The sequence below is a fragment of the Arvicola amphibius genome, chromosome 9 (genome assembly GCF_903992535.2).
Source record: "Arvicola amphibius chromosome 9, mArvAmp1.2, whole genome shotgun sequence".
NCBI classification, from domain to species: Eukaryota; Metazoa; Chordata; class Mammalia; order Rodentia; family Cricetidae; genus Arvicola; species Arvicola amphibius.
In genome coordinates this window covers 98886991-99031169 of record NC_052055.2, presented here as the reverse complement: position 1 = coordinate 99031169, position 144179 = coordinate 98886991, and the positions used below count along the sequence as shown (strand labels likewise).

At 44.3% G+C, this 144179-nt stretch overlaps 1 protein-coding gene across 4 annotated transcripts; it reads left to right on the top strand.

The window, feature by feature from the left end:
* The first annotated feature begins 73346 nt into the window (after positions 1-73346).
* On the top strand, positions 73347-143813 carry Uxs1 (UDP-glucuronate decarboxylase 1). Of its 4 annotated transcripts, none has more exons than XM_038343914.1 (15): positions 73347-73504; positions 92210-92237; positions 94037-94085; positions 94357-94400; positions 106186-106246; positions 111094-111274; positions 115355-115459; positions 117124-117183; positions 119947-120068; positions 127970-128089; positions 132954-132997; positions 136383-136443; positions 137678-137735; positions 139428-139531; positions 142980-143813. In XM_038343914.1, exons 1-15 carry the CDS (start codon positions 73411-73413, stop codon positions 143109-143111), a joined length of 1263 nt encoding a protein of 420 aa, XP_038199842.1. In that variant the 5' UTR covers positions 73347-73410; the 3' UTR covers positions 143112-143813. The 4 variants fall into 4 exon arrangements, with proteins under 4 accessions (XP_038199842.1, XP_038199841.1, XP_038199844.1 ...); XM_038343913.1 differs by having other exon boundaries at positions 94022-94085; XM_038343916.1 differs by lacking the exon at positions 73347-73504 and adding an exon at positions 73976-74070.
* The last annotated feature ends 366 nt before the right edge of the window (positions 143814-144179 follow it).

Below are 144179 nucleotides of genomic sequence, written 5' to 3'. Positions count from 1 at the left end.
CATGAAGGGAGGTTGGGGCAAGAGCTCAAGGCAGAAACTGGAGGGAGTAACTGGATCGGAGGCCACGGTGGAATGCTGCTTACTGGCTTGCTCAATTGTTGTCTTATATAATCGCTGCCCACCTGCCTAGGGGTGGCTCCTCCCAAAGTAGGCGGGTCCCTCCCACATCAATCCTGCATCCAGAAAAGGCCTACTGGCCCATCTGACAAAGGAATTTTTCTCACCTGGGCATTGCTCTCTCTTCCCAGATGAGATGAGTTTCCATCAAATTGACATCTACTCAGCCCTCCGGGCAAGCAGTTCTTCCAGCTCTGGCCTTTGGTGGGGGTTTGTGTCAAAGGCAGGCACAGCAGCAGCAGGCAGGGACAGCAATAGTTTCTGCAGCGCTTGTGCAAGCCCAGGGAATCAGAACCACCCCTCTGCAAGGGCTTCAGTTCCTGTGTAGGACACTGGCATCCATTAGCCCTTAGCATCTGCCAGAATATCAGCTTCCAGGGAGGATACAGGTACTCAGCTGTTGACAGTTGCTACTTTATAGTCCTTTTGAGCCTAAAGGTTTAACTGGTCTCTAGAGTCCTTCTAGTGACCAGGACCTGGGAGTCTCACTGCCCTGACTCTAAACAGACATCTGCCATCTTCTGCCTCTGCTCTCCAGCCTCTGCACTTTCCTGCCGTTCATGCTTACTGTTTAGCTGCCTTTTCGGGTCAGCAACCAATCCCGTTGCCATTTTGACAGCTTGGTTTAAGGACTGTTCAACCATGCTACCTCTCCTACCTCTGCCATCTCCACTCTGCTGTTTTTTGTTCGTTTGTTTGTCTGTTTGTTTTTTCATGATTCCCGCCAGACCACTCTACTAAGACTACAGAAGAAGAAAGGCACTTTTGGGAAAAGTCTTCCATTGAGCCAAATCACTTAATGAGACAACTCACCCAAACCAGCAGTTTCTACAGACATGAGGGAATATTTGGATCAACGCTTTATGTCGCACATGAAGCTTTGTGTTTGCACCAATCACAGAGCACCTTGAATACACATGAAAGCTTGTGTCTGCACCAATCACAGCTTTGCTTCTCCAGCACCTCTCATAGCAGAGTTCTGGGCGAGGCCACCCAGGGCAAGTGTTCCACCTGGAACCAGGTAGGAAGAGTCCTGAGGCCATCTAACATTCTTCAACGCTTGAAGTTTGCAAAAATCTTATATGAACTATTTGAAAGAGTCTGGACGGGGGTTGTACTTCCAGGACTCATGACAGTCAACCACAATATTGTGTAGTTTTCTCAAGGCATCTGTGAAACAGTAAAACAAGCAGCCTCAGCATGCGAGTAGTAATATTGGCTGACTTTTTTCAGCAGTGAACGCAGAGGAAAGAAAAAGAAGTCTCACGGCTGAAAATTAGGGAGGTCAGAATGTCATCTCGAATATCTGGAGGAGCCCTTACAAGAAAAATGGCAAGAATGTATCTTTAACACTATATTGGTTATTTTTCTTGGGGCTGTAATCTCACATAGAGATGCATCTGGCATTTAAGTACTCATAGAACATGAATTCCTTTATTCTTAACTATGAGGCCCAGGTGAGCCTGGGCGTTGACCACGTGAAGACCAAGTACCTAGTGACTGCCTGTAGCCAGTTCAGTGCTTGCTCCTTAAACAGTTCATTGTTTGAGTTCTCTGGAGCTCTCTCTTCAAAGAACTTCTCTGTTCCTGTGGATTTGTGTGGGAGGCCCCACCATTAAACCCATCCCCTTCACAGATGAGGGAGGACTTGTGGAGCCTACACCAATGAGATCTTGGATAAGCAAAGAGCCCCCCTGAACATTGCCTTTCCAGCGTCAGTCCTTCCTTCCATACATTGTTTCAGTGTGGCACCATGAAGCCAACCACCTTCCCCTGTCTCTATCTTACCTGGGACAAGCTGAGCACTGGTTCTTGGTGAAGAAAGTCAGCCACAGTTAGCAGCCATGATTACCAGGGAGACTGTCTGGGTTGAGATTGCCAAAGCCAGCTCTCATGGAAGACCATGTTAAGCTCTGAGTTCCTCTGGGCATCAAATTGACAGTACACCTATCCTTGCTTTTTGTCTAGCTTGGCCCTCCAGTGAGGAACACTAAGTCTTTCAGTATGGCTACATACAGGCTCTGAGAGCCACTCTGCTGCTTGAGAGACCCTTGTCTTCTGAGGATTTCTGTGATGTCTGAACAGGCAATGTTCAGATGGCTTCAGATCTTTCACACTGATCTGGAAGTCCAAGTTCTGCAGGATTTTACCCACAGCTGAGTCCACTGTGCTGCCACCACACTCTCCGTGGGTGTAGAGGACATAGAAATAGTTCCACACCATCCCTCTCCCGATCTGAGCCCAGCCACTTATTTCAAGTGAACCCGCTTCCCTGGAGATCAAAAGTTGGCAGCTTTTTCTGGCAATGAGCTTTATATTCTTTGGGATTCTAGTTCACTTCAGTAATGAAGAACGGTATAAAAATGAGAAAGTTGGATTTAGAAAATATTGAGCCGTGTAGTCTGAACAATACTTTTCAAGGTCATGCCTGTGTGGTACTCACCCCTAGCAACCTGTCCTTAGGGACTTCAACCTTCAGGTTCAAGAACACGAAATCCCCGTGGAGCTGGGGAGATATGCTGCTATGCAACCAGAACCGGGAAAATGTGTGTGCACTTTGAAAGTAGTCAACAGAGTAAGATCATAATTTTAGATCAGATGGAAGAGACAATGTGTCTGCCTGGTCAAAGCCTGTGGGTCCCATCTCCAGGCACACAGCTGGCTGCAGATCTAACAGGTGCTGGGAGCAGGCTTCAGATCTGGTCTGAAAACTGGCCCGTGGTGGATAACATCAAGAGGCCATGCATTCTTTGCTGCATTAGAAAAAGGGAAATCAAAGGCCTGAGGAGGCATTAGGAATGCTAGCCTGGACTTACCCTGTTAGTTCTGCCCGCATACACCCACACACACTTGGCTCCCAGAGCAGCTCCCCCTGTGTGAGCCAGAGGAGGCCAGGGTGAAGGCCATGGCACATACTTCAAGGCATCTGTGCCAGACATTTCTTCCATGGGGTGAGAAAGGATCCTTACAATTCAAACTAAATTGACTTAAATGCCAACAGCTTGCTTTCAAGGCTCACGAAATGGCAAACTCTCTGATTTCTGTGACTGCTTGAAACTTGTTGGCATCTGGTGCTGGGAGCCTCAGTGACAGGAATCTCACTGAGTTGCCACTGAAGTTTATCTCTATGGTCCTCATCCTGGCCACAAGACCTCCACTTTGGTCCCTTCTTCTTCACTTCCCAGTCCCCATTCCAGCTCCATGTGCATCCTCGGTCATGAACCTTTGTTCCCAAGGTGTAGTGGGACTCAGTGGTCTCACTTATGAGGCACTGAGATTGCCCCTTGTTAAATTTGATAACTAAATTGGCAGTGTTGAAAAAGCCCGAGGGCCCTAGAGTTCCAACAACAGTCGCCCCTGCTGACCCTGTTGAACTGTAATGTGTTAGCATCCTTGTCTCTGTGACAGACCGCCCAACACAAACAACTAAGGAAGAACTATTTACTGTGGCTCATGTTTTCAAAGGTTTCAGGCAGAATGCCTGGTCCCATTAACTCTGGGCCTATAGAAAGACAGAACACCATGATATCAGAATCATGTGGAAGAGGTGGCCCTTCTCCAGGTACTATACAGGAATCAGAGAATCAGGAGTGGCCAAGGCCGTACATAGCTTCCCAGTGTTCTGCTTTTTCTAGCCAGTCTCTCCATACATCAGTTCCACCACTTCCAAATGGCCTCTGCCAAATTAAATCTATCAGTTGATTAAGTCAAGCATTGGGTCAAAGCCCACGTGGTCTAATTGTCTCTGGAAATGTCCTGGTAAACACACTTCGAAGTGCTCTTTACTAAGTCCTTAGTGCTTCTCAATGTGGTCAAGTCGATGATCAGTACTAACCATCACAGACAGACAGCTGTCCCTCAGGAACTTTGATGGACAGCTCTAGCAAGCATTGGGCTGCTCAGCCACTGATACGTGCAACAGACAGAAGTCTTGACTTTGATTCGAGGGCCCCATCATCATGTCCCTTTGTGGTAAACATTCTTCATCTGAAGAGGCACTCTGCTTCTCAAGACCAAAACTGTGGTCAAAGGATGAAGAAACCGAATGTGCGTGTCTGATAGCTATAGATCGCTGGGTACTGAATACTTGTTTTCAGTGGTGGGAAACAGGACTGACTAGATCACTGAGGAGGAGGGAAAGGAAGAGGAGGAGGAAGAGCATGCACTGCATCCTGGAAGCATCACCTCATCCTCTCTGTGTGTTACCTCCCACCTGGAACCACCCCTGAGCCATACAGGATATTTCAATCCTATGAAAATTCAGTTCCAGGTACAAGTTGAGGGTCCCATTGACCAGCACAGGCTCTGATCCTGACAGTGGAGAAGAGGCCGTCAAACACTTTGCTTAGACAGAAGAACATTTGTGACATGTGGGAATGAGTTTTCTGAGACACGCTGCTAGTAGATGGCTTTTACAAATCAAATTTCTGCCCAGCCTGGAAACAAGTCAGTAATGCGCTCTGAGATCATTTATAGCTAGGTGCTCACTCTGTTCTCGAACCTTGGACTCGGCCTGTTGAATGAACTGATGTATAAGGAAAACAATGCAATTAATCTTATTGTACTTTGGACTTCCTGGTGTACAGAGACACTCACAGAGACACACACACATACACACACACAGACACACACACACAATACAGGCACACACAGAGACACACAGAGACACACACAGAGACACACACAGAGACACACACAGAGAGACACAGAGACACACACAGTGTTGAAAGTAACATGTGGGCATAGCTCGATAATTTCTGGTTGTGGCTTCGTGTGTGTTCTGAGTCAATAGGGTCAGAAAAACAATTTCTGTCCTTGGAAGTCTCCTGCAAATGATTTAAAGCCAAGGTTGCTCACTCCTTTCCCACACCATTTTCTGTCCTGCCCAATAACTAGAGAGAACAGCCTTTGTTCATGAGGAGAGGAGATCAAAACGTCTTCAAAATGAAACAGACTCACTCTTGGGTGAATGTCATCGAGGGTTAGTTCCTTCTCTTCATGTGACATCGCCTCAGTGGCGTGGCTCTTCCATAGTTAGTAAGTTACCTGTTGGTGACCTTGGGCCATCATAGCCAGGCTTCATGTCTGTTCTGGTAAGTGTGAAATGGGTGAAAATTCTGCCTTGTTATCCCCAGAATTACATTTTATGCTGAGGGCTTAGAGTGGCCATGGATGCTGCAAATGGGTCACCAGGGTTTAATGCACATGAGCCTTGTACAGGAGGTGCCCATTTTGCTTTGGCCATACATTCTGATCCTGGGTTCATTTTACCTACCACTGATACTGAGAAGCCTCTGGAGTGGCAGCAGGAAGGGGCTGATCAATATGAGTTAGAGGTGTCACTTATGTACCGTGGTATAAAAAGTGTCCTCTCAGTAACAGATTCTAGTGGCAATCCCATGGGCCACAGGTATCCTCACAATCCACAGGAGAGGATGCCCACATCTCCCCAATCCTCTCCTTTGTTACTTTTTCTCTAGATTTGTTCTTGCCCATTCTTCATCGCTCTGGTTGAGAAACAAATTACAGCCCCTAAACGAGTTGCATTTACACCCTAGTCTATCTTCCCTGGTGGGAAAAGAGTCACCACCACCTGGAATTCAGATTAGTGGCCTTGCCAATACCACGTCTGAATAATGACATAAAGTATGATAGTCCCAGTCTCAGTAGCAAATGTAGCTAGAGCCTCCTTTGTAAACCACATTTGAAATGTTCTTCCTTGATAAGACTGGCCCTAGGGAACTCCTCACAGAGACTTGCCTGTCAAATTGGAGTAAGGACCTCAGGATAAGTCTACACAGAGCAGGGACCCAATAATAGTTCTATTTATGCCTACAGGGCCCATGTGAGCCTGGTCACTCCCCTGTACCACCTCTGAATGTGGAACAATATCATACACCCAATGTGGTAGCTCAAATAATACTCAAGGCATGGCGGAAAGTTCAAGTTAAACGGTTAACTGATGTCCAATGATTTGGTTAAGCCAGTCTCTATCACCCAAATCAGAAGATAATGGTTACAGTCCAAAACAGGGACTAACTTGGTTCAAACCCTGTCACTGTAGAGGCTCACACCATAGCACCATGGTGCACAGGTCACTGGAACAACATGACAGTCTATGGGATATCAGGAAACACAAGTCACGATGTCTTCCAGATCAACAGAGATAGTTTCTAAAAGCCCCTGCCTGGTGGAACACTAGGATGGAGGGATTCCCTGCCAGGAGCCATGCCGACTTACTCTCTGAAGATTGCTCTGGATTGACTGACTTTTCTGAAGTAGAATTAAGCTGATGTAATTCACCATCACTTCCCCACATCCATGTTTCTTCTGTGTAGACAAAACTTTCATGTTAAATGGGGTTGTGAGGTACATGCCTACACACACACACACACACACACAAACACACACACACACATACACACACACTCTTACACCCTATTGAATCTACCAAGTCGCTGAAGTCCATGCCCTGTCTGCCAATGTCTTTGGTCTGACAGTTTCAGAGGGAATGGATCAGGTTGGTGAACTCTCCCGGACCCTCCTTGCTATCCCAGCCTTCACTTACCCAGGCAGGCCACTAATGTGGTGACTAATTAATGTCTATGCCGCCTCCATATTTGGGAAATAACAGATGGGCTAAAGGCACATAACAGACCAGCTTTCAGCTTAAGTCTCTCCGCGGAAGACTGCTTCTGTCTAACCAGAGACTTTAAACCTACTTCAGGGCTTCACAGCTATGGGGTAATTGCTGAGAGCAGACAAGGGCCTCTGGTTCTTACTCACAACCAGCTACCGACTGCACTCCTGGCCCAGCCCCTTCCCTCCTTTCTGTTGCTTATTTTTCAAGTTCACTCCTGGGAAACTTCTGGCCCTTGGTGGAGATAGATTTCTGGAGGTCCTCTCCTATCAGGCCTATGTGACTGAAGTAGACCCTGATTCTGTCCCCACCATTACAATGCTGTGGGTAGCTGGTGTGCAAAGCAATTGGGAAGGTTCGAGAATTACACAGTAGTAATGGTTGCCCAGCATTCTGAGTGCACTGGAAGTTACTGAACTGTACTGAATTGCTACAATTGTGAGTTTTAGAATATGTAAATCTCTCTCTCTCTTTTAAGCCACTTGGACAATTCCTGAAAGGGTCTTTGTCTGATAGGAAGTCTACCTTTGTATCTGCATAATGACAAGCCTTATTCAAGAGGAAACGCCATGCTCCCTCTGACTAAGATGTCTCCAGATCACGTAGGAAAGAATATGATACACATCCCTTCAGAATGGACAGTCTGAGATGGGCCTGCTGCTGCGTACACTTTGTCTTCCAGGCCTGGGGACGCTTAGACAGACCTACTGAAGGTTTGTGGCCGTCTTGGAAAAGCTCTCCAGCACATTTGCTCTGACTCTGATCAGTCAAAGCTGACTCCTGCAACTGCTGGCCAGCGACCCCTCTGTTCAAGATATCAGTTGATTCTTACCCATGTGGAGGGGGCTGGAAAATCAGTGAACTCTTCTGTGTGTGAGACACCCCCAGTGGGGCCAACCGCATAGCTCTGATGCATCAGCCTGGATACAGAAATGCCAGCCTTAGAGAAAGGGAAACTCTCATTTGGGGGTTGGCACCGAGGACCATGATTTAGCTCTCTGCCCCAGTGGATTGCTGAGGATGAAGGAGGACATCCTGCAATTTTGTAGAAAGACTGCTGCTTGACACTGTTCTCTCTCTCTTTCTCTCTCTCTCCTCTCTCTCTCTCTCTCTCTCTCTTTCTCTCTCTCCTCTTTCTCTCTTTCTCTCTCCTCTCTCTCTCTTTCTCTCTCTCTCTCTCTCTCTCTCTGTGTGTGTGTGTGTGTGTGTGTGTGTGAACAAATACCAGACCAAAGTAACCACACCACCAAAGTACAACCAGGTGAATCAATGAGTATGAGGCGTATGATTGGGGTCACTTACAAGAATATGGGTGAGGGGCTACTTACAGGGGCAGAAATGACCCCGAGACAGTTGCCTCACCCAAGCCCCCTCCAGCGTGGGTGATAACTCACAAAGGCTGGTAACCTGGCACACACTGCGCAGCCTTGCAGGTAGCTCAGCTGGGTTGGAGACGGTTCTTCCCAGGGAGCTGGTAAAATAAGGAAGAAACAAACCATCTCTGCTAGGGGAGCTTTCCTGCCCTCAGACGAGTGCACTTGAGCATCTGAAAGAGGCCAGTGAGTCCAGGGGTAGTGTGCAAGCTTGCGAAAAAAGCTTGGCGCTCAGAGTTCCTCGAAAGGGTTTGTAACTATTCCCTCCCGCTGGAGTTTAGCCCTAGGAGAATGTCCTGTGGGTGAGAGCATGGTTTGCACCTGGTTGACATTGCCACATTGATTGAAGCCATCGGGTCTCTCATGCTTCATGGTTTCAGCTGAACCAGAACAAGCAGCCAGATACAGCTGGTCCAGGCAGAGACTAGTAAGGATCCTTGCCTTGCTCTGGCCTCGTTGTTCAAATCTTGAGTTTTTCACCCAGTACTGACATGTGTGTCGAGGTGTGGATTCAATGATCCGTGATTAAACACAAACTCTCTACAAGGATGGTCTTCAAAAAAAATCCCTAAAGATTTAAGATACATAACGAATAAGTATTACAAAGACAGAAAGATGGGAACACATGTGGGGGTCAGGTTCCCACAGACCTCTTTTCAGGGTCCCTAAAGACGTCCCGGTAAAAACACAGGGCCCCTAAGATAGAGAGTCCTAAAAATTTACAAGGAGTTAGTGTTTGAGTTTAATCTCTTAGATTGTGTTAATGTCCTAACATTTTTAATTTCCATTCATATGAAGACCAGCTATCTTTTTTTTTTTTTTTTTTTTTTTTGCCCTTTAAATGTCACTAGCAAGATGGGCATGTTGGCACATACCCTAATTCCAGTATTTGAGAGGCTGGCGAAGGAGACATCTGAACAGTAGGGGCTTCTTCCCAGACCCCAGATTAGGCACAAACCACACCCAAACATCTGTTTTCACAGAGAGATCCTTTATTAAGCAGGGAAGAAAAATTAAGGTGGCTGCTTTCTAATTCGGGCAGAAAAACAGCAGCAAATGACCTCACGGGTGTCATTTTTATGAGGGTAAAAGGGGAGGTTTGTGTTAAAGTGGGCTAGGATGAGGTGGTAAAGGAGACAGGGGACAAGGGGGAAGTGGAAAGAGACCAGAGAAAAGTGGAAGGGGTATTTGTCCCAGAGGGACAAAGGACTGCCTCTGGGAAGAGAGGAGACAGATGCAGCACATAGACAAAGGGTGACGTATAAAGGTAGACAGGGAAACCCCTTGCCAGGATGAGGTGTTTAATTTTAATTCGGCATGCCAATTAGGTGAGCCACAGGAGGCATTTGATTGCTGGACTTTGGTAGTCCGCTACAGGAGGAGGAAGAGGCCAAATAAGGGAATCGACCTTGGTGGCTAGCTTTAGGAACGTAATCCAATGGTTTTTTAGCAAGGCAGAAGGGAATGGGAGAGAAGGGCAAGGCCTGCCAGAGCCACATGCTCTAACGGGCTAGTGTCTCCTTCAGCTGGGGCAGAACTGTGGATTTCATGATAACTTGCTTGCATGGCAAGACTTTGTATCAACAACAGAATTAAATAAACTGATCATTTCTGTTTTCTTATTCCAGAGGAACGCTTTCTGAAATGTCAGCAGACATGTGTTACTCTAAAACGGAAGGAAATGAATTTGATGTGTATATGCCTTAGAAACTAGCACACCAGTGTACACAAACAAGAATACACATCAAAGTCTATTACCAAGAAGAGCCAGCACATGGACTGTGTGTGCACACACCCGCAAAGACTCCTCTTGCATTTCCTGCATGCATGCCACCCATAGAGGATCCTCCTGCGCTTAACTCTTTTAAGTCTGAGGCACACCCGCTACCTTCTCTGTTCTGAAAATTAGTTCATCAGCTAATTTTTCCATCTTTGATTACTTGCTTATTTATATTTCAAAATACTGGTTTTAGACTTAATGTAATATTTTGAAAGTGCATATGAGCCTGGGTTGACTATCTTTGTATGGATGGTCTAGAGAATATGGCCATCTTCTGAATTTTTAAAGAATTCAGTGCTACTAAAAAGCCCACTTGGGACCATACATATTATACACTGTAAGATATTAATTATTTCTATTTCCCACTTACTTATCATATGATTAATCCTCTAGGCAATGAAGTGTATACTCTCTGTACCACTGCTTAGCATATAAGATCATTAAAGTCCATAAGAGATATTTTATGCTATTTGTGGCTGATGTGAAGGGTGATATTTCCCTGATTTCTTTCTCAACCCATTTATCATCTGTGTAAAGGAGAGCTACTGACTTTTTGTAGTTAATCTTTAGTGCTGAGTGAGCTAAGGGCTCTCACTCTCTGTGTGGCGTCTGGCATCTGCGTGGATCTCTGTATTTGTTCTCATCTGCTACAGGACGAAGCCCCTCCGATGATACCTGGGTAAATCACTGATCCTTCTTTCTTAGCACACAGAACTCCTTCCAGTGCCAAGTACACATTAGCTCATAATGGTGAAGGTTCTAGGTAGGCACCAGATCAGCTGTTCTGTGTTCAGTGAGCCAAAGGAAACGTAAGAGAACTTTCATCCCTGAGGTCATAGAAACAAAAGCTGAGGGAACAGCAGAACACTCAGACAAAAATGTTAACTGGAAGGAACGGAGTCGAGGAAAGGGAGACGGTCCTGGTTGTAGGAAATCAAAACCATTCACTGATAGAGAAAAGTCTTCTGATCAGCTTGGTAAAGGTGTCGGGGGTCTGTTAGCCATGGGTAGAGTATTTTTAAAAAATCGCTTCCTTATGGTAGCTTAAGATTTCCCAAGGAGACAAGCAATGGTGGTGTACACCTTTAATCCCAGTACTTGGGAGGCAGAGGCAGCCTGGTTTACAGAGTGAGTTCCAGGACAGCCAGGACTACATAGTGAAATCCTGTTTCACTTGAAAAAGCAAAGAAAACAAAAATTTCCCAAGTAAAGATAAAGGCAGCTGACCAGTTTGACCTTGGAGACAACCCAAAGGCAGAGGTTCTCAATCTGTGAGTTGTGACCCCTTAGTGGGTTGAACAACTGTTTCATAGAAATTGCCCAAACCATCTGAAAAGATGGATATATATATATATATATATATATATATATATATATATATTACAGTTCATAACAGTGGCAAAATTACATTTATAAAGTAACAACAAAATACATTTTATGGTTGTATGTTCACCATAACTTGAGGAACTGTATTAAAAGTTCAAAGCATTAGCGATGTTGAGAACTACTGCCCAAGGGATCGAGCCCCACATGTTGAGAACCTCTGGCCAGCTTCCAGCATGAAGTACCTTCATCCTTGCTTTTATCTCCAGAGTACGGTTCATGAAGCTCTTGGCACGTACATGGTGGTAGAGAACTCAGCAATGGTTTTTTAAAAAGACTGTCTTGCTGATATTCATGTGCCGAAAGGAGAGATTCCAACATCTCTCCACCCATCACTCCTGCATGCACTTTTGGCCACCTCTCCTCGGCCCCTTACTTTTCTCTATTAAAAATGTCTGTTTGATGAGAGTATCATGTTGGTTTTCTGTGGCTCTCTGTCTTTACCAGGCATTCTCATTCTCTCTCTGTCTCTGTCTCTCTCTGTCTCTCTCTGTCTCTCTCTCTCTCTCTCTCTCTCTCTCTCTCTCTCTCTCTCTCTCTCTCTCTCCCCTCTCTCTCTCTCCTCTTTCTCAGAAACATTCCCAGGCCCACAAACCACTATAGGACCAACGATACGATTTTCTACCTAATTCTATGTTATAAACTTTCCTATTTTACTTTCCTATTTAATATGTCCAGACATCACCACATGTTTTGATAACTATCATCTAAAATTCTCCAATTTATTTCTTAGCGATTCCAGAAGACTATGCTTGTATATCACCCATCATCTCTATTTTTTTGGTGAATAAATTCCATGGAATACTAACTTATTATTTAGGATTGTGTTACCCACAGTGGCAATTGAAATTATGGGATTTAATTCTATGTTTTTCTGAGACCCATAACTTGCACTAAGCAGTGCTGGAGAGTAGACTATGATCCCTCTACTTTTAATAGTCTGATGTTTCAAGCTTCCCACAGTATGAAAAGTGACAGTCACGAAACTGGGACTTCAGATTTTGAAGGCAAGAGCAGCTAGCCACAGCGCCCAGTCAGCCCAGCCTCTCATGGGGACACAGGCAACCCTGTGCATGCTAAACCAGGATGGCAGGAGGCTTGGGCAGATTCTGTGTGTTTTCGTGTATGGAGTAGAGGGCACAGCTGTATGTACTTATTAGAAGCTGTTTTTTTGTACACTCACATCAACTCAACAGTGCAATGCTTGCTTCTGACAGCACCGGGGTAAACTGCCGCAGGCCGGTTTTCTCACTGTGCATAACCAGAGATGCCAGACAAAAACGAAATAGATATTAAGTAAATAGCTCCGAGAAATGGGAAGCCAAGGAGAGTGCCCCGCCATTTGATGTGATTTCTTCAGATGTTTGCCAGTGAGACCACAGATCCTGAGAGGCACACGCCGTCATGCACAGTGTCAGCCGAGAAGCACGTATAGTTCCACAGGAGCCCAGAGAACTGGAAGGAAACAACCTAAGCTACTTTCTGTCATCAAAAATCTAGAAAATAGCCATGTTTCCAGTGCAGACCTCCAAAGGGCTGCAGCTCCACAGAACCAGCAACAGACGACCTCTGCCAAGGAGGCAAGTATCCACAAACGCAGGCAAGAAGTCTTTTCTGGAGGAGATACCATCACATAGACTCTCACACTAACCACTATTATAAACAGAGAGTGGCTGGGATTCGTGTTTTAAAAAAACTGATAAACAACACGCAAAGACGTAGGCACTGAACACAAAGAGAAATCCGTGCTGGGGGCTTCTCGAGAGACCCAGAGGAAAGGCATCCAGTCGCTGGGAATTCCAGCACAACTGAATGTGGAAGTCAGAAGACAGGAAATTGAATCCCGAAATGCCTCCCAAATTCAGTTTGCTGAAGTCTTGGTTGCCAGTTTAAGAGCTCTGGAGATGTGACTGAATCATGAAAACTCTGACGTCATCAATGGGTCATTGATGATGCTGCCGCCCAAAGAGCTTATTAGGAAGTGGGATTGGCTGAAGAAAGCAGTTCACTGGAGACATGCCTTCGGCAAGCATATTCTCTCTAGTTGCTTACTGGCTTTCTGCTTCCCGGCCAGCAGGAAGTGAGCAACTTTATTCAGCCTCAGTCTTTGTCATGATGTTCCACCTTACCACAGGCTGAAACCTGTAAAACTATCAGTCCGGATAAAACTTCCTTCCTTTTAAATGGTTTGTCTCGGGTGTTCTGAGCCAGTGGCGAGAAGACACCTGATACAATGATATGGATGAACCTGAGAAAAGAGGCAAGAAGACACCTGATACAATGATATGGATGAACCTGAGAAAAACACAATTTGACAAAACACATGCAAGAAGAAATGGGTAGTATGCATAGTTGTTGATGGAAAGGAAAACCACTCAAGAGATCCACAGGAGTCTGCAAACTTCTCTCTTCCTCAAGATCAAAGGAAGGAAAGATACAATATAACAAACTCAACTTTGCCAGGCACTACTAGACACAAATTATTCCAAGATGCTGAAATATTTCAAAATAATGTCAAACATCAATGCCACATAAAAGAAAAAAAACTGGAGAACCATGATCAAATGGGAAAGAATCCAAAAGAGACATATCGCCAGCCCAGGAAAAGATGAAAAATGCAAAATGTGTTTCCACTGAACTTGTACTGTGTTCATACCATCATAAATCCCAAACATCTTGAGACTGCCTTAGGATGAAATTTTAAAAAATCTTTCTTAGCTTATCTGAAATACAAATCTACTGTGCATTCCTTCCAGTCTTTTTAAAATAATTAATGCAATTAAAACAATTAATGCCCCACACACACACAGTGCATGGAAGAAGGAACATATTTTACCTAATTGCTGTCCCTGGAACAGCATCTCATTCATAGTAATATGTCATTGCTCAAACTTTATGATTAATGGGTGAACAAAAAATGCTCCCATGGAAGGTTGTATCTTCACCCCTAGGCCCCTCCAGACCCTGGGGACTTGATATTAGGTCACCTTAGTTTTGAGGTGGCAACACAGCAGGTAAAAATTTAAAAAAAAAAACTGATCCTTGGTGCCATTTATCCAAGAGTGAGCCAGATTTGTTCTGAGCTTTGAACAGATCTCTTGAACAAAGGCCATTCGTCATCTCTATTTATTGAACAACTCAGCAAATATGGCAAGGAAAAGGAATGAGGAAATTTTGTCTCAATCATTTTTCTACGTGAGTCTCATAACGCAGCATTTGTTTCTCTGACCCTATTGACTCAGACATCACACAAGGACACTGCCAGATATTGTCAATCTATGCCCACACATGGCTTTCAACATTCAAGGGAGGAGTTCAACAAATCGCTGCTTCCCACAAACGGTCATAGTTCTAGTCCCTGCATCTTTTGCGCAAATACATCGCATTGAGCATGGCATCAGTGGATGATGGGGGAGAAGTAGAACACAGCATTCACCAGGGTGTCCAACGCATAGTGAGATGGAGTATATTGTTCTTCTTCACGGCCAGTTAACTCTGGAGAGGTTGAGTGCACTCTAAGTGAGCAGAATAGTGATAAAGATCTACCCGCACATTATTAATGTGTTTGTGGGATAGGTGAAAATTTGATATGTAATGGGAAATTGCAAACAGCATTTCTTAAAAGTGACGTTCAGAGTTGCTTCTCCAGCATCCGCTGAGCTGGGTTTGCAAACCTCTTGCTTTCCCCTGAGGAGGTGCGTCGGCATGCCTAAGTTCCCAACTAGAAAAGCATGTATGTCTTTCAGCCTAATTTGAGTCACCATATTAAGAAACCAGGCATTCGGCCAGTGTTCCTGAAGACTGTGCTAAGAATCCGGGGACAGAGACAGAGAACTGTTCACGTCCCTCATTAGCAATCTGACAGTAAGAGAAAATACAACAAACACTGAGGAAATGTCGGTGATGGAGTAAGGGAACCAGGGCCTGGAGAGTATTGCAGGTTAGTTCAGAAAAGAATAATTTTCTCTTTTCAGATGGGGCAGTCTTTCTCAGTACATGCCAGGCTTAGGGTCTGAATTCTCCTTCCCCGGGCAGGTCTCTCTCTCTCAGCAAAAGACCTTGTCAGCTCAGCTACTTCAGCAAACAGACCTCAAGCAAGCCCTGAGAATCAACTTCCCTTGAAATAAGCCTTTCTTTATCCTTTACTATAGCTAAAACCATCTTTTGAACCTGTTTCCTTCCTGGGTATTATCGAATCAGGAGCCCTTCGCTATCTTGACACATTCCATGCATTTATTTGCAATTTCAAAAAAAAAAGTTATCCTAGGATTTTTATCAGCTGAGGTTAGAACATTGCCAAGAATGAGAAGAAAGAGCCTTTAAGAAGGGAGAGCAATAGATGGGCAGCCCTTCCCATGGTGCCCCAGGGGCTCGGAGAATAGGGAAACTCGTGTAAAACAATAATAATAACTGGGGCTAGACAGGCTATCTTAGTTAGGGTTTCTATTGTTGTGAAGAGACACCATGACCACGGCAACTCTTATAAAGGAAAACATTTAATTGGGGTGGCTTGATTACAGTTTCAGAGGTTCAGTCCATTATCATCATGATGGGGAGCATGGCAGTGAGCAGGCAGACATGGTGCTAGAGCTGAGGGTTTGACGTCTTTCCCGGAAGGCAGCAGGAAAGTGACTTGACAGTCACAAGGAGGTAATCTTGAGCAAAAGAGACCTCAAAGCCCGCCCCCACCATGACACACCTCCTCCACCAAGACAATCCCTCCTAATAGTGTCACGCCCTTTGGGGGTCGTTTCTGTCAAAACACCACACAGGCCATTAGCAGGTGTCACTGCATGAGGCCAAGACAGGAAGTTTCTAGCTGAAAAATTAATGAGTTCTTTTGTGAAGCCATCCACTGAGGAAGGGTAGGCTCCAGAAATGTTCCAAGAGGATCTGACGTGCTCCTACTTAGCCTCAGCACTGAGATAAGGATACTGCAAATATGCAGGCCTTGGGGACTTTCCTGGGAGATTGTTCCTCTGCCCTCCACCAGGAAATGGTCTGACTAGTCACTCCCTGAGGTTTTCACTCCCTGCAAAGGTTTGCAGGGCTAAGTACTAGGAAGTCACAAATATTTTATACTCAATTACATAAGAGAATTACATATCAAAAGGAGAAACAGGAAATGGTTTCTGTAGCATTTTTCGTGCACATCTTTCTTAAACATTCTTGTTTTGAAACAAGAAAATTGGACTTCAAAAGAGGGAGGAGCTGTGTAATCTGACCATCACCTGATCACGCCATACCCCGCATCAAAGCTGACATGCGGGCAAACACGGTTTCCTGGGATGAATGTGTAAACCTCATTGGCTACAACTAGGTGCAAAGTCTCATGGGTCTCAGCCTCTCTGTATTCATGCTTTTCTTCTTAGTGTTCCCTTATTTCCCAGGGAATGCCAGTCAGCGTGAAGAGTAGTGCCTGTTCAACTCGACTCAACTTAGAATTAAAGACTTTTCCAAGGCAAATTAGTAACTACAATCTCTTCAGGCATGCTCAACCTTGGACCTGCAGGTTGCATTTACCCCAGGATAGCTGTGACTGTGGCCAAATACCAAATCTTCAACTTACTGAGATTGAGAACACTATGAGATTTCTGTAATTAAAAAAAAATGTATCTGGATTGAATGCTTCTTGAGCACAAATTTAGTAGATGACACATTACAATGTCAGAGATCAGACTGGTTTGCAAGCCAACCTTTTTAGAAACATAAGGACAGGGTCATGCCCCAGACCGTTTCTGCATCCAGAGGACGTGGCTCATCTGTGGTCCAGCTGGACATAATAGAAGGTGGGGGTCGTGCTCAGGGCTGATGCCCAGCTTTTTCCCAGAGCAGATGTAGGGTCATTAGTTCCACCTGCTTCTTGACTTCTGGAACACAGGGGTCCAAGGCAGCTTCCTTGAGCCAGAAACAGCCTCAATAGGAGCAGGTGGGGGTGCACAAACTCACGGGGCACTTTCATCTTTAGTCTATGCGATGCTCTCTATAGTCAGTAATTCATAGATGTCTTAACCTCAGCCAGTGTCCTCCTTAAAACACGCTGAAAATGCCAAAGATCTTTGCATGTAGAATGCATATGCGAGATTTCAAACTGTGTACTGGTAAGGTTTAGAGTAATAAGCCTGCTACATTGATTCATTGAAACACAATACTACAGCCTCCAATTCTTTACACCTCAGTGAGCTTCCATGCTAGTTTTCCTGAGAGTGGCTGCCTTGATCTAATTATGTATTGTCGTTGTGTGTCACAATAAAAAAAATTAAAGAAAGAAAAACGTAATCTGCATAAACTTTTTTAACTCAAAAAGTAAAATAATTATCTTACAAATGTAACTAATTTTTCAAAAAAGAATAATGTAGGGAGAATATAATAGTTTTACACTTTTTGAGTCTCTTCAATGGCTAGATTCCCATTTCTGTTTTGATATAAATGTTTACAAAATTATCTTTTTGAGAACTCCATACATGAGCACTGCATCTACATCATTTAATTATTGTGTCACACCACACACACACACACACACACACACACACACACACTACTTAGTTCATTAAACACTGCTCACATTTGCTTATACCTACCTATGTCCAGGGCTAAGAACTTGATATGGGCTAACCTTTGTGGGAGCTCATTCCCAGGGGAAACTGATCTTTCCTCTCTCAACAGTCATTGACCACCTCCATCTCTTTATCTAGGGATAAGACCTTATGAGATTTCTATCACCCACGTTGGCATGCCAGCTGGTGGTGTTATGATAATCTTGTTCAGACAGCCATATTGTTGATATTTCCTAGGTACATTTGCTTCACTCTTGTGGGACAGGGTGCTACCAAGAAGTGGGCATACTGGTCTCCAGCTCTTAAGTTTTGTGTCCCCTCTTCATGATCTTTCTTGAGCCATAGGAGCAGAGGTTGAGTTACAGACTGGGATTGGACACCCTACTGACACTCATTCCCTGCATTTTGACCAGCTTTGGTTTCTTGTACTTGTCGCCACCTGTTGTAGAAAAAACTTTCTTAGGTGAAGAGAAAGAGGTATATTTACCTGTGGATATAAGGATAAGTATTTAAAATGCAGTTATAAATACCAGGATTATAGGAAAATGGCAATAGTTTTCTTCTGGGGTCTCATGACCTCTCCAGCCATGGAGAATGGACTACATTTACAATTTTGGTTGAAGCTGATGAACTCAGTGCAAGCCTGTAGGCTTTACAAGATATGTTATTGAATAATGGAGCAATAGTTTCATACTCTATTAAAGTATATGTGGCTATTCCATGACAGTGAGTAATGACTTTCATGTTCCACTACACGAAAACGCCTTGTCTCTGCTGTATTGACAGAGTCTTCACCCACACAAGAAGCTGTAACCTTAGGCGTTGTTTGTGTGGAAAACGCTGCCTCACGGAGTTACTCAGGTCTCCCAAGTCACCAGTGAACTCACCAGAAAGATCTACAAGTACTGGGGAGCCATTCAAGTTTTCCAATTTTCCCATTTTTATTTAAGACTTTGGATATTGTTGTTGGCACAAATTATAACTACTTGTTTTCCTTGAAGTTACACACTCTGCTTATTTTTGAGAAAAATCTCTGCCAGATCGTCATTTTTAAGTAACCATGGTTTGTCCATTTCAAATAAAAATGGTGTTAAATACAGAAAAAATCAGAGTTTGATGGCTCAGTCATCCAGGGGCTCTTCCCGAGGACATTGGTCATGGAGTGCTGATGTTGAGACTGTACTAATGTATCAGTAATTTCCCCTACCACTTCTGTTTAAATATAGCGTGTCCCTGGTGAAATTGATGTTGAAGCTTGGTACCCAATGTAGCAACTTCTAGAGGGGGTGGCATCTTTATGGCCATGGGTCATGTGGGCTCTGCTATTGCAAAGCAGCGAGTGTAGTTCTCTTAAGATCAAGCTGATGTGGCAACCAGAGGTTGTTATAGAGAAAGTTAAGTTTCTCTGACTTCTGCTGGCTTCCTCTATCGTCACGTGACCTCGTCCACACATCGCCCTTCTTCTTTCCTACTGTTCCCAGATCATGCATGACTCTCACCAGAAGCAGAGCATACACTGGTTCCTTGCTTTGGGATTTCAAAACCCACAGCCAAAAGAAAGCTTTTGACTTCATAAACTATGCTTTCTTGGGTACTCTTTTTATAGAAACATAAAATAATCTAGAAGAGTCACTGTTACTTTTGCAAAAGGACAAATAATGGCATTATTGTGAGAGTATGTTTTGTCCCTCAGACTTGCTAAAAAGTATGCATAGATTTCACCTAATAAACAACCAGTCCATCATGCTGGGGAGAGAGCCAGTGGCCAGAAAAGTAGAATTAGATTCTACAGTTCCTCCCACTTGGCTACTTGAGAGAGCATTTTTTTTTTTTTTTTTTTTTGCACAGCAAAGGTTATGAGAGCGAAATTCTATTTGCCAGGTAGAGCTAAGAGTACATTCCTTTAAAACATATTTGGTTTGTATTGAATAAAACTTCCCTTGGTGCGCTTATGGTCAAAAGAAAGCTTACACCCACCTTACCAGCTCACCAATATTGAATGTTTCTGACGCAGCACAAGTATAGGATCATAATGTAAGATACATCACAGGCCCGTTCAGCACTCTCAATCTGGCAGGATAAAATAGACAACAAGAGAAAAAAATAACACAAGGCAGTTCTTGCTGTAAAAAGCTACAACCCCTTAGGGAAAAGCGCTATATGCTTACCTGAGTTTCTAGAAGCTGCTGGGCAGCTAACACTTGTACTGGGTATGAGGGATTTGAGAAAAAGGAGCTAAGAGCCTTATACCACGCATTGTGCCTTCCGGGGCAGGAAACCTATACCAAGCAAGCATGTAGATCTATCTTGGAACGGCAGGTTGTGATGATTTGAAAGAGGATGGGTCACATAGGCTCTTACGTTTGAAATCTTGGTTCCCAGTTGGTGGAATTGTTTGCTAAGGATCCGGAGGTGTGGTTCTGTTGGAGGAGGTGTGTCACTAGGCATGGGCTTTGAGATTTCAAAAGATTCTTGTTATTCCTGGAATGCTTTGCCCACTGCTTGTGGCTCATGTGAGCTCTCAGTTGCTTCTGTCACCTTCACTCTGTCATCATGGACTCCAGCCCTCAAGAACCATAAACCCAAGTAAACTTTTTTTTAAGTTGACTTGGCCATGGTGCTGTATCAGAGCAAGAGAAGCATGACCACTACATGGTTTACATAGTAACGAAAACGAAGGCAGGATGGGGCAGATGGAGCTGGACTGAGGAGGATAGTGTTTCAGGCACTGCACTCAAGTGTTAAAACGTGGAGCCAGGGACACCTTAAAAAGTATCTCTAGTTTTTGAATTGGTCCCCCCAAAAAATGACTCTCAGTTTCTATGGTACTAGAGACAGCAGGTTTCAAAAAGAAAAAACAACAACAACAACAACAGAAATGTGAGTGTCTGGACAGTACGTGTCCCATTCACATCAACAGAAGCCCTGGACAGAGGTACTGGATAGATGAATAAATGAAGCATGGCCGATTGAGAGGCTGCTAGTGTAGATTTCTTTGAAGGACCGAAGTCAAAAAGCAGATTCAGACTAACTCAGTCTAGTGCAGAAACCTGAAGGCCAGCAGGGAGCCGTCATCCACAGTTACTTCCTGTCGTTCACAGGCTCCACTGCAGAAGTTCACGTGTCCTGGGACCTGACCTCACAAGTGCCAGGTCACATAGAGCCATGAGCCACTTGTAATTCTTAGAGCAAGTACTGCTGTCTCTGGGCAGTGGAATTCTTCTTCCCTCTGCACACTTTCTGCAGAGCCGTGTAGACATTTCTAGTGTAGTCATGCTTATTCCTCATGCCTTCTTGGTGTTGAGTGTTGTTCAAAGGGAGTTTACAGATCTCAGTGTTCTGTCAATATTCTCCCATGCTGGCAGTTCTTTCACACTTGAGGTTCTAAGTCGAGGGCTTGAGAGATGGCTCCGTGCTTATGAGCATATGAGTGGGGTCTTGCAGAGGACTCAGCTCCACTTCCCAGTACCCACGCGCCTGCTCACAATCATCTGTAGTTCCTGTTTCAGGGGATCTTACACCCTCTTCTGACCTCAGAGGTTCCTGCTCATGCATGTGATATATCTATATCTATAGATATACATATACATATATACATACACAGGCACACACATGCACATAAAATATTTTCTAAGTTCTAATGCCTTTGGGAATGATTCAGTGTCAACAGAGCTCTGTTGCTTTTCCATTGGTCTCACCCATTTGTTAAATAGCCTTTGCTTTCCAACAGCTTTGACATTATCTAAAATTAAATTGCCTTGAGCATTTGGGGTTAATTCAGGACATTCTATACTACTCTAAGAATAGATGTATTCCTTTGCCAGCAACAAACTATTTTAATAATTTAAAACTAAAATTTAAGCTCTGTGATCCAGTGTTAGGGTTGAGACTGATGATTTCATCAATATCAATCACCCAGGTTTTCTTCCTTTGTTGAGGAGACACAAAACACCCTGGCCCTGTTCCCTGCTCTGCTGAAGACAAAGGCAGGGAGTGGTGTTCTGGAACACACAGCGAGCTTCCCCAAGTCCCCATCTCCAGAATGCCCTTACTGCTGGTTAGTGGCCCTAGCACCTCTTGAGCAGATGGAGTAGGGTTGGAAGTGGAGGGTAAGCTAAGGGCTTTGGAGGAAATCCTGTGTGCTCTCAAACCTTCCCCTTCCAATAAGAATTACCTTTCTATATGGACTTCTGCTACATTTATTCTTCTGTTCTGGCGTGGTGGGATGGGGGTGGCATGTTTCCAAAATAAAGCCACAGCCTGGCATTTCTTGCTCTGGATTGCAACAGTGCAATCCTGACCCGAACTTCCTTTCTCAAGCCGTGCACTCTGAATGTGAGCAACCTGACAGCTGTATTATTTGAGTAGCTGAGTCATCAAATAACCCTGATTGTATCATTTGTTCAAATAGAGGGGAAAATTAAACATTTTCTTCTCACCTTTAAACAGGAGTTTAGTATCAATCTACACCCCAGGATAATTGCCTTGAATCATGCCTTAAAGAGATGGTAAGACTAGCCATCTGGTGGTGGAGCACACTTTTAATCACAGCACTTGGAAGGCAGTGGCAGGTGGATCTCTGAGTTTGAGGCCAGCCTGGTCTACAGAGTGAGTTCCAGGATGGCCAGGACTACACAAAGAAACCCTATCTCAAAAGCCAAAGAAGAGAGAGAGAGATTAGAATCCTTAGCTGCTGCTCTCGTCTGGGGAAGGCTAGGTAGGAAAATCTCATGAGTTGCACAGGATTTAATTTCCTTTCATTTCCCCACTAGACCCAGCTTCTAGCTTACTCTAAGCATACCGTGAGAAAGGAGAAGAAAGAAAGAGCCCTCAGCAGGAGTCAGGTGCAGGCTGTGAGTGAGTGTTACATGGAGCAGTAGTTGAGTTCTTTCAGGGGAAAAAAATCAATAAGTAGCAAATAATAGCATGAAGATGACAGCTGGTGGCTCCCCCTCAGCAATTGAAGGAGGTCACTCACACCTACCTGGCAGTCACTCCGCTCAGAACAGAATGCAAAGGCTTAACAGTCCTGACGAATTCCTGCTAACTAGTGCTGAGTCTCTCTGGAGGCTCAGGGCAGGGGTGGCGGTGTGCATCCCCTCCTCTCCCTTTTGAGAGCTTTACACAGACTAGCATTTTAGAAGTATCAGAGAGATTTAAGGCACTCAAACTAAACCTGGGGTCAGTAGAGTAACTCAAGGTATTTTACCATATACACACAGACACGTACACACGTAGAGAAAGAGACTCATACATACATAGAGAGATCACACACATACACACATGTGCATACAGACACATATGCACACATCATACGTATGCAAAGAGAACACACACATATGTGCATGCGCACACACACACACACTCACAATGGAATTTCCTCCCTTTTACCATTTGCATGATTCATGCTCTAGAATCACACAATTGAGTGTTAAGATTGCACAAAAATCTCACACTGTGTTAATGATATTTATGAATCTGTGTTGAGGCACGTTTATTTGTGCTGCTACCATCGTATGCACATGGGCCAGAGGCTGGGCATGCCTAATTGAGAACAGATGTTAGGTAAATGAATAGGTAGATGAGAGAAATAGGTGGATAGACAGATGAACAAGCAATTAGTCAAAGAAATCACAAAGACATATTTAGAAAAATAGATGAACTGATAGAAAGGTAAGAAGGTAAATAAATCAATCAGATGAGTGGACAGATAGATCGGTAAATGGATAAATAGAGGATAGAAGATAGTAGATAGTAGATCATTCATTCATAGATAGATGATAGATAGATAGATAGATAGATAGATAGATAGATAGATAGATAGACAGACAGAACAGTCTCTTGATTTTCCCTATGCACTAGGTGGAGAGAAAGATGGCAGACTACGAAAGGACTCAGATATCAAGGGGAAGGAGGCAAGACAACAGCTGCTGGTGAAGAGGAGATTCTATGCACAGTGGAACAGTTGTGTGCTTAGCACAACCAATAACATGGTAGGCTTTATCATCTGAGCTTACATCTCTCTCAGTAGCACAGTGCTCTTTGCTTCTGCTAAATAATCACCCTATAAGAAGTGAAGAAATACAGAGCAGAAGCCACCCGCCCATCAGTTATTCCTGAATGCAAGCCCTGCTCCCCAAGCTCCTCCCCAGACCTACTGTTTGGATATTCACTGGTGTGTGTCTCTGCCCTTCCTTTGCATTTCTTTGTATCCATATGCAACGTACAGCAGCTCTTTAAAACTTCGCCACCATGTAACTGAAAGACGTCCAGATTGTATGTGTCTAGCTCTGCTTCATTATCTTCACCAATTTGTAGTGTTACATTATATAATCATGCTGCAATTTATTATTCATTTCCCTGCTAAAACTCTTCCAACATTTTAAAGTCTTTTAAACAATTGTGGAATAAGTTTCTAGTTACAAAAATGTGAGTGTAAATATGTGTCTGTATGTCTGTGTGTGTGTGTGTGTGTGTGTGTGTGTGAGTGTGGTGGGGAGAGATTTAGTTTAGTCATCTTTATGCTGAGCTGGAGTGGTTCATTCCTGACCTTCAGTTTGCTCTGACATATCTTTCAAGTTCAAGATAAACTGCTCTAATCTTCTACCCTGGTCTGCATTTAGTTGAGTGGGTGAAGAGATGTGTTACAAAATATTCTCAGAACTCTCAAGATCCATCTATACCTTGATACATCTGTATCTGTCCGTCTGTAGGGAGACTGGAGAAAACTCTCCTAGTGCTACCCTTGTTGAGCCTGAGAGACTTAGCAGGTTGATCACATGGAGATAATAGCAACAGTTCTACATTGTAAGACAAGGACACTGGGAGGAAATAGACAATGAGACCATGAGGCCCTGTCTTGGTGGTGACATTCTATGTCTGTCTAAATTCTGAATGACCAAGAAAGCATACGCATCGGGACATCACATCCTTGCCAACTTCCGCACCTGAGAAGGAGTTCCCTAATGTTGGATTCTTCCTTGTGCTACAGAGAATAATGGTGATGTTTGATCAACTAAATAACCTGACAGGAATAAACAAAAAGGGCTTTGGGGGAGAGTTAGACACCAGCTTTCAATTCGTCCATTTTCACGTCGGTGAACTTGAGAACCTAATGGTTTGGATCTGCAGCGCTGATGGTGTTTTTGCGCTACCTGTGTTTATTTGAAACCTGAGGCTTCTCTTGGCTGTCCCTTTAAATAACCCATGTGGATCCAATTGGGCAAATACTGAAGTGCCTGTGAGCAAGCTTGTAAGGTTGTTTAAGAGCCAGCCAGTCCGTGGCTCTCATTCCTCATTTCTTCCCTGTTTTTAACCTGAGGCCAAACTAGCCCCAAAGTTCAGAGTGGGAGTGACTGATAGTTAAACTGGTACTTCACGTGTTCAAAATGACAGGAGACCAATATGTCCCAGCGACTTACAGATAACCTCCCTCTGCTCTGTGTTCTATGTTCCTTGTCAGTTATATTAAAATCCATATTACTTAATCCTGATGGTATCATAAGGAAGAGAGGTGATAAAACTTGGCAGTGTTGACTTACCTGAGGTCACACAGTTATCAAGTGGGATAGTTAGAATCCATGTACAAACCTTCCTGCACTGGGAACATGAGCTTTTATCTTGTCTGCAGCTTACAGCTAGGTAGCCATGGGCTTACCCTTGTGTTACTTTTAAGTCACAAGCAAAGCATTAGTGACCGAGGACCAGAAACCTCATTACTGAATGTTCTTTGACAGGAGGAGAAGACTCAAAAGATAGAGATGAAGAGGAGAGAAAAAAGAAGAATCGAATTGTATTAAACAATGGTGCATGTCTCCAGTATCCAATCATCTTCTCTCACTCAAAAGAAATTGGACCCTGACCTTGACTAGGAACACAGTCTACACAATTTCTTTCTGTCCACATCAAAAGTTGTATTCAAAAGAGAATCCTTGGGCTATATGATTTAATAGCTAAGACTGTTTACTATTCTTCCAGAGGACCCTAGTTCAGTTCTCAGTACCCTGTTAAGAGGCTCACAACCTTTGTAGCTAGCTCCAGGTTATCCAATGCCTTCTCCTGCCCCCCGATGGCAACTACATGCATGTGGTCCACACACAAAGAGATTCATACACAAATAACAAATACAAAGAATTGCACCTATGTAGATGCTGTGAGTCATGTAGATGTATCACCTGTCTTCAAAGTCCTCTGTGTGAGGTTTTTCTTCATTTATTCTTGTCTCTGATTATTGGATACTTTTCTCCCCTCTGTTGTATTGAATCTAAGTTTCAATCTAATAACTATTGAATGTTTAATCATACTCAATAACTAATAAAGAAGGTAAGACATTAAAGATGTCCCTGATGAGTGCCATCCCGAGCTTATGCTTACCTGTATGCTCTAAGTTTTGTATGACATTGATATCTGCATCAATATGTTACACAGAAGAAGCCTTTTAAAAATGGTGAATTGCCTGAGCAACGGTGGTGTACACCTTTAATCCCTGCACTTCGGAGGTAGAGGCAGGTGGATCTCTGTGAGTTCAAGGCCAGCCTGGTCAACAGAGAAAGTTCCAGAACAGCCAGGACTACACAGAGAAACCCTGTTTCAAAACAAAACATAAAGGTGAATTATTTTTAATAGATAACAATTTGCTAGGCTTTTATATCTGGGGCTCATTTTATACTTTAAAAAATAATCATATGTCTGCCTTTTCTGTTTCAGCTTAAAATAGAGAAATTGTGACAAATATACCAAGCTAGAAATATAATACAAGCCATGTGACAATCTCTCCATATGGTCCTCTGTGGGCTACTGATAGCTATCAACGGGGAAGATGAAGTCATCTCAAAACTCTGCTCAACCTGTTCCTATCTATTTTATGTCTGTGCCAAGCCCAGTGTGAATAACGGCACAGCCTCTGTTGCGAAGGCCCATCCTCCAAGGAACCCAAAGTGCTTCGTGAATGTTTCTAGGGGTTTTGATGACTTTGCTGTGTGTTTTAAAAGCATCAGAAGCAAGTGGTGTAACCAAGGTCCAAGATGACCCAAGGTCTATGGAGACTCATTCGCCTCTCCTTGCTTAAGGATGGGTCTTCCTTGTCTGTGATCTTGATTTTGCTCTTGGAGACAGTCTTAGCGAATGGGGATCTGAAACTCTACACAATGTAGGGTTTTTCACATCCCTCTGTCTGCTCATTTATAACACAAATTGTTAAATGGCTTCTGCTTCCTTTGATAAGTTCTTCTGATTAAATATTCTCTGCCTGGAAAGTCTCCACAATTCAGTCTGCTTTCTGCATCTATATACAAATTTATATATAAATGTCAAACTCCATGAGCAAGTTTTGAAAAGGAAAATTAAGTAAGTTTTGTAGATAGCCTAAAGGAAATATTTCCTTTAGCTGTAGCAGACTTCAAACACACACACACACCACACACACACACACACACACACACACACACATACACACACACACACCCTTAGAACAAGTCTAAAGAAGTTAAATCTTACTGAAACTCAAACAGATTCTGGTGAGACTTGCACAAAAGAGAGGAGAGAGAGAGAGAGAGAGAGAGAGAGAGAGAGAGAGAGAGGCCATACCTCACACTCAGCTATTGTTCAGTTATGTCCTGGTTCTTATTTCTCTCAAGAGGCTGAGTCAAACCTGACCTAAAAGGTCTTTGCAATCTCTGAGGAAAACAGAGTCCACCATCGTTCTGTGTCCTACACCAGTCTCTCAGGAGCAGCAGCAGCAGCACCACCACCACCACCACCACCACCACCACCACCACCACCACCATCACCAGCAGCAGCAGCAGCAGCACTATGGACATTGTGAAGCAAGCCATTCTTTATTCTGCCAGGGATGGCTGAGCAGAACATAAGTCACTTCTAGGGATCCAGTCACTGGAGCCCTTCCCTCCTGTGTCATGCCATCAAAAAATATCTCTGGGGCTGGAGAAACAGGTCGAAGGCTAAAGCCCTTGTCACACAAGCATGAGGAACAGAGTTCAAATCCCCAGAATCCACATAAATGCCAGGTAGGTGTGGCAGCATGCATATATTTCTAAAGCTAAGAAGGCAGACAAGGTATGCTGGGACAAGCTGGCCAGCCGTACCCAAGAGCTCTGGATTCAACTGAAGGATTCTGCCTCAACAAACCAGAGAGGAAAACTCCCAACATCAGCTTAGAGCCTCCAACACACATACATACATATGAGAGAAAGATATATATATATATATATATATATATATATATATATATATATATATATATCTTCCTCTAGATACTGCCAAATGTACCCTGCAGGGCAAAATTCTCCCTGGTGGGGAAGCACTGCCCTGGAACTACGCCTCTGAAAGGGTTCAAAATGCAAACTTTCTTCCAAGAATTGGTAAATGAATTACTAAATGGTACCAAGAACGTCACTGTTACATACTGAAAGGAGATTTTTTTTAGAGAGAGAGAGAGACCCCACAACCCTTACAAGGCCCACATATCTAAAATTCTCATCTATCCAAAAGCCAAAACTGCACACACATTCACAGAACCCGTCCTGAACTCGTTCTCCAGGGAAAGGCCCAGACTACCTTCCAAGCTCCGTGTGAAGCTTTAATCTGTAAGAGTTGGAGGCAATTCAGGGAAACTGGGTCTGTGAGATGGCCCACCAGCAAGAAGCAGATGCTGTCACACAAGCCCAGCGACCAGGGTTCAATCCCTGGAACCCACATAAAGGCGGAAAGAGAGAAGCCATTCATCCTTTGACATCGCCACATTTGCCACAGCCTGCACGCTCCCCACCCCTACTTCCATTTAAAATATAAATACAGAAAAGAAAAACGGCTCGCCAGACTTTATACTAGTAACGCATTCCATTCGGACTGTAGAGGGCTTTAGACAGTAGCCAAAGAGATTGGCACACATAATAATCAACTTGCCACTACTAAGGATTCCCAGCTGGTAACTAAATTGATGATTTCTGGTTAAAGAGTAGACAGACATGTCTCTGAACTTTCAGTTACTTCAAATGTCAGTGTTTTTTTTTTTTTTTAAAAAAAAAATCCTTTTTAAAAACGAGTCATTCATCATCCAGGTTCTTCTCAAGGGACGATTCCTTTGGTGTACACGCTGTACCAATAGCATCCGCTCCGCGGTCAGAGGCATCCATTTGTCATTTCCTTCCTGCGAAACACTCAGCTGTGGGAAACTCTCCGCGCCGCTGAATTCCGCGACTAAGCGCAGAAAGCCTGTCATTTGTTGCGAAAACAACGAAGGCAAGAAAAGTCACCTGGGAGGATGGCGCTGCTGCAAACACTTTGGAGCTGCATTAGTAAGAATAAATAAGGATGCACAGTAGATCAAACATAATCCTGCAAGAAGGAATGGAACCGCTGGACACATTTTTCTAAAATGAAAGAAAAATGGCAGGAGGTGGTGGGGGCAAGCAAAGCGCCTTGGAAGGAAGCTTGGGGAAGGTGGTTATCAGCTGCACACCCTGGCTAGACGAAATAATAAAGTCAACCTTTGATTCCCACTCTATGACAGAGCAATTTAATTAATATTCTAACTTATATTAACTATAGTAGTGTGAGATCGGATGAAAATGATACAGCTCTGTGGAGAACAGCTTCTTTACTGGTATATATTAATCTTACAGCCTTGTATATTTCACAATATTTTCGCTCACATGAACAATGTGCACCAAAATAATGAGTATACACCTATGATTCTCTCTTGCCCTGCTCCACACAACGGCCCTGCTACTCCCATGTCTTTCTGTTGAAATGTAGATCCTGCCTATAAGAGAAAATATGCAATATTTGTATTTCCGAGTCTGACTGCTGTCACTTGACGTGATCTCCTTTTTGCCTCCATTTTCCTGCAAAGATCTGTCACAACTTCAGTCTTTTTATGGCCGACGAAAATTTCACTATGTATATGAACCATGGTTTCTTTATCCATTCATCTTTGTGAGCATGGTGGCTGGTTCTACTTCCTGGCTATTGTAAGAGTGTAACAATAAATACAGATGTGCGAATATCTCTCCAGGCATATAATAGATCCAGGGGAGGCATAGCTATAGCACAGTCACATGGTGGTTCCAGGGGTGGGGGGCACTCCATTCTGGTTCCCAGAAAATCGCACTAATTTACATTTGATGGCGTGAATTAGATATGTCCTGTTTTGTCACTAGGAGTAGTTGGGATGTCAATGTTTTAAGCCTTTGACAAATTACATGGAGTACCCTCCCAGACAGTACATGAAACAATCTATGAAATGTCCTTTAGGATGGATAAAGCACTATGCTATCCAGCTAGGGACCACTGCCTCCTCCCCATTTTGTAATCTTTCTACTTAATCTTCTTAACAAGGGACTTTTCTGCCCTGACTGGAAAAAGAGGCTGCATTGGAAGGGTTTTGGTTTTTTGCATTTTTTTTTTTACAGATGTGGGAGCTGGTGGACAGGAAGAGAGTAAGAAAGAAACCACAGGCCAAGGATAGTAGGGAGCCATTTTACACAGTAACTCGAAGCAGGGCACAGCCTAATCTCCACAATCATCTTGGCTGGGCAAGTTGGAAAGATTTTCATACATGCCTTTTACTTGGGATTGTCCTTAAAATTATAACCTTGACTTGATAAAATGGCCATAGGACACACACAAGCGGCTCCAAGTGGGTACTTAAGTACCTTTCTTAAGTAGGATGCCTCCCCAAGACTGAGAGGGGGTGTACCAAAAGTTAGACCTGTGAATAGGCCACCTACTCTGTTCTAGGACAAGACAGAACCACAGCTTCAACTAGACGAGCAAGGAGACTGGGAAGCAGCCACCGTACATTCTTTTCTCCCCAAGCCCTGTCCCTTCCATCCCTGCACCCACAAGACGTGAGGACAGAAGGGAAGGGGCTGATAAAGTCTGAAGACTGTCTCACTGGGCAGGCAGGAGAGAAATAATCAAGCGACGAGGTAAGGGACCCTCATGACCATCCAAGGCTGTGAATGTCCTCAGAGTAACTGAAGCCTCTGCTACTATGGAAAGCAACAAATGGGAATCTCCAGAGCCTTGTCCTGCTTTTTGAAATGGATCTGCTACGTTGCTTCTATGGACATGTAATCTAAAGCTGACACAGAAGCTGAGGGAAAACTGAGCCCACAGTGGGCTCACCTGTGTCCTCTGACCATTTTGCCAAATCAAGGTTGTAATTTTAAGGATGATCCACTAGAAGGCACCCATGAAAATCTTTCCAGCTTTCCCCATGAACTTTCCCGGCCAAGGTGACTGTTGAAACGAGGCTGTGCCCTGATCTGTTACTCCACATTGTATAAAACAGTGGCTTTTCATGCTGTGTTGCCCATGGAGACTCAATTTTCCAAGAAGCTTTTGACTTCATTCTGAGAGTGGAAGGTGACTCTGTACCTGGGTGCAGGGACAAATGCAATCATCTGTCTCTTGCACCTTTCAGACACTGCTAATTGTCAAATGACTCATTCCTGTGAGGACTATTACCTCATAGATTTGTCAGGTTGAACTAAGATTGTAGGGGTACAGGGACACAGGTGTCTGTCAGGAAAACTAGCCCCCAAAGCCCCATAAACCTTCGAACCATCTTCATCTTAAACTAGTAACATCCAAATATATGTACACGGTAGGACAAAGAGACTCATGCACAGACTCAAAGGCAAGATTAGTGCATGTTCGTTCCAATGTAATTGCTCATGCCTCACATCCTGAATGCTGCTAGCATTGTGTCATCATGGCAGTGGGGTTACAAAAAAGAAGGCTGTGGCCTTCACTGGCCCTTTACTAACAGATGCTGCAGCAGAACCCAATGCTTTCTAATGACAGCTATACTGTGTTTGTAGATGGACAAATTCACTGTTATTGGAGCTGCTGCTTTACACGCTTTTCTACACGATCCCAATAAAACCCCCAGGCTAGTTGATCAATATAGACAAGCTGATTCTAAAATGTACATTCCTTGGCCTAAAGAAATTAAAATAGTCAAAAAACGGTTTTGTAAGTGAGACAAACAATCAGAGGATTTACATCACTCCAAAGCTCCAGTAATGGCACTTGTAGCGACAGGACAGATAGGTATCCAATAGGTGCTCTTATGTGTGAGGATCCATTTATTCGGCTATCATTTTCTGGAGAGACAGTCGTTGGGATTTCCTTGTTGGCTTCAGTCACAGTCCTTCACCGGCTGTGCTTCTTCTCTGTCCCACTGTGGTAGTTACTTTCTCAGTGATCAAATGACTAAAAAGTGACAGTTTGGTCAAGTTCACAATGGGTAAGAACATTGTGAAGGTCGCTGCTCTTGCACATTTTCTACTTAACTGTTTGCTATCTTTGTTACCAGGAGACAGGAATTTGGGGGTTTGTTTTCCCACTTTCTTGTTTTTTTTGTTGTTGTTTGTTTTTATTTTTTATTTTATTTTCTCTTTTTTTTTTTTAGATAAAGTCTCATACTGTAGTTCAGGCTTGACTGAATCTCATTATATAGCTGAGGCTGGCCTCAAACTCAAGGCAATCCTCCTGCCTCTGCCTCCTGAACGCCAGGATGACAGCCATGAGTCACCATACCCAGCACAAGAAAGTTGTCCTGAATTCATATTTGTGGATTTTCACGTTTCCTTCTGGCATTTTGAGTTTTCATTCCGCTTCCTTAGCCGCTCTCACACTCTGTGCATGTGCTTCTGGGATTCCTACCTATATATTCCTAGCAATTAACCTCTTCTTCCTAAATAAAAACGTTCTTCATGGTTTTTCTTCCTGAGTTCTACTTGGTCTGACAGTATAGCTACTGCAGAATTTTGTTGGCTTATATCTGCACCACAAATATTCTTGTAGACAGTATAAAGTTTAGCATTGCTTTTTTTAACCAACAGAATACTCACTGTCTTTTCATTGGTACGTTTAAGTCATTCACGTTTAACATATCTCATGTGTTTACCTTACAATCTGTGACATTTCTAGTTATAAATCGAGCATTTTCATTATTCACTTCTTCTTTACTGTTGAATTATTACCCATTTCTCATTATTCTCTTTGAAAAGCACTTATTAACACTTCATGAATTTTCCTACATTAGACTTCAAGTCACCGAGACTCACTTTACTCTCTCTTTAGCTCTCTGCAAAACATTCTGTCCTTCGTGATAACTGTCCATCTGAGAAATTTTCTTTTTATTTTTCAGAACCCTGTATTTATGTATTATCCAACATTAGGGTTCCAGACTTGATTCTGGCAACCCTTGCTCATGTCTGTCTGACCAATGGATCCCATGATTTATTCAAGTTTATCTTATACTTTCTTGCCAAAAGTAAGTGATGATATTTTCCAAACTTGATCCTGAGGTGATACACCAGCTCTACTCTTGTCCATGTAGCAAAGGACAACATGGCTCTAAAATTCTGTCTTCCTTCATCTGGCGGGCATGTCACATCCAACGCAAAAGAGCATTGCAATTATTTTTAATACTAGTAGTTTCCCTAGTGTTTATGGTGTACATTTTTAATAAACCAGAGTCTACCTTCAAATAGTGTGTACTATTTGCATATTCACCTTAACATAATGAATCCTCAATTTCCCCACCCACCTCTGTGCTATTATTAGCCTTAGCACACATTTTCCTTCTGCATGCTCTATCAGCATATAAATTATTGCCACTATTTCTCCTACTGCCTAATTTCTTTTAGAGAAAGTTAAATTGAAAAATGTATTTCAATTTTTATTATTTGATTCTCAGCATTTTTATTGCATAGTATAGATTCAGGTTTCTCTCTGGTGTCATAGTCTTTCTCTTTTTTTTTTTTTTTTTTTTTTTTGTTTTTCGAGACAGGGTTTCCCTGTAGTTTCTAGAGCCTGTCCTGGTCTTGTAGACCAGGCTGGCCTTGAACTCAGAGATCTGCCTGCCTCTGCCTCCCGAGTGCTAGGATTAAAGGCGTGCGCCACCACCGCCCGGCCATAGTCTTTCTTGTCTGAACACCTCCTTCAGTATTCTTCAGGAAGTACAATTCTGGGTTGATAGTTTCTTCTTCCTAGAGGCATATTAAAGAAATCTTAAAGCTACCATAAGTTCTGATAAGAAATGGCTATAATTCTTATTTTCATTTTCTATGTTAATATGTCTATTATTCTTCTGGTTGCCTTCAAAATCTCAGAAATTTAAATTTGGCATACTTATGTGTATAGGTTTTTTTGACAGGCTTGTTAATTGGGTTACATATGTGGCTGGTTGGTTTTCTGATTTATGTGATTTTAGTTTTTTTATTTGCATATCTTTTTATCTTTTTAATGTGAATTTTTGAGTTATATATTTGGTATCAATCATTGGTTCTTAAGAAATTGAATGGGATAATAGGTAGATTAGTGTGAGCTTACTCACACTAATAATAATAATGAACAATAGAGTGAATACTTGTGAGCTATTATTTATAGACAATTTATATTGGTATAGATTCTTGTATATTTATACAAATTCAAATTATATTTGTTACATTGAATATACTCCTATTTCTGTTTACAATATCTGTATACCTATGCAAAATTATTTTGTCATATTGTATACATGCATGTTTCTACCTCTGCTTAAGACATTTTGTATACTGATACAATTTTAGAATATATTTATTATATTACACTATACATTTCAAACTCTGATCAAGATGTTTATACAGTGTTTACATTTTGAGGTCATTGTCCTCATTTGCTGCACAGCTGTTTAACGATTGTCTAATATTCTAATATGAAGCCTTAATCTTTAAGATATATAGGTATTAAAAATTATAGGTCACTAGTCATCCATATTTGTCATACTTTTATAGTTAGACTAATCGGGTACTTTTAGATGCATAGAGATTGTATTCTGCATAGATAGGTAACCTTCAACCACTTCAAAAAACTGTATAATATGGCATTTAAATAACTTAGGGTTCTGTTGATGTGAGGTGCTCCTGGCACCACCAATCTATTCTTGAGAGAATGTTGGGCACCGAAGATACTCCACTTGAAGCTTGTTTTCTTCTTGGCAAACTGGCCTTTGGGCAAAAAACTGCCCATGCTTCAACCACTAGCAAAATGCATGGTGTCCGGACTGTACAAGCAGGATACAAGAAAAAAAGACTGCCAAACCTTGCCAAGACAGGGTAAGATGGGTTTTGAAAAATTTCCTGCCTCTGAAAACTGTCAGTTACTCTAAGCCTTAGCCAAAGTTGGTTGCTCCAATGTTGCAGATGAGACTTTGGATGATTGCCCAGGTAGTATATGTGTATATGTATATGTATATGTATATGCATATGCATATGTATATGTATGTTTATGTGTATGTGCATGTGCATGTGCATGTGCATGTGCATGTGTATGTGTATGTGTATATGTATATGAGTATGTCATATACTGCACATTTTGGAAGTTTCTTGATTGCACTTCTTATTTACTCAAGCAATATTATTTCCCTTCTCGGGTCTTCAATGGGGTTAAAGACTAGATAGTTGTAGTTACTTTCCTCTCATGACTTAGCCAAGCCATTTCTAATAAAAGACTTAGACTCCTTAGGACAGGATAATTATTAAAACATTTATCATTTGTTTCTTGCTTAATATTGTTTATGCTGGTTGTAATTCTAATTTTTATACTTGATATCTGTTCTTATTGTATATAGCTTTGTATTGGACTTGGAACTCCCTTATTTAGATAAAAGGGGTGGTTTGGGGGGAATTCCTTCAACCAATGACCTTTGAGATGTTGGACCACTTTGGGCGTGGTCACAGGTACTATAAAAACAGATGTAGAAGTGTGTGCTCTCTCTCTTAGCTGCTGGATTTGGTTCCTGTTCCCTGCTCGTGCAGAGGACTATTGATCTGTGAGTCTACCCCTAAATAAAAGAACCATTTATTATACTCAATTCTGAGCTGGTGTGGGACTACTTTATTGTCATTGCGTACACTTGGGGAGGCAAAGAAAGGACAGACTGACACTGGTCTTGGTGCTGCGGATCTGTGAGGAAGGAAGCAGTTCAACCCCCAACAAGAGACCCAGGCAGCTAGTCATTTGCTCTCATTACCATGGATTCCTTATAGTTGATGATGTCTTTATAATATCCCAACATCAACGCTAATCCTACATGGAGCTTTGTGTGTACAATAACTATTCAATCAATGTAGACCAAGTCTCCTGTACTTTGGTATTAGCATGAGCCATACATTATACATACTAAACCACTTTTAACACTCAAAAATGTTAATTGTATGTGGCTTGATATATCATTAAGCTACTGAAAATTATTTATAAATCCCTTCCTGAAAGAGTTCCGGGCTAAGAGCCAAGGATGGTGAATTAGAAATGATAAATTTAGTACTTAAGATTGGAAGTTAAGAAGTCAGATTTTCATTATCAGTTTATTCTTCAGAAATATTATTGGTCACAATGTGCGTGCTGGCTAGTTTTATGTTAACTTGACACAAGCTAGAGTCATATCTGAGGAGGGAACCACAATGAAAAAAAAATGTTTCCATAAGATCCGGCTGTACACAAGCCTGTAAGGTATTTTCTTCATTATTGATCATTGTGGGTGGGGCAGCTCCTGAGCTAGTGGTGCTTAGTGCTATAAGAAAGCAGGTTGAGCAATCCATGGTGAGTAGATCAGTAAGCCACATCCCAATGTTACTGTTCAAGAGTCTTGTTGGCTTCCTTTTTCTATGCCAGTTAAAGAATCAAATAAATGGCAGGAAAAACATCAAGCACAGCAGGTGACGGTAGAAAAGTCTCCAACACCTCATCCAAGAGCAGACAGAACTAGCAGTTCAAGAAAGGCCTTTGCTGGGGTTAAGGAAATACAAGTACACAGCAGACGCACAGAGAAAAAGACCCTCTGCAGAGCAGAACGGGGGATGATGATGACAACTAAGGAAGCCAAAAACCCAGTCTCTTCTAGATGGCTGGGATTGTTTATGTCCCTGAAGAGCTTTCTTCCCCTAATTCAGGATTGCTCAGTTTGAAGAAAGATAAGAAGGTTGACCGGCCCACAACTGTTGGGTACACACATCTTGATCCTGTCTTGAATTTGTTTGAGCCAGTCCATCAGAAGCTGCCCTGCTGGTGGAAGGGAACAGTCTCCAAGACTTTGGTTTGGTTGCCAGGCTTTTGTCTCAGGTCAACAAATTAAAAGGGCAGAGGAGCTGGTTCAGCGGGTAAAGTGCTTTGTGTGCAAGCATGAGGACCTGAGTTCAAATCCCAGAGCCTACCTAAAGACTAGGCAGGCTTGTGAAATATCTGTAACCTCAGCACTGTGGAGAGGGAGCATGTCATAGAGGTCTTAGAGCTGACTGGACATTAGCCTCACAGACTCAGTTGTGTGAAGGTGTGGGTGTATAAGTGTGTGTGTGTGTGTGTGTGTGTGTGTGTGTGTGTGTGAGAGAGAGAGAGAGAGAGAGAGAGAGAATATGTGTGTGCATCTGTGTGTATATATGTATGTGAGAGAGAGAGAATGTGTATGTGTCTTGTGCATGTTTGTGTGTGTGTGAGAGAGAGAGAATGTTTGTGTGTGTGAGAAAGAGAGAGAATGTGTATGTGTGTGTGTGAGAGAGAGAGAGAGAGAGCAAGCGAGAGAGAGAGAGAGAGAGAGAGAGAGAGAGAGAGAGAGAGAGAGAGTGAGAGAGTGTTGTAGAGTGGATTTGGATATAGAAGCAAAGAGATTAAGGGATTTGATGAGGAAAACAGGAGTCATTCTCCCCTTTCAGAGTTCACAAGGAGCATGGGTGCCAAGACAGTTGTCTGACTGTCAGAGGGGCTAACAGCAGGGAGTACTACAACTCTGCCCTGCCCACAAAGTGAGGGTTCCTGGAAAAGCCTCAGAGATTCTGTGCACATGCAGCCGGCAGTGTGGAAAGGTCCACGTACCTGACATGTCTGAGCCACACCTTTCTGCCTTTCCAGACTTTATGAGGGTTCTTATCAATCAAGTCTACCTGGGCAGAAAACTAGGAGGTTCCAACTCTACCACGAGCAACCCAGGACATTTTTATGGTGTAGAACTTGTGTTGGTGTAAATGTGAGAGCATTGCGTCCTCCACTAAAGTCGTCTCATTCCCTGCTTAGCCCCCAGAATTCATGCAGTCTTGCATATTAAAAACCCACCTGCTATAAAATGTTCCTAGCACAGTTACTAAAAATAAACCATGGGTTCCTGTCAGTTGTCATCTATTTTTATGTTTTTATTTTTATTTTTTTTGTATTGGAAACAGAAATGGATTCCAGGAAGTTGATGGGAATCTATTCAAATGAACCACTAAAAGCTGCAGTCTGCTACAAGCAGAGAGAGGATGTAAGTGCCTGACACAGTGATTCACAGGCAAGAAGACAGCATTGCTATTTTTATTCAGAATAAGCAATGCACTGGGGGTTGCCTTCAGAGCCATTTGCCTTATGTGTTATTTTACAACACACCCCTTTGGGGCAAACCTTAATGCCGTGACCCTGACATAGGCATATTTATTATCTAGATAGCCACTTCTTTGTTGACAAACCCCAGTTGTGCTCTGAGAACTCAGGTCCTCACTAAATTGATTGGTCCTCACTAGGCTTGACAATCCCTTATCAAAAACTGGACTATGCTCGACCAGGCAGAAGGGATGGATATCTGCTCTCAAGTCTTTAGGGGAGGTTTTCTTCACTTGAGTGCTCTAAAATGTCCACAAGGGAGAACAGCTCATCTACAGTCAACCTTGTCAAGTTTGGATGTTGTCCTCTTGGTATTTAGCCCTGGACAAAGTCCATCCAGAGCCAGCACAGCATGAGGACAGAGACATCTGGTCTTTAATAAAATCAGAGAGATCAGGAAACCCCTGCTGAATCTTGTCCTTTCTCGGGACTCCTAGGGATCTTGACACCCATTGTCCTCTGCATCAGTTGAATTGGGATGATTCTCATACAGCATCATCTCACCTGATAACAGAGCTTCTTCCCTATGACCCTGGATGTCCTTGATAATCAAATGTAATGAGGGTAGGAGTACTCTTCTGCATTAACCTTGATCTACTGTCACCCCAATCTCTTTACTTCCATCCTTTGTTCCTCTAGTAAGTAATGTGATCTCATTTATACATTATAAATAAATAAGGTATTGCTTATAAAGTAATGGGCATAACCAAGACTTCCATTCTTATGATCCATCACTAGCTTGAGTCCCTTCTCAATGGATTTAAATGAAAGCTATATATGTGGTATTAAGCACCAGGCTCTTATCATATTAAACTGTCAGAGTGATTCCTATTTGAAAAGATAGGCATGTTTTATTTGGAAAACACTGAATGTTCCCATGTTCATATCACTCCACACTAATAGGCTGGTTTAATAATATATGTGTGAACCCTTCTGTTTAGGGAGAAAAAAGGCTGGCTTTTCGAAGCAACCAATTTTGGTAAGTTCAGCTTCTCATTTGTATAAGGCTTTACACAACAGGTGGCCTATAGAGGGTGCTAATAAATGTATAAATAAATGAATGGACCCACAAGGTGCCTGACTTGGAGGTTTGACAATCAAAGAAGAGACTATTATTTCTCCAGCTCTGTTGCTCATTGTTCAGTGCTGAAAAAAGGCTTGTAGCCCAGCTTTGCCACTCAGACCTGAGATCCCTGGGATGACCTTGAACACGCTCCACAGCATCAGCTTCTTCATCTACAGAACTAAGGTTGAGGCAAGCACTCCCAAGAGGGCTGTGATCCGTGAGCTACTGTCCTGCTTTGGCATGCCCATCCCAGAGGAAGTAGCTCCTTCACAGATGGCAGGGAACAACCTCCAGTATCTTCTGGCTGTCCCATGGGTTTTGTCTCCCATCCCAACATGCCCGCATCACTGATAAGAGCAAGAGCTATCCCTTGGGTGAAAATTGACATCATTGACCAAGTCAGGAGCAACTCCCGGAAGGTCTGCCTACACCTGCATCAGGAAGATTCAGAGCTTGGATAGGCGAGCCTAGCCACCAAGCCCAACAGTAGTAGTGCATCAAGTTCATGAGATGCAGTAACCAGAGAATTCCCAAGTCAGCATGTGTCTAGTGTCACGTTAAAACGTTTCTGCCTAAGAGGTCAAGTTGATAATTTAAAAGCATTGAGAGACTATCAGTTGAGTCCCTTACGAGTTAATGACATAATCTTTAGTCGTGTCTGGAGATGTGAGCATCCTCTGTTCCCGTGAACCCTTTCTCTCCAAGAAACTAAAAGTGTTACAGTCCTGAAAGATACACAACCAGCCCAGGGACTGGTTCTCAAAAAGGGTCCCAGACCAGAGGCACCAACATCCCCTATTGGAAATGCAAATTGCTAAAACAGAAGAAAAGGAAAGGGGGGATTGTCCTCAGACTACAGGAGAAGACCTGGAGTGGGGAGTTTTAACAAACTTTCATGAATACCTTGTGCACATCCAAGCTTAAGAATCTGTGTGATGACAGCCGGGCTTTCCGACAAGAAAGAGATCGTGGGACGGAAGTAAGTAACACAGACAGATCCTGAGAAAACAGTAGCTTTATACCAAACTATTAACTCCAGAAATCTCCTCATGGAAAAAGGCATAAAATATCCTTTCCCTTTATCCAGATTTCTTCAGGAATAAATGCTCTGGGGCTTAGTTTTCAATAAAGTCCCAAGGATTTATATTAAGTGACAATAAAACTGCCATGTTCCAGGTCCACACTATACTTTCTATTATCTCATTTTATCCTCAGAAAACCTAAAATGTCAGTGCTATTTATTATTAATATTATTATTATCATCATCATCACATCAATGTATGGTCTTAAAAAGCACATACTGAGTACAGAATGGAGTTGATATCTTAGGCCACTTACTGTTGTTATAACAAAATACCTAAGGCTTTTTGGTTTTTTTTTGTTTTGTTTTGGTTTGGTTTGGTTTGGTTTTGGTTTTTTGAGACAGGATTTCTCTGTGAAACAGTCCTCGCTGTCCTGGAACTTGCTTTGTGGACCAGGCTGGCCTCAAACTCACAGAGATCCACCTGTATCTGCCTCCCAAGTGCTTGGATTAAAGGCATGTGCCACCACCACCTGGCTAGGCTAGGTAGTTTATAAAGTAAAAATGTTTGCATTATTCATACTCATAGTTCATGAGCCTAACTATCCATGATAATGTGCCACTAGCTATTTGGTCTCTGATGAGGAGCATCCTAGAAATGCAGGAAATGGCAAAGCAGTTGGAAAGAGAAAATAATTGCATGTAGAAGACACCAAGTGCATGAGGTCTTCTACCTGTTCTTGTGGGAACTTGCAGAGGTCTCACAGGAACTATCCATGCACTTTCCTCGGTCCCACTACCTCTCATAATTAGGGAGCAAAGCTCCCTCATGGGAAACTTTGGGGGACCTTTGAACCATCTCAGACATGGCAGTTGGCTTCCAAACCTTTGTGACCAGAGTCGGGGGCTAGTTCTTTCAACAACAATACTTGGTGACTTTCCAGATCTAGCAAAACAGCAAAACCTTGTAAACAACCGTGACTTACAAAGCATCAAGAGCAAATGCAAACACAAGGCATTCCAGGTCCCTTTAGGAAGACATGGCAGGCCCTTGAGGAAGGCAGAGGACAGAGCAGAATGGAATTGGAGACTGACAAATCCGGGAAAGGCTTGCCAGAACTCTGCTGAGAGTGCAGTAGACGCGTGAGAGAAGGTGGGAGACTTCACAGGACATCGCAGGACCTGGAAGAGAGAAAGAGAGTCCAGATAGAGAAGAAAGAACAAGGGAGTGTGGGTGACAGTGGCCTGCAGGTTCCCTAACCCAGAGACAAGAGAGGTGCCGTTGCTACTACAGAAAAGCATTTGTTTGAATGAAAAGGTTGTCATACACACATGTGGCATGACATGCCTCTATCCCTGGAGCTTAGGAAGCTTAAGCAGAAGAGTGGAGAGAGCTTGGGGCCAGCCTGAGCTACCCACTGAGATCTTGTCTCAAAAAGAAAACAAGAAGAGCAGGAAGGAAAAAGAGGGTGTGGGGGCGGGGAGGGAAAGGAGAGGAAGGGACTGCTTTCGAGCGAGAGCAGCTCTCATAAATTAATGATTGCAAATCATTGTAAACAGTGCCAAAGCTTGCGGAAAGGTCAAGAACATGAAAGCGAAATGAAGGTTGGGGATTTGAAGGTGGAAAAGCAAAGAGGCCTGTGCTTGACCCCACCCACTTCTTGGAACAGGCTAGTTCTGCCCTATTTTACAAGTACCAGTAACTAGGACTTGTAAAATACAGAATATGTTTGGGAAAGCCAAATGCATTCCTTTAACACTTCAGACTCATGAAAGTAATTCTGGAGAACATATAATGTGACCGTTCTTTTAGTTGCTTGTGCATTGGATTGGGAGGGGAGCAGGGCTCTTTGTAATAAAAAGGCATTTGTCTCATGCTACTGTCTCATTTTTCTTTTGCTTTTTTTCCCTTTTTTTTTGGGGGGGGGGTGTGTTTCAAGACAGGGTTTCTCTGTTTAGCCTTTGGAGCCTGTCAGGAACTAGATCTGTAGACCAGGCTGGCCTTGAACCCACCAGCCTCTGTCTTCCAAGTGCTGGGATTAAAGGCGTGAGCCACCACTGCCTGGCTTTATTTTTCTTTTTGAGTTCAGAATATGTGGCTTGATTAGAACATCGAAGACATGGATGTGCTTTTGGTTTAAAGAAAATAGTTGATGGAAGGTAACAGTAGCAGAAATGTAGTTACAGAAAGAATTACAGAAAAATAGAGCCTTCCAATGTAGCAAGAGGGCTACAAGAATAAGTAGATCCAGAAAGAAGGAAGTGGGGACAAAGGACATTACACCTCTACAGAACCATGTGGGCACTGGTCTCTGCTATCTATTCAAAGCAGGCTTTGTTCTCACAAAGCTGATATCCACATGTCATTGCAGACTGTTCACAGATGGTGCATGGTACATGTGTATTTCCACTTCAGGAACCCAACAGAGAGTGTCTGTCGCTGTAACACAGTAATATAGATCGTGCAGCTCAAACACCCTGGAAATTTGGGAAGTCCAAATTCAGGATGCCAGCTTAGGTGTCTGCTGAGGTCCACAGATGGCCACTTCCAGACTCACTGCAATCTTCTTGCAATGTCCCCATGGCTCAAGGGGTAACAGAGCTCTCTGGGTCTTTTCTCTAATGATAGAATCACACTTATGGGGTCTCCACAAGGGTTCTGTACTTATGACTTGACAATCCTCCCAGGTCCACCCCTCGCAGTCACATCACTCTGCGGTCCCAGTTTCCATGCATGATTTCAGAAGGACATAAACATTCACTCTGCAGCACAGAACGTCTAGGATTTCAGTGGGTCCGTCTCAAAGTAGAGAAAAAACGAATGTCTAGGTCTTTGGAGAAGGCTGGCTCGGAGGTTCATGATGCCAGTGTAGAAGCAACAGATGGGCCCTGCTCAAGGCACAGGCTGGGCAGATTGTTCTATGTTTATTACTGAAAATATATATACTTGTAGGCTATGTGAGGGCAGGCAACACGGCCCACAGAGTAAAGGCACTTGCTGCATAAGCCTAAGGAACTCAGTTCAAACTCATACAAAGGTGGAAGAAGAGAGCCAACTCCATAAAGTTGCCTTGACCTTCACACATGTGCCATAACATGTATGTTCACTATACACACAATCAAAATTAGTACTTTTTGCCAAAAAACTTAAAAAGAAAAGTTATATGAACACCACATCTTAGTACATTGGTTCTTATACAAAATGCGCTACAGATAAGTAACATCTGTGCAGTGATCCCTTTGTGTGTTTAGATAAATGCACAGATCAGCCAACATCATCACAGGAAGAATAGTGCATCTAATATTTTAATTAATATTTTAAGGGAGAAGCAGTCTGTGTGGCTTTTACCTTAAGATATAAATATTGTTATTAACCTGTTACTGTGTCTAATTTATAGGTTAAACTTTATTATCAGCATTCATGTACAGAAAAATAGTGTGCACAAGGTTTGATGCCAGCCCACTGGAGGAACTGATGCTCTTTAAATGTTGTCTCATCATGCTTTTTCCATGGTCAATTGACTACTAGTACCACTGAAGGATGCACCAGAGTACAAAAATACATACTGAACATACTAACCAAACTCTCTATGTTTATGAAAAGGAGAACATAAAGCCATCATTTAATCAAAGCCTCCTTAGTGAATGTTTTCCATATATGTACAATTTTCAGCCATCTGAAGCTTAAGCACCAAAATATTTTTAGTTAAAGCCATTTTATACAGGGATATTTCTGCAATGAGATAATCCCTATAAAGCATGGGGCACAAACCCTGGCACATAGAGTTCGGTAAGTGTTAGTGATGTTTAATGTTAATTGAGTGTATTATGTAAGCGCCTGCCTTAGATCAGAGTAAACAGAGTATAATTTACTCCTCTTGATGGCTCAAGGTCATCATAAACATTAATTGCTTTATGAAACTATGAGCACTAGAACATCTTGGAAGTGACCGGGAATTCTGGGGTTGCTGGCTCCTGCATGAAACAAGGCCACTGTGAGGGATGGCTAATGGTAGGACTGACAGACAGCTCCCTGCTACTCACTCTGTCAAGCTGTCACTTCTGATGGCCCTCCATGTGCCTGCCCTGGCCATCTCTCACCTTACAATTTTCTACACTAACCATCTTTGAGTCGAGACATAGAGCCATTTGAATATTGAAAATACATTCTAACACAGGCTGATCTAGTTAGCCTCCCTCAGCCCACTTCCCATTTGCCCAGAAACCTTGAAGTTTCCAGAATGAAATCTATGAGTCTAGCCTGGTGTGATGCTGCATACCTAAAAATACCAGCAAACAAAAGACTGAAGCCGGAGGATTGCAAGCTTGGGGCCATCCTGAGCTACATAGTCATACCCTATCTCAAAAAAAAATAAAATAAAATAAAATTATTAAATGGTTCACCAACACTGAAAATGAGAATCAGGAACCCCTGGTGATCTGGAGAGTGGCATTCTGATTTATGGGTTTGTTTTAGTATGTTAGACTACTAAAAATTGGCCCAAACTTTTGTCTATCAGAAACTTGACTTGCGCTGGAGAGATGGCTCAGTCGGTGAAGTTCTAGCTTCATAAGCATGAGAATCTGAGTCCATAGCTCTAGCTCCACAAGTGGATATAGTAATAGACCTCTGCAACCCCAGAGCCCTGGAGCGAGGACAGATATATCTTGGGGCCTCCCTGGCCAGCCAACCTACCCAAACTAGTGAGTTCAATATGTAAAATAAAGTTGAGAGTGACCAAGAAGGACACTCAGTGTTGACCACTAGCCTCCACAAGTACAGGCAAACACACATGTACACCCACACCCACCCACTACAACCCCAACACACACACACACACACGTTGTCCTTATTTGATCAGGCTTTCAAAGAAAAGAAAGGTGGAAGCAGGGGTGAGAGGTTGCGGGGCATGCTGTGGTAATGAGCGCTGGTTTACAACCCACCTAGGGCTGGCACATAGAAAAAGACCAAGCACCCGCTGGAGAACATGCACAAGGGCCGAGGATTTGCAGCCACGGGGCCTAAGGTGGTCAGCTGGGTAATCTGAAGCTGGTCACTCTACATGCAAATGCCTCTATGTGTACATCTGAGACCGCAGTACTTGCCATGAATGACTGTGCTAAAGGCTAACTAAACGGGCATTTATCAGTAGTCTTCTGGGGCTATCATAAGAAAGTTCTGAAGACTGGGGGGCCAAAGTAACAGACCTCTCCTGCCTCACAGCTACAGAGAGGGAGGTCCATGGTGATGGTGCAGGCATATATGGTCATTCCTGTGGCCTCTGTTGGACTTACAGATGGCCATCTTCTCACTGTGTCCTTGTTTGGCCTTTTTTTCTGTGTGAGCATCTCCTTGTGTGTTCCGATTTACTCTCTTTTACAAGATTGGATTACATTCCTACCCTAACGGCAATGTTTAGTTTAATCAAAAGCCCTATCTCCAAATACTGTCACTCTCCAAAGCCATGGAGATTAGGGCTCCAACACATCAATTCAAAGAGAACACAGCACAGCCCATACATAGAAGGAGGCAGGCAAATGCTTTGTGGGATCTTCAGTGCAGAAGCTACGACTGCTGGAGACCTGGGGCTCAGGAAGACACTGACAAATGAGACCATAAGCAATGCACTGTGACACCCAGAGAACAAGTCACAGTGGTCTGTTCCCCAACACTGGCAGTACCATGAGATGGTCATTTATTTGCTCTCACAGTTGACCTTACAGCTATATCTTTTCAGCAATTAACTCTTGAGTCTGTTCTTTGAATGTCAAACACTGGGCTAGGAAGCCTAAAGGCAGCAAGTTTGCCACTTCATGGGTCAGCTATACTGAAACTACGTCTGAACACGGGGTGGTGTCCTCCCACTACCTTCCCAGGTCCTAAGCATACTATCCTTGTGTATACACAGACACATGGCGTCTCACAAACATACATCCTTAGCATTGCCAACAGTCCTCAGGAAACCTGACGATAAAACTCAGAAACACGCAGTTACCCTTCTCAGAGTCGCTCACATTCCAACACTGGGGTTTGAACCCAGGTCTTCTGTGGTGGGGCTCACCACTTCTCTCCTCAGGAGCATGGTATAAGGAGAGGGAAGGACTCTTGGCTATAGACAGAAACAAATTACAGAAGAGAAATTTGTCTTCATGCACATCTACTGGAGGCTTTTCCCCCAAAATCGCTCCAAGGCTTTGGGGGCAAGCTGGTGTTTTGTGACAGAATGTTACAGGTAACACAATATAAAGGTATCTTAGTTTAAGGCAATACCTGTAGATTGGGAAGATATATAAGCTAATAAATAAATAATACAAGACACAAGAGTAGAATACAGTTCTGCTAAGTTCTGTTTTATTCTGAGAGTACAAGAGATTCAGAACAGTCATAAAGAATTTTTCTCTAGAGCTATACCTAGCCCCAGGCGGGCAGCAAGTGAAACCCCACAGGACCTGGGCAGCGCGTGAAACAGATGTTCCCCCCCCACACACACACACTCCTCTATCCCTTCCTATCCCTTAACCATCATTTTAGCCTTCCTGGGCCCTGACATTAATGCCCCAGATTCAGCAAGAAGTAGTTAGAGAAGATACTACTTCACACCTTACCCATCAACAAAAAGCTGAGGAGTTAAATCTCAAACCCAGGACAGATCAGTACCCGTGGCTCCTCCCAGGGCTTCTCACCCTGCCCCCAATCTATTGTAAAATGGTATTCTATGCCATTTTATGTTGGAATTATGTTGGAATTTGCTAGTTTATTTTACAGGGGTTTCCGGTTGTTAGATGGCCTGTGTCTGAGAAGAGGCTTCGGGGTTTGAAACAGTGTGGAGACTATGAAAGGCTATGGGGACTTTCGTGTGATAATATGACAGCCTAAGGGGCCCCGAGAGTGAAAAGTAATGGGTTGGAATGAGAATGGCTCTGATGGGGTTAATATATCTGATGCTTGGTCCCTAGTGGGCAGAAAGAACCAGGAGGTCTGTCTTTGGAGGTGTGTCCCTGGGGATGGACTTCGAGGTTTCAGAAGCCAGTAAATCCTAGCCCCTCCTACCTGCTGCATGTATATAATATGTAAGTTCTCCGTTCCTGCTCGCTCAGTGCCATTCCTGCTCACCTGCTGCCATGCTCCCTGCCTTAATACACATAGACTCTGCCTCTGAAACTGTAAACAAGTCCCCAGTTAAATGTCTTCTTTTATAAATCATCTTGACCATGGTGTCTCTTAACAGCAATAGAAAAGTAACTAACACACCCATATGTAACCCCATAATGAACTGATACCTTTATCCCACTCTGAACACCACACCACACACACACACACACACACACACACACACACACACACACGCATGCATGTGCACACACATGCATACACACACACTCCTCAATGCACAACCTTACCTCACACTGAACAAACTTTGAGCAACGTCACCTTGAGCTGAACACACCCGCCTGACCCCCATTCAGCAACAAACACCCTCGCTCCACACAGGAAAAAACCATCACTCAGCAGTGAAAACCTGGAAGCAGCACCTAACACACTCACACAGAACTGATTGCCCTTCCTGAAGACTGAGCAACACACAATTGACTGAACACATTCTCCCCCAAAAGAACCCCCTAACCTGGCACACTCACCCAACACTGACTACCTCACCAGAGACTGAACGAGCTCACAATGGACCACATATATTATCCTTATTGAGCATGCCTCACCCAGCACTAAACAGTGCATCCGAGACTAGCTGCTCACATCCCTCACTTAATACCTTACTCAGCGCTCGAACACTCAAACTACGGTGAACATGGTCAAACAAGACTGACAAACCTTACCTGCACCCTCCACTGTACGTGCTCACATGGCAAGGGACACTGTCGCCCTAGCTTACAAGTTTCCTCCCCTCACTGAACACCCACAAATGAGATGAGGTAATGCCACAATGTAGTGTACACGTTGCTCCCTCTGTGAATACCCTCACACCATCGTGAACATGTATAGCCAAGACCGAGCACCTTCACGATACACACCTTCGCCAGATACTGAATACTCTTAGCCAGAAATCAACACTGTCACCCCAGAATAAACTGCCTCTCCCATCATTGAAAACTATCACCCCAAACTGGATTCCACCACACCATAGTGAACTCACACAGCCAAGCCTGAGAAAACACACAATGGACTAAACATATTTACACTACCGTGAACACCCTCAAGTCACAAAGAACATTCTCACTCAGTGCCAAACGCTACCATCTGAGATTGGGAAACTTCCCAAAGGACTGGCAACCCTGAGATGGCAATGGACACTCACATTCCACAATGAAAGCAACTCTCACCGAAAAGAGAACCTCCTAGTTTGCTTTCATTGGCTGTGATAACCACCACAGGCAAAAGCAACTTGAGAAAGAATTTCTTTTGCTTTATAGCTTAGAGGCCATCATGAAGGAAAGCCAGGGCATGCACAGATTGCGGATGTGGTAGACTGTTGGTGGGTAACATGTGTGAGCATCCACTGCTTCCTGTTTCCGTCAGGATCCCTGTTTCTATTTTACCTCCACAGTGCTCCTTATCCAAGATGGTTCCAGCTGAGCACCCTCAAGTTGACGAACACCTCATCCGTACTGCTTCATTCCCTCCTTATTAAAGTTGATGCTTTTTCCCAATGAACTTGTCTAAGAAGGTGCAGCAATCCTGGAGAAGTCTCTTCTCTGGAGTCACCTCCTGGACAGGACACCTTAAGTAGAACACTACTGAGAGACAATGCTGAGAGCAACCCCTTGGGGCCTCCACTGAGCTGATTTAACATTATAAGATAACAATAAAGACTAATCCTGAGAAAGGTATCACACTGTATACAGTAAATTCTTTAAACAAATGTTCATCTGGGGCGTTTATTTTATTTGGAATTTTTATAATAAAGTTCTTTTAAAAATCATTTGAAATTTTAATTTAATATTTATAATATACAAATAAAATACTTTAAAGTAAAAATTAGACTTTTCAATGTCTTTAATTTTAAAAGGAAAACGGTTTTCAGGTGAGTGAATCGCTAGAGCACCATTTCTGTAGCCCGTTCCTGATGTGATCAGTTCTCTAGCTGAAGAACTGGAGGTGTGAGCGTGCCCACCCACATGGGTTTACTCAACTGTCCTCCCACATGAAGGGGAATATTCTGATATATAGTAATATATAATAGTCTGGGTGTTAACGAAAGCCTCTGGGTAAGCATACTGTCTTCTCCAACAAGCTGTAGAAGCTTGGCCAGCTCAGATAACTTTCACCTGCCTTCCTAGGGAAGGTGATGAGAGCTCCCAAGATAGGATATGAGCACTTTTTTTTTAAAGCAAGGGTTTTGAAGTTTCACTCTTAATAAAATTGTCCAGTATCACTGGGCCCATAATTTAGTTAATGTGCTGAAAATGAATTGGGTTCTGGTAATGAACAGATTTGTAGTCGGTCGAGGTGACTGGAAGAAAGAACTGCCCTCGACAACGGCTTGCAGAAGCAGACTATGGAAAGTGAACACGTGCGTCTGAAGGCCGCTCTCCTAATTTGCTGATGCAAAATTAATTGCTGGGCACGCTCCAGAGAAATCACACTCTTTAATTTAATGTTTGCTAGTGCAAACTTCACGAAGCAACAAATTGAAAAGTTGCTGTCCCTGTATAATGCGCTTCCTGGGAGTCAGATGGCCAGTAATTAATGCTGAGCAGCTGCAACAGCTGTGGGCATGAACATTAACCAGGGCTCATTACCTGCTCATCAGACAACAGCCTAGCCCTGAGAGATAGCGCGAGATCTCAGAGATAGATCACAGCTCACGTTTGACATGATGTAGACCACGGGAGGCAAGCTTTCAGAAAACACCAGGGAGCTTCCTTTCCCTGTCCGTCACTAACACAGCCAAAGGTCCTCACACTGGGTTCCTCCTGCAAACCTTCCAGCTGAGAAAGCTTGGAATTAAACGTTTCAAAAACCCACTAGTCACACAACAGTGACCTTTCCGGAATTGATTCAATGTATCAGCAGCAAATCCTTGGTTCTGATGCTCTGTTGGGTAGTGGGGAGGTGAACAGGGAGGACAGTCTAGAAAGACCACCACGTGAGTATTGAAGATCCTTGTCTCTACCTTATTCAATATGTGCCCATGTTTTTCATACAAAATAAGCACTATCAGAAACTAGAGCTAAGTACTCTGGAACACCCTCCCCCTTATACTTCCCAACACAACAGGGTTCACCCTCTCTGACCAAGGATCATCAACTTGTCAAATCAGCCCTTGGAATCCTCTCCTGGCTTGAGAAAGCCTCCGCTGTGCTATAAGCTTTACTCCCTCTCAGTCCTTTAGACATTTGGTGCCTCTTATTGTCTCAAATTGAAAGAGACTACTTTAAAAGCAATGCCTAGGCTTCCTCCATATCCCCATAGTAGTGGACTTCCAGGAGCCAACAGGAGTCAAGGGACGGCTGTCCTCTCCAAGTCTATCCCTGAATATTGTCACTGCTTCAGCAATTTCCCAAAGTTTTGACAGTCAAGGTGTAGCTCAAGGTTTCACATCTGTGGGTTCAGCTTGAAAAACCTGAGCCTGGTTTTTCAACACAGCCCTCAGGAGGGAGAGACAGGGGGATCTTCAATTCAAGACCACCCTGGGAAACATGTGCGATTCTTATCTCAATACACAAGTCCTCGTGAAAATAAAGAAAAAAAAAAGAAGAGAAAAGGAGGATGTGGAGGGAGAGATGTGAAGAAAAATAGGAGAGAAAAGGAGAAAGAAGAAAAGACTGTTTTACAAGATGTTATTTCTGTACTGAACAAGCAGAGATCTGTTTTCTTCTCAAGATTTCCTAATAGTCCAATGCGTTTGCACAGAATCAACACTATATTGGATGTCGTAAGACATCTACATTGATGTATGGTATAAGGAGGATGTGACTGGGTTTTATGCTAATACTACACAGACCTGGACTTCCCTAGATGTCATAGCAATGAGGGGGCCTGGAACCCAAGTCCTATGGATATATAGGATTGACGGTATTTTGACTGTTAAACTACTCCTTATGAAAGCTGACAAGGTTATGTTCAGAATTTAGGGGACGGTTCATTAATATCCATTGGTCTGGCCCATGTACGGTCAGACAGGGGCAAGGTGGGGGAGGTGGCACAGAGTCAAACAGTGGTCACCAAGAGCCCTCCCCATCTTGTCTTTGATCTGACCTCTGCTCTTCCAAAAGTTGTTCCGAGAAAGAAATAAGACAAACCCAGAAATAATGACTTTCATTGCTGTTTGTTTTTTTAACTTCTTCCTGAAGACATCTCCTGGGAGGGCCACCTGCAGGAGGTACACTAAACAGCATCTAATGTGACCATAAACTTGACCACTCCCTCGCCTTCTGTGCACAGTAAGTAACCGCTACTCACAGTCACAATACTCCTTTTCAGGGAAGGAGCAGGAAAGAAGCTGGGATCCAGTTCTCCTGCTTTTCAAGGCCAGGTTATGCATGGCCCTGATGGAGCAAGGTTTCTTCCGGTCAAAGCAAGAAAGCATCTACCGCTGTGTGCTAGGAAGCGGAGCTTTTGCCCAGCGTGTCCAATAGCCGCCCAGTAGCTGAGTTTAGATGCAGTCATGAGTAGATTCACCATGACGGCACAAGTGGCTTTCCAAGGACAAGTAGAGAAACCTCAGCTAGCGCATTTGCTCTGTCTCACTGTGCAGTGCCCTCTTCGTGTTATAATGTAGCAAGAGGGCTCTCATCAGATACTGTTGCTATGTCCTGGAACTTCCCAGCCTCCACTGCCATGAACCAAACAGACCTATCTTCTTTAAAATGTACCCCGTCTCTAGCATGCTGTTATAATTACAAAAAAAAAAAATGAACCAAGCTATTCATTATCCTTGTTTTGGTTTCTAGGCAACTTGAGTATAGGAAGTTTGAGGAATACAAATATAGATTTAAACAATTATTTAGTGTCAGTGAGGTGGTTCAGTGGGTTGATGACCTGAGTTCTAGCTCCTGAATACATACCGTGGAAGAAGAAAATTGATTTCTACGTGTTGTCCGCTTACCTCTTCGTGTGCACTCTGCTCCACATACATGTGTGTGTAAGTAGACGAATCCACCCACACGAGCACATAAATATTTTAAAGTTATTTGATTTTTAATGTTTAAGTCAATAACATTAATAAGCGTATGTATTGATTCAGTTACACGGCATCATAAAGTGCATGCAATATGGTATTCATTTGATAATATTAATTTTCTACTTTTGTTTCCAGTTTTACATAACTCTTATGTGACTATTGGCCACAGGTATATATATTTTTATAATGCCTACAGCATTGAACCTCTTATAAGCATTCTAAAGTGCATGACTTTGGGTTCTGGTTCTACAGAGGGTGTGGCACTCTGCTTCCGTGTGACATGCCAACTGGGAAAGAAACCGCAAACTTCCACTTCACGATTGACAAAGAAAGATTTTTTTTTTTCATTCATCTTGTCGTGGTCTCAAAATTTGAATAGTTATCCCTTTCTTAATTGATATTTAAAGACTGTCTCCAGTGACATTTAACCTTTCCAAAGTGAGACCCTTACACTGGCCATTAGTTAGCCTTTCTCAAGTAGACTTCTGTTTTTTGTTTGTTTGTTTGTTTGTTTTGTTTTTAAATAGTTTCTTAGGTGGCCTCTATTAGCACCCTGAACTGACATTATTGAAGGTTTTTTCAGAGTTAGATGCTAATTGAATTGGCATCACATTCCATGTTACAAATCTTTGTAGCAACTCGATGCTAGATGATCCTTCCTAGTGAATGACTGTCAGGAGCAGGAAAAGAAATTGCCTTCTGGTCTGGGACGTAGGATGTGGTCATTGTTGATCATCTCAAGGACAAACTGTTGACCTTCCCAGTTTGGATGCTGGGACCAGCGTGAAGGTCCACTGGAAGATCAGCAACTGCTCTTAACTATTAGCTCTTTCTCCAGTCCCGAAATGTGGGTGTGTTTTTAAAAGTAATAACAAAAAAATAAAAATGAACAAAACCTTGGGAAGCAAGGTAAATGAAAATACTATTAAAAATATGATGGAGATGGAAATTGATGTCCTGTGATTTCTCTGAGAAAAGAAGCTCATTCTAGACTTATTCATTTAATTATTTTGGTTTTTTGAGACAGGGTTTCTCTGTGTCCTGAAACTCGCTTTGTAGACCAGGCTTGCCTCAGACTCACAAAGATCCGCCTACCTCTGCCTCCAGAATGCTGGGATTAAAGGCATGAGCAACCATCACCAAGCTGGCATTTTTTAATTTTAGTTGTGTTTATAAGATGACGTTTCACTTAGAAATAGTAAGCCATCACTTCTTCATAACCACTTTTACTCCTTGCTATTCTCTTCTTCTGCAACTCTTTATTCATGTTAGATCTCTTTTTATGTGTTTTGTGGTTTATTTCTATAGTTCTATGCTGCATTTTAATTCCATTTATTTGTGTGTGCATACATGTGTGAGTGTGTGTGTAAGCCTCAGAAGTACTTCTGGAGACCAGAGACAATTTGAAGGAGTTGGTTCTCTCTTTCCACCAAGTGTGTCCCAGGAATTGAATTCGGGTCATCAGACTTGGTGGCAAGTGGCTTTACCTGCTGGTTAGACACTCCTTATCACAACAGGCTTCTTAAGGAGAGTAGCAGAGTTCTTTTGCTTTCTTTAAATCCAAACATAGACTCAGTTGTAAATGCTTATCTGATAACAACACACACTTTATCACTAAAATATACTTTTATACCCACGGGTATTGCAAATCACTGAAATAAATCCATGAGCACATGACTTCACTGGGATCATCCATTGCTCAGGAGCCGCCACTCCCCAAAGCCTATCAGATTTTTGTCTTGGAATATGCTACTTTGCATATCAAATTTCAGCTTAGCCGTTTCTAAACTAAAGCTCCTTGGCTGCATTATTAAAGAGTTTGAAATATATGAGCCTTGCCTTGAGGTTTTATGGGTACAGCAAACACCAGAACTTCAGTTCAGGGGTGGGAGGGGGATGTTTCCACTGTGACTTCCGCGGAAGTAGAGACATTGTTTCTTCTTTTAAATGTGGCAGCATGAGACGTGCATAAGCAGCTTTGCAAACCATGAATGAAACATTAGCAGTTATTGAGCCGCTTCACAAGCGGCTGAGTTTTGAATGCAAGTGTTGTTCTACCCTGTAATTTTAGGATGGATTCATTAAGAAACTATCAAGCCTGTATAAAAGGTAATTCCCAGAGCAATTCAGTGTTTAATAATGGACATAATGGATTTGGTGCAGTTCTTTTCATTCATAAACACTGTACCCCTGAACTAAAGCAAACAAAAAAAAAAAAAAACCTGCAATAAAGCTTCGCCATTAGTAAGCCACTGAGCTGATGTGTAGTGGGGGCAGGATAGAATATGATTGAAGTAAATGGAATTTCCCCTCTGCCCTCTGAAGGTTTGCTGGAATAAAATGACTGAGATAAAGGAAATGGGAGTAAAGTGTGTAAATGCATTAGTGTGAATAAGCCAACATGATTCTTTTGTGCTCCATCCTCTCCCAGGGAGGTGAAATACAGGAAATGTCAGGAAAGCAGTGTGCTGGTTGGCTTTTGTTTTGTTTGTAAACTTGATACAAGCTAGGTTCATCTTTGAAAAGGAACCCTCAATTGAGAAAAGGCCTCCCTCAGACTGGCCTGTTAATAAATCTGTTAGGCATTTTCTTGGTTGATCACTGATATGGGAAAGCCCAATGATTTGTAGGCAATGCCATCTCTGGGCAGGTAGTCCTTGACTGTTTGGAAAAAAAAACAAGCTGAGCAGCCATGTTTGACCAGGCAGTAAGCAGCATTCCTCCGTGACCTTGGCTTCAGTTCCTGCTTCCAGGTTCCTGCTTGCAGGGGTTCCTGCCCTGACTTCCCTTCATGGTAGACTGAAAGCTGCAAGATGAAATAAATAAAACCCTCAAGTTGTTTTTGACCATGATGTTTATTATAATATCACAGCATTAGAAAGCAAATTAGAATGCACAGCAAGAAACATTGAGGGAAAGTCAGGAAGCTTGAAGAAAAACTATAGTCGGGGACAGCAAGTGCTAGTTCTGGAAACTGGAAATAATTCTCTACAAGCCCCAAACCGAGGGCAAGCCTGGGGCAACATGTGTGTCAGATCTTCGAGAACAGCACACCTGAGTGATGGAGGACTTTCATTGGTTAATTAATAAAGAAACTGCTTGGCCCAATAGGTCAGAACATAGGTGGGTGGAGTAGACAGAACAGGATGCTGGGAGAGAGAAGGCAGACGCTTCAGGAAGTCGCCATAGTCAGTCGCCATGCTTCTCCTCTCCAAGATAGACGCAGGTTAAGATCTCTCCTGGTAAGCGACCACCTCGTGGTGCTACACAGATTACTAAATATGGGTTAAAGGAAGATGTGAGAATTAACCAATAAGAGGCTGAAACTAAAGGGCCAGACAGTGTTTAAAAGAATACAGTTTCCATGTAATTATTTCAGGTGGAAAGCTAGCTGGGTGGCTGGAAGAAGCCCCGCCACGCCATCTACACCTGAGGGCTCCATTACCATGGCTGAGGAAAATCTAACAAAAGGCTGAGGAGTTAGGGGGCACCTCTGGCACTGTGAGTGACTTCTGGCACCTCATCGCTAAGTCACAACCTGTATTCTATTTAACAGCATCCGTTGTTTGTGACAGTCCTCACCAGGTAATGAGACACAATTTTAAAACAGATATTACTTCCTTTGCTAATAAATAATAAGTAAATAAAACCGTTGTGAGGTGGAGAGAAGGCTCAGCAGTTAAGAGCACATACTGCTTTTGCAGAGGACTACAGCCTGGGTCCCGGCACCCACACTGGGAATCTCACAACCGTCTGTAGCTCCAGTTCCAGGGGACCAGACACCTCTAGTCTCTGAGTGCACCACATGCACGCACGCACATACACACACACACACACACACACACACACACACACAAAAATAAATAAATAAATTATAAAAACAAGAACAGTTGTCAGCTTGCCTTAATATTGCCTTTTGTGTGATATTTTTTGTTTCTGAAAACAGATAAGGGGGGGATAGAATATTAACAAAGTTGAATATTAACAAGACCACGTGAGAAAGATATCATTGAAGTCAACCGAAGATGCTAATTGTTAGAGTTGTCTTACTCTCTCAATTTCCTAATATCCCCCAATGATGTGAAAACAAACTGTTTACCAGTAGACACTTACTGCTGTCAGCTATTCTGCATGGACTAATTACATGAACACCAACGACAGGAACAGTTACTAGTGTTTATTTAGTATCCATTAGGTGACAGGGCCTGCACAGTTTTATTTATTTTACCCCCAGTTTTGCAGTAATCCTGGAAGGTATGTGCTATTTGGTCAATTTTACAGATGAAGGTTCCAGGAGGCTGTCACATGGCCAGTGCTCCATTGGTCTGGGCTTGGTGCTGGCATCTGAGTCATTCAATGTTGAATGCTAAGTATTGTGCCATTTACTGCTTATTCTGCCTCAAGGTGGCTTGCCATGCTCTGGGTAATACACTGATGTTTGCTAGATATTACTGTAGTCTGAACATCGAAAGAAGCACAGGGCATATTTTTCTTAGGCCAGCATAAATTTAAGCATCTCTCCACATCTGAAGATGGCACAAGTATTTATTTGATGAAGAGAAAAACCCTGGCACCACCAGTGCATTCGGGGGCTTCAATCTCAGCAATATGTACTTATCAAAAGGACATTTGGGGACAAAGGGAGCATCTGATGCTGGACTTCTTGTGAAAGCACCTGTGATTAATCAGCTCAGTCAGAACACTGTAATTTTCATTCTGTAAAACTCCACAGAGGGAATTAAGCCGAATGAGATGGAGTCACACTCCGCCTGGGCTGGGGTTGGTGCTGCACAGAACACTCTGGCTTCACTATGATTCTGCCCTCTCCACAGCACAACAAAACCAATGACCGCCATGAAAAGTCACCTAGAGGAGTTTCCTCCCAGATTTCAACAGACACCTTAGAAAAGATCTTAACAGAGATTTTAATGTTGCTTTATTTTCGAAATTGACGCATAAAAATGCAATGAAACAGTTAAGAAACTGGCCAAAGTAGATTAACATTGTTGTTACTGAGTTCCACTTCTATGGGGCCCAGGTCCCTATCACTTTATAGTGAGGAAGGGTCTTTTATTTACTACTATTTTAAAATACAGGGAACATGAAAGCTATTATTTCTATCTTTCTAAATTGACAGTTGAGTGGCATTAAAAACATCCACAGCATTGTGAGACTATGATTCACATCCATCACCAGAATCTTTCATCATTCCAGCCTGAAATCCTACACCCAGTAAACCCTAACTTCCCACTTTTCCCTCTCCTGGGCTTGGCAACCTCTATCCTATTTCTCATTGTTATCTGTTTGGTATTTTCAGTCTCCTTGTGCAAATAAAATTTTATAATATTTGTCTCTTGGCAACTGGGTTCTTTCTTTGTGCGTAATATCCTTGAAGCATCTATGCGTCAGAATGTGCCATAGCTTTTCATCTGAATTACGTTCCATTTGTGTATGGTGCGTGTGTGCTCATTTGTGTTTGCGTGCATCTCTTGACCAAATGTTGACCTTGGGTATTGATCTTCAGGTACGATCCATTTTGTTTTTGAAACCAGATCCTTCTTTGACCTTGAGGTTAATAACGTAGGCTAGAATACCTTGCCAGTGAACCCCAAGGATCAACCTGTCTCCACCTCTTCAGAGCTGGGGTTACAGGTAGACACCATACACCTGACTGGCTTTTTTGTTTACTTGATTTTTGAGTTTTGGTGCGTGTGCTGTGTGTGTGTGTGTGTGTGTGTGTGTGTGTATGCGCATGTGCGTGTGTGTGTTTCTAAAAGCATCCTGGGTCTATAGTTCAAAAAGATGTTTCACTAACATATTATACAATGCATTTTATAATATACATATTATACTATAGATAATAATGGGCTTCTTTACAGTGCTCTCATGCACTATGTAATATATTTTGAAAATGTTCCCCGACTCCCTTAATTTTTCTTGGGGTTGCATTGAGTCTGTGGATTGATTTTGGTGGGATGGCTGTCCCATCAGTATGGCAAGTCATTCCATCTTCCAGTGTCCGCCTTAGTCTTTATCCACAACGTTTTAAAGTTTTCATCATAGAGGTCTTTCACTTCTTTGGTTAAGTTTATTTCAAGGGATGTTTTGCTTGGACTTTTTTATTATGAGACAGGGTTTCTCTGTGTAGGTCTGGCTGTCCCGGAACTCACTATGTAGACCAGGCCTATCCTTAAACTAACAGAGATCCATCTGTCTCCATCTCCTGAGTGCTGGAATTAAAGGCATGTGCCATCATTGCCCGGCCTTCCAATTATTTTTAAGTGATTGTGAATAGAATTGTTTCTCTGATTTCTTTTCAAATATATTTTTCATTGGTATATAAGAAGGCTACTACTGACCTGTATATGTCCATTTTGTATCCTGCCATTTTATGGAAAGTATTTATGAATTCTATAGGTTTCTGGTAGAGTCTTTAGAGTCCCTGATGTATAGAATCATATCATCTTCAAATAGAGATGCTTTAACTTCTTTCGTTCCTTATTAGATGCCTTTTATTTGCTTCTTTAAATTGTTGTAGCTAAGATTTTCAGTGCCATCTTGAATAATGGTAGGGAAAGTGGAAACCCTTGTTTCTCCCCTTAATATAATGTTGGCTGTAGGTTTGCCATATATACTATAATGGTGAGATATGTTTTGTATATTCTGAATCATGTTTGACATGATGTGATGTTGGTCTTGTCAAAAGTCTTTTATGTCTATCAAAATGCCTTTCGATTTCTGGCCTAGAATCCATTTATAAAATTTAAAAAAATTTGTTGATTGACATATTGAATCATCTCTAAAACAAACCCAATTTGATCATGGTGAATGATTCTTTTCACGTGTTATTGAATCGAGTTTGCATTTTGTTAAGAACTATTGCATATATATTCACCTTGGAGATAAGTCACTAATTTTCATTTTCTTTATCTGATTTAACTATTAGCTTTTGTATTTAGCTTCATGTAAAGTTTGTACCCTTTCTTCTCTATTTCATGGAATAGTTTGAGAAGCATGGGTGTTACTTCTTCAAAAGTCTGCTAATTTCTTTTAATTGGGAGATATTTGATTGCTATTTCAATCTTATTCTTCTATAAAGTTGTTCAATCTTTTTTCTCTCTTCATAGTTTAATTTTCATAGGTCATATACATCTTGAAATCCATGTTATATTTTAGAGTTTCCAATTTGTTAGAGTATATAATTTTAAGTTAAGACCTAATGATTTTTTTGAATTTCATTAATGCCTGTTATAACTCCCTTTCCCTCCAGTTTACTTACTTTGGGTCTTTTTCTTTCTATTTTTATATTAATTTTTTTAGACAAATTCATGTGTGAATAATGTATTTTTATCATTTTCACCCCTCCCTTTCCCTTATCAACCTCCTCCCATTTCCTCTCTCATACGTGTAACCTTTTTTCTTTGTCTTTATTTATTTTGTTTTGTCTGGCCAAGGAAGGACTTGTCTTTTTTTTTAATCTTTTAAAAGTACTAACTTTTGTGTTTACTTAATATTTGTATTTTGTTGTTGTTGTTCTTGTTTACACTTAATTCATTTCTGACATGAACTTCCCATATACTTATTTGGAAATAAGTTTATTGTATTCTCTTTGTAGCACTTCCCGGTGCATCACTAAGTTATTAATTTGAGATATCTATTTTTTCCTGATGTGAACACTTAGAGATACAGACTCCTATGACTACTTCCATTATGGTCTATAGATTTGGGGCTGTAGCGATTTTTAGTTTTTACTTGTTTCCAGGAGTATTTAAGGTTTTTCTTGGTTTCTTCAAAGACCCATTCATCTTCCATGAGCGAGTTGTTTTAATGTTCACAAGTTTGTGTGGCTACTCTTACTGTTCACTGGTAGCCGTAATCCACTGCAAAGAGATAGAATACAAGGGATAATTTCTAGGTCCCTATATTTGCTAAAGTTTGTTCTGTTTCCTAATAGATGCTCCATTTCAGAGGTGCCCCAGGGTCTACTGATAAAAGTCTCCGTTCCACAGCGTTAAAAGCAATATTCTGTAGATGTCTGATAAATCCATTTGATCAATGACGTCAGTTAATGCAAGTGTTCCTGTTTCATTTTGTTGTGATGATCGTTCAGTTGAGGGCTGTGGATTATTAAAGCCTCCACTCCTATTGTGTGGGGGTTAATCTGTGACTTTACATCTCTACGTATTTGCTTTCTAAGATTGGCTGCACCTGTGTTTAGGACATATGTGTTTAATGCGATCCTGCTGGACTGTGTTCTTCACTGGGATGAAGTGGCTTCTGTTACCTTTTGTCATTGGTGCTGGTGAGCCTGTTTTGACAGATGGCAGAACAGCAACATGAGCTTCTTTCCTGGTCCCATTTGACAGGAACACTTTTTTTTTTATATCCTTTTACACTGAGGTAAAGTCTGTCTTTTGTGGTGAGGTTTGTTTGTCAGAGACAACACTAGTGTATTGCATTAAAAGCTCTTGCTTATACTAGTGTGTGTGGCTGAAAATTTGAGACCATTAATATTTGGAGTTTTAATCCAAAGATGTGTACTGATTCAAACTGTTTTGCAGTGGTTTTATTTTTCCTTCCTTTCTTGCTTAACTTTTACTCTAGCATAGTTTTGGAGTTATTTGTTGGCTTTAAAACATAAATTTTGTATGCTGCCCTGGCTGGCCTGCCACTTGTTGTGAAGACAAGGCTGGCCTTGAACTCACAGAGATCCTCCTGCCTCTGACTCCTGGGTGTTGGAATTAAAGGTGTGACCACCACCTTCTGTATGTGACATCATGGATAGTATTGTTTTTTTTCTTCATTCTAGAAGATTCCTTCAAGTATCTTCTTTAGAATAGTCATAAATTCCTTTAGTCTCTTTTAATCATGGAAAGCTCTACTTTCCCTTCAATTGTGACAGCTTTGCTGGATACAGTGTTCTGGTTTGGTACTTGTTATCCTTCAGCACTTGATACACATCATTCCAGGCCCTTCTTTTAAAGTTTGGTTGAATAATCTCTTCTTGCCATGGACTCTCCGTTATATGCAACTTGATGTTTCTTTCTTGTTGCTTTCAGTACAGTGTTTTATTCTGCACACTTAGTGCCCCCGTTACAATAGGATGGAGGGGTCTTTTGCTCTCCTCTGCTTGGTGTCCTGAACAATGCCTCAGTGGCTAGATTCACATCTCTTTTATTAACTCCGGGAGAAAATTTCTGTTATGATTTTTTTTAAAAAAAATGGTTTTTATGTCCACACGAATGTTGCCCTTCAAAATTATCACCATCTTCAAGGGACTGTCTTCCTGTCTATGTTACAAGCTGTATTATTTCATGATGACCCACTCCCCCCTTCCTTTGATTCAGTTCAGTCCCATCCCTTGGCCCTGCCTGTGCCCTTGACTGTGCATCTTTTTCAGTGGAGTGGAGCTGGAGGACACGAGGACACAGACTGTTTTATGGATGCTTTTCATGATACAGCAGCTTGCTTCCTTGGAGCTGCCTTAGTAATCATTGCCTGGCTGTGCTCCAGGAAACCCCATTAGAGCATACTCAGCTACTCAGCTACAAAGCTCCATAGCCCCCAGTGCCCAGGGAAAGCAGTTTCTTCCCCTTTTCTCTTTTTCCTTTACATGGCATCACTCACCTCATTTTCTTTCCTGGACAGACTTACGATGTATACCTGTATGTCCACACAGCGTCACAGACAATAGAGTGTATGTTTATTATGACAACTTCATGACAGATGATGTAAAGTGTCTCAAGGAAGGGGGCCTTTTCTGATTCTTTACTAATACCCCAAGGTCTAACAGGACCTGTTTTTGCAAGGGGAGGGCCCACTTGTTTGTCCTGGCTGTTCAGCTAGCTTAGCCCCGAAATAATCACACAGAAACTGTATTAATTAAATCACTGCTTGGCCTGTTAGTTCTAGTTTCTTACTGGCTAATTCTTACATCTTAATTTAGCCCATTTCTATTAATCTGTGTATCTCCACATGGCAGTGGGTTACAGGGTAAAATTTCTATCGTCTGTCTCTGGCAGCTCCACGGTGTCTCTCTTTTCTCTACCTTTCTTCCTCCCAGCATTCAGTTCTGTTTTCCCCACCTACCTAAGTTCTGCCCTATCAAAAGGCCAAGGCAGCTTCTTTATTCATTAACCAATGAAAGCAACACATAAACAGAAGGACCTCCTACACCAACCTGTGCTTCTGAAGACCCTTTGTATGTGTTCCCTTTATATGTACAGTCAGTCGGATAGGTACAATGCAGTACTGGCTGATACAGTCCAAAATCAATGATCACCTCCCATTTCCCATCACTGTTAATCAGAACAAAAAGCCATGGATCAGGTTCAGGGACCTCTGGGCTGTATACCATTCCTATAGTTACTTTTGACTGGCTGTAGACCAGACAAGAAAGAGGTCATCTGTGTGATGGGATGTAGAACTTTGCCTCAAATTTTATCCTCTTGACAATGATAGTTTTTAGTTCTTAAAACTCACCAGGAAATTTTTGAACTAGAGAGGATTTATATAGATGGAGACATGAAAACCCAGAGAGAGTCACAATCTCCTGTCCATGTCCGCCCCTCCTTGTCTTAGTTAGGGTTTCTATTGCTGTGAAGAGACACCATGACCATAGTAACTCTTATAAAGAAAAATACTCAATTGGGGTGGGAGCTTACAGTTTCAGAAGTTCAGTCCATTATCATCATGGCAGGGAGCTTGGCACGTGCAGGCAGTCATGGTGCTGGAGAGGGAGCTGCTGCATGTTGATATGCAGGCAATAGAACGTAGACTGACGGTCACACTGAGTGAAGCTTGAGCAAAAGAGACCTCAACACCCACCCCCACCCCCACAGTGACACATTTCCTTCAGCAAGGCCACATCTACTTCATCAAGGCCACTCCTCCTCATAGTGCCATTCCCTCTAAGAAGCCATATTCTTTCGAACCACCACACTCCTCAAGCATACAGGCACAAGCATCCCAACATCAACATCACAATACACTCACTCCATATGGACAATGGTAACCCTTCCCACGATGCCCAAAGTCCTCATGTTTCTATTTGTCTATCAGGGTTGTTATCATGTGACTCTCTCTGACATCGCTAAGCCTCATTAATATTCAAACATCTGAGAAGAAAAGCACCTTTGATTTCGTTGATCTATGCCCCAGAAGAAGCCATCCCCAGACTATGACACAAGAGTCTATTTGAGCAATCTCTCTCCCTTCTGATAACTATGGTCAGGCAAAGCATCTTGTTCGAAAATTATTCCTGCACTGCGCACTTTGTACTCTGATTCTCGCTCATTCCTGCTGTCCCCACTGCAGTGTCACAGCTGCCTGCCTCCAACATCTGGCAGCAACTCTGCCAGACAGTCTTCCTGTCTGGGGGAGCAAGCAAGTGACTGACAGTCTTATTCCACTGTCTTAGAAGAAACACCAGACTCCTATCCTGATGATGTTATTTGAAGGATGAGAAGCAAGGGAGGTAATAAGATTTACATAGAAAGATGGTTTTATGGCTGAAAGACACTTAATGAAATGTTCAACATCCTTAGTCATCAGAGAAATGCAAATCAAAACAACTCTGAGATTCCATCTTACACCTGTAAGAATGGGACAAGATCAAAAACACTGATGACAACTTAAGCTAGAGAGGTTGTGGGGAAAAGGGAACACTTCTGCATTGCTGGTGGGAATATAAGCTGGTACAACCCCTTTGGAAAATTAGGAAACAACCTTCCTCAAGACCCAGTAATACCACTTTTGGGTATATACCCAAAGGATGCTCGATCGTGCCACAAGGACATGTGCTCAACTATGTTCATAGCAGCATTGTTTGTCATAGACAGAACCTGGATACAACCTAAATGCCCCTTGACTGAAGAATGGATAAGGAAAATGTGGTACATTTACACAAGGGAGTACTACACAGCAGAAAAAAAAAACAATTTGAATTTTGCAAGAAAATGGATGGAGCTAGAAAACATTATTTTGAGTGAGGTAACCCAGACACAGAAAGACAATTATCACATGTACTCACTCATAGGTGGTTTTTAAACATAGAGCAAAGAAAACCAGCCTACAAACCACAATCCCAGAGAACTTAGACAACAATGAGGACACTAAGAGAGACTTACATAGATCTAATCTACATAGGAAGTAGAAAGTAAAAAAAGACAAGATCTCCTCAGTAAATTGGGAGCATAGGGATCTTGGAGAAGGGATGAAGGGAGGAGGGGAGAGGCAGGGAGGGGAGCAGAGAAAAATGTAGAGCTCAATAAAAAAAATGAAAGATGGTTTTATAGTAAGTATAGTAAAAGGAATTGCCATTGGGATTGCAGAAAACAAGGGGTTAACAAGAATTCCAGCATTGGTGTGAGGGATCTATGGGGGTGAGAGAAAAAGAGAGAGGGGGGTTGATGGGAGAAGGCAAGAGGAATGATGAAACCAGAGTGGGGGAGGGGAGGACTGCAGTGAACAGGGAACAGGAACCATAGTGAGCCAGCAAAAGATCTCAAGTGACGTGGCTATACATGGGAATTGGAACTGAAAAATTTGACACATGGAAGACAGATGGCAGGAGTGGGTTCCTTTTACTTTTTTAATGAGAAACTACAGACAAGCAAGAGGGAGGCAGAATGATCCCTGTGGCAAGAGATTAGCACTGGAGACCATCAGGAGAAAGTCCCATTCATATAACCATAGGTTATCTGCAGAAACATTTGGTGGTGTATAGATTGGTGCAGGATAGAACAGACATACATATGCACACACACGCAAATGCTTGTGCATGTGCATACTCACAGGCACATACCTTTGCACAGCTAACTAGGAAGGATCTAGAGGCGATCCTCTGTCCAGCACTACCAGCACACGTTGCTGCAGATCATGGTTTCTAGGAGCGTTTCTCAGCAAAAGGAAAGAGGCATTCTCAGAGGAGTTAGTGATTAACCTGACCTGCCTTTGATCTCTCAGTCAGCTGAGCTTCTACTGTGCCAGTTCTGATATTATTTTCTCACTCTTCAAACATGGCTATGACCAGGGTGGAGAATTAAAGGAAAGCTTCTCAGGGGGGAATACATAATGATAGAAAGTATTTAAAGAGAACAGGAGCCAACTGAAGGTGTTCCTGTAACATATTCTAGCACAATCTGAGCAATACAATAAACAAAGCCATATGCTTTAAGTCAGGGTATAAAAATAAACATATGCGCTGATACTAACATAAATAAATGGTAGAATAAAGTCTACAAAGGGAGAAAAGAGATAATTTCTGGGATTTCCAAATATTTTTTGTAGATTCCCTGGCCTCAGAGGGAAAGCGTCTCCTCTCACACAGACTGTGAAAGTGGCTTCTTCCAAGAAGGGCAATCCCATGGGCAGAGTGTCTTTTCAGTGGAGAAATCTGATAAACACTACCTTATAAAGTATAGTGATGGCCTGAATCCTTGATATGAACTAATGAAATCTCATTAGAATGCAAGATGTTATTATAGGGAAAAGGGTATGGATTATGTGGTGGTTTGAATGAATATGGCCCACATAGGATCATATGATTGAATACTTGACCCCATTTGGTGGAACTGTTTGGGAAGGATTAGGAGGTGTGTCCTTGTTGGAGGAGGTGTGTCACTGGGGGTGGGCTTTGAAGCTGCCAGAGCCTCCTTCCAACCCAGCGTGTGGGTGGAAATGTGAGCTCTCAGATGCTGCTCCGGCCAACCACTGCTTCTTAACTCTGCTCTGCCATCCTAGTCTATTTCTGTTATAAGATGCTTTGGTCATGATGCTTTATCACAACGATAGAACATTAGCTAATGCCGGGTATAAGGAAATCTTCTATCTTCTCAAGTTTTCTGTAACACTCTTCTTTAGTAGAAAGATTTGGGGACTAGGGAAATGAGCCAGCCAGGGCAGTGCTTTCCACACGTCTTGCTTTACATGTTGCAGTGACAAAAAAGAATATAAGGAAGGAAAGTTTGGTTGTGGTTCACAGTTTCAGGATATGGTTCATCATGGCGGGCAAGTTGTGGCAGTAAGGACTGCTGGACTGACATTGAATCTCTGGTCTTCACATACACACAAGTGAACATGCATAAACACAAGCAGAAGCACATGTATAACACACACAATCTAATTCTTAAAGGGTCTTTGTTAAGATTTGATCCTGAAATCTCTTTTATATGCTCATGGTTTAAAGGCTTGTTCTTCATATAGTTATGTTATTCTGGAGGCCTATGGGATCTATGGTGGTGCAGTCTGTGTGGGAGAAGTACAACCCTAGGGTAGACCTTTGAGTATTATGTCCAGTCCCTGGTTCCTCACTTGCTTCTTGTTCTACTGTGATGGGAATAGCCTCCGCCACATGCTCTCACCACCAGGCACCAAGATACTTCATCATGCCATGCCTTTCCTGCCGCAATGGACTCAAACCATGATGAAGCCAATATGAGTCCTTCAGACTCTTAGTTGTTCCCGTGGGGGACAGTGCTCAGAGTGGTGTAATAGCAACTAATACACTCTTGGAAATGGGAAAGCCAGGAATGCAATTTCTTGTAACCTTTCTTTGAGTTAAAACCACCCATCTCTCCAAATCTCCAGGAAGATAGAACACCCATCCTTGCTCTGGGATAATGGTCAGGTGGGGATGATGGTCAGGTAGGAAAGCTACAGGGAAGAAGGCCCACTTCTCCATCTTCCTCTCTCTTGAGAACCACGGAAAGTGAGTGCCACTCTCCTTAAAGGACTGTCATGCAGACACTGCGCTCACATACCAACAGGAGATAGCCATGGCCGTGGCAGAGCTTGCACAGTGCCAAGGCTGTTCTCAGTGATAGAAGCCACGAAAAGCCAGGACCAAGTCTTGGATCTCAAATTTCCTAGAGGGCAATGCACCAGGGAGGCCTTGTCAAAGGAAATACTATAACTATTTAAATGGGAAGGATTTAATGCGGGGGGGGGGGGGAGTTAGGTAGCTATTTCCTTTCTACCGAAAAATTCTTTCTGCAGGGAGGAGGGGGAGAGAAGGAGGGAGACTTTTAAAATTCAGGCATTCTGTGAAACTTTATTAAAGGGCTCAGGAAGACCATGAAATTCTGGAGTCTCAGAAAGGTACACAATTCACGAGGTTTCTTTCCAAGGTTATAAAGGTAGATCTTGCTGGGGAGACGGTATAGGAACACAGCTTTTATGTATCATTGTCTATGCTTTGGTGTGATGAGGGATTCCCCTCTATATGCTGTGATTACCATTGATGAATAAAGAATCTGCACTGGCCTGTAATAGGGCAGAGTAGAGCTAAGCAGGGAAAATAAAACTGAATGCTGGGAAAAAGACAGAGTTGAGAGACTCCATAGAGCCGCCAGAAAGGAAAGACATGAGCTGCCAGCTGGAACCTTGCTGGTAGGCCACGAGCCTCGTGGTAAAGTATAAAATAATGGAAATGGATTTATTCTATATGTAAGAGCTAGCTAGTAATATGCTTAAGCTATTACATTAAGCTATTAAAGCTTAATATTGGATAAGCTATTAAACAGTATTGCAATTAATACAGATTTCTGTGTGATTATTTTGAGTCTGGGAAGCCAGGAATGAACGAGCAATCTCCTACAACATTGGTGGGCTTTACTCTAACTGGTAAGTTACTCATGTTCTTAAGAAGAAACTCGTCACTTAATTTCCCTTAAATAACTCCAGCCAACTCATTGGTTCACTAAGCTAGACCTGTGTGGGATCACTTGCTTTGGTCTGTTGTAGATTGACGTGGAATCCTTGTTTGATATGTTATTGGCACCCTATCTAGGGTCAACAGATGTTTTCTCCTGTGTGACCAGGAAAAGCAACACACATGGTTTAGATCTAAAGGTGTTGGCCAGATGAAGAAAAGGAAGGTGGGGTTCTGTGAAGGAGTAAACATGAGGGAGTGAGTGATCCTGAGATGAGGAGACATGAAGGCCTGTGGGTGATCCCTTCAGGTCCACCAAGACGACAGGTTTTGAGTATGGACACAGCTCTCCTGGCCATTGCTGCTGACTAGAATCCCTCCACTCCAAGTGCTGCTGGAGTATATGGAAGCAATCACCTAAGCTTAGTAGCAACTAAAAAAGCCAGAGACAGAAAGACCTCTCTACTACCCACTGACCCTCAACCCAAGTATCTCCTTGGCAGAACCTCAGAGAAAGCTGAAAGGTCCAGAATGCACGTGCCCAGTCCAATAAGAGTGCAGAGCAGGATTCAGAAGTGAAACGGAAGCCTAGGTTCCTAAATCTAGCCTTGCTAAGACATGATGGGTGCCTGGTTTGTACTGACCCACGGGCCTTTGGAATCTTTCTTTTCCAACATTAATGATTGATTTATCTCCTATCCAACTTTATCCCAACCTTCCCTTCACTCTGTAAGGAAGATTCTCAAGTGTACCACCTATAAGCCTTTCCCTCCTCGGCACTGTCTTTTTGCCATCCCCTCTGTATTCATTAGTTCTCTGTTGTTGTTGCAATAAAACACCATGAAAAAGCAACTTACGTAAGTTTATTTTTATTTATGGTTCCAGGAGGATAAGGGTTCATCACAGTAGGTAGGCATGGGAAGCAGGCAGGGATGGCAGCCAGAGCAAGAAGCTGAGAGCTCACATCCTCTACAACAAGCATGGAGCAGAGAGAGAAAGCTATAAGTAGGTGAGGGTTTTAATCTCAACGTCTGTTCTCAGTGATGTATTTCTTCCAGCAAGACCATGCCTCCTAAACCTCCAAAACAGTGCCATGCCACCAGCTGGGGGACCAAGTATTTTAAATGCCTAAGAATATGTGGACATTTCTCATTCAAACCACCACATTCCACTCTATAGATGGAATTTTCTGTCCTACCTGGTCCCACAGCCATTCAGTATCAAATAAACACACAGAGACTTATATTAATTATAAACCGTTTGACCTATTGCTCAGGTTTATTACTAAATAGCTCTTACAGCTTAAATGAACCTATAATTCTTATCTATATTTAGCCGTGTGGCTTGGTCCCTTTTCTCAGTAAGGCATTCTCATCTTACTTCCTCTGCATCTGGTTTGCAACTGCGTCTCTGCCTTTCCTCTTCCCAGAATTCTCCTAGTCTGGTCCCTCCATCTATACTTCCTACATGGTTACTGGCCAATCAGTGTTTAAGTAAACCAATAAGAGTGACAAATCTTTACAGCGTACAAGGGCATTATCCCACAGAACCACTCCCTGGTGTCCGTCGTCTCATTGGCCATATCACGATTCAAAATGCTCTTAGTACAGCTTCAAAAATTCCCAGAGTCTTTCACAGTCACAACACTATTTAAAAGTCCAAAGTCTCTTCTGAGTCTCAAGGTAATATATTAAATGTAAGCCCCCACAAAATCAAAAATTAAATGATATGCTTCCAACATATAAAAGCATAGAATAAACATTACCATTCCAAAAGGAAGGAATGGAAGTATAGCGAAGAAATCATACACCAAAGTAAGATGGAAACCCAGCAGAGCAAGTTACATTCTGTAACTCAATGTTAGATGTCAAGAGGCTTTTTGGCATCCCCCCCCTCCAGCACTGTGCCTGCTACACATTTCTCTCTCTTGGCCTCGTTTCACTTCCTGTATGCAGCTCTCCTCGGCAAATAACCCCCAGCGCTGGCATCTCCAGCATCTTGGTGTCTATACTGCAATCTAGGCTTCATTTCCACACCTTAATGTCGTGAGCTCTCAGACCCTTCATGCAGCGACTACCCTGACACACATTGCTTGACCCCAAGTGTCTCTCAAACTGTGGACAAAGAATCCACAACCTCTTTACTCTTGCATCATTCATGCCTCTGAAACCAGCACCACATGGATGACCTGCCAAATTCGTGGATAATACTGCCAAGTCTGGCTGTCAGCTTGGGATGGACTCTGGCCCCCTTCAAACCACATTAGTTGCAGCTTTTGTTTACAGTTGCTTTCTAGGAGTGGAAGACTCTTTAGGTTTTTGCCTAAGGTGGTAGCAGATGCCAACTTACCCTAGCTGTTCTACAATATATATATATATATATCATATGTGATATATATGTGCAAGTAATACACATACTCTAACACCATTTTGTATACAACATATGCAATTTTACTAACATAAAAATAATTTCAGAAAAAAATGTGTGTGTGTGTGTGTTTTAAGATAGCAAAACTGTACTAAATTCTACAGTGTTATTACAAAATGAAATGTGGTAGCAGGTAAAGTCTTAGTGTTCTTAGGATACTGTTGAAGTTTAATAAAATGTATCTTTAAAACCCCCCAGGTTATTCTCCCCTTAGGAAAGGAGTCACATTATAATTCATTTTTAAGGTTATCCTAAGTGTCAAGAACACTGTTTTATAACTAATAATTGCTTTAAAATATTGTGGACACATACATCGGAAGAATGAAGGGGTTGACAGCAAGGTCAAGGTGGGGCCGGGACAGGAGACCTGGACCTGTTGGGGAAGTGGGATGTGGAGGGTGAGAAAAGGAAGATAGGGAGTGTAGAAGGAGCTGCCAGGGTCAAGGCCTTACAGAAAAGCTCAGGACCCCCTGCATCTTCCTTTCCTCAGCCCTACTTACCTCCACTGGGCACACACTGAGTGCCACCAAGGTCTTGGGACACCAACACCTTCGGATTGGCGATAAGGATGACAGTATCAACTTTAGTGATGGTGATGTTAACAGTATTTCCACACACTTTGCCCCAAGCTGCCACAAGTTGGCAATAGGGCCTGGCAGTAAGAGAAACACCCAATGGAAAGAAATAGGCTTAACAAGGTCTGTATGAAAGTTTCTGGTCTATTCAAAGGGAGGTATATCAATCAAGGAAACCCCATTTACAACCGAATAAACTTGAAATCTGCCTAGTGCACATATCAGCAAACTCTTTTCTCCTTTCTCTGCTCACCTCTAATCTATAACCTCAGGAGCCTAATAGAGTGGGAGGATCTCTGACCCCCATTGCTTTCTGAGGAAAAAAAAAAGCTATGGATTTGGGGCTGGAGAAATGGCTTACTCCAATGAGCTTGCTGCTCTTGCAGAGGACTGGAGTTTGGTTTCCACGCCTGATACCCCCGTCTATCTTCTACTGGCGCATGCACACAATGGTGCTCAAGCACACACACACACACACACACACACACACACACACACACACACACCACAGATTTAATCCAAACCTTAAATATCAATGGAGAAAGTAATACTCAAAAACAACTGAGTGCTGCAAACATATGTGCTCTGTGGAATGGTCTCCCTGGGAACCCAGGAGTAGGCTCCCATGTCAGGCATTTTGACGAGGGGCAGAATCCTTGGTTACTTTAAAGTCAAGTTGTTAGGCTTTAAAGAAGCAGATAAGGATTACAACAGATGACTGTCCTTAGGGGCACTGGTCTCCTAAAGATTGTGAATGAGTTACAGGGAGGGATCATTAGGGGACGATATTTGAGTTGACTAATATACTATTATTTGATTTCTTGCCTGTTGAACCATATCTTTGTCTTGGGGATTTTTTTTTAAAAGACTGGGCTTGTCTGTGTAATAACCCTGGAAGTCCTGGAGCTCACTTTGTAGACCAGGCTGGCCTTGAACTCACAGAGGTCCACTTGCCTCTGCTTCCTGAGTACTGGGATTAAAGGGTGCTTTAAGATGCCCAGCTTTGTCTTGGGGGATTTTAATACAGCCAAAGAGGGTGTGCAATTGGTCAGAGCTACTGCTCCCTTCAGCCTGAGACTCGGGGACGTCTAAAGATCAGCACCTCCCATACAGCTAAACTTCTCTTTGAATCCAGGGGCGAGTTTGATACTTGAGGACCCTATGACCTATTTGTTTGCGGTAGGCATTCAATAAATATCTGTCTAAGTAACTGATTCAGGCTAGAAGGCTGAGATGCACACCTATAATCCCAACGCTTGGAAGTCTGAGGCAGGAGGATTCTGAATTCTGGATTACAACGAGACCCCACCTCACATAAACAATGCAAAGAAACGAATTCAGGTATTTCACAGGCAGTCTACACAGCATCACTATCCACACAACAAAGATTGTTCTCTGGCAAAAGCTCAACTTTATTTACCCCTTTCTTCCTTTATACTGGAAATTTTATTGGCACATAATTGCAATGACCTTCATTATAGCATATTCTTACGTGCATACAGTATACTTTGATCATAGCCACCGCTATCTACTCCCTCCAAACCAATGGTCCGTCTTCTGCTTCTATGTCACCTTTGACCATGGTCCCCAATTCCTGTGATTAGCAACACCTTTATGATAATATGCGTTTTATCTTTAAAAGAAAGTTACTGCGGTCGATGCTAAATAAAGTATTGCCGATTCACTGGTAGTGTTTGGGATTTATCACTTTCCTGCCCTATTGCAACTTAAGCAAAAACAACAGCTGGGAAGGCCGGGCAACTTCCTGGGCGCCGCATTCACAGAAACGCAACTGTTCATTTACAGACCCACATACAACGAGCCAGCTCTTCAGCTTGGACAGTCTCGCTTGCGGCACAGGACGCCCAAGCGTCCTGAGGGCGGCGGTCGCACCTCCGCGACCAGCGAGTGTCAACGGTTTAACACTCACCGGAGGACGAGTGCTGGCAAACACACCAGCCTGCGCATGCGCGCTCCGCACTACCCGCTGCGCCCGCCCTTCCCGTCTTGATTGACACTGTCTTAGAAAACTCAGGCACCGCACTGCGCCTGCGGGAAAAGTGGAGGAGGCGGGCGGGGCGTGGTTGTGGGCGGGGCCGGAGGCCGGGACGGAGCCGCGCGAGCGCAGTGGCTCAGCGGGCAGGAAGCGGAGCGCGCGGGGGCGGGGCGGGCGCGCGGGGGCGGGGCTCGGGCCGCCGCGCATTGTGCAGCGGCTGGCCGGCGCGGCAGGCCCTGGACCCGTGCGGTTCCCGGGCATGGTGAGCAAGGGGCTGCTGCGCCTGGTCTCTTCAGTCAACCGCAGGAGGATGAAGCTGCTGCTGGCCATCGCGCTGCTCGCCTACGCCGCCTGTGAGTGCACGCGCGGTGGGCGGGAGCCCATTCATTCCCGCGCGGCGGCGGGGAGCGGGCTCTGCGGCCGAGTGGCGGGCTGTGCAGGGACGGGAGCCGGGTCCCCCGCTTCCAAGGGGCTGAACTTGTGCAGTGGAGCCGCTGCTGCTTTGCTTGCAGCCAGCATCCGCGTAGGCCCGGCGTCCGACCTGGAGGCCGGTGGAGGGGCCTTTGCCCCGGACGCGGTGGTCATGTTCCCTGAACCGTAGATACGATACGGCGGGCTCGACCGACCTCGTTGCTCCCCGGCAGCTCGTACTGGCCACTGTGTCCATGGCGTCTGGGGAGCCCGCTCGGTCCCGGCTAGCGAACCTGGAGAGTGCCGCTCGGGGACACCCTTGGGGACAGTGCTGGTTAAGAAGGATAAAAATACTGTAGCCAATGGCAGAATCCCTACTCTGTTTGCTCCGCAGGAAAATTACTCAGCATTTAACTCTGTGGGGGGAGCCAAGTGTTGCCATCCCCCGTGGATGTCCTGTGTTGCCATGCTCCGGTGTTCAGCCCCACCGCCCCCCTTTCCGTGCCAGGTACTCCTCCGGCGGCGTGGCGGGACTAGGGCCAAGCCCGGGAAGGAGGCACACCATAGAGGACTGGGCGGGGCGTGTGTCATTTGAGTCCTCGCAGTCTGGCTATCTGGAGAGGGGGTAAAGCCACTGCGCGTGCAGGTGAGGGACCCTCCGCTTCTCAGAGGAGGCAAAGTCCTATTTTATTTTATTTTGTTGTTGTTGAACTGTGCTGTGGGGATATAATAACTGCTATTAATACTTTACCGAGTACCAAAATTGGGCTAAAAATAGCTCTCAGAGTGAGTGCCTTCTAAATCTTGGCCACCCTGGCAGACATACTCGAAAAAAAAAAAAAAAAAAGAGCCCTGCTAAGTGATTAAGTTTCCAGACTCTATTCCCAGGTGAGTAGACACTTGGGAAAGTGAGCTTAGCTGATGGCTTGAAGGTGCTAGTAAGATGCAGCCTGCCTGCTACAGCTCAGCTGATCCAGGAGGAGGAGCCAGGACGCTCTGGAAAGGCTTCTGGTTGCTAGGAGAAGTTTTAGGTCTGGATTGGTTTCTGCGGGGAAGGAAGAACTAGCCTCAAGTGTGAGGATCTGTGTCGATAGAACTCATATTCAAGAGAAATACCCCTTACAGTTGAGTAATTATTACTGTGAGAATAGCAATGCCTGAGTTAGCTGCGTGCTTAACTGTGTAGGTATGACTCAACAACTGCCACGCTTGGTTATTTCACGTACCTTAAGATGTGGGTAATATGATTATTATTACCATTTTATGGGTGAGAAAATTAAGAGCATGAGACACGAGCACCTTTTCTCATCTGAGTCAAGCTTCATTCTAGTCCCTAAAAGGCCTTGATCTGGAACTAGATCTCAGTTCTTGGACAGCAGTTTCGGTGTTGATTTTCTTAAGGTGGGCGTCGGTGTTTAGAATTAATAAGTAGAGAATTTTTAGAGACATAGCAAGAGCTTTTACCAGCTGTTCATTCCTCTGGCACATCTCACTCAGTCTTGAACTTTGGCAGTTGTTGAACATGGCAGCCATGCACAGCATGGTGTGCCTCAGTATCAGGCTTTTGTTTTGGGGGTACAGAACCTGGATGCAGTAGCTCAGCACCGGGTTCTCACACTTGAGTGCATCACAGTCACCCAGCGGGGTTTTAAAACACTGTGTTTTATATTTGGCAGGTCTGGGATGCGCCTGGAACTTTCCCATTTCTAATATCTTCTAAGATGCTTTTGATGTGGTTTTAGAGAATCTTTTTTTGTTTGTTTGTTTGGTTTGGTTTGGTTTGGTTTGATTTGACCCTGAGTCCAGGGTGGCCTTAGATTCTCAGCAACTCAGAAGTCCTTCCGAGGGAGATCCTGCCTGGAAAACCATTTGCCAGGAGAGGGAAGGGCACGGATCCAGTACTCCTGCAAATAAGGTTAAGTTCGCAAACTGATGTGACAGGAGAAGGCTCCGTGTTTATGGCAGGGACGCCCAAAGGAGAGCAGTCAAGGATGTTGGTTTCCCTGAGAAGCCAGGATGTGAGCGAGAATGAAGGATACATAGGAGCTAACAGGAGAGGGTGCTTTCCAGAAAAAGCAGCACTTGTGGAGGTCCTGTGGCACGGAAGAGTAAACAGTAGTCTGGTAATACACGGGGAAGAGCAGTGTTCTGGGAGTGTGGAATGGCAGCACAGTGAGGAAGCTGCTCGGACAGGCAAGCTCTACACTAGAGCTGGTGGCCAGCGAGGTCTTAGGCCTGCTCAGAGAATGGACGCCGAGTTTACCTATGAGGATTTAAAGGCTAGGTCAGAGACTGTATTAATAATGAGTGGTACTGGTAAATCAGAGTTGCTTTGCCAGGAATGATACAGGGCTTCTGATTGGTCCTCTCAGAGGATGCTGGAAATGTATTCCATGACAGCACCTGTGATTTCTATTTAACCCGACTACCTTTTATTTGTTCTTTGGCAGTTTCACACATATAAACAATATATCCTGATCATATACACCCCCTCTCTCCTAGATACCCCAACCCTGTTAGGTCTTCTTTTTTTGTTGTTAGCAATGCACTAAGTCCAGTCAGTGCTGCCTGCTAGAATGTTGACCCATCCTTGTTGACTTGATCATGTGTAGGTAACCATGGTAGCAATGAGTTCATGGGTACGGTGGTTGTGTCAAAGCGAAACATAGCTTTTCACAACACTCCTTCCCATCTTCTAGGCCTTCGGTTTGCTCTTTCCTCTTGTTTTCTAAGATGTTCCCTGAGTGTCGGCGGAAGAGTTATATCGATGCCTTGTTTAAGATAGACACTGATGTCAGTGCTTTGACCAGGTCTCTTCATTAGCAGAACAGAACAACAGTATTTTGTTGCACCCTGGGGCCTACGGCCTTCTGAGCCCTGGGCTTCTAACCAGCTTTATAGCCTTTGGTCTGAATTGCCTGTGGGTCTGGCTTCAGACCAATTCATAGCAGTTGGTTGCTCTCTATAACTTTTGTGACATCATTGCCACACAGGGCACATCTTCGCTGGAAGGCTGGTATTACATCATGAGGGTTACCGGGATGATGTCTGTGACCCTTCACCCCCAGTGGCCTGTGTAACACCTTTTGTCACAATGAAAGCTAGAGTCAGCAGGGAGCATGTTTTCATTTTGGTTTCAGCTGTATTTCCTTATGTCCTGCCGCCAAAGTGTGTTGTCTTCAGAGGTGAAGATTTAATCATCTAGTTCTGGTGAGCCTGTGATTCCTAATCTCACTCCTCATTAATGATCCTGCCCCCTGTTACAATAGAACATCCCAACCACCTATGTGTAGCAATACACAATACTCCCAATTATGGCACCTTCGCCTTCAGTCTGCTTTCGAGAAATACTTTCTGTTCTGCCAGCAGAGCTCAAATTCGCTGAGCCCTCGTCTTTCTCCCCCAGCCTTTGTGCGTGTTGTGGCTGACCTGCTGTCCTCCCTCTCCTGTACCTTCTGTGTCAGGAAGTGGGTGTGTGTTACCCTAGACTAAGTCGCACTTCTTTTTCATGCAAATAGATGTTTTCATCTGCACGAAGTTCCCTTGCCTTTGCCTCAGCCCCTGTGGTTCTTGAGACTACACATTGGGAGAGCCCAAGGGAATGAGTTGAAATTCATTACAACATGTTTTTCGTGATATTTATCTTTTTTGAAATGTAAAGCCTACATCAGTTGTCTTCACAAAATTCCCATTTTGGGTTTATCTGATTGCTTCATTGTTATTAAATTTGGGCGTACATTCTATTACAGACTTGGGATATAATTCAGTGGCATTGTGGTTGTCTAGCATCAAAACCAATTTTCATAATTAATGCTTGCTAACTGATATCACATCAGGAGACAAGTAATGTTAAGTTGGTTCTTCTGTTGGTGATGCCAAACCTGATGGACTGGAAGGGCTAGCTGTCACATTGCTTCTCTTACAAGTGCGTGTCCCAAGCATAATTCTAGAGTGATTCTTGAGGCTGCATGTATCTGTTTCTCCTGCCTGGTGCAGCATTTCTGTGGGGGGGTGGGATTATAGATGGTGATTTTTCTAATTTAGTTAATCCATCTGCTCTTACTGTTATCTGAAAAGAACTCTGTTATCCATTCAGTTAATCCATCTGCTCTCACTGTTATCTGAAAAGAACTCTCCATCCTTCCCTTTTTTCCCCTCATTCTCTGTATTAGTTTCTGGTGGGTACTGCTGTTGCCCAAATGCGTGGGCTTTAGAATAAGAGAAATGTATTCTGACATCAGAGTTGTCAAGCCTGAGCTTCCTCCTCCAGCTCTCAGAGCTCCAGGTGTCCTGGCTTGTGTCTGCATCACTCCAGTCTCTGCCTCTGTGATCACATGGCTTCCTCATCTTCCAGCTGTAGAATCTTCATGGTGTTTTCTAGGAGGGCATGTATCGCTGGTTTTAGGACACACCTGGATAATCTGGAATGATCGTTTTGTCTTGAGATGCTTAATTACATCTACAGTAAGTTTATGCAAGTTCTAGCAATCAGAGCAAGATACATTTGTGAGCTCTTTCTTTCAGTCGTCTTTATTATGGTCTTTTCCAAAATGCACTGTGTACTCATGCATTGTCTTTGAACGCTTGTGGCTTCTCCATGCTCTGTGCTCATCTTGTTCTTCCTGTGTTCTGAATCGGGGACGACCCATCTCTGCAAGGATCCCTGCTCCTCGCAGTGGAGCCGCAGCCCTGTGCTTCACTGATGCCCATCGTTGTCCTCGGGCTATCACTCTGCACAGCTGGGAAATGTAGCCATTTTTTTTTCCTGAGGGTTTTTGGTGATACTTAAAATATAAATTTCAGCGTGACTGGCTTCCTCCATCCCACCTCTCTCCCTCCCTTTCTCTCTCTCCCTCCCTCCTCTGGTACACACTTACATTTCCTTTTGCCCACAGTGAAAATCTTGTGGCCAACATCAGCAGTTTAACTCATTTGTTCTGTCTACAGGTAAAACACTAATGTTTCAGAGATAAATTCTCAGCTTTATAGTGTTGCTAAAACTGCTCAAATTCGCTAGCAACCAGACTTCAGATTTTTGAATTTGGGTCCTTTTCCAGGCTTGTAATATGCACTAATGCACTACAATTCTCAAGTGTTGTTGGGCAGCGGCAAAGCAAAACAGAGCCCTGTGGCACCCACACCCTGGATCCTGAGGGGAAGCTGCTCTTGCTCACGGTAGATAAGGCGCTGTGCTGCTCGGCCAGCATGAGCTGGCGTTTTTGGTTTGTGATGAGTGTTTACTGTGTGTCAGCCATGCACATGGGACAGAAAAGGACTACCAGAACTCTCTTTCTGCTGCGTCACCATGAAGTTCCCGTCACTAGCTTGCTTTTTTTTTATCCTCTATTAGATTTTGCAAATACAGACACTTGTGCGTCTGCATGCATGCCATCTTGTTGAGATGTGTGAGGGTTTGTGGAGGCCACCCCCTTTTTTTGCGGTGTAGTGATCCTCTGAGCAGTATCCCATGGGGAGGGGCGGTGCTTTCCAGATACCCCTGCAGAGGACAGACTGTACAGGCTTCCACCAGCTTCATGACACGTGTTCCCCCCTAAAGAATGTGTTTGCAAATGTTTATTTTGTACACATGTCAGAAAAGGGAAGTTGGGGGTCCCCTTTTTGTGGGTTCTTAGATTCATCAACAGAAGTACTTAAAAACAGACACGCAAAGAAACTCGAGGACTAGGCCGGGCGGTGGTGGCACACGCTTTAATCTCACCACTTGGTAGGCAGAGGCAGGTGGATCTCTGAGTTCGAGGCCAGCCTGGCTACAAGAGCTAGCTCCAGGACAGGCTCCAAAGCTACAGAGAAACCCTGTCTCAATAAATAAAACAAGGAAAAAGAAAAGAAGAAACTCGAGGACCATGTTATCAGAGAGAGGAAAACAACAGGGCAGGCAAGCTGTAAATCCCCACGGCTGCTGGGAAGAAGGGCTAGAGAAGAGGAAGCCATGAAAGCCAGCGGACTCACGCAGCAGAGAGCTGTGGAAAGAGAGTCACAGTTTATGAGTTAGAGTGTAGAAAGCAGTGAAGCAGCTTTAGAGAGAAAGGGGCAGGGTCTTCAGCGGCAGTGCGAGTGCCCAGACTGTCCCTGCTGCAAGCTTAGGGTTCTGGCCAGTATCCAAAAACCAGAGAGGGAAAAAGCTACACTTGAGGTAGAACTCTGCCAAGCTGGCTGTGAGTCTGAGTGAGCTCCTATGCGGAGGGGAGTGCTCTGGGGTGTATGTGTGCATAAATCTCATTCAAGGGGTAGTTATCATTGTCAGCTTTCATGAACGAACGGGTGGACCTCTAGCCAGATGATTGACTGGCCCATTTGAATTACCTCTTGAGAAAGCAAGCAACAGTGTCTTTGTAATGTTTAATTTTGGGGGCAGTTTGGAAGGCAGTGTCTTTTCCAAGAGCCAGAGATAGGGCTCAGACTTCCTTCTGTTGGCCTCCTGTTGGCCTTCAGGAATGCTGCACCAATGGTGAGCTAGTCACCTACCGTGGTTTGAATGAGAACGGCCCCCATAGGCTCATATTTGAATGCTTGGTCTCTAAGGTGATGGAACTGTTTGGGGAAGGATTAGAAGTTGTGGCTGTGTTGGAGGAGGTGTTTTGCTGGGGGTAGACTTTGAGCCCAGGATTCCCTCTCTTGCTCCCTGTGCCTCCCACTTGGGGATCAGGTGTGTAAGCTCTCAGCAGCTACTGCTTCAGTGTCTGTCTGTCTGCCGCCCTGTGATGATCCCCACCGTGATGATCATGGAGTCACCCTTTTAGACTGTTAAGCTTCCAGTTACATTATTCCTTTTATTTGTTGCCTTGGCCATGGTGTCTCTTCGCAGCAGTAGATCTTTGATTAATCACGACCTAACACTATCCCTACAGTTTAGTCTGTACTTCCCTACTTCTCTTTTTGAGTGGCTGAGCATCCTTCAGATGTTTGAAACTACTGGTATGTCTTTTTTTTCTGTTGAGTTTTTCGTATACTTTCCTCTCATTTATTGGGAGTACATTGGAAATGACAGTGTCTCAAGCCTGGTTCAATAGAATACAAGGTTAAATTAGTTTTTGCTCTGGGTTCTTGATACAGTTGTCCTAAACCCTTGTAATATTCTAAGTGATGGGAATGTCTTCTGCCCCTTCTTAAAATACTCAAGTTTATGCCAGGGATCTGGGTTAGCCTGGGCCCCAGGCTGTCACAAGGAGATTGCCATCAAACTGGAAGTGTCAGCCCCACTCTGTGGACTTGGGGGTGCTGGCCACAGACCTTGGTACAGTGAGATTGGGTTAGTGAAGTTACTGGAAGGGCATGGCCGCTATTTTAATTCTGACTTTGGCGTGTGCTGGTGCCTCATTTGACTGTTTCCTGTTACATCCTCTCTAAACAGACCAACTAGGAATTCTAAGCAGCATCCTCGAGTGCTGTATCTACTCTAGCACTGAGGAGGGAGTGGGGATCACAGAAACTCCAGCTGTGCAGTTGGTCTCTCAGGTGGAAACAGCTCCGTGGTATAAAGCCCTTTGCCTGGGAGGTCTTGGTGGCAGAGTGAGTGTATTTGTTGGGAACCCAGACTGGCATTTAGAGAGTTGGTGAGTGGGTTCCTGGTGTGGGAAAAGTCCACACATTCTGTATCAGAAGCAGGGCTTAGGATCTCTGCTGTCAACAGTTTCCTGTTTCTCGTGCCATTCTTACAACTTGGTCAAGATAGAGTGGCAAGTCCCTCGAGAAACAGGCCATCCGAATCTGAAGGAACAAGGGCAGCATTCAGCTGATAGACAACTGAAGAAGGAAGGACGCTAAAAAAAATCCCACACTAGCTCAGAATTGAGTATAATAAAAGGTTATTTATTTAGGGTAGACTCACAGATCATAATCCTCTGCTCGAAAGGGGAACGACAACCAAATCCAGCAGCCGGCAAAGAGGCCAGACACGTGCTTTACATTGGCATATATAGTATAAGAGGCCACACCCAAGTGGGCAGGTAACTTAAAGACTACTGGGTAGGAATTCCTACAGCAGACAACGTTTGGATATTGGAGTTGAAGGTGAAGGGGAGCATGAGCCAGAGTGGCAGGAGACAGGGTACAGGGAGACTGAGTTCTGAAGCCAGAAAGGCAGAACATGAATGAAGGCTTGGGCAGAACCTCACATTGGCCTCTCTGCTCCGAATGTTGCCTTTGTGCCTCTCGTGGGTGTAGCCTGTTGGTGGTAGACATGTTGGCAGGTTTTGGCCCTAGCATATGCTCTCCATGCCAGCGCTGTGGACTGACCACGGCCTGGAATTCAAATGTTGAGAAAATGGAGCCCTGGGTAGTGATTGGGTCATGGTGTTGGAAGTCTCGTGAATATTAATGCCCCAGAGGGCTGGTCTGTAAGTCTACCAAGTAACCACTTGTTAAGATGTGTCGTCCCCAAACCTGTGAGCTCTCACAAGACAAAAGCCTGTTTGTTCTCACAGTTGTTAGCCACCAAATTGGATGGAGCACAGTTAGGCTGTTTGTAAGTCTTGGAGTCTGGAGCTGCCTGAGGTGACTCACACATGTCCAGGAATGTTTATTGTGAAGTCTCGTAGCTCTCGTGGTAAGCGTCTAGTTGCTGAGACGAGTCACAGTTCTCTGTGTGCCCTGGGCCCACATCCACGCCACCTTTGCTTTTTAAAAATGTCTTTCCATTCTGCAAATGTGACAGTTTTAAGAACACCACAGAGAACAGACAAGCGTCAAGGCAAGGAGCAGTCACTTAGGGCTGTGTCTTTTCAGATAGAGTGGTTTCATCTGTCCTTCAGGAAGTTGTAACTTGGGACAAGCCTTGCTCTTTCCCTTAGAAAATGAAGCGTCTATGCTCTCTGCTTTCCAGGGATATAATACTTAAAACTTACTCTGCAGAAAGGCCAGTGTGTGTAGAGAACATGGAAACAGACTGCTGGGGCAGGAGTTTCCTTGCAGGCTAGAAGGGCAGTGGAACCTCTCTTCAGAGTGCCTTTCAGATCTTTTGACCACTTTTTGTTGCTTGGATCTTTTTTTTTTTTCTTCCTGGTTTAGCTATTTTGAGTTTCTGTAACCAAAATAAATAAGTAAAGTAGAACAACAAGAGAAAACATTTGGCCTTCTTCAAACAGCCTGCTTTTCAGAGGGAGTCTGAATGTGCTAGGAAGAAAACCCATGCTGTCAGGGTGCTGAGACCTCGCAGTGCTATTCTGAGTATCTTTGAGCATTTTTATAGCATTTTCAGAAATGCAAACAGAACACGCCACTTCTCGTTGATGTAAATACTCTAGGTGCCTGGGTTTCATTTATGTTTTTATTTAAAGAAGTGAGCAGGCAGCTGGTTTATGTCAGCAGCAGCAGCAGATCGGAGGTGTGGGGGTGGCACAGCTCTAATCAAGAGAAAGAATTCAATACCTGGGCTGCCCATGGGAGCTAGTGGTAGGCAGGCCTTCTGGGATGGCCATGAACTCTGAGGGGTCCTCTGAAGGAGACTGCCAAGGTGGGATCTTTTCTGTTTTCCTCCTAGTTTCTTTGCGATTGTGTAGTTTGCTTCTGAGTCCCTCCTCCCTTTACTCCAGTGCACCTTAATTACTTACAGGTGGCGTACTCAGGTTCTGAATGTGGTGCAGGAGACCCCACCACCATCACCACACACAGTGAGGCATTCAGTGCCCTCTTCAGGCCCCCACTTGCCTGTGTTCTCCGCCCCATTCCCACACACTAGTACAGCTGCAGCAGTGGGTACTGAAGCAGGAGTGGTGGCCTCCTGGGTCACCTGGCTGTCCTACAGTGAGGAGTTGAGCTGTGGTCTGTTTTATAGATGGGGAAACTGAGGTGTACAACAGTTACATATTTTGCCCTGGTTTAATCTTGCAGTGAGTCTGTGCTGTGTCATACAGGGACCAAAAAAAAATTCCTATGACATTTTCCAGCTTTTAGGTTTATTCTTTGTTTAAACATTATGATAAAATACACATAATTTAAAATTTACCACTTTAGTGTTCTCTCTCTCTCTCTTTCTCTTTCTCTCTCTCTGTGTGTGTGTATCTGAGTATGCTAATATGTACTGTATCATGTTTCTCTCCCAGCCTGTGTTTTAAACATTTCTAAGTATATGATTCAGAAATGCCAAGTATATTTGTATATTTTATAACCTGTCCCCAGGATATTTTAATCTTCCCCATCTGATGCTGTGGATCAATTATATAGCTCCCCCAGCCTTCCCTCCAGCTCCTGATTTTTGTGCTTTCTATCATATGAATATGACCACAGTGGAAACTTCTTCATATATTCATACATTGTGTGTACACATGTGTATGTGCGTGTGTGTGTGAGCATGCACATGTGTGTATGTGAATGTATGTGTGTGCATAAATGTATGTGTGCATTGTGTGTCTATATGTGTGAGTGCTTAGTATTTTTACTTAGGCTCCTCCACATTGTAGCATGTATTAGAATTTCCTTCTTAAGTCTAAGTGATATTCCACTGTGTTTATCACTCTGTTTATTGTTCATCTGATCATAGGTACTCGGGTTGCTTCCACCTTCATACTGTTGAAAATGATGCTGCCTGGGTATAATAATAGCGCAAGGCCTTGCTTTCAATTCTTTTTATTAATTCTTTGAGAATTTCATACATGTATGCAACATATGTGATCATATTCACCTCCTATTCCTTCCTCTAATTTGTTTTTAAAACAGATTTATTTATTTTGTTGGTTGTATACACGATCTGACATGAGTGTGGTGGTCAGAGGATAACTTTCAGGAGTCTGTCCTCATTCTACCTTGTTTTAATAGCCTCTCTGGTAGTTTCTGTTGCTGTGCGGTATACTTCAGGCTAGCTGGCCCTTGAGCTTTCTGGTCAAGTTTTCTGTATAAGTGCTGGGAGCCAGCTTTCTGGTCAAGTTTTCTGTATAAGTGCTAGGATTATAGCTCTATGCCACCCCATCTGGCTTTTTAAAAGTGGATTCCGGGAGCTTTCATGGCAAGCAGTTTTACCTCCTGAGCCATCTCTCTGGTCCCTGTTCTTTGGTCTCTATACATAGAGCAGGTAGGTCCTATGGTAACTGTATTTTAAGTTTACTCCACAGCAGCCACACTGTGTTCTTCCCACCACTGAGCTGGAGACCCAGCCCACAGCTCGTTCTTCTCTCATAGCCGCCTTCCTCCTGGGCCCAAGGTAGGTGTGTAAGCTTTTCGTGAGACAAGTCCTGCAAGGAATGCTGCTTTGCTGCAGTTACTGATAGGATGCAGATAAGATGTGTGTGGGAGGGGTGTATATGTATTTGTGGGTTCCTATTAGAGACCAAACCAACCATGGGCTGATGATATTAAAAATGGTACTCCGCATGCAGAGCTTTTCTTCTGGTTAGTCCCTAAACAAAAGCATAAGCATAATATTACATAGTATTTGTATTGTAGGAAGTAGTGTAGAGGTGATTTCAAGTGTGTGTTAGGTTATATACAAATACAAGATGGGGGGGGTGGCGTGTGCACTTGTGACTTTTCCTTGCTGGAGAGGAGTCTTGGAGCCTTGGCAGCATGAGTGTCAGGGGTTAACTGGATTTGGCTGGATTGAATTGGGAGGCATTTTCCTTTCCACCTGTCCTTTTCTTATTGGTGGGAGATCCAGCAGCCTCCTGTCTTCCTTCATTGGACATTTGATGTGGCTGAAGAGGAGAGGGCTGCACACTGATGGCTTCCCCTGTGGAAAATAAGCCCTGAGTGCTTCCTCAGGTAGGGTACAGCCCACTGAGTATCATATTTGTGGACGGAGCGACAGGTGCAAATTGTGCCCCTGAGCGTTTGGTTTAGACCCCTTCCCCACATGCTGACCCTCTTTGGCCCCATGAACTCTGAAAGAAAAGACTGACTTAACCATTCAAAAATTTAAGGCAGCAACCCGACAAACAGGCTTGCTCTGTGTGGGGTCTCCAGGTACTGCCTTCCGTTGCTGTCTCTGTAGTTTGCACCCTCAAATGATGAGGCCCGATGGTACCAGAGCAATGGGAAGAGTAGTGCTTTAACAACTTTGCCTGGTCTGATGCTGGGGTACTGGGGAGAGTTTTCTACCTTTCTTGCTCTCTTTTTAACAACTCCATTTTTTCATAAGAAAATCTAAAGAGATAATACTCATTTCCGGGAAGGTATATTTCCATTCTTTGAGAAAAAAATACTGATACATTGTCCTTAGGGTCATCCTACATCCGTTTAACAAGCAAAAGCCAGAGAGATGGTGTGGTTGAATTTCCTGAAGCACCCAGGTCTCTGTTGGTAGCTGAGGTGCCTTGGAGAGAGTAACACTCCTTATCACTTCATGCTTGTTTGATAGTTGTGAAGTCAGCTGTCTGTTGTTTGCTTTAGAATTAGTTTCTCTCTGTAGCCCAGAAACTTGCTATACAGCCTGGCTGGCCACAAACTCACCGTCCTCCTGTCTCAGCCTCCTACGTGCTGTGATTATATGCATGACTCACCATACCTGGCTTGTCAAAGCAGTTTTGCTCTTTGGAGGTGAAAAGTTGTTAGGTGTTTTCTTTCCGTTTCTTCCTACTGTCTTCACCAAGTTCAGTGTTGTTCTGCAAACTCTGACTTGTAAAGATTGGGATCTGTTTGTGTTAGGAGGAGTTCCAGAGGACTTTGAGTGTGACACAAGATCCATGTGTGTCTTGCTGCAGATGGCAGCAGTGACTCTGTGGCAGAGATTTGCAGACAGCGAATTCCAACTCTGGGAACTAGCCACATCTGCTGTGAATGCCCACTCCCAGCAAGCTCTTCTGTCGGCCTGCTACTGTGGAGCGCCAGGCTCTTAGGGCAATTTGCAGCTGGATAGAAAGGTTCTGGCTTTATGGGAACCTTATGTGACCTTCTGGGATTTAGTTTTAGTTCACAATGTCAATATTCAAATAATCCAGTTTCTTCCCCTTCTGGCTAACCCACTTAGTTGCCCTCCCCATAGGTGTCTGAGTCATCCAAATAGATTTGTTTGCACCCCGCGTCTCTAAACAACATTGAGACACATTTAATGTGCTGGTGGCTTTAGACCATCAGCTTTTCTGTATTTGCCATCTTTATATGTGGAGGAAAGCTTTCTCTGCAGATCATATCCTATTCATCTGATGGTTGCACAGAACTCAGGTTCATTTACATCCTGCTGTCCTCATGAAGATGGAAAGCCTTTGCATAGGAGCATCAGCATGAGAGTTCTGCTCCTGCCGACTGGTTCTACAGCACCCAGGACTAGTAATAGAACCCTAGCTCAAAGCCTGCTCAGGGCTCCAAGATCCGCTGTTTTAAAGTTCTCCTTGCCATCCCTGCTAGTTAGAGTTCTCTAGAGGAGCAGCCCATAGAACACACACACACACACACACACACACACACACACACCATAGAATGCACTTACACATGTGTGCATGTACACATTTATTAGTAAAAGGCGAAAGATTTCTGCAATCTGAAGAGAGACCAGAGTATACACATTTATTAGAATGTAGTAGATCAGCTTTATCAATACTCTGGAAATAGTACAACAGTTGCATTATACCAGAGAAAGCCAAGAGTCTGGTATTTGCTCAGTTTGAAAGACTGGTGCCTCAGCAGTCCTGTCTATGCCAAAGACCTGGAAGATTCCTGGAGAGCTGCTTGTCCTCAGCCCATATTCAAAGGCAGGAAATGTTGGTTAAAATATCTGAGAAAGAATCAGCAGCAGCCACAAAGTAAATTAATTTGGTAGCAAGAGGCAAGGCCAACTGATCAAAAAGCAGGTGATTTTCTTTTTTCCATGGTTTATTTATCTAGGCTGCTGCCTGAAGGTGTTGCCTGCATTTGAGATGGGCCTTCCTACATCAGCCGAGGGCAATCAAGACAGTTCTCTGCTCAAACGATTTACACTTGTGGGAAATTGACATTTAAAAGCAGTCATTACACCGAGTTCATTCTTTGCTATTATAATCTAATTGTGTATGTGCAGGTAGTTAAGACAGGGACTGTCCTCCCTGTGTAGGTGAGGGCTCTTCAGTGGAACAGAGGAAGGACCCAAAAAGAGCATCTGAGGGGCCGGCTAGTCATGATCTGGGAAGGCCAGAGGCAGAGGAAGAAAGGATTGATGGCCCCTTGCGAAGAAAGTATTTGGTGTTGTGCGGTGCCCTGGAGATGAGACCAGAGAAGTGGTGGCCGAGCCTCATTGCAGCCTGCTCAGGGAATATGGGACAAGGGCATTCTGGGTTCACCTGTGTCCCGCATAGCCTGGGGCATTTGAATACTTGGTTTCCAGTTGGAAATTCTGTTTGAGGGATCTAGATGATGCAACCTCGTTAGAAGATGTACATCACTGCAAAGTCTTGTGCCACCTGTCGTTTGCTTTGTCTGCCTGGTGCTTATCGTAAAGGACATGAGCTCTCTGCGTAGCATGAAAACATGCTTTCCTTTTCCCTACCGTGATGGAACTCTTACCCTTCTGGAACTGTAGTCCCAAACAACCCCTTGTTCTGCGAGTTCCCTTGGTCATGGTCCTAGGCTGCAGTGATCATGTAGGACTTCGCTGTGCTGAGTGTAGGGAGGACTTTCACCAGCCAGCTGCCCTAGAATCCTGCACCGTAGCACTTGGGGATGGTGCAGAGCGAGCTGTCTCGGCATCTTCCTGCTTTCCATCCGAGAGACCCACTCGTATGGAGACGCAGATTGTTTGAGGGTGTGATGGAAGAAATCAGAAGGTACTCTGGGTTGGTGGCTGCTTGCCACAGTGGTAGTTAAATTAGAGCACAGATTTTGGAGGACATTCAAACCATAGCAGGAGAGCAGTAGGACTTGATGATGTAAGTTTGGGGGGTGTGGGCCACTGATAAGGGTTTTGTAACTGGGGTTCAAGACCTATCAGCAGGGGCTGTCCAGGGATTGAGACCTGCAGGGCAACAGCAGGGCCACAGTGAGGTCTGATATATCTTGCTGTGCCTGGGGATCCACCATTGTCGTGGGGAGTGGTCTCCATCCTTGGTGATCTCTCAGCACATACACAATCGACCTGGTCTGTGAGGGTAGAGAAGCTGCAGTGAGAGTGTGGGCAGCCCATCAACAAGGTTCCTGTTGCCTGGCCTTTAGGGCCTCAGCCCTGTCTGCAGTGGGAAGTGGAGAAGGGAAGCTGCCGTGCGTCTGCATATCTCCTCCCCTTTGGAATTTGAAGGATGAAAGACAGCATCTTCTCATTTGAACCATTTGGCTAATTAGACCAGAAGCCCATTGTTGCTATTATTACAAGGATAATGGATGTTCTTGTCTACTGGCGGGGGTTGGGGGGGAGGTAGGGGTGGTAATTACGCCACCTCAGAGCCCACAGCTTTTGCCTTGTTGGTGTTTTGAAGGTTTTTCAAGGCCCATCTTCCCCAGGAGCAGCTGATGTTTCATTGGGGGGGGGGGGTGTGTACAGTTAGGTTGTCAGCAGCCTGCTTCACTGTGTGGTCAGGATCTCCTCAGAACTGCTCCTATACACTCCCCTGTCTCAAGGCCTTCTGTCCCTGTGAATTGGTTGCTTCTGATGAGGGAAATGCTACAGTGGGCTGGTTGGAACGCAGCTCATGCCTGCTTCTGTTTGAGGGCTGGGACTGATGTCTGAACTTCTGTGAGTTAAAGGGGGTGACAAACCCAACCCTGCTCTGATTCAGGCTGTTTGATCATTTAATTACCATTACATTGTCTTGTGAACTTTGTGGGTGGGGCACTCAAAAGGGAGGTGAATCTTTCGTGTTTTCTAATGTCTGGCACTTTGGTTAGATTTGAGTTGGACAGCCACTGGGAAAACTCACCAGCACATGGCTCCTTGGCTAGCTTGGGAGCAACACAGTCCACGCTGGTTGCCAGTGTGTTCACAGTACTCCCCGCCCAGCCTTCTTCCACGGCGACTCAGAGCCACCAGGCTGGCTGTGCCCAGCTTCAGAAGTCACTTCTGATCTCCTGTGGTCAGAGTCTCGGAGAGGGACACAGAGCCACCCACCTTTGGGACAAGTATTTCAAATGCCATCTTGGAGTCCTTGTGTTGGTTTGAATGAGAATGGCCACCATAGGCTCATTTATTTGAGTACTTAGTCCCCAGTTGGTGGGGCTGTTTGGGAAGGACTGGGAGGTGTGGTCTTTATTGGAGGAGATTTGTCACTGAGAGTGGGCTTCGAGGTCAGACTGTCTTGCTCACTGTCTCTGCTTGTGGATCAGGATGTAACTCATCTGCGGCTCCAGCGCCATACTTGGTGCCATGCTCCCCGCCATTATGGTAATGGAATAAACCACTGGAACTAAGCCCCCAGTTAAATGCTTTCTCTTATTGGAGTTGTCTTGGCCGTGGTGTGTATTCACAGCCATGGAACAGTGACTGAGACAGCTGTGGTCTTAGTGCTGTGTCACACTTAGAGAACAATGACTAAGACAGTCCCTTTGTGTAAAAACATGATGACACCATGGAGCTTTGCTGGGAGCCCTTGGCTGATAGAGCTGTAGGTCATTTCAGTTCACTGAACTCACCCAGAAGAGCTAGAGACAAGCACGTGCCTGTCCAGTAGCAGAATCAGTACAGCAGTATTGTTCTGGAACTTTCTTTGCCAGTTATACTTGAAATGTGCTCAGGGCACTTTCCGTTTGTACTTTTTATTTTGACTATTTTCTAAATTGAAGTGTTCTGGGCCAGACCAACGAGTGGTGACAATAGCTGCCCGTTGTCCTGAACTGCAGAGTGGCCTTCACAGGGGAGTAGGCTTCCTGTCTACCGAGGACTTCCTTGAAGTTAGTATCACTCTGGAACATTGGCCGCATGGCATCAGGGTTGGGGGTTCGCTTAGGGGAGTTTTGAAAATGAGCACACTGCCTGCCATTCTTCTCGGAAGAAAGTGTTTAAGCGAACACCATCTAGGTACTGGTGGCTTACAGCAGTAATCTCAGCACTCAGGAGTTTGAGCTAGGATTGCCGCAGGTTCTTGTTGGCCTGGGCTGCAGAATAAGACCCCATTTAAAAAAACAAACCAAGCAAAGCAGAGTATTGTGGTGCACACCTTTAATCCCAGTACTTGGGAGGCAGAGGTGTGCAGATCTGTGAGTCTGGGGCCAGCCTGGTCTACTTAGTAAGGCTAGTCAGGTCTGCATACTGAGACCGAGTGGAAAAACGGGCAATAACAGAAATTTTAGGAATACTCTAATTTGTCTCTGTATTAGTTTCTCCCATTTCTTGTTTCCCACTAGTGAGCTAGTTCAGGTCCCCTTCCACCCCCTCCACCCTATTCCCAGTACTTTCCTCGTCCCCTCGGAGAAAACTGTCTTTTCTGCATCAGCTATATTCCCTTTCTTAATGAGATTTCTTGTGAGGGATGCTCTGGATACTGATCCTAGTCAGTATCTAATGGCAACAAGAAGATGCCTGAGCCCTTTGGATACTAACCTCAATGTCTCCCCAAGTTCAGTGTCCAACCCTGTCAGCAAGGACATTTGCACACGTTGTGTGTGGATTCCCCATGGCTGACAGGAAAGAGGCAGAGAGGACCGTGGGCAGAATGTCAGAACTGAACACTCACAGCAAAGGGGTCTATGAAATAGTCCGCTGCTCGGCAGTTTAAAGGGATTTTGCATAGTAGGTTCGTATCCCTTGTCCAAAATAACTGGGACCAGACATGTTTCAGATTCTAGAGGTTTTTATTTTATTTTTTAAAAATTATTTAATTTTATTTTATGTGTGTTGTGTGAGGGTGTCAGATCTCCTGGAACTGCAGTTACAGACATTTATGAGCTGCCATGTAGGTTCTGGAAGTTGAACCTGGGTCCTCTGGAAGAGCAACCAGTCCTCTTAACCAATGAGCCATCTCAGGTCCTCCAGAGTTTTTTAAAAAAGAGTATTTGCATGTCCCTGAGCTGTCTTGAGAAAGGAACTGACTCTAAACACAAAGTTCATTTGTTTCTTATACTTGCAACCTAAAGATAATTTATATAATATTCCAAATAATTTTGAGCATGAAACTGAATTTCATGGCATGGAATTTCCTGATTGTCATAGTATCAGACCAAGGCTCAGTTTCAGATTTGGGCACATTTCAGATACCAGATTCTGAATTAGAAATTGTCAACATTTTGATGTGTTTAGCTATCTATGATGCCACTGTCGGGTCAGGACAGATTCTCTGCAGTTCCTAGCGGGAACTGTGATCTGACACCTGGTAGATAGCCTGCTGGTCAGGTGTCTGTGCCCAGAGAGGGAGAGGGCTGACAAGTGTCTGCTGTAGAAGGAGGCAGGGAAGTGCTGAAGGAATGGATTCCCTGCCGAGGGCCACCACTCTGGCCCAGAGAGCTTCTCTGGGCTCCGCTGTATCATCATGCTTAGAGGAGAGCTGGGGTTGAACCCGGCCTCTTTAAGGTGTGCAATTCTTTGACTTCTGCTTTTTTTTTTTAAGGAATGAATCTTTCTTAAACCAGAATGTTAAGGACAAAATGCCAGAACTGCAGATGTACATAGGAATCTTATTTTCCACATTTTATAGTCTTGATTTTTCTGAAAACAGTATGTTTTATTGTCTTTGTGAATTCTTTTTTTTCAGTGAAAAAAAAGCATATAAAATTTTAAAAAGACATAAAAATTAAAATTTATCAGTTGGAATCACTGAATATTATAGGTTTAAATACTAATTTTTTTCTTCTCCTTTTTCTTGCAGCTGTTTGGGGCAACTTTGTTAACATGAGGTAATTATTTTTAATTGTTTGGGCATTGTGGTTGGGTTTTATAGAGTCGGTTGAAACTCATTTTGATCATGAGTATTTTGATCATTGAGTATTTTTGATAAAGCTGTTATGTTATTGCACATCCAGGTGCTTCATTTCTTCAATGGGTATTCTCAAGGGAGGCAAGGGATCTTAGAGTTTATCCCAGTGAAGTTCAGCTGGAAATGATGACCACTGTGTTGCCTGCCTCCCTCTGCCTCCCCCCACCCCCGTAGATGCACACAGTAGACACTAGCCTTTATTACTCGCATGCACAATGCATTCTGCGTGGCTTACGTGGGAACGTGGGGCCTTTTGCACAGCTCTTCCAGAAGAATGATGTCTAAGAAATCATGGTTACCTTTTTACCTCGGGGAGCCAGCTACAGCTTGAGCCTTCCCTACCTCTAAACTGCCTGAGACCAAAGACATTCAGATTATACAGGGTTTTTATTTTTTTCATGTTTTAGAATATTTATACATGTATAATGAAACATGGGATAGGACCCATGTTTAAACACCGAGTTTACTTGTGTTTCTTACACATACATAGCCTGAAAGTGACTTTATAGATACTTTTGGTCAGCCTGTGTTTTGACCCTGACTTGTCACCTGAGGTCAGCTGTGGAATTTTCTTGTTGGTGTCACCATGTTTCAGATTTCAGAGTATTTGGGATTTTAGTTGCTCGGATTTTCGGTTCAGGATGTTTGTCTGTACTAGATGTGGCTGTCTAGACCTCCTTCCTGTCTGGGCTAAGGCTTGTGGGACCCTCTAGCTTGAGTGTACATGTTTCCTTGCTGTTCCTATTTTGCTTTGTTTGTTTGGGGACAGAGTGTTACAATGTAACACAGGCTACCTTTGAATTTACAGTGTAGCTCAGGTTCCCTCAAGTCCATGATTCCCCCACCTCAGGCTCCCGACTGCTAGGATTATAGCCATTCATTATCAATCTGGCCTTTTAAAGTTTGTTTCTTAATAGGCAGTAGGGATTCTAGTAAGATTAAGAATCCTTGTGTAACATGTTTAAAAAAAAAAAAACAACACCTAAAAACCAACTGAAGAGTAACAAGCTTTCATTTTACAAGCAGGTTTGCTACAAAAGTGCATTTGTGTGCTTAGGGAGACTTTTGCTCCACTTTGTTATCTCCTGCTATCAGGAGACGGAGGAGTGCCACTGCTGTTCCTGATGGGGATGTTGGCATTGGGATCTTCAAGTTGCACACAAGAAACAAGCTGTCTTCCTCACCCCCAGCAGCCTCTTCTTGTGGAGTTGGTTTTGCCTGCAAAGCTGCTGAGGCTGTGTTGATCTGATTCCCACTGCCAGTGTGTCCCCTAACAAAGGCGGCTGTGTGTGGATGGGTGGGGTAGCCAGGTCTCTTTTAAAGGTACTCTGTTTTTCCTTGGAATAACTACAATTTTGTGTTAAATCCCTGAGAAAGTCCAGTAGACAAACACAGACTCCTATAGACATGCTACACCCTGCATCTTAAAATTTCTTGTTGGGTGTAACATGGAAGTAAGATTATTTAGTTTAATTGAACCAGTCTGTTGGGAGAAAAACATCCCAAGTGTTCATAGACCAGAGGAGATTGCCTCACACTCTTTCATTGTCCTCTTCTGTGCCCCCTGCTGGGGAGAGCTGGAAGTGTCGGTCAGTACTTGAGCAAGATGGGCAGAGGGTCTGTAGGTAAGATTTGCTTTGGGGTAATTGGTTCAGAAACAAATCTTGAAGGTGCGAAGTCTTCCAACTGATCTCAGTTCTGCAGCTTTCTGCTCAACAGGTCTCTCCAGGAAAACAGTGAACTAAAGCTTGAAAGCAAGATCGAAGAGGTTAGTATCTCTTCCGCTCTGCTCCTGGCCCATTCATATATCTGTCAACCTACCTTCCTTGTGGGGATGTGTGTGGGGGGGGGGGGGGGAATTCAGGCACCTTGATGCTGTTCGGTGCCTCTGCAAGCATCATTCTGTTTTGTATGGGGATTTTCTGCTTGTTGTCTGTAGACCATTTGCCCTATTAAAATCTGTTCCCTCCAGTGTTAAGCTAGGGCAAAAGTAATAGAAGGCCTGCTTGCTTTAAAACTGATTTCTGTTCTTGTTCCAGATTGTTGAACCATTAAGAGAGAAAATCAGAGATTTGGAAAAAAGGTATGCACCCTTTTTTGTTTTGACTTTAATAAAATGTCTTAGGTGAGTGACAGGAAATATCAGTGTTTAAAATGTTCATCTCAGTTGAGTTCATTGTATAAAAAAGTTAACGTGTGAACTTAGAGAATATAAAAAATTAAGGCATTCTCAAGAGAGACCATTTCCTTCCCTACGCAGCTAAGTGTTTAAAGTCAGAACATAACAGTGATGGTTGAGAAGCAGTCTGTCTGTGTTGTGCAGTCTCCTGGAGCTCAGTGTATCCTCACTGGCCTCGAGCCAAGCTCACAGTCCTCCTGCCTAGTTCTCCAGATTCTGGAATTACAAATCGTGCACTTCCACACCAGGTCCTTGATGTGGTGTTTTAAAATATTTAAAAACCCTTTGTCATTAAGGACGATTTCCTTTGAAAACAATAGAATTCCTTTAAGAAAACAAAAAGGGAGATTTTGTTTGTTTGTGATTTGAAGTTAATTTTTACTGTGGTTTTTGATAAAATCTTGACAAGAGATCTTAAGTTTTAAAAAATCCTTCTAAAGTAGCCGGGGAGCTACTTCGGTGGATAAAGTGCTTACCCTGTAAGAATGAAGCTGGTGTTAGGAACCCCAAACCCACATGGAAGCCCCATTCATGTGTATTTCCTGCAATGCTGGTGGGACAGTTGATCCTCCTGACTAATTTTTTGTTTTTGTTTTGTTTTTTTTTTTTTAGACTGCTTTTTCCCATGATCCAACCCCCAACCCCAACACACATGCCTTCTTGTCCCCACCCCACCTTCTCTCACTTTTTTGTTGTTATTTTTTGGTGATGCACTAAGTCCAGTTTCTCATGCCGACTGGAATGTTGTTCAGTCTTGTGCAGGTAACTGTAGCTGCCGTGAGTTCCTGGAGGCAGGAGCCATGTCACGTCCCCAGACAGTATTTCACAGCATCTCTTCTCATCTCTTTCTACCACTTCTGCAGTTCCAAAGAGCCTTGGGGTGTGACGTGGGTTGACACTTAACACTAAACACAAAACAGTCACTTGTTCTCAGCACTCTGTCAAATTATGAGTCTGCTCTTTAACTACTGCCTACTGTTAACAAAGGTGACTCTCGCCGAAGTCAAGAAAGCGCTAATCTAAGTGTGTGTGTGTGTGTGTGTGTGTGTGTGTGTGTGTGTGTGTGTGTCCATGAGGAGATATATGAATGTGTGTATATATATATATATGCTTATGTGTGTGTATATACATGTATGTATGTGTGTGTATATATATGTATGTATGTATGTATCACCCATGCATACATCCATGAGGTAGTTTGGCATTGTGTCTGTATAGTAAGTCAACAGTTGTATGTTCCTTCCTGAGACCTGGGACCTCCCCAGCGACAGCCTTTTGACCAGGTGTACAGCACCAAGCTTGAACTCCTTGCTGTGGAGTGCGCCTCAATCTAATCCAAAAGCAGTTAGCTTTCCTGCAACCTTCCTACCACTATAGCACTAGTGTGCACATCTGACTGCTGGTTGGTACTGTTGCTTTCTGGCTCTACCAGTGGAGACTTTCCTCTGCAGCGCTGGCACAGTGCCTTTTTTTCTCTATAAAGGTTAGCCAGCAAGGGCAAAGTTATCAGGCCAGTTCTAGTTCAGCAACCCAAGTGTCTTCTATCTTCAGTGGCAGTCTTGGCACCTGGTTATGGTGTAGTGGTGACAGCTTGTACTATTTGGGGTGCTGTGGGGCCTTCCTCATTAATAACACATAGGCATCAAGATTTTAATTAAGTAATCCATGATTGCTAGGAGCATCATTGTCCCTCCATGCAGGGCACCTGTATCAGTCAGCAGTGCTGTGATAAAAACCATTACCACGACAGCTTTAGGAAAGGAAGGGTGTCTTGGGCTTATGGTTCCAGAGGGATGAGTTCATGATGGCTACAAGTGGTAGGCACAGTGGCGGAGCAGAAGCCGAGCTTTCTGTCTTAAATCTCAAGCAGGAGCGGGGGGGGGGGGGGGGGGGGGAGAGAGAGAACTAGAAATGGCGAGTCTCTTAACACTCAAAAATGTTTCTCTAGCGATACCACCTCCTCCAGCAAGGCCACACCTCCTAAGCCTCCACTACGCAGCACCAACAACTGGAACATGTGGTTCATTTACATTCAAACTATCGCATTGTACTCTCTGGCCTCTGTAAAGCAAAAATGCATTTTGTCCTAACTTCAAAGGTCCCTGTAGTCTTTATAGTCACAAACACCATGTAAAGGGGCCAAAGTCTCTGCTGAGATTCATTTAGTGTCTTAATTGCCAACCACCTGTAAAATCAAATTATATACCCCTGACATAAAATGGCACAGAAGATATATTACCATCTTAAAATGGAGGAATGAGGGCATTGTGAGGAACTGGTGGAGTAAGCAAAACTGAAGCCCAGCAGGGCAAACAATAACCTATAGTCCAAAGGGCTTAGATGGTGCCATCCCTCCAACTTTGACAGCTCTCTTGGACTGGTATCTTGGCAGACACCGCATGGCTCTGGCATGTCTAATGTCTCCTGGTCTCCAGCACAACCCAGATTGTGCTTGTGTAGCTTCACACAGTGACTTCCCAGGGCTCTTACATTGGGACTCCCCTGACACATGCTGCCTGACCGTGGATGTTCTCTGAAACTGCAGCAGATGCTGCTGCAACCCCTTCACTCTTGCATCGCAGCACACAGATAGCACTGTCAAGTTCAGCCGCCTGCAGCCATGTTAGGAGCAGCTTTTGATTGCAGTTGTCTTTAGGAGCAGAAAACACCTTATGCCCTTACGCCTGCTTGTTTTTGTTTTTGGGGTTTTTTATTTTGTTTTATTTTTTAGAAGTTTGAAGCTTATCTGGCTGGGATCTCACCCTTCCCATTGTTCCAGTTCAGAGGAGGCCTCTCCCTTAACATGTTCGTCTCTAACAACTGCAGCCTCTATTCTGCCAAGCTCTGTATTTTAAGTTTGTCTGTATCCTTTTTCTCTGCAAACTATGCAGTTTGTATTCTTTTCAGCCCCAATAGTTCTTTTTATTGTAGACCCACATAAGTTATTGCTAATAACCATGCCTCAGGATCTATTTTGGGCTCCCTTGAAATCTCCTTTGCCAAAGAAATAAATCCATCACTTTTAAATTTACCGTGGGTAAGTTCTTGAGACACAAACAGAAAGCTTTCACGTTTTTTGCCACAGTATCACAGAGGCAGTTTTTGTTGAGTTTGCTAATATTGTCCTTTTTTGAAGCCTCTTGGCCTGGGCTTCCACAGTCAGTGTGGCTCTTAGCACTGTCTCTTCCAGGCATCTACTTTAATGGCCTTGGGTTGATTTTTGAATAGGGTGAGTTAAAGATCCCCATTTTGTCCTTCAGCATGCAGATAGCCATCTTCACTGGATCTATTTGTGGAAGATGCTCTTTTCTCTAGTGTGCATCTTTTGGCATCTTTGTTAAAAATCAGGTGGCTGTACTTTTGTGGCCTTGTGTCAGGGTCCTCGATTCTATTTCACTGATCTATGTGTCTGTTTTTGTGCCAGTACCATGCTGTTTTTACTTTGTGACTCTGTAGTGTAACTTGAAATTAGGGATGATATTACCCCAGGAGTACTCTTTTTATTGAGGATTTCTTTGGCTATCTGGGTCTTTGCTTCCATATGAATTTTAAGCCCCCTCCCCCCAATTCTGTGAAGAACGTCATTAAACTTTTGATATTGTATGGAATCTGTAGATTGCTTTTGGTAGAATAGCTATGTTCACAGTATTAATTCCACCAATCCATATGCATAGGAGGCTTTCCATCTTCTACTGGCTTTCTCGGTTTCTTCAGAGTTTTAAGGTTTTTCCATCATGGTTTTCCTGCATCTCTGGTTAGGTTTATTCGAAGGTTTTTGTTTTTTGGCTGTTTTTTTTTTTTAAAGCTGTAGTGAATGTGGCTGTTTCCCCAGTTTTCTCAGTGTATTTGTCAATGATATATAGGAACAATACTGAGTTTTTGGTTGTTGATTTTGTATCCTGATTGCTTCTAAGTGTTTATCAGCTCTGAGTGTTTTCTGGTGGAGGGTGTAGGGTTTCATCTTTTATAGTCCTATCATCTGCCAGTAAGGATACTTTGACATCTTTCTTTCCTATTCGTTGCCATCTTTTCTGTTTTGCTTGTCTTATTGCTCTGGTTAAGACTTCTAATACTATTTTGAGTAAGTGTGGAGAAAGTGGTCACCCTTGTTTTGATTGAGTGGAATGCTTTGAGTTTCTCTGTTTACTAAGCCAGCTGTATGTTTGTATGTTTATCATGTTCAGTTTTTATTATGTTGAGACATGTTTCTTTTAGTCTGTGTTTCTTCAGGACTTTTAACATGAAGGGATGTTGGATATTGTCTAAAGGCTCTTTTTTTTTTCATTTATGACCATGTGATTGATGTTCTTTTATTAAATTGACATTATATATTACAGTTTACATTTACATTGATTTGTGTAATGAGCCATCCCTGCATCTCTGGAAGAAGCCTGATTTGATCGTGGTGAATGATCTCTGTGATGTGTTCTTGAATTCATTTTGTGTCATAAGGAGTTGTCTTACCTTTCTTCAAAGAATAGAGTAAGGGATCAGCACACAGGGGGAATTTTATTTTGCAGGTGAGAGTACCAATTTAAAAGGAAAGTAGAGATTGAAGCTGTGGTTGGTAACAGGATCCCTTAGCAACCATTACAGCTTGACCTGTTTGAGGGTCTGGGTCTGGAGACACCAACCAGGAGATTACTGGAGAGTGTTACAGCTCTGTCCTTGCAGGTCCTCAGCCAGCTGAGAACAGTGTGCGAGAAACTAGTCTCCAGAGGGCAAGAATGACATAGGCAGTGACCTTAGAGGATAGGAATAGTAGTTGTACTCAAAGACATGACCAATTCCCCTGTCTGTAGTGGTGGATCTTGCAGTGGTCTGCCTTAGTGGGTCTCAAAACCTGGACTGGTCTTCTCAGATGAGCAATCTAACATGAAGTTTTCAGTTGTATTTCAAAACCCCCAGGGTAACTGGCTAAAAGCCAGACTCTGGAAACGGTTATTCTGGCCAGAGGTCTATATAGGGTCAAGCCTGTGTGTGTGCAAATGAGGTATAGAATAAGGACCAATCAGGAGAGAGCTTATCAGCCTGGGAAAGGAAAACAAAGCAGACCCGAAGAAGGAGTGTTTTCTGTTTGGGTCATCCAGTGCTGTTGTTTTGCAAGTGGGGAGAGAAGGGTATAGCCACATGGTACTTTGAGCCCTGACTGCCAACCTGTGTAGCCAGGGCCTCTCCAGCATCACCAGTACTTGAGAGACAAAAATGGGATACTGTCTGACAAGCTGGCTAGCTGTACTCAGTAGAGTCAGTGAGCTCTGGTTCTGTGAGAGATCCTGTCTCCGTAGACAAAGTGGAACGCCATTGGAGACACAGCATCAGCTCCGGGCCTTTACACCTATCACACATGTGCATGCATGTGTGCACGTGCACTCACACAACACGCACATACACACACACAATCCTCAAATCACTGTGATTTCTGTAAACTGTGATGATCTAAATACATGTTCATAAAAACATTTTTTTCCTTTCCAATTAAGTATAGTTTCTCCATAAAACATTGGAAGAAAAATGTAGGTATGTTGAATTTTTCCAAACTATGAATTCCTAATTCTCGAGCACATGGATTGAGGCTACTCCTTCCCTGTTTGCACTTCTGCACGGTGGTCTGATAAAGAGTTTCAGAACAAGCAGTCATCCGGAGGACATAAACGCAGTGCTGCCTGTGGGCTGTCCGCTTTGTTATCCACCTGCCCTTGCCACCAGAGTTGCTCAGATTGTCAAAATCTAGTTCTGTCCGAGTGACTGGGAAGGAAGAATTGAACGGCAGAGGCTTCCCTCTGAATCAGGTTCCAGCAGATGTCTTCCTTATCCCTTTGATTTGGCGGTATCTCCTGTGATTGCGCAAGTCTGTCATACAAGCAATTTCTTTTCATGACTTGCACTTCTAAGTCAGTCACATCTCAGGCCCTAGGACTTAGTCCCTCTGTATTGTGTGACAAGAATAACAGTTGAGGGCCTGGAGAGATGACTCTGTGCTAAGATCCCATGCTGCTTGTGAAGAGGACCCAGGTTCAGTTCCCAGCACCCAGTTTGGGATGCTCACAACTACATGAAACTCCAGCTCCAAGGGATTCTACGCCCTCTTCTGGATACTATGGATATACACTCTAATATACATATATCCACATACCGATGCATGCTAATTTTGTAATAAAAATACATCATAAAAAAGTCATGATTAAATCCCAAGAAATTTAAAAAAGAAACACTAATACAAAGTTTTTCTTTCATGGATGGAATGTTTTAGTTGTTTGTGTTAGCATTCTGTAACCAAGTCCAGAGCAAGGAGGAGGAAATGGAGAGTCATTTCTGTTTGATTCTAAAATGTTTAAAGGACTCACAGGCCATAAGAATGGGGAGAGATCCCAACAAGCCTGTTTGTTCACTCATTTTCCTCTTATCTCATGAGCAGTCAGGCAAACTCTTACTTCGAACTCTTATTGAAGAAGTCATTGCTAACAAATTCTCCGGAGAGCATAAAACGGAAGGAAGCAGAGGCACGAAGTTCAGAGTGAGGGCCAATTAATACGACGCTGTTTGTGGTTTTAAAATCCCTTACCGGAAATTCTATTGTTGTTTACATTTTCATTGGTTAAAAGTCAGAAATTCTTCCTTTCAATAAGACTGCCCAACTTAGAATATTTTAATCATGGTTTTTAACAGATCAACTGCTCATGGGAAGAAATAACCCATCACCGCTTTCCATTTCTTTATACAGTCCCACTGGTTAACTTAGGTAAAATTCAACGAGGTAGCTTCCCAGCAGCAAAGGTTTGCAAACGGAATCCCTCCGAAGTCAGCAGTGACATGAAGTGTTTGACACCTTCATGATGCGCTTTATGCTTTTAAACTGGAGGAGACGTCGGAGCATTCCCACGAGTGCAGTTCTGTCACCCTGAGCCAGAGCCGTCTTAAAAAAGAGGCAGGGCTCGACATTTGCCCTCTGGGTCTCCGCGTTGATTTCGTGCTAAAACAGCTCAGCTTTCCTTGGTGAGCGAGGCCTGTGGGAAGAGCTCTCTTTCCCCAGAACAGCTCAGATGTGACTAAAGAGGCTTTGTGCTAGAATTCACTGGACCCCCTGGTTTCACTTGCTCGACTGAAACATCCTTTTGACGAGATAAGAATGTTTCTGGAAATAATGTGCTTTTTTTTTTTTTTGTCTTTTGTTTTGTTTTTAATGGGCTCGTTACTTTGTGCAAAGTGCCCTACAAGAAATGAGGTGGTTAATGATTGCCTATAGGGAAATATGTGAGGACAGTGGTCCTGCACACGGCTGATAGGGGTTATATGTGACCTTCCTGTCATAACCGGTTCTGCCCTTCTCCCCTTACATCCTTCATTCCCACATAGCTCCCATTCTCTCCCCTCCTCTCTGCAGACAGACTCACACTGTAGCTCTTGTTATCCTGAGCCTGCACATTGATTTCCATTTATTTGTTTGTTTTTTTGTTTTTCGAGACAGGGTTTCTCTGTAGCTTTGGAGCCTGTCCTGGAACTAGCTCTTGTAGACCAGGCTGGTCTCGAACTCATAGAGATCCGCCTGCCTCTGCCTCCCGAGTGCTGGGATTAAAGGCGTGCGCCACCACCGCCCGGCTTTGATTTCCATTTATTAATACTGATTTTCAGTCAGTCTTGGTGTTTGGTGTGGGTCTAGTACCTTCCATGGAAAAGTAAATCCTCAGCTCTTCCGTACATAAGTTGGTGTGAACTCAGCACTTAAATCATCTCTAAAGATTGCTTTGGTCAACGAGCATGCTGTACAGTAGGAAGTATTGACGGGGAATGTGTCCACTTACTCCACACACATTTCTGATCTGCAGTTGATTGAACTCAGGAAACCTGTTGCTGCTGTTGTTTTAATTCATCTCCATTTCTCTAGGTATTCTTTGAATATCCTGAGTAGTGGTGATGATTTTATTTTCCTTTATTGTGGTCTAGGGGATGGAACCCAGGGCCCCCGCATGCACTGCAAGCGCTTTCCTGCTAAGCTGCATTCTTAACCCAGTGCTGACTTAGATTCCTAATGAGAGAGCTTCCTATTCTTATGAGTGGCCTGAAATCCTTAGGCTGAGGTCTAGAAGGATTTTTAAAACTGATAAAGTGATAGTTGGGTCCTAGTTACTTTCTGGTGAGGTGCTACTTTGATAGCAGGTGTGCACACCATCGGCCTTAGTTCTCAAGTATAACATCTGAGAGAACCTAGACAACAGTGAGACGTGCATGGATCTAATGTACATAGGAAGTAGAAAAGGACAAGATCTCCTGAGTAAATTGGAAGCGTGGGGCTCATGGGAGAGGGTGGAAGGGAAGGGGAGAGGAAGGGAGGAGAACAGAGAAAAATGTAGAGCTCAATAAAATCAATAAAAAAAAAGAATAAATTAAAAGTATATCCTCTGAGAAGACTGCTTGCGTTTCCTTCCTGGGATAAATAATACAGCAAGTTTCCTTTAAGGGGCTCTAGTTGGCCCTCCATGTCCCCAGGTTCTGCATGCTTTCAGCCAACTGTAGTTTGACAATATTGGGAAGAAACTGCATCTGTAGTGAGCATGAGCAGAGGTTTTGGTTGTTATTCCCCAAACTGCAGAGTAGTGACTGTTGACGTAGCATGCATCTTGTGCTGGTGTCAGAAGTCACTTGAGAGGATTCAAAGCATTACTGTCTAGGGTCTGAATTAGGTTCGTTCTCTCTTCCCTTTAAAGGCTTTAAAGGCAGGGAAAATCTTGAGTGCAGCACACAGCTGCAGCAGGGAAAGCGCAGACACTGCACACAGATCCGCAAGCTTTTGTTAGAGGTAAGGGAACACACACACAGCAAGCACACAGAGGAAGACCCTCTGAGGAAGGATTTTAAACCCCTGGCTGTGGAGGTGGGTGTGGGAGGTAGGGCTTCAGGTACCTGAAATCTAGCCCATTCTCCACAGTTGGGGGTTTTAAGGATCTTAAAGGGGCCTTCCTTCCCTAATTTGGGGTTGGTCAGCTTGAATAATATCAAGGATTTGACATACCCATAGTTTTGTGGTAAGCATGGCTTGTTCCCCACCTTCAACTTTGTAGTGAGGAGCTGTGGGCAGGCCTGCTTTTCATCCCACCCGGATCCCACACAGCTTGCTTTATACCCGAAATAACAACACACAAATTGTATTCATTTAAATACTGCCTGGCCCATTAGTTTCAGCCTTTTACTCACATCTTGACTAACCCATATCTAATAATCTGTGTAACACCACGAGTGGTGTCTTACCGGGGAAGAGTCATTATGTCTGACCTGGCAGCTGGCTCCATCGCGTTTGACCCAGAGAAGAGAGGCATGGCATCTGCCTTCTCTCTCCCACAATTCTGTTATGTCTACTCCGCCTATCTAAATCTGCCCTATCAGGTCAAGCAGTTTCTTTATTAATTAACCAATGAAATCATCAGATAGATAGAAGACACACCTACATCACAACTTGAACTTATCAAACAAGACTGATGCAGGGGACTCTACTGGGGGCCTGGATAGGGGGAATTCCACCAGGCCTTCAAGCCTTTGTCTCTGGTCAGGAGTTTGAGGAAGAAGTCGGACATTTTTGTTATCCATTTGTGGCCCTCATTTATCTGCCTGTCTGGGATTGGTCTGAGTCTTAGTCTTAAAAGCATACTAGGGGTTGGGTGAGGACTGTGTAAGTACTGCTCCTTTCTGTAAGGGACTTGAGCATCCTCTCTTATTAGGGTCTTCTGACATCTTAGAGCTAACCCCTGAGGGAGGACACTGCGCCCAAAGCTAGTAGCTTAGATTCGGTTTGTTCTGTGACTCATGGATATGCTCAACTCCTGACATTTGCTTGGCAGTCTTGTGCCTCTGGTCCTCTCTGAACCATGTCTCTCCCCTCCCCCTTAGTTTTCCAGTGTGCACCTGCCACAATCCCCTGAGACATAGAGAGTGAAACTCCTGGGTCGGGATGTAGTTCAGCAGTATGGAGAGCTTGACTAGATGGTATCCAGCTCCGTGAAAACAGCAACAAAGTAGAGAGAGTCTTGAAGAGGAAGCCGCAGGGAGGGAAGGAGCCACCATCCTGTCCAGTTCTCTCCGTAGTATTTCCTGCCTAGTAGAGGCCATGTCTCTGCTCTCTGTTGCTGGCAGCTGGTGGCTTCTTTCATTACCTCCTCTCAGTCCAGTGTGGGAAAAGAAGGTGACCTGTGACCCGACTGAGAAACTGGAGAGGGATGGGCGAGGTGTGAGTAGACCAACTGACTTATACACCAGCTCCCACGTGCCTGAATGAAGGAGATAGGTTAGCAGAGGACCATTTGGCAAGTAGGGCATCTGTCCACCATTTCCATCATTTCCAACATAGCCTCCCCTGTGAAGGCGTAGATCCCCGGCTGCTCTCCACAGCACGGAGAACATTCCACAAGTGCTGACTCTAAGCAGCCTGTGACAAAGATAGTTGGTGGCTGGGATGGCCTCTGCGGGCCCTGGGTGAGGCAGGAAGTGATGAGCTCCACAGCTGCCTAGCACAGCTTGGAGGCCACAGAACTGAGAGCCTGGGATCCCCTCCGTCTGCCTGTGTTTACAGTGTGCAAGGGAGCTTGCCATTCTGAGAGTATGGAAGCTCTTCCTAGGGAAATTCCGTACTGTAAAGCAAGGCCTCTACTCTGTTTCAGCCCGACTGCCTGTTCTTAGGGAACAGCCCCCAGATAATGAGTGTGCCGCTCTGTTCAGTTCAGTGACCATTAACACGTGCACTTTGTACCAGCTCTATACGGGACGGGGAGATTGCAGGCAGCCCCACCCCTCCCCTGTTACAACAGTAACTACAAAGCTGCACAGATTCATTAAAGTGCTGCTGGGGACTCTGGCTAGGAAGGAGCTGCAGAAACTTCTAGAGCAGGAGAGTTTTATTCTGCCTCTGCTGTCTTGAGAGTCAGTCTTCTGCGTGGACCTGTGATTTCACATGGTCTTGTGCTTTATCTGATGCTGTACCCCCACAGTACTGCCAGTGTGTGTTTGTGTGTGTGTGTGTGTGTGTGTGTGTGTGTGTGTGAGAGAGAGAGAGAGAGAGAGAGAGAGAGAGAGAGAGAGAGAGAGAGAGAGAGAGGAGAGAAAGGCTGGTCTGGAAATGTTCATCCTCTTTCCTCTGCCAACCGCAGGCTGAGGATTAATATGTGTGGTACTGTCATGTCTAATGCAGTCCATGACTTTACCTGGCTGAGTACAGCTAGTGCTTCTCATCTGCTGCTGCTGCTGCCAGCCAGCAGCTCCTTTAACTTTTGGTCCATCTCCACTTGGATGCAAATAGGGATAGGTAAGGAGCGTCTCACACTAAAACTAGCCACTGTCCCCTCTGTTCCTCTCTGGGGGAGAAAGGAGTGACAGCCATGCTCTGAGAACAGATAGAAAAACAATACTCAACTGAGATGTTTTATAACTGAGATGTTTTAGCAAAAAGATATACATATATATATACTTTTAAACAAGGCATTCCTTTATCAGTAGAGAAAAAGGATCAAAGCTATTTGTTTCCAAACAGGCAGGGCTGGCACACACCTCGGTGGAGTGACGCTGTTTCCTGCATGGATTGTCAAGCCAGGCTTTGCCCTCAGGGTTCTGAGGAGTGCTCCCCTGTGCCATCTGTACAGAGCCTGGGGAGTGACCCGAGAACCACATTGGACTGACTTTCCCTTTTAATCTCTTCGTATTATAGTTTCACCCAGAAATACCCACCAGTAAAGTTTTTATCAGAAAAGGACCGGAAAAGGATTTTGGTAAGTTTGCACACCAGATTCCATTTATGTTATTAAGAAATTTGCTCTTCTACCTCCTCAAATGAAGCTTTATACTTTTTTATTTAAAAATACAAATTTGGAGCATATATATATATATATATATATATATATATATATATATATATATACATGTGTATATATATATATACGTATATATGTATATATGTGTATATATATGTGTATATATATGTGTGTATATCCAATGCAGTGTTTTATATTTTGTTTGCACTGTTTTAATGGCATCATATACTGACAAGGAACCTTGTACCATTAACAGCTGCTTTCCCTTTCTCCATTGGCTCCCAGCTTCCACTGTGGCTGCTGTCTGTCCCCAGAGCTTTGCCCCATTCAGATGTTTCATATGCTGCAGTGATGCACTGTGTCTTCTTGGGTCTAGCTTCTTTGACTTAGAGTGATGTTTCCAGTGTTGCCCACTACCTTTCTTTCCATGGGTGAACAATACTGTGCCTTATTGATGCCCCAGACCTTGTTTGTCTGTTTCTCAGTTGATGGACTCGAGCGGTTTCTGCTCTGAAGCTGTTTGAACCGTGTTTCTGTGAATATAGGTGATGTTGTGTAGACGTGGCTTTTTCTTGTGTACTCAGGGATGAAAGAAATCTACATTGAAAAGGCCAAAATTAGACTGTCTATAGTTAGAGAAGACACACGTTCATATGTATAAAGCCCAAAGGCTCCCCTTAAATAGAGTTACTAGAACTAACCAAAGAGTTCAGAGTTGAAGGGTGCAGTCTATATGGAAATCCTTGAAACTTCACCCGTGCAGCTTTAACCTTCCCTGGTGCTTGGACCACAGTGGTGATCACCCTGGGAGCTTCCCTGGCTAAATATTAACTCAAGCTCTTCAGGAGAAAAAACGTATCTTATTTTGTAGGTCCCTACACAGAGATTTTACTGTTGTATTTCTTTTGAAGTCACACCTTTATTGGGGCACCATACACTGTTTAAAGTGTAATTTATTGGTTTCTATTGAAATCCCAGAATAGCACAACCCTCATCAGATCCAGCTTACCATAGCCATGATGCCCCAGAGCTACCGTGTGGCAACCCTGGGCAATTGCCCACCTCTCTGCCTGCCTAAGGCCACCAGTTGGCTTCATCATCCATATGGCAACCTTGGGCAGCTGCTCATGTCCCTGTCTGCCTGAGTCTACCAGTTGACTTCTTCATACAGATAGACTGATGCCATGTTGGCTTGGCTGTGTTGGCTCCTTTCAGTTAGCATGTTTCCAAGGTTCATCTATGGTTCATTGGGACTGTTATTGGGCTCATTGGCTGTCTCTGTATCTTTGGGTACTTTTTTAAAGGTTTTCCTTCTTATTGCTGGATTATAATAGAGATTTTGTATATTTTTATAAGTTCTTTACCACAGATTTTTTGCATATTGTTTTCCCATTTTTGAAAATTATAACCAGCAAATAATCAGCATGCACTTGGAGAGACAGAAGAGCTCCTCTTTTTGCATAGGCTGTGACTCAACTAATGCCTTGGAGAAATCCAACACCCTCCACAATTTCTTAAAGCCTTCATAGATCAGATGACAGTAGTAGACCTGCCCATCAAAAGGAGTTTTCCTCACAGTGAAGCCTGTTTACAGGAGCAGAAATGGCAGCAACAGATGTTTTGCTGGCTGATGTTTTCAAGGTAGCACTAAACGCACACACAGAACGTTTGCCAGCAGCGGTGAAGGCACAGATGTAACAGGTAGCTATAAAAGCGTGCCTTTCTTAGCCAGCGGACCACAATAGAACTTCTGTTCAGGTAGCTGGACAGAGGAGGGGAGAGAGGGCACCTGTGCTCCAGGTAGTTTCTGGCAAGTGTTTCTCTTCCCCAGATAAGGAGTAGGTGCTTTAGTGAGCAGGTGGAAATCAGCACAGCAATAAAACAATGCAAGATTTCTACTAAACTGTCATAATGTAAACTAGTAATTTCGTTTCGTTAGACATGCATAAAAGTGTGTGTGTGTGTGTGTGTGTGTGTGTCTGTCTGTCTGTCTGTCTGTCTGTCTGTCTTTGTGTGTGTCCCTATCAACTCTACTTCAGTTGCTCTATTTTATTTTTTAAATTGTTGTTTGTGTTTTAATGGTATAGTTCAGAAGTTACTGCCCAACCTAAAGTCACAAAGATTTGTCATGTCTTTTTCTAAGAGTTTTCTATGTTGAAACTTAAATCTAGGTCTGTATTATTATAAAAAGTGAGAGGAGGTTTTTGTTGTAGATGAGGGAGAGCACAGCCAGAGGCGTCTGGGTGAGTCCAGAGCAGGGAGAGAACCTAGCATAGTAGGCTAAACATGGCCAGCAGACTGGGGCAGGCCATGACAGGCTAGGTAGAGGGGAAGAACAAAGAGGAGAGAGGGCAGGGGTGGAGCTTAAAGGACCAAGAAGGCACATGGCCAATTGACAGGGTTATATAGGCATGAGAAGCTGGGGGAAGGGAAGCCCATGAGCTGGAGAAGTTTAGGGTAGGGGGGTGGAGTGAGAAGAACTGAGAGGAGCCCCGGGTACTGAGTGAGCCTGGAGTCCAGCAAACACTTCGGTATGCTGCTAGGAACTACAGTTAGCCATTTGTCCTGAGTTTCTTTTGGAACTGACAATTATATTATGAGTTAATTTCTGAATGTGATGTTAAGTGAGGGGCATTCTTTCTTTTGCTTCAGTTGTCCTCCACAGTCCGGTACCTTTGCCGGGAAAATCATTTGAACATAAGTAGTTATATCTGGACTGTTGTATCCACTGACTTATAAATCAGTGTTGATCACTGTGTTTCGTAGTAGGTTTTGAAGTTAAGCGGCATGTCATACCACTTTGATATCCCCCTCCTTGTGTGTGAGTGTGTGAGCGTGCATGTGCACACATGCGCGTGTGTGTGTCTGTGTCTTTCTCCAAGATGGTTTGACTATTCTGGACTCCTTTGCAATTTCTTAAAAATTTTAGGATTGGCTTATCAAATTTTCCCTTGAAAGCCATCTGTGGTTCTGGTAGAAACTTAAATTTGAAGCTCACTTTGGACCCTCTTGCTGTCTTAACCTTAGGCTGTATTACCCTTGATGGGATCGTGGATGTCTTTCTGTTGTTCTGGACTTCTTCAGGGTACCAGTAGCAAAGGCTGTTCTAGTCTGCCTGTTGCCATGTGGCAGACTGGCCATAGATCTGATGGTCTCCAGTTGTGTGTTTGTGTTGCTGTAATTTCTCTTGCACATAATTTCCACGCACAGAGTAATAGCTTCTGATGATAAGAAATGCCCTGGCTTGTGATTCTAGAGACCAGGGTCCTGCATCTGACCCAGATACCATGTCATACAGTGGCAGAGGTAGAGAGCAAGGGAAGACAGAGGCTGAGCCTCCGCTTTTATAAGGACCCCACTCTTGCAGTGCACCCAGGAGGGCGGATCCCTAAGTGCCTTGGGCTCCACCTCCTATCATAGTTGCCTCATGACCTGAATTTCTAACAAGGGGGCTTTGGTGGACTCAAAGCATAGGCACACTGCTAAATACCACGTGGTCTTGCCAAGGTTTTCTTACAGATTTTCTTTCTCTTTATACCTTCCTGCCACAAATGTACTTAGAATTTTTGGTTCATCTGCCAGCTCATAGGTTAAGGACATTTCAGCATCATTTGGGGCCCAGGTCTGACATATTATTAAAACCTAAAGCCTTTTGCATAATGGTCAAAGCCTTATACACAGAGAAGGTTTGTCTGGATATTTCTTTTTGTTGATTTTGCTGGGCAGCATAAGTTAAATACTCACCTTGAACAAGGCTGTTTGAACGACCCATTAGTACCCAGAAAAGCAAGAGGTACACGGCGCTGAGAGGAACTGTAAGTTCAGAGCTGTGCCACATTTGGGTTCACCGTTGGGCCTCTTGGGGAAGCTTTGTAAAGGCTGGACTTCTGCTGATGTTTCCATTTGAAATGGTTGTCTGATGGGATAAAATTTACAATTAGAGCATTATAACGTACGTCATTTTCGCTAGAAGGAATTATTCCTGAAGAAGGAAACAAACGGAATCTAGTGAATCTAGTGCAGTTAGTCCTTGCTGCCCACGATGCCTCCCAGAGTTGCCTGCTGGGGGTGTGGGAATGTTAGAAGCAGGCGTGTATTGTTGGCCAGTGCACTTCTGCTCCCGTGGGTGTCTGCAGGTCTTCTTGCTGTAGAGACGCTAGAACACCACAGAGGAGCTCACTTCAGAAGGTTTCGCTCAGTGATATGTGGACTGTCAGTCAAAACAGTGAGAGTTTTTAAGTCTGCAATCATAGACCTCTTGAGAAAGTGTACTGGGTGAAACAGCTGAACATTTGCTGGAGCTGATGGCCCCTCTAGCCAGCAGTCCTAGCTACTCAGAAGGCCGAGATATGAAAATCACTAAACCAAGGCCTCCCTGGACTACAAAGCGAGGTCAGGCAATGTAGCAAGACCCTGTCTCAGAAGTGAAAAGAAAACAGCAAGCAAAAGATGGTCATGGGTCTGGATGTGCACAGCTCTGGGGCAGAACATTTGTTCGCATGTGTGAGGTCCCAGATTCAACCCCCAGAACTCCCGAAAGAAGAGAGTAAATGAAATGTTGAGTCAGGTACTTACTAAAGTGTGTTGCATTTGAATCAGATATTTTCCTCAGTACTTGAAAACACTTTTAATTCTTCTGCCTCAGCCTGTCCAGTACTAATATTGTAGGGGAATTAGAACATCAGTAAACTAGAGTCCTAGTGGAGGAAGAAGAGGACAGGGTAGTTGCTGCCAGAGATTTAGTTGTTTGCCAAAGTGTTGTCTCCATGCCATCACTGGTTTTTTCTGGGGGTGTCCCAATACAGATCACTGGAGGCGCGGGCTTCGTGGGCTCCCATCTGACCGATAAACTCATGATGGATGGCCATGAGGTGACCGTGGTGGACAACTTCTTCACAGGCAGGAAGAGAAATGTGGAACACTGGATTGGCCATGAGAACTTCGAGCTGATTAACCATGATGTGGTGGAGCCCCTCTACATTGAAGGTGATTGTTTTCACATTTTATTCTTTGATGATTTTATCGTATGTAAGGTGCAATCCTAGTTTCCATATGAAGGGTGGTTATTGCCAGGTGAATGCCTGTCCACTGTCGTGTGGCTTCCCAAGTCTTGAAATTGGCGTGTGGATATAGCCTATGTGGTGCACAACATTTATGGTCTAAATGTTGTATGTTGAGGTTCTAATTCCCAGGGTAATGGTACTTGGAAGTGTGGTCTTTGGAGGATGGCCGGTTCATGGGATTATTCCCTCATATAGGGATTAGTGCCTTTAAAAATGTTAAAAGCACCCTCACCCTTAGAACACTATGAGAAGATATCATTTATAAACCAAGAAGTGTGTCCTCCCCAGACCCCATATCATCAAGCGCCACTCTCTTTGACTTCCCAGCCTCCAGTGCAGAAATGGATTCTTCTATTTACATGCCAGCAGCAAAATGGTGTTTCTTTATACTACGCTGAGTGAGCTAAGACAGCATCTCTGCTCTCTGATAAGGCCAGTGCTTGGTGCTTACATGTCGTTACTTTTAGTATTTTAAAGGAAATTGGCTATTATAAAGTGGACCAAAGATCCATCTATGAAACGTTGGCTTTATTGGCAAGTACTGTGGGCCTTCGGGGTGGGTGGCATATAGAAGCCCTTAGGTTGTCAGTGGTATACTCTTAAAGAGAATTGTGGGGCCGTGCCCATTCTCTTTCTCTGCCTCAGGGCTTGTCATAAAAATATTTTGTTCCACTCTACACTTGTGCCATATTGTGGCTCCTTCTCAAGGTCCTTAGATCACAAAGCCATCTGATTTCGGGTGATAGCCTATAGAACTGTCAACTAAAAGAACCCTTTTCTCGTAAATTAGTTATCTTTGGTATTTTGATACAGTGACAAAATGCTGTGGGGTTTTGTTGTTGTTGTTTTATAGTGGTTTTTTTGTTTGTTGTTTTGTTTGTGACAAGGTTTGGTTTCTCTGTGTAGCCCTGGCTACCCTGGAACTCACTCTGTACACTAGGCTGACCTCAAACTCAGGATTCACAGAGATTCACCTGCCTCTGCCTCCCGGATTAAAGGCACCGCCACCGCCCAGCTAGAACGCGGTTATCCCAGCTTTTGAATAATAAAATCTCAGTTTTAAATGTATAAAGCCTTCAGGGAACCTGGCCACTTTATAAGATTGTGGTTGGGGCAGTAGTGGGAGGATGGTAGCTCGGCAAATGTCATAACCTGCAGAAGCTGTCAGTGAGCTCTTCTGCTCAAAGTGTGTCTTTGCATCGATGTAGAATCACGGCAGGGAAAGGCTGCATGTGTTCAGTATAGATGCAGTCCTGGGGTAGTTTTGATCTGTGCTTGGTCTCCTCTATGGATATAGATCCTGTGAAAACAGGGCTAACTGCATTTCTGCAGTCTTTGACTTGTAGCCAAGAGAATCTTACAGAAGCTTCCTCTATGCACATTTTCACAGAGAGACTCCTAGTGATACCAGGCTCATGGTGCAGTCCTTAACTGGTGTGTACCAGTGCTGTTCACAGCATGGGCACCATCCCAGGGGAATCTTAGTGCCACCTGAGGCAGCAGGAGAGCATGTTATTCTGCAGTTGGCTGCATAAGGATCTGTGTCTGGAGGAAGGCAACTCCTGATTTCTCTGGTGGCTTCTGAAAATGGCTCTGGGTTCTCTCAGGAGTTCTTCACCTGAAGCAAACGTGGGAAGCCCCTTTCTCATACCAGTTCCCCCCCCCCCCCCCCGGCAAGTCTCGGTGCCCTCCTGCTCCACTTTTCCCAGCCTGCAGGCAAGTGCCTGCTTCTGGGAAGCATGCCTGATGACTGAAAGTCTCAAGGGATTTTTCTCTCGATTTCTTTTTCTAGCTAAGATCACAGCTCATAGCCTTGTCAATGCAGAAGGGTCAGGGCAGCAGCGCTGGCAGCCTGCATCCAGAGACGCCATAGAGCCAGCTGTGCAGTGGATGAGTTGGCAAGCCACTCCCACTTCCAGCCTGAGTGTTAGGCTCATTCTACTGTGCTTTGAACTCACAGCTGACGTGTTCTCAGGCTTTTTCTCTGGATGGTGAGCGCTGTTAACTTTGTAGCTTTATTTATATTCCAGAGCCAGCTGTTAATATTGCTGGAGGCTTCTAACCTTTGAACTTGTTTGCCCCTACTCTAGAGTTTCCTTTCCTCTTCATAATTCCTCAGCAGATTAATTAAGTCAACAGTCCATGCAATGTCCTTTTTAGGACAGGAGCAGGGTATTGCGGGCAGTGTTACAGGCAGAACACACGTACACAGGGAAACAGGCCCTGTAGAACCTGAATTTTCATGCAGTGTCCAGGTTCTCCTTAACTAGGCCACTGCACCTAAGTCCTGCTTCAGAAGAGATCCTGATGTAACTGTGCAGGACACCCCTCATCTTTCCAGGGAAATGGGAGGGCCAACCTGTCAGATGGCAGTAAAGCAAACCAGATAGCCTAGCTCTAAATGGGGAGGGAGTGGAAAAGACCTAGTTTATATCTTGTTCACTACTCTCTCGGTGCTGCTCCCAAGGGCCAGGGCTAAAGCACTGTGGATGGCTATTTGTTTCCCGTTGACTGTTTCCAGAGTCAGTTGCAGCTAATTGCAGCTGATCACTGCAGTGGGCTTAGGACTCAGCATTTGTGGTCTGTAGCTCCGTCTGAGTGGAGGTGGGAAAACAGTGCCCAAGTAGCTTGTAGGTTGCTGGGCAGATAGACCAGTTCACATGCTAGCTGACTCATGCTTTCAGCAGGAGTGACCAGCCCAAGAGGAATTATTTCTGAGTAGGGCAGCAGGAAGTTTCCCATACATGATGGCATCAGGGTGAGCCTTGCAGAAGGCTGGACTACAGTGATGGACAGGAGGGGGATTAGAGCTTCATGGCTTCTGTTCGATGTCAGAGAGGTGCAGTAGGCTCTCAAGATGCACTCTTCCTCTTGGTTCCTCTGGCTCTGCCCTCTTTGGGCAGGGTCTTATGTAGCCCAGACTGACTTAAGCTTGTTCTGTAGCTGAAGGACACACTGGGAATCCACGCACTTGGGAATTAGAGGCAAGGCAGGGAGGACAGAAGTTCAAGGTCCTGTGCTACATGACCTCTGTCCAAAAAAAAAAAAGAAAAAAAAATGGAAACAAACAAATGAAACGTCAGGCCGGGTGGTGGTGGCGCACGCCTTTAATCCCAGCACTCGGGAGGCAGAGGCAGGTGGATCTCTGTGAGTTCGAGGCCAGCCTGGTCTACAAGAGCTAGTTCCAGGACAGGCTCCAAAGCCACAGAGAAACCCTGTCTCGAAAAATAAAAAAAAAAATAAATAAAAAATAAAAAAAAAATAAAAAAAACAAATGAAACGTCAAATCTGTAATGACTCAGGCATTTCTGGCAGTACTTGCCCATGTTTCATTGTGCATCCTTGCTGTAGCCTTGAACTGAACACACAGCATGCACATTGCACTGCATGCACAACGCATTTCCTGCGGTGCAGTGCCATGCTGTGCTCAGATTTGAGACTGTTGTATCTTATGAACTGTGTTTATGTTATGGAGTTTGATTTTTTTAAAATGCTATCTGGGTGGCTAACTTGGAAATAGCCAGAGTTTCCAAAGTCTTCTGAACTGTCCTAAGCACACTCTGCTGTTTGTACTGCACACTTACAGGAAGTGATGCTCTCAGCGTGGATGATTCTGAAGTGGGAATCTCCATCAGGTCTGAAAAAGCATTAAGGTGCTTATGCCCCGTGGTAGCACTGCTCAACCAAGATTATTTTCTTTATGTAAAAGTAAAAAACATCCATCTCCTTATTGTAGATTTGCTTTCATCTTCAATAAATTCTGCAATTATGTATATACTAAAGAATTATTCTAAGATAAATTTCTTTGTGATTATTAGTGTTTGCTTTGTTTGAAGTTATTAGGAATGTAATTGGTGTCTATAGGCAAAAATAGATTAGCAAGGAGAATTTCAGCACAAGAAAAACTGGTGCTATTGCTTTATACTATAGTGCCCCAGAGTTTCTGATTTAGAAACAAAGTCATCTTTCTTGGAAATAATACACTTCTCTTTTGCCTCTTTAGTTGACCAGATTTACCATTTGGCATCTCCAGCCTCCCCTCCAAACTACATGTACAACCCCATCAAGACACTGAAGACTAATACAATCGGAACGCTGAACATGTTGGGTCAGTGAGCTGTCTTTTTTTTCTCTCTCTTTCTGGGGATATTTTAAGCAGTTCCAAATGTGCACAGTAGCAAGACTTCCATTCATAATGTATATTCCAAGACCCCTTTGATTGCTCAAACTTAGATTGAACCAAATCCTGTAATTTCATCCCTTTTCCACGTGGAGTCAGCGCTTGAACCCTGTGTAGTTTGCTGTACCAGCAAAGCCAGTACATTTTTCTTTTTCTTCACAGTTCTCCGGCAGAAGAGTCATTCTTACTGTCGCTCTTTTCGCCTCAGCGTGAGGGTTAAGAGAAGGTGATGGCCTTTTCCCACTCTGTGCTGGGAGTCTGGAAAAGTTTGGAGGACTCTCCATGTTTGCTTGACCCCACACTTGGTGATTGTCTAATTCTTGTGTGGATGCTGAGTGTAGGTTTAGGGCAGGACTTGGGATTGTGGTGGCTCCATTCTAAAAGATGTCTGTGTGCGGAGCCTGGAAGACAGCAGAAGGATACAGTTAGTTGCCCAGGTGGGATAGTAGGTGTGCCATTTGGGGAGTAGGATGAGAAGCATCCTGTCTTGCTGTGTAGCCTGCCAGGGTGGTTACTTAGTCAAATATAGGGTAGCCACAAAAGATGATTCAGAAGAATCAGTCTTCCAGACACTAGAGGACTGATGTACATGTGAACTCAGAGAGACTGTGGCAGCACATACAGGGCCTGCACAGATAGACAGGTTCCCAGCACTGAGAGGGCACAGTAGATGCGCAAGCGCTCCCACTCCTAACAAAGAAGCTTTCTCCAGCTGGCATCTGCTTACAAAGGAAAAATTACTTTTCTCCAGTGGATTCTCACTGGATATATTAACAACAGTTTCAGGGTAGGCCCAAAGCCCAGCAGAGATGGTCAAGACAAAACAAGAGCAGTGCTCTTCTTGTAGACTTTTGTGCCTCATAATGCAGTGTTTGGGCATTGTATGGCTTATAGGTCTTGCTTGTGCGTTGTGGTTTCCAATTTTGTGTTTATATGGCTTGTATATTATGGTTTCCAAAATTTTGTGATTGTGTGAGTTTTATTTTTGAGTGGCTATCTGTGTGTGTGTGTGTGTGTGTGTGTGTGTTTCTTGTTCTTTTTCTTTCAGAATTTTAAAATTCCAGTTTGTTTGCTTTTTGTTTACCTACTTGTTTTAGAGAGAGAGAGAGAGAGAGAGAGAGAGTTGGGTGCATGGGAATGTGGGGAGGATCTGGGGGGAGTTGGAAGGAGAAACCGTGATCAGAATATATTCCATGATTAAAATTCTTTTTTAATAAAAACAAAAACGATGGTGTGAATTAGTGTTTTGAGAGCATAGACGTCTGTGTGAAGCTTCTGGAACCACACTGTGCTCAGCAGTCTAGATCTGGCCCCGCTTGGAACTCCCACTTTCCACCTAAATGCTGTGTTTTAGGGTCCGTTTGCATTTTCCTTGTTGCTGTTTTTGGTTTTGTTTTGTTTTCCTGTGGCTCCGCAGCAGATGGCCTAGGAGTAGCAAGCTGGAGGAGACTCAGCACCTGCAGGACGAAAACATTGTTTAAATTGCCCCCCAACACACACACACACACACACATACACAAACACACACACACACAAATGTACCTGCCCGTGTAAGCTGACAGTTTCTCTGATGATGTGTACACTTTCTGCAGGACTGGCAAAGCGTGTGGGTGCCCGTCTGCTCCTGGCCTCCACATCTGAGGTATATGGAGGTGAGTGGTGGAGCCCCTGAAAGATACCCACTGACCCATGGGGCTGTTTGCATCCTATCCTAGGTAAGATGTAATCAGAGTCCAGGATTCCATTTAGAAGGCTCAACCTGTCGACACAGCCTCTCTTTGGTGCCTTCTCTGTGAGGCCTGGGTCAGGTGAGTTGTCCAGTGATGAGGAGGTGGAGTTTCTCCATTCTGCTCTGAATCTCAGAGATCACCAAGGTGAAGTCTCTCTTCACCTGTTGCTGGCACATTATTCTTCAGTGAGAGCAGTGAGTGCTGCCTGGCCAGCCACCAACCACCCACAGGGTAACCTGAGAGCTAGCTGGTGATGGACACTTGCTCATTGTCTCACCTGTTACAGAAAGATCACTGAAAGAACATTTAGTGCCAATAACTGCCAGGCCACATTTTACCTGCCCACCACCTTCACAGTCTCTCTGGAATTTCAACACCCGAGAACTTAGATCATGCCAGTAAACGCCAGATCACATGTTGCCTCCCCACCACTTTTGTGGTCTCTCCGGAGCTTCACACCCAAGAACTTGGGTCAGGAACGGGAAGGGATTTTCAATTCATGTTGGTTCCTACGTAGTTCAAAACCAAGTGGCTACAGGGCTTGGAAGACCCTCCACCTGGAACAATTAGAGCGCCAGTCCCTGACCTGGTGTATTTTTTTCTCTTTTTACATTATTCTTCTGAACAAGGGAAATGGGGATGTTAAGGTGTAAAGTTGAAAGAGACCACTTTTGAAGTAAGTTTGCCAGGTCGAGCAACCACATAGCCGTAGGGAAATTCCACAGAGAGTAATTCTGGCTGCCGTGGAAGGGTAGCACATCCTCCTCTTCTTTGAGGTTCTGGGCAATTAAAGGACAAAGTAGGTGTCCTAGCCCCTTCCCATCTCTGTCTAAAAGGCACAAGGGACACCCCGCCTTCCTCACCAGCATTTACTGCATATTTGGTAAGAGCTGTGTTTTGGTAGTCTTAGGAAATGTGGTTCCTGTGGTTTGGCACTTTCTCTACTGACGCTGTTAATGGAGCGTCTGCCTATGCTGGCAACCTCACAAAACAGGGATGAGGAGGTCAGAAAACTTTCCTTCGTTCTGTTTTATCTTTTGAAACAGAATACAGCCCAGCTGGGCTCCAGTGGGCTATGTAACCTAGGCTGGCTTCCACTTGTGCCAAGATGATAGGCGCTCACTACCACACCTGGCAAAGAATCATTTTTATTAAACCTCCGTGTACATACATGCTCACATACACGTGACAGGAGTATGAGCACATGCAGGTGCACATGCGTTTGTGACGGGCAGAGAATACTCTGGAATCTGGTTCCTGATTGTTGTTCACCTAGTGTAGAGCTCACCAAGTAGGGTAGGGTGCCTGGCCAGCAGACCCCAGAAATCTACCCGACTCTGCCTCCTCGATGCTGAGATTACACAGTGGGTACTGCTACACCCAGCTTTTTTCTGTTTACTTTACTGAGTCACCTTCCAGGCCCTTTTACCCCCACTGTCCCCACCCCCGCCCCCACCCCACCCCCACAGTTTTCTGAAGTGATTTATGTAAAGGAGCTTTTTGAGAAGCTTGACGCCTTGGGCATTCCAGCCCAATGTGGTGCCAAGACCAAATAGCTATGCCCAGCTTCCTCTTATGCCAAAAATGTCTGGGCACACCCTCTGGGATCTGGCCTGTCCAAAGTCAGGAGAAAGAGTGATGTTGGTCATATCTTTATGGATGTAAGTCATTAGTTTTCTTGTTCAGGGAGTCTTTGCCTTAGACCTCTTCTCTCATGTGTAACTTGCCTCTTGCTGGGGGAATTATCCCTCAAGACTCAAGATTTGCTCTACACCTTACAAGATTACAGACTCAAAGCTGCCTTCTGAAGGTTTAGCTGACTCAGGTCCATGTGCCAAGGGTCCACCCATACATTATTCTCCTCTCCCTTTTCCTGACAAGTCTAAGATCAAGCCATGTGCAAAATAAATCAGCTATGGATTTATAACACAGGGTTGCTTATGGCTTTGTCTATATTTCTTGGGAGAGATTTATAGCATTTTACGGCATGCTTGGATGCACATATATATGTGGGAAGGTCTTGGTGCACTAGTTAAATTAGATATTAATTCATATTCTACAAATATAGGAGTTGAAGGGTTTGTTATTTGGATATTTTAAATAGTTTATTCCTTGGATACATCTTAAAGTATTGATTTATTTATTCAGTAGAAAAGCAAGGATTGGGAATTCTGCTTGCCTGTGGATCCGTTGCCCCAGTACCTGCCCTGCACAGGGCCCCAGGATTGTCTTTGTCACAGCCCTCAGATCTGTTGGACAGGGACAGTGTGAAAACCATCACGCTCCACAGAAAGGCTGTTTTAGACCCTTCCTGAGTGTCTGCTTTATTCTCATTGCACACCTCAGAAGACTGCCCTGTGTCTTCCACAGATTGTGTCATGATCCAAGCGTCAAGCATAACTTAGGGAATTAACATAATTTAGGGAATAGAGGGGCAACAAAAGTAAGAACCCCTGACCCTCTGCTTTTTCATGTGTGGGCTGCTGTCCTGACTACTGAGGCAGAGAGAATGCCAGAAGGCCTGAAACTGAGGACGGGGGCACAGAGCACAGCTTCCCTCGAGCATGTCTCTCTGTTGTAAATGGTTTCCTAGGCCCATCATAAATAGACATTGTTCCTAGTAATGAGCTGGGAGCTGCGTGGGGGAGGAAAAGTGAAGTCTCATTGTCTCATGCTTTCTCATAGATCCTGAGGTCCACCCTCAAAGTGAGGACTACTGGGGCCACGTCAATCCCATAGGACCCCGGGCCTGCTACGACGAGGGCAAACGTGTTGCGGAGACCATGTGCTATGCGTACATGAAGCAGGTATTGGTCGAGACTCACACTGGTGCTCTAGACACGTGTGAGGCACTCTCTGTGCAGGGTCAACCGCAGGGCCGATGACACCAGCCAGTGTGGGCAGGCTTGGTGTCCACTGTTACAGATGCATTGCCAACCATTTCTGCATAGCTCCTCATTTTCAAAATGAGGTGAACTTGTTTCCACTACTCTGAGAATGTGTCCCTATTGTCATTTTGCCCTATCAGCAGCTAACATCTGCCTCTTTTTCGAAGGCCTCCAAGTTGGTGTGGTTTATTTATTTAATTTTTAATATTTAATATTATACGTGTATTTATGTTTGTGTATGGGGGCGCATGTACATCTGCATGCAGGAGCACTTTTGTGGAGGTCTCAGGAACTTGCAGATCACCTGGCCTTGCTAGCCAGCTTGCTCCAGGGATCCTGTTTCCTCCCAGTGAGTTATGGTGGCTGCCTTAGCCCATCTGGTTTTGATGTTGGGTCTGGGGCGCTGACCTTCATCTTTGTGCAGCATGCACTTCACCCTCTGAGCCACCTCACTAGCCTTGGTAGAATTTTTAAATCATCGTTCTCGTCATTTCTTAAGTGTAGAATGGAATTGCTGGGTACTTTACTATCGCTGGGTGCTTTACTGTGGACCTCCAGGGGAATTTCTGTTTCACCTGAGGACGGGTGGCATCTCTCCCACGTGCCTTATGACTCTCTGTTACACTGGGCACTTCCATCATGGCCGTTTCGTCTCATGCACAGACCAAGAGGCCAAGGTTCCCTTGCTGACTCTACTGTGACACGAGTTGGAGATGGCTGGGCACTCACTTCTGACCTCTGACCTCTGCTGTGGGCTTGTGGCTGTGCCCTGAAGCGTTGGGCAGAGGGCATGTTGTATGGTCAGGTGAGGTCCTGTGCTGTTCCGTGAATTTTCTCACTGAATTTGTTTTGTGCCTGGGCCAGCACTCTCTGGTCCTCGGGAACTTGTTTTTTATTGAAGCAGGGCATGATGGGAAGTAACCATGGGTATGGACTGTAGTTTCAGGACAGTGTATATAGATACGCTGTCTACCACATCTAGCCAGTGGGCAAGCAAGGAGGACAGCATGTGAGTGCCTGGTACTGGAGTGTGGAAACAGGGCTCTGGGGCAGTCCTTGGCTTCTGTCTACTTTATGGAGACTGAGTCATTCTGCTCCATGGGTGACCGTACAACATGAAGCTAAAGCTGCCTCTTTATGATGGGCCTGGAGCACTTAGCTTCCTCCAGTTTTTAGTGCTCAAATAACTTGTGTGGGTATCAGGCTTTAGACCTCTCTGCTTTCTTTCTCTGCCAGCAGTGGGCCTGAATTCTAATAGATGTAATGTAAATCACGGGGTGAGCGTTTAGCTTTCTGTCCCTGTTCCTCCTGCTGTAAATAGTGGGCTTTCACATAGGAAGAGCCATGAGTCTAGACCGTGACTTCAGCCAACTCATAGATGCACCCTAGCACCTGTTCCTCTGGGTCCGAGTAGATCCTCAGGAGGGAGAGAAATGCCGCCTCTCCTCTTACCCTGGGAGAACAGGCCCCGTGTGTGTGAGACTGGTCAGGTCTGGGTATAGCAGGATGCTCTGTGAGTTGTAGGAATGTCAGAAGACACAGATAAATAGAAGAAAAGTTGCTGCTCATAGTGCGGAGGAAAAATAAACGAGACCACCACCACTGTGATAGCCACAGGGCATCCAAGACACAGTGAGCATCCTTTAGCTCTAACTTTCACATTAGAAACCAGCAGCTTGAGTTGGGTACCTGTGAGCTTGAGACGGGTACCTGTGACCCTGTGTGGGTTTGCCCTCTGGGTAAGATGTCTTCAGAACAGGTACTAAACTCCTTCTAGGCCCAGACAGTATGGTGGCAGTTCCTGTCTGTGACTGAGAATTTGCTGGTCTTCATTTCTCACTTTAGAGAATACAACCCATAGATGCTGATTACCCAGCCCACTGCTCTGCTGGCTGCCATGGTGTCCTGCCTGTCAGACATGCTACCGTCTAGAGATGCCATAGCATGTGGGGTTACCACGCATGCCTAGAGTGCATGCCCGAAGGATCAGGAGCTGGGGCTAGAGTGCCAGCAACTGCTTTGGCTTTGTCTAGGTCTGTTTAATCTTCCCTCTTTGTGCCAAGCATCCTTGCATTGCGTGTGGGTTGCCTGCTGTTCAGATAAAAGAGTGGGCTCCAAACTTGCTCCCAGAACCTTGGCTCCTAAGTGGAGGTTGAGCCTATGACTGGCTACCTGTGCAGCATGCTCTGTCCTGCTGTCTTGACAGATTGCTGTGGATAAGGAAGTACCACTGAATGAAAAGGTGACACTATTCGAATCCAAGGGCATCAACTCTAGGGCAGTAAGCACAGTTGCTGATGATGCCCAGAGCAGCAGCCCATGTGGTGATACTGTAGGTCCCAGTTGTTGCTCAACTGGAGATTAAAATACGAGTCACTCCGTGGTGGCATCGGTTTTGAGTTGTAACTATGCAGCCTTTTCTGGTAGTTTTAGAGAAAAGCATTTTAGTTGTTAGGGTTTCTGCTGTTAGAAAATCTGAGTGGTGTATATTAGCATATTGTTGGTTTGGTTATCTTAATGACTAGTTTTTTACACACAAGAATGTATCCCTTTTTGTTAATAATTTTCTTTTTTCAGGGCTCTGCATGGTGTGTAAAAAAATCCAGTGTAAAGAATGAAAATGTAAACAAGACAAATAGAAATCTGAATAGCCTTTTTTATTAAATAAAAATGCATTTTCTTAAAGGTTGTTTTCCATGATTCTCATAGTTCGTGAACTACCCTAATATATTCAGTGTAAAGTTCTATTTCACTGCACATGTTTTATGGAGATCAAAGGACAGAGCAGAGTGTCCTTCATGAATAGTTTGAACTTGTCAGGGAGGAACTAGTTTGCTGCTTCTGTGTGCCTGTGGGATGGAGATTTTATAATGTGGGGGCTCGCCCTGGGGCTATGGTCAGGGCTCAGGGTACGTTTGCCCTCCTAGCCCCCTGTGAGTCTGCTTCTGAAGTCATGGCCCACCCACTCTCTCAGCTGGGTCTGCAACAGGCCGCCATTCATAGAACCACAGACCAACAGAGCAGAAGGAGAACTTGAAGTCAGAAGTCATCTGGGGCAGTAACCTTAAGGGTATGACTTTCATTTATTTTTTGGCATTAGCGTACTAGTTGCTATGTACATTACACTAAAGAAAATAAGCAGCCAAACAAGCCCAGTGTTCCATGGGTAAAACTCGCCCTAGAGGACTTGCTGTGTTTGCTGGCCCTGGCCTTGTTCCCAGGGTGTCCCACTGACCACATCCTGCCACCCCACATAGGCATTTGCAGTGTGGTATCCACTCCCTCCTGACTTTGCAGTGGTGTCAGTATAACCTGATGCATAGCAACTATAAGAGGGTCCACTTGTTAACATAGTAGTCTTTTGGAGGGAGGCCGCTTGTTGGTTCCCGGCTGCTCAGCCCCAAAATAATCACACAGAAACTATATTATTTAAATCACGGCTTGGCCCATTAACTCTAGCTTCTTAATGGTTACATATTAATTTAACCCATCTCCGTTATTTTATATTTTACCATGAGGCTTGTGGCCTACCGGCAAGGTTCCCCATGTCTGTCTCTGGCGGCTGCTCCATGGCTTCTCCTTCACTCCTCCTTCTTTCTCCCAGCATTCAGTTTAGTTTCCCACACCTACCTTTATTCCCTGCACGGGCCCAAGACAGTTTCTTTATTAACCAATGGTATTCACAGCATACAGAGGGAAATTCCACATCAGTTAATAACAGTCCGATATTATTTTTGAAGGAGATAAACTTCAAGAACCCAGCGGGTATCTGAAACTGAAAGTGCAGGAATCTATATACATGTTATGCTTTTTCTGGGTATATATAACTATGATAAAATTTAATATGAGTTAGGCATAGTAAGATATTACTTGCAGTAACAAATTAGATCAATGTAGCAATACACTGTAGTAAAACTCATAGGCATATACTGCCCCCATGATATCTCTCTGTATTACACTCACCCTCCTTGCTGACTGTGGGTGGCTGAATAATGGATCCACTGCTAAGGTAGTCAGTTGAAGAGGATTGTCAGACAACTACAGACACATCTGCCATCTCCCACCCTATGTGACCTTCTGCCACCCTCCAGAGTGAATCTGAGAGTCATCCAGCCTAGTGAACTGCATTCCCCAGTGGCCAAGACTTTGTCCTTAGGTTCAAGTGTGAGAGGCAGCAGAGAATAAAATGATTCAGCCTCTTGCCCTCATTGTTTCACCCACGTGCAGGGTGTGGGAAGGAATAAGGAAGCATGGCAGAGTAGGAGCTGCCATTCTTAGGAGCACAATTTATAGCTTTCAGGTCCGTATACTCAATGCTTCTCCTGCAGGACAGGTCTTTGTATAGTGGGGGGTGACCTTCTGGGTAGACCCAATCCCCAGCCTATGTAGTGCTCATCTGTCCGTTAAGGACTTTTCATCATTGTACACTGATCATGCTACAGCATCCATGGCTTGATAGAACATAGCTTATAATTAAGAGCAGTCTTGAGGGAGAGCTGTTTGACTCTATACCTTAAGATTTAGCCACTGTAAGTGAACAGTGCCCTGTCTGATGCCAGCTTATGGCATACTCGTCCCATCCAGTTTCTCTTCCCCAGGCCTATGATTAATCCCAGAGTGCTGTGGGATTCTACCATGTAGTCCTCTCATCCTCGTGGGGTACCTGAGAAACACTCTACATGATCCCCTTTTTTTAATTGAAAATATTTTTTTTACAATATATTCTGATTATGGTTTCTCCTCCCCCAACTCTTCCCAGATCCTGCCCTCCCATCCAAGCCTTCTTTTTCTCTTTAGAAAATACAAAGAAAACATACAAATCAGAATTTAAAAAAATATAACAAGGCAAAAACACAAGAAACACATACAGACAGAAAATCTTAAACCATAATACACAAACAAAAGACCAGTAAGACAAAACTTGCCTTAACAAAGCAGTGTGAGACAAAAGTCTACAAAAATACCACCAAGGTCATTTTGTGTTAACTGTCTACTGCTGGGCATAGGGCCTAACCTTAAGTGTGGTTAATATCTGTAGTGAGACTCCATTGGAGAAAACTAGTTTTTCCTTTGCAAGTAGACGTCATTTGTTGATAGCTTCTTGGTTTGGGGTGGGAATGTGTGTCCCCTTTGTCCTCTGAGCCTCAGAACCCCATTAGGCTCGACCCTGTGCAGGCTCTTGCATGTTGCCCCAGGCTGTGAGTTCACATGGATATGTGAGTCCTGTTGTCCTGTTGTTTTGAAGGACACTGAGTCCTTAGTGTCATCCAGCCCCTCTGGTTCTTAGTCTTCCCACCTCCTCTTCCATATTGCTCCCTGATCTCTGAGGGGAGGGGCTTGATGACGACATCCACATCCCAGCTAGGACTGAGTGTTCCAAGGTTTCTCACTCTGCACAGGGTCCACTCGTGAGTCTCTGTGTTAATTATCATCTCCTGCAACAAGCAGCTTCACTGATGAGGGTTGAGCAAGGTACTGATCTCTAGGTAAAACAGTATGTCATTAGGAGTTATTTGTTGCTGTGTCCTTTTAGCAGAGCAATGGTGTTTGATTTGATCCTGGACCCCCTAGCCTATCCAGGACAGGTTCTTGGCTGCCCAAGCATTGTCCGTCTTGGGTTTCATCTCCAAGTAGGGATATAAATCCCACATCATTTGTGTCACTGTCGTACCAACACATCATGCTAGCAGGTCACCATTGTAGATCTCAGGTTTGTAGCTGGATTGATAGTTACCACAATCAGGAGACAAAGGCTGGGTACAAGTGCAGGCATCTCTCCTTCATGAATAATAAGGGTGTAGTGCCAGCCATGAAGGGAAAGCATAGGGAAATGGTGCAGGTGCTGAATTTGTTTCCATTCTTCCCTGAGTGATAGAGTATACAGCTTTGTGCAGGGCACTTACATTGAACTAGGTATCGAAGTCATCCAGAGCTGACATGTATGATTGTGAAAGCTTTGTGCAAACCCTGTTCAGGACTTGAGCATCATCAGATTTTTCTGTCCAAGGGATACTGGATACCAGAAAACATCCGTCTGTCTTGCGCTCAGAATTGTGGCATGGTCAGTTTTCAAAACTGCATCACTTTCTAACCCTTGGAACACAGCAGAATGAATATTGTTGTTCCCACTTCAAACATCGGGACCATAAGTCTTAAACACAGCTGGAGAGTGCTGGGACAAACCTGGAGTGTTCCCTCTATGCCCATGCTTGTGCTCAGTGGCCATGTGTTCAGGCCTGTCCTCTGCCTGTGGCTTTATGGTTTTATGCTGACCTAATGCATACTTGCTGAGATGTTCCTGTCCCCAGTGCCCAGAGTCTTGGGTCATGACTCATGGCTCCCTATAAAGGACAGAGCACACAGCGGCATGAAGCTGTTGCTAAGAATGAGTCAGTAGTTAATTCTGTGAATGTTGGCCGTGTCTACGCTGAGTCTCTGCACCGCAGCATGATGGAAACTCGCGAGTGTGGTAGGCGACAGGCTCAGCTGTGTAGATTGATGTCATGTGGTCTAGAACACAGGAATGTGCTTGCCCATTGACCCTTCAGAAAGTGGCTCTGCCCACAATGACATACTGCCCTGATGGGTACTTCCCCAGTTTTCAGCCTGCTGACACCTATTGGTTGTACCTTCAGTATCCCACTGTGAGGGTAGAGGATGAGTGTGTCAGGAGAACTGTACACTTGTCACCTTGTGTCAAGGCAAAGGTTTGCTGACACCATGAAGAAAGAGCTGAGCATAATTCCAAAAGATGCCGGTGTCCAGGAAGAGAACACGGCTCAACTGAAAGGAGCTTCGGGTTTATCTCCTTCGGTGTAGCTAATCTTGGTGTGATCTCTGGACTTGAGTGTGTTCATTTGGAAAGCCATGAGGCTGCTATGTGCAGAGGGAGTAGCAACAGTGGCTACAGCTGCTTCAGTGGTTTGTGTGAGCTCTTAAGAATCTTTAGCTGATTCCAGTTAGCTTGCCTAATGGCTTCAGGTTCAGACAGAAAAATCAGCAGGGCTGCCTGTTTATGTGTTGAGCAGTAACTGTTTGTAGAGGTCAGTTCATAAGGCCATGCTCTGGATGCTCATTCCCGAGAAGGGAGATCAAGAGGGCAAGAGCATCTGACCTGAGCTCCCCTCTGCTGGGCATGCCTATTTGAGTATTGCAATATCGCTGAGGTTTTCCAGTCTCTTCAGAGAATAATGCCATATTCTGATCACCCTCTTTCTCATCAGTTAAATGCAAGTGGACACTTTTGAGTTATCCTCTGATGAGAGCAGCATCCCTGCTTTTCCTTCTCCTCCCCTCATTAGTTATCATCCCTGCCATCCCCAGGGGATAGGCGCTAAGATCTATGGCAGATTCCCGAAACCACAGACTAGCCTGCACGGTGTAATTTAATGCCATTTCCATCTTCACCAGACATTTGGCATGCACCATGGCTGTAACTTGAAGTGCATAACAAACATATGTCTGCTTACTGTCATCGGCTTCATAGGCAGGAATTCCCTAATAAATTTTAGGGCATGAACCCCCCCCCCCACGGAAAATAGGCACCTGTTGGAGAACAGTTTATATAAACAGTTTACCCTTACACAACTGTCTCGTAGCTTCCCCACCAGAGGCCCATCCTACTGGCCTTTCCGCAGTGAATCTGAGGCAGTTTTAGCTTTGATGTAGCTCTGCAGCACCCAGTTGCTTTATGATAAGCACATTTGAGAATCAGAACAGAAGAGGTCTAGTCTTTTGTTCTCCATCCGTGCAAGGCGCCGAATATGTATGAGCACTGTACACTGTGGATACGCGTGCCTCACGTCCTTTCTCCGTTCCAGGAAGGTGTGGAAGTGCGGGTGGCGAGGATCTTCAACACCTTCGGGCCACGAATGCACATGAACGATGGGCGGGTGGTCAGCAACTTCATCCTGCAAGCACTGCAGGGGGAGCCGCTCACGGTAGGTCTGCCCGGAGGCCGCATATAGCGAAGAAAGGGTGACTTGATTCAGGGACTTGGGTTTCCAGAGTTGATTCTTCATAGTCATGTGTATCTGCGCTACCTGAATGAAAGGAATAGAAATAAATGAGTAGAAGACAGACCAGGAATGGCCTTCCAATGAGCCCGGGTGCCTATTGCATTCGCCCTGTACTCTTGAACTCCACCTGTGCCCACTGGCCTGCTTAAACTGCCCCCACTCTTTTCTTTGCCTCGTAGTGAAGGCCAGGGAGTGAGCGAATGTGGTTCTAGGAAGGCGCAGGTTCGTGTTGGTGAGTTTTGATAAGTACTTCACAGAAAAGATGTCATTCTAGACCTCAGTTCTGCATTATAATGGGCCAAGCCCATTCTGCTCCTCTCCCTAAGTGGCACCTTGCTGCCCCTTGATGAAGGTTCTGAAGTCACACCTGCTTCTCTTCCCATACCATTTACGGACTCCAGCAGCTCGTCCTGGCGGCCTGGCTCTGGATCCACACTGCCATCACAGTGCCCTGTCTTTGCGGCACTTCCTTCCTTGTTCTCTGTCTTCTCTTGGCCTGGCCTAGAGTCAGCCTTCTGAAGAGGACAAACCCAAAGATCCCTCATCTCAGGAACAGCATAGCCCACGGACCTTTCCAATGGCTCCTACCCTCCCCACTTCCCACTCCTCAAACTGACTCCTTCAGCGCCTGTCTTGCCTGTTCTGAGACTGTTCCCTGGGCCTCTTCCCCTTCTCTGTAGCCAGTGCCGGCTGGAGCACTCTCTATTCGAATGCACCGTTGGCTTTCAGTCACCATGGGTTTCTTTCCATTGCACTCACTACTGACTAAACCACTACAGTCCCAGGCCACTAGCACAACATTAGCTCTGGAAACCAGGCCCTTTGTTCCTTCCATGTCCAGCAGGCAGTGTGAGACAAATGATGGTTGAATTCATGACCAGGTAAGTGGTGACTGCTCTCTGTTGCAGTGAGTGAGAAGTGGCTCAGTGGTTAGCCACAGAAGCCAGCAGCTGCAGCTGTAACTGCCAGGCGAACCTGCCTTTCAGATCCCCTCTTGCTGCACCTGGCTTCTCTCCACAGGTTTCCCAGCTGCAGATTCAGCCAGCTGCAGTAGAAAATGTTAGAAAGTGTGGTGTCTGTGATAACGCGGACAGATGTTGTTTTCCTGTATTGAGAATGTGCATAGCTTATATGCAGATACTAAACCATTTCTTGACCATTCTGGATTGTGATATCTGTGGAGTGTTCTGGAGCCAATCTGCATGGAAACTGGGGGACAGTTATATTAGGGGTTCAAGTGATCTCTATTGGGAAGGGAGACATCCCTGAAGCCCTGACTGTTTGCAGAGAAAACTGTTAGCATCCTTCGAAGAAACAGCTTTTCAATTTGTTGCCTCCTTGGCAGCTTCAGGGGCCCCATGTTAAGGAGAAAAGTAAGCCCTCTGGCAGCCTCAAGAATGCACACATTGTTGGCAGAGGTCGTGTCTCATGTTGTCTTCAGGCCCGGCATGACTCTGTGTCAGAGATACAGGAGGAGATCACTGGCACCATCCGAATGCCATTAACCCAGAGCCCGCCAGACTTCCTTCTTTCCTAGCCACCCAGGCAGAAGGCCCGGGGAGCCATTTCGAGTGTTCTGTGGTTTTCCGTTGCTGTTGTTGTTTCACAGAATTCTGTGCCCATCAAGAACCTGATGAACTGCGGTGCTTTTCTCTCAATTGAGAAAGCGTTTCCTCCCTTGACAGGTGGTTCTGGTAGAGGTCAGCGGGGTAGAGTGGGGAGAGATGCTGGAGACCAAGCGCAGCCTTAGCAGAGAGAGTAAGCAGGAATCCCAGCCAAGGAGCAGAGTAAGTCTGTGGAGAGAAAAAGAAAGAGGAGGAAGCATTTCGGGAGGGGGATTCATCAGAGGATTCTTCTGACGGAGGCCAGGCGGCCTCACGACTTGGCGGACTGGAGAGAGATGAGGAATCTAGACAGTTATGAGGGCTGGATTCACTAAGCAGAGCTTTTGTTAACGCAGTTGTACGAGAAGTGCCCCGCTGGCCCTAGACGTTTTGGAGACCCTGGAGCTTGTTCAGCAGAGGCTGTCGTAGCTTAAGTACCTAGTGCACATGGTAGAGGACAGTGCTATGACAGCTCCCTTTGCGGTTCTTGTCACCCCTACTCGCTAAACATCTCGGTAACTCCTGGGTCACTATACTACTGTGACCTGAACACAGACAGCACTTAGTCCCCAGAATCTCCTTGACTCTCTCTCATCCTGTGAAGTGAAGCCAGAGTGCGGGACTGTACAGACTCATGAGTGTGGCTGAGCGTCCACTCTACCTGGCCTGTAGACACGGAGTAGCCTCCAGTCCCCAGGCAGGTATGGTAGTGAGCCAGAAGGGCACGGTCACCCTGAACCAGTAAGACAGTGGGTGCTTCTTGAGGCCCTGTCCTCGGTGCTCCTTTGCTGAGATTTGATCCCATGGTTTTTGTGTTGGGTGCTTCTTTAGGCCCTGCCCTTGGGGCTCCTTTGCTGAGATTTGGTCCTGTGGCTTTTGTATGCTGTCAGCAGACCACTCCGTACACAGTGCTCTTCTCCCTTTTCTCACTGGCCCTCCGTTCCTGAGCAGAAGCTGAAAGGCCAGATCTCTGAACGTGGCATGTTACAGCCTGACAGTCTTGACAGATCAACTATGCTTTTCTTTACTTTCCAGAAAAATCTACAGTGGTTGTTAGAACTTTTGAATTTTTTAAGTACAATTTTCATTTTTTTCTGAGAGATTTCTACCAGGCCCCTCACTTAAGCAGAACAAAAGTTCCATAGTTGTTCCAATGGAGATAGGACGGAGAGCTGCTCAGATCTATGGAGCGCATGTCCTTATAGCTACCACCTCACCCTACAGTGCCCCTGGATGGCCCTAAGATGCTTGGGACAGTATTTTCTTGTATCCATTATTCAATATGTAAAAATCGAGACAAACATCACCACAGTGGTGTTGTAGCTGCATTTCTGTCATTATGGAATGTTTGTAAATATTCATGTCCTTTAGTGCAAAGGCTCTCAGATTGTGAACCCAGGAACATCAACACCACACACCAGAAGTTTCAGAAAAGTGAATTTTCAGGCTCGGCTCCCAAGATCTTGCAAATCAGAAGTGAAACATGTTTTAGTAAGCCTGGGATTTGGGGAGCCTCTGGATGTTTGCTAAGTAGTTCTGAGCCTGGGCTGCACCTCAGAGTCTCTGCAGGAACTTGAGGAATATAAAACTTGGTCTTTCCCACAGAAAGTCAACCAGCTATGGCTGGTGCTGAGGCATTACTTTTAGGGCAATAGGAATACAACTGTCCAGACCCAGTCAGACAGGAAAGGTTGGTAGCCACACAAGAAATAGTTTATCCCACCAGCTAGGACCATCTGGTTCCCATTGTTAATTGATTTTAACTACTGAGATCTGTCATCCTGGACTTTTTATGAACATTGAGGACCCTTAACTCAGTTCTTGGCTCACTGGGACTATGGGTGTTCCAAACCTGAACCTCTGAGTCCTATTACTCTCCTGGAAGGTCTCAGTTTGGCTGTAGCCATATGTTGGAATTCCCTAGGAGCCAGATATATAGCTATGATCATAGTTTACTGATCTATTAGGCAGAAGTCTATCATTTGTAATGCATCCAGGGTGGAGAGCCCCCAGTGAATGTTGTTCGTGTGTGTGTGTGTAGAGCTCCTCCACTGAATATTGTTCACATTAGTGTATGTGTGTGTGTGTCCATGTGTGCATGGGGGGGTATAGACCCCCCCACTGAATATTGGTCACATCTCTGTGTGTGCATGTACGTGTGTAGCCCCCACTGAATATTGTTCACATTAGTGTGTGCTACATAACTGGACTCCAGGATCACAGTCCCCTGAGTTTTACATAGATCCTGACATACCCTAACTCAAGAAGCCAGTTCTTGAATTATGTCTTTTGAGGGGAAACTTGATATAGCTGTATATGCTCATGTAAAGTATCAGTACTGAAGTACAGAGTGTGAGATGTGGTTCAAGATGTTTTCGTTTTCCTTAATTTGTTTTGATTAAAATATAATTGCCTCGTTTCCTCCCCTCCCTTTCCCTCAGCCCCTCCTGTGTCCTTTACCTCCAACACTTCCCATTTTCCTCCCTTTCAGATTGATGGCCTCATTTCCTTTGATTATTATTGTTGCAACACAAACACAGAAGCATAATATATAAATATACCTGCTGTCCTTTCAGTGTAGCTTATATGCATATGATTTCACCACTTGGTATTGGATAACAAGCTAAGGAGTCCATCCCTGGGGAAGACTGATTTTCCCTCTCTCAGTAGTTGTTAGTTGCCTATAGTTTTTTTTTTTCTAGGATTGAGGTCTCATTAATGTGTTTATGATTATGTCATTGTTTGAGTCTTATCAGCCATATCATTGCAGTATTGTGGTTGTATCTTCCTAGTCGTCTCCAGGAGATACCATTCAATACTATAGCAGGTTTCCTGCTCCCCTAGCTCTCAAAATCTTTCTACCCCCTTCTCCATATGTTCCCTGAGCCTAGGTGCAGGAGTTGTGTTGTAAACGGATCTATTGAGTCTGAGCATCTCTTCAGTTCTCTATATTTTGACCAGTTGTGGTTTTCTGTGATGGTTCTGTGGCTGCAACAAGAAACTTCTTTGCTAAGGATGATAGACACATGTGTCAGGCAAAGAGGATTCATGAACCTCAAGACGTAAGCCTTTCAGGGCCTTGTCAAGGATTGATTCTGAAATCAGATGCACAGAATTCCAAGGAGCCCCACTAATAGTGTCAGGGTGTTTCCTCTCAGGTCTAACTCTTGGTTTCCTTCTAGGTGTATGGTTCCGGGTCTCAGACAAGAGCGTTCCAGTATGTCAGGTAAGGCTCCGGTCCTTAGCCTGGGTTCTGAGTAGAGGAATGTAGTAAGAGTTCAGTGTATATTGTACATGCTGAGTATTTCCACAGCTCAACTATGTAGTAAGTTCATTTCAATATTTGATTAGAAACCTCTTGCTTCTCTCTGTTAAAGTTGGTTTTCATCCACCATTTCTGTGACTCCCGGCTAATCTTTCACTGCCACCTAGTGTTGCATAGATGACATTATCTAGCACAGAGGGGAGCTTGGATAATTAATGCTGCAGGCCAATTAATCACCCATCAAACCTCGGATTCAGTTGTCCAACCAATGTTTTAAATCATAGTTCTCTAGCATGGAGAGAGTTTTTAAGAATATGAGATCAGAGTTTCTTAACGGCAACCTCATGTTGAAGCTGAGGCGGGCTCATGTACTTGAGGACTTGGGTTTTTGTCTTTGGAAGCCTACCTAGGGTTTTATTGGTCAATGCGGTTAGAAATAATAAGCAATTACAATGCTGAAGTATCGTCTGCCTATGGGTAACAATTACAAATTCCATGGCCATTTCCAGCACCCTTGATCACTGTAAAACCCACATCTAGATTTTGACACCATGAACTTTTGCTTTTAAATGCAAATACCCCAAATGCCTCTTGTCCAGAAAATGCTGTCCCAGGTGTCTTAGAGCCATCCAAGGGTACTGTAGGGTAAGATGTTAGCTATGGGGTGTGGGTCTGAGTAGCAACCGTATCTCAGTAGCTGAGGGGCTCAGTAGAAGTCACTTAGTAAAATAGGAATGCTGCTTTAATTTTCCCCCAAAGTTAAAACAACCAGTATAGATTTTTCCCTGAAAGTATATATACTTTTACATGTGATCCAGAAGGAACTGTGAATAAGTGCATATCACAGTCAGTGTTTGCTTCTCCTTACCCATGCGTATCTTGTGAAACAGGGCCGGAAGCCTGAAAAGGAGACCTAGCTGCTCCTGTGTTGTCCAGATAGGTTAACTTCACAGTTTCAAGAGACAGTTTCACAGGGCACAAGTAGCCATCCCTCCCGGGGACAGTTTCTGTTTTAGCCTGTAGAGCTGAGACTGTGTGCTTGGAGAAATATATTGGGGTGAATTTCTGTCTCTGGACTGGACTAGTCAAACCACCATGTATTGAACCACCTCTTCATAATAATAGTAGCACTGCGTTTTCATCCCATCCCCTCTCACCCCCTCCCCAGTCCTGCACTTCCAAGGAGGTATAATGTCTTCAAGTACACAGATTCAGTCTTGAGCTGTATAATTGGGCCCCACTTCTTATATTCCACCATTATAAGGTCTGATTTTTAAAAAGGGGCCCTGGTGAGAAGCCTGCCTCTGGTCACACTGCTTCAGCTGCAGCTCCTATGAAATTAAGTTGAGTAGCTTCAGATACATTGGTGGGGAAGGAGGTAGGTAGTTAGAATACTTTAAGAACTCAGTAATGCCTGTGCTGTGTGTTAACCCTGCCTAGCACAAAACACACTCATGGTGTCAGGCCTGTTACGGCCACAGCTCACACACCTAGTTGCTATGACCTGCACATGGTCACCTCCCAGACTGACACCTTGGAACGAGGATGTAAGTTGTTTCCCTGTTGATAGGAGCGGACCCTTTCAGCAGATTCCCTTTCCGTAATGCTGCCGTTGTGGTGGCATCTAAGATCACAGGACTTAGGAACCTTGTGGTTTCCTGATGTACACTATGTAGTGATTTCTCCACAGAGAACTGACCAGGGCCTTGCTGTTTTAAACATATCCCCTACCCCTTTAAGAAGCTGAAAGTCCCTTACTTTGTAAGAGGGGTTGGATCTATAGTTACAGTCCTGGGTTAACTGTCCCCAGAGCCACAGTTGCCTCAGCAGTGCTGCAGGGACCCAAGGCCTACATGGTCATCTGCATTGACATCTGGCATGACGTGTCTGAGACTTTCATGGTTGGGTTCTGTCCTCATTCACATAACAAAGGCATGTTATATATTCCTTAAAAGTCACTTTGTCAAAATGACACTTTGAGAGAGCTTCAGGCTGAATGAGTATGAATTACACAATTTTGACTTTAAAAGTTGCCAGCCTGTTACATATAAGGTGCACGGCCCTCCCTCCTTCCCTCCTCTCCCAAAGAGGATGGCTGCTTAAGAACCAGCCGTCTTCCAATGCCACATGACCCTGCCCTTACTTCCAATGTTAGAAGCCATTGTGGATGCTACTGAATGGCAGCTTTTAATGTCTCCTTTCAGACACACAGATGGATGCCGTAAGAATGCGTGGTAGATGCAGTGGCTATTGCCATGGTGATGAAGTGACTTTTTTGCCAGTTTCTCCTGGAAATGAAATCATTCAAGGTCAATGGTGGTTTGCATTTGCACTTGATCTGTGAGAACGGAACATTAAGCATATTTATATAAAATCCCCATTGTTGAAACTAGAAAAGCAGAAACAACCTTATAAATGACACACCAAAAAAAATTTTTTTATTTCAATTAAAAGAAAAGAAAAACAATCTTGGGTTTTGTTTTGGAAGCCAATCACGGCCCCTAGTGGCTTGTGCCTTGTGGGGAAGCTGGAGGAAGAGGGAGAGGTTCCCACGTGGAAGTCACTCAGAGCCGTAGCTGCTGGACATGGGCGTAGAACAAGCGCTTAAGATTCCCAGTGAGGTGTCATTTTTACGAAGTAACTTTTCTTTAACAGAGCCACACTTTAACGCTTCTGAAACTAAGAACCAAACCTTGGTAAGCGGAAGTTTGCTTACTTCTCTCTTCACCTTCATGGCTCAGCCAATCACAATCCATCAGAAACATCCAGCTGCCCCCGACAACGAGCTCATAGGATGTGCTAAGGGTGGGCTGGGAGACCGGGGGAGGGGGCAGCAGCGCGCATTGATTTCAGTGCTCAGTTTGTTTGGCTTTCGCTGTGATTTGCCAGTATGGAGTTTGCATACTGAAGTCCATTCATTTCTGTGGAGCTTATTTTATGACACAGTCGTAGCTTTTGTTTTCGTTGACTAACGTGGGTTCACATTAAGCGAGGGGCTTCACCAGAGACTCTGCAGTTGCCATCTTGCGGGGGTTGTATACCTACTTTAACTTACTTTTGGTCCTTGATTGTTTTCAGAGATGCACAGAAAGGGTAGATTTAACCCATTCTTTCCGCCCTGTTCACCACCCTGCCACACCCACCAAAAGCAAATCCCAGCGTTACAGGACTCATTTCATCCATGAACATGCTAGCATTACAGACACCATCTTAATTCACAGGGTTTCGTTTCCACGTTCAGTTTTCCATTTGGGTTTTCATTTTTGTCTGGGGAGGTTTGGTGCGTGCCCTCAGCATTCCTGCTCTATGGCGAGCATCGCCTGACCCGGGTTTCCCTCTTTTCCAGTGATCTGGTGAATGGCCTGGTAGCTCTCATGAACAGCAATGTCAGCAGCCCTGTCAACTTGGTGAGTACCGTTCTGCCTCTCCTTTGCACCAGCTGCAGGGTCTTTGGTGAAGGCTTTCCCTGCTCACGGCTGGCTTGTGTAGGGCATCTGCTAAGTATGGAAGTAAAACAAAGCAGAGAAAGGGATTGAAAGATGACACTTGCAAGGCATGCGTGAGCAGTGTGGGAACTCCCTCTGCCTGAAGGGCTTTGTGTAAAGATCACACTTGTAAGGCGAATCAAAGCTCCGAATGGATAAATGGATAAAAGGGCCTACTTCGTTGTTTATGCCTGCATGTTCTCTGTGCATCTTAGTGCCTTATTCTTTTTAGGAAACTTCTGCACAAGAGCATTTAGGAACTGTATCTACTTAAAAATCTGTCTTCGACCAAATCAGAAAAGTGTCTGCCAGGCGTCTCCTATAGCCCCTTTCTCCTATGTTCCTTCCATCACTCCGCTCTGCTTCCTGGGACCTTTCTTTGTGCCTACAGTTAGGCCCGGGCCTTCCTGACACTGGGATCTCTGGGTCCAGGATAGCCTCGAAAAGGGAGCTGGAAGATTTTACACTTTACAGCTGCCGGGCTTTTCTGTGGTCTCTGCTGGGCGGTCCTCATGGGGTCAGAGTGATAGGTTGGAGCAGTGGTGAAGTGGCTCCCGGTGTGGGCGGGGCCCTGCGCTCCATCTCCAGCATTGCAGAAGTGAAGGTGGAACCGTCAGAAAACGTGATGGAAGGAACGGGTTTGCTTAGCAACTCCTCTGCCCCACCCCAGTAAGGTGGTCTGTGACAGCATCCATTGCTGCTGCAGCTTTCTCCATAGGACCTTGGATCCTGCACTGTAAAAGGTGTTGGCACCGTTCTCATAGAGGAGGTTTGTTGTCCTAGCAGAGCCAGTAATGTGAAACCAAACATGCAGAGTAACACTAATGTGACAGAAAAGGGAGTAGATTAAAAAGTTACTTGTCTTGGAAGCTCACCCAGTGTATGGGACCCACTTTAAATGACCTTGTCCTTCCTGAAGGCTATTCTTCGGAACAGATAAAGGCCTAAGGTAGTATAGGTTTGCACCTGGCCAGAATGAAACCCATCCAGAGTGCTCCAGTGGCACAAGAAGCTGGGGAGAAGTTACTTGGAAGCAGGCTAGTCTGGGGGCTGATGATGATTCATACAGAACATGTCTCTGAACTCGTATATGTAGCCCAGGTAGGAGAGTACTGCCGTTGTCAAACGCTTATAGGAGAATCCATTTCTTCCTTAGGGGAACCCAGAAGAACACACAATCCTGGAATTTGCCCAGTTAATTAAAAACCTTGTTGGTAAGTATGCTCGACTCCTCTGAATGAATTCGTCTGCATTTACTGTGTCTATTGGTAGTACCTTCCCTAGAAAGTAGGGAATTAGTACAAGCTGCTGACTAATTGGACCAGAGTGTACTGTGTATGAGGAACATGTCCGGCTCCTCTGAGCTGGGGTTAGAGGATGGCGTGAGATGGGCTTGGCTCCAGGTCTAGTTGCAGGGCTGGTGGAGTGTGGGACAGAGGTTTGTCCTCCAGGTGTGATGCAGTTAGGTTAGCACATCCTGCACAGGTGACCGTTACTGGTATCCGGGCATCACCCCCACTGAGACCAAATTCCAGGAGCAATGAAAGAGTGGCATTAGTTCTGTCCGTGCTGGGTTTGGCCGTGTGACATTGGAACAGTGTTCCATGAAGCAGCAGGATGTTCCTGGGTCTGGCCCGGCCCCTGGGTTACAAGTGCCAAGGAGGTAGCCCGGGCCTCATCCTCAGGCTTGCTGACACTCTGGGAAGTCTGGTCTCCAAGCCAGAAATTTGAGTTCAGGACACGCTAGTCTGGCCTGGACCATCATAAGCGTGTGCTGCAGGCTGCTCTGATTTGACCCTGTTGCCCCCTTTGGCTGAATGGACTCCTCCATGTTGACATTCCTGGATCAGAGTTGCGGTGAGCAGCTGTGGACAGCTGGGATCCTGTTCTGTGTGACAGACAGTGGAGACAGTCTTTCTGTCACATAAGCCCTGTGCTGTATGGTCCCAGCAGTCCCATGCAGATTCACTTTCCAGCTGTGCAGCCCCACTGGTGAGGCAGGGCCTGCTTCGGTCACCGTGTGCCTCCACTCACCAGGCCTTTGAAACCTTTGCTGTTGTGCAGGTGAAACCGTGGGTCAGAGGCTTTGATATAATGGCACTGTAGATGCAAGCCCTGGCCTCCCAGATGAGATTGTGCACAGTGACCCATGTGCACTGCAGAGTTTAGGAAACCCCTACCTGCCCACTGAGGAGGACTTAGGATCCCCACGTTGCTACTGTGGGACTGCATGTCACACCTCCCCAGGTCTGCATAGCGGTCACTGTAGTCGCTTTCTCTTGTGGTCACTAGGGTCAAGCCTCTCATCTCAGGGAGGTAGACCAGGCTTTTCTGTCATCTGCATGCTTCATCCAGCAGGAGAGCAGACATATTACATGTTGGCTCTGGGTTTGTTCTGGCTAGAGCATTGATGGTCAGGTCATCATGGGCTCCAAGTTACCTTCTGCATGCTGTTGGTTAAGCCGGGTATAGACTATCTGATTTCCAGGGGAGGGGATTCCTAGATTCTGGATACCCAGGTGTGGCCCATTGGAGCATCCACCTTCAGGGTGGTTCCATCCACATTTATATGTCGTGTTTAAGGGATTGTGCCCCATAGGCACATCTGCATTTGTTACCTGACATGGAGCTTTGTTTGACACAAGCCCTTTTATTCTTGTGGGAGGATCTTGTGGGACCAGAACCATTCTGCACGTGACTGTTTGGTAATGGCCATGCAGGCACACACCTACATTTGTGAGGACTGTCCTATGGCTTTGTCAGAGTGGTTTGTGTTGGGTCCTTGCTCCTGTTCTACCATAGGTATGATTTTCTTCTGGCCTAGATGGGAAAACAGTGCCCCCTAGTGATAAAGGATTCACATGTCCTTACCTTTCTTTTTTTCTTTTTCTTTTTAAAAAACTCAGGTAGTGGAAGTGAAATTCAATTTCTCTCGGAAGCCCAGGATGACCCACAAAAAAGAAAACCAGACATCAAGAAAGCAAAGCTGATGCTGGGGTGGGAGCCAGTGGTGAGTATGAGGAGGTCACTGCCTCAGGAGAAAGACGCCAACATCCATGGCCTTCTCCTCCCAAGCCGTGCCCTTGCTGGCAGGTTCCTAGCAAAGTGGGGTGGGCTTGAGTGTCCAGGCAGCTATGAGGATTTCTCTGTTTAATGGTGCCTCTTCCTCTGTTGCTGAAAATGACAACTCCCATGCATTGTTTTCAGGAGAGTGTGTAAACATGTCCCCTTTTCATTCTCTTTCTATGACGAAGCACTGACCAAAAGCTTGAGGAAACGAGGTTATCTGGCTTACACTTCCAAGTCATAGTCTCTCACTGAGGGAAGTCAGGGCAGGGACCTGGAGGCAGGAACCCGGAATCAGGTACCATGGAAGAATGCTGCTCCCTGGTTCATGCTTAGCTAGCTTACCTATACATCCCATAATAACCTGCCTAGGAAACAGCCCCATCCTCAGTGGGCTGGACTGTCCCATATCAGTAAAGACAGCCAAGGCAGTGTCTCCCAGATGTGTCCATAGGTCAGCCTGATAAAGACAGCTGCTGCATCGGGACTGTTTTCCAGGGGTTTCTAGTCTGTCCGGTTGACAGTTACTGTTGACTCCGACATACAACAGTCTCTAAAGGCAGGATTAAGGGGGTGCACTAGTTGTTCTTTCTCACTGCTGTAACAAAATGCTTACAAAAGCAACTTAAGAGGGAGCAAAGGTTTGTTTTGGTTCCCAGTGGGTGGGCGGAAGGTGTGGCAGCCAGAGCTGCAGTCCATGGCAGTGGCCTCATGTAATGCAGGGACAGAACCAAGTAGAACCAGGTAGGTATCGCCGTCAAAGGCCCACCATAGCACTTACATCTGCTGTCGGGGTCACACCTTCCAGGGACTCCACTGCCTTGACCTAGTGCCATGAGCTGGGGGACATTTCAGATTCAGAGCATGAGAAAATGGCAGCAGCTTCGATGCAGGGTCCTGGAGTCCAGGGCTGAACCAAGTGAGGTTTCATCTGGTCATATCAGTCCCCATGTTGATGGAACCCCAGCTGGAAAGCATGAAGACTGAAAGACAAGGACGAAGGTGGACTTCCGCCCCTTCCTGGCGCTCCTAGACGCTCAGGCTCTTCACGGGCTGACCTGTTAGACCAGACCTGCGGGGCCCAACCCCTTTGGGGTTGCACGTCAGATAGTCACATTACAATGCACAACAGTAGCAAATTACAGTTATGAAGTAGCAACAAAATAATTTTATGGTTGGGGTCACCACAACGTGAACTATATTAAAGGGTTGCACCATTCAGAAGGTTGAGAACGACTGGACTAGACACTAAATCTGCCCTGCTCCCTCTCCCTCACTGCTAGACTGCATTTGTACTCTGAACCCTCAGTCCCTGCCCCTTCGTCTCTTGGTGGAGAGCCCTTCCCCTTTCTGTGAACACCAGTGTCCCAGGGCTGTGTGTAGCCTCTCAAGTGTCTGACCTTTATAGAAAATTCTCACCTCCTTATAGAACATTCTCCTGGCCTGCCAGGCTGCGGGAACAAGATGCCTCTGTCCATCTACTGTGTCTAGCTGTTTGCTCTTTGCTCTGTTCCTCCGGCAGGTGGCTTTCCCTCATAGCGTGACAGCCATCCCAACCACTGTTGCCCAAGCAAAACCATATCAGGCGGAAAATAAACATAGGGCGGGGCGGGGGTGCCTCAGTACAAGAGCATTTGAGGACATACCCCCCATCAGGAACAGAGTGCTGCCCAGAGCTCAGTTTACCTGTTACAAAGGCATGGCACATGCTGAGGAGAGAGACTCTTAACTAATGGAATCTGAAGGGAAGTTAGAACTTTAGTCCAACTCTTTGGCTGTGTACAGAAAATTAGTATGTGAAATAGAAATGAATATGCTCAGACTTAAAACCCACTCCTCCCATCCAAACAGCGAATTTCAGAAGCAGAGGTAGGGATTCTCCATGGTTTTTGTTTTTATTCATGTATTTTATGTTTGTGTTTTGCCTGCTTGTATGCATGTGTGCTGTGTTCATGCAGTGCCCACAGAGGGCATCAGAACGTTTGCAACTGGAGTTACATGTGGTTGAGAGCTACTACATAGGTTTTGAGAGCTGAACTCAGGTCTTCTGCAAGAGCAACAAGGGGTCTCAACAGCTGAGCCATCTCTGTTGCTCTTCGGGTTCTCAAACTTTTTGAAAGTTTGTCATTTGTGAGTTTGTCACCAAAGCATGTGTTTTAAACAGAATGTGTTAGGAAAATATTCAATATATATTTACTAAATATACACTCTTGGTTTTGGAGGTGTATGTAGAGCCAGGATATTTGTTTAGAAGTTGTATCTTACATAGAGATACAGAATATGAGAAATTTGCCATTGGCTTCTTTGTAACATGAGTCTTAATTGATAGGAAAAGTCTCATCCAAAGATACCATGATTATTGTGTGTGCATGTGAATGGGACAACTTTTGAGGTAGAGAAAGCATCTGAACTTGGGGAAGAGGTGTTTTTATGTGTGTTCTTCTGATATTTGGTGATCCTGAGCATTTTTGTAAATTTTCATATCGGCCATTTCTGTGTCTTCTTTTGAGAAAAAAAAAGTCTGTTTAAATCTATTTTTTTAATTGTGGTCCTTATAAGTTTTTACTGTCAACTCCTCATCAGATACATAGTTGATAAGTATTTTCTTCTATTCTATAGGTTATCTCTGCATGCCTTTTTATTTTACTGAGAGGAGGTTTTTAGTTTAATTCATTTGTCTAATTATGTTTCCTCTGTTTTTCAGGGTCTTGTGTAATGCATAAATAGCTAAATTTCCATATTTAAAACATATAATACAATGTGTTTTGTTGTATTTTTGACACCTACAAAACTAGCACCATAATCAAGAGAGACAAACACCAGCAAATTTACTGGAGTTCTCAGCAATGCCTCCCTCCTCAGCTTTCTCTTTAGCCTATATGACTCAGCAGCCAATTGACTGTTTCCTGTTTTCAGCTCAGGTTAAGATTGCCTCAAATGTCATCTTTCGTGGGTTCTTCCCTACCTGTGCTGTCAGTGCGAATGTGTGATGGGGGAGGCCCAGTGAGGCAGGTGGAGACAGCTTCCTCAGAGCATCTCCCCTCAGTCCTTGGAGGATTCCCTCAAAAGAGTGGGCCAACATACATTTCAGAAACAGTCTCCGCAGCTGACTGAGTAGGCATGCCTACAAGAGGGAACTCAGGGACTTTGGGAACTTGAGATGACTGATAGTGTCACTTGCTAAGTTGCAGAGTGCGTTCTGAAAGGAGCTCTAAAGAACTTCAAGCCTCTCCAAAGTGGCCTTGATGTACTCCTGGCCGGTGTGAGTCCTTGAGTGTCCTCACGCAGTGGGCAGCTGACTGCACACTCTCAAATCCAGGCACTCTGCTATTTGCTTCAAGGAAGCCTTTCTGTTGATGGGACCTTGTTCCTTTTTCTCACTCTCTCAACAGGTTCCATTGGAGGAAGGATTGAACAAAGCCATTCACTACTTCCGGAAGGAGCTGGAGTACCAGGCCAATAACCAGTACATCCCCAAACCGAAGCCCGCCAGAGTGAAGAAGGGCCGGACACGCCACAGCTGAGTTAGCCTTAGGACCTGAGACTCCGTTTTACACTTAATGAAATGGACTTTTGTGGGATTTTTTTTTTAAAGACTTAAACAGGTGTCATGAAGAACAAACTGGAATTTCATTCTGAAGCTTGCTTTAAAGACATGGATGTGCCTAAAAGCTCCCTTGAAACCTGCAGACTTTGCCTTGCACTTTTTAAATCTGTCTTTTTATGTACAACAGCCTAGATGCATCTCTGCTCTTTTCAGGTTTTTTTATCTTGCTGTTAGAGTGTATGCTGTAACTGTCGTTGACAGTTTTATTTACTGGTTTCTTTGTGAAGCTGAGAAGAAACATTAAGTGGGGGAAATGCCGATTTTATTTATAAAAGTGGGTACTTATAAATGAGACATTACACTATGCATAAAGAATAAAAATCCTAGCTGTATTGTCAGGTGGGCGGTGCACCAGCGTTTATTTGGGGACAAATGAAAACTCTATTGGAAAGCATTGTTTCTTTTTTTAATTTAGAATTATCTGAAGATTTGGTTTTTAGTTGCAAACTTGACTTTGAAACATCTCTGTTGGTTCTTGATCAAGGATATTTGAAATCACTACTGTGTTGTGGTGCATATTGGGGTGGGATGGGGAAACAATGTTAACGTATTCTTGGTTAACCTTGGTTAAATATGCTATTTTAATAAAATATTGAAACTCGCTGGTCATGGACTTTGAGCTACAAAGCTTGGCTTTCTGCTTTGCGTCAGTTGTTGGGTTGCCGAGAATAACACTGGAGATGTTAGTTTGAGGAAATTCTGCAAATGTCTGGTTTCCACCATACTTAACTTCATGTGGTGTGTAGAATCATCTGTGTGTTACTTGGGCCGAGTCTGTGCTATGACATAAGATACACACTCTGTGTGTCTTCCTGAAATGCTTGAGATCAAGTGTTTCAAATTTTGCTTAACCGGGGAATATTTTCATAGAGTATAGCTTGAGCATCCTAAATCCCAAGCCTGAACTGTCCTGAAGTCTGAATGTTCTTTCAGCCCCAGGAATGTGGAGCTTGGGGCACTCAGGCTCTGTTCTCAGAACTCAGCC

Coding starts and splice junctions, on each gene's coding strand:
- Uxs1 (XM_038343913.1), top strand. CDS start 73,411: ATGGTGAGCAAGGGGCTGCTGCGCCTGGTCTCTTCAGTCAACCGCAGG. Junction 73,505..92,209: donor GCTGCTCGCCTACGCCGCCT/GTGAGTGCACGC, acceptor TTTTTCTTGCAG/CTGTTTGGGGCAACTTTGTT. Junction 117,184..119,946: donor CACATCTGAGGTATATGGAG/GTGAGTGGTGGA, acceptor GCTTTCTCATAG/ATCCTGAGGTCCACCCTCAA.